The sequence below is a fragment of the Juglans microcarpa x Juglans regia genome, chromosome 5D (assembly GCF_004785595.1).
Source record: "Juglans microcarpa x Juglans regia isolate MS1-56 chromosome 5D, Jm3101_v1.0, whole genome shotgun sequence".
NCBI lineage: Eukaryota > Viridiplantae > Streptophyta > Magnoliopsida > Fagales > Juglandaceae > Juglans > Juglans microcarpa x Juglans regia.
In genome coordinates, this window is record NC_054602.1 from 33,511,878 (window position 1) to 33,656,056 (window position 144,179).

Below are 144,179 nucleotides of genomic sequence, written 5' to 3' on the forward strand. Positions count from 1 at the left end.
TAAGAGTATCACGATTCACGGGTGGGGACTGGCCGACTGGGATTTGAAGAGTTTTTTTTAAATATATATAAAACCGGGTATCGGATTTTCAATCCGAAACCCAGTTTCAAAACCCGGATCTGGACCGTATAGGTCCGGGTTTTGTAATGCAGGTTCCAGCCCGGATCAAATCCGGGCCGAAAACGGGAACCGGAAGAACCTGGGTATCCGGGTTCCGGACTGGGCCGGGAAAAAACCCGGCCCGTATGAACAGACTTAGTTGTAAACCCTTCAGATGATTCTTTTAGCCCATATTATCTTCATCCAAGTGATAACCTTGGTGCCCTTTTAGTCTCAAAGATATTCAATGGAAATAATTATGTAGATTGAAGCTAATCAATTATCATAGCCTTGACTGTCCAAAACAAGGTTGCTTTTATTGTTGGTTCGATTATTTCTCCTCTAGCTGCTCAACTTGTTGCTCACACAGCTTGATTACGTGCAAATAATCTAGTACTTTCTTGGCTAATGAATACCATTTCTAAAGAAATTAGAAATAGCTTACTATATGTTATCTCGGCTGTTGATCTTTGGAATGAGCTGAAGACTAGATATCTAAGAAGGGATAGACCAAGAGTTTTTCATCTTGAAAAATCTCTAAGCTGCATAAACCAGGGTTCTTCATCTGTCGCTGAATATTTCAATGCTTTCAAAACTCTTTGGGATGAATACGTTAGCTATCGGCCATTTGCAACATGTACTTGTAGAAAGATGTCAAATTGCACTTGTAATTTTTTCAATTTTTTATTACTTTGGCAGTAATCTGACTATATTTTGAAGTTTCTTGTTGGACTAAATGACTCATATGCCTTTGTTAAGAGTCAATTACTTCTTGATGTCCAATTACCTAACATGGCTAAAGTCTTTTCACTATTACTCCAAGAGGAGAGTCAGACAACTCACCAATTCTACATGTAATGAAACACATGCTTTAATGGCCAAGCAGTTCAATTAGCTAGCTATTCAACCTAAGTTCTCAAAAAATAAGTCCAAGAAGTCTTCTTTGCATTGTACTCACTATGGGTATAATGGACATATAGTTAACAAGTGCTTTCAATTTCATGGGTACTCTCTTGGATGAACTGGACCAAAAGGAAGACGAAATATGCCTTTTGCACATGTTGTCTTTTCAACTAGAGAGGTTTTTATTCAAAACAGTAATGATTAACAAAGGTTTTCTTTAACTAGTAAAGAATTCAATAAAATCTCTTGCCAATTCATCTCAACCTCCTTTATCAACTCAGAATAATACCTCAGTGGCAGCTGTAAATCTTGTTACCTCTTCTCAATTTTCTGGTAAAGTAAATCATTTTATTTCTTGCAATTCTGCTTCTTCTACTCTAAAATCCAATTTTTCTTGGATTCTTAACACTGATGCAATAGATCATATGATCTATTCACCCCTACTATATTCTTCTCCTCTTACTGCCTCTATTAATCTACATAATGGCCATATTGTTCCAACCACACATGTTAGCACTATATGTCTTTCTAACACATTACTCTTACATAATATTTTGTGTGTTCCTACATTTTCTTTCAATCTATTATCTGTTTCTAAGCTAACCAAATAATCTAATCTTTGCTTATACTTATTTGGTTCTTATTGTCTTTTACAAGACCAATCAATGAAGAAAATGATTGGGATTACATTTGAAAAACAAGGGCTTTATCATTTGTCTCAAGCTTCTTCACAAACTTCTTCCTGCATTCAATCTCAGTATAATTCCATACCTTTTGTTTCAACTGTTACTAAAAAACAATTAAATCTTTGACGTTATAGGCTAGGTCATGTTTCTAGTTCAAGGTTGTCTTTTCTTAAACAATTAGAATCTTCTATAACTCTTGATTGTAAAACTGTTTGTGACGTATGTCCTTTAGCAAAGCAAAAAAAGTTTCATTTTCCTGTATCTTAAAGTAATTATAATAAAATGTTTCACTTGATTCATTGTGACATATGGGGTTCATTTGCTACTATTTCTTACTCTGGTTTTAGATTTTTTCTAACTATAGTTGATGATTACACACGATGTACTTGGGTACACATGCTTAAGGCAAAGTCTGAAGTGTCACTTTTATTTAAAAATTTTTGTAAAATGGTAGCAACACAGTTTAATGTTTTTGTCAAAACTATAAAGATTAGACAATGGACCAGAATTTTTCTCACTGAATTTTATAATGAAAATGGTATTTTACATCAAAGAAGTTGTGTAGAAACTCCACAACAAAATGAAGTAGTTGAAAGAAAACATCAACACTTACTAAGCACAGCTAGAGCCTTAATGTTTCAAGCAAATATTCCCTTAATTTTTTGGAGTGATTGTGTACTAGCTGGAACATACATTGTAAATAGAATTTCAACTCCTCTTCTTAAAAATAAAACACCTTATCAAATGTTTTTTAATAAAACACTTAATCTTTCTCATCTCAAGGTTTTTGATTGCCTTTGTTTTGCATCTACACTTCAAACTCACAGACAAAAATTTGATCCAAGAGCTACCAAATTCATATTTCTAGATTATACTTCTGATGTTAAAAGTTACAAATTAATGGACCTTAACACCAACAAAATATTCATATCTATTCTATGAAACTATTTTTCCCTTTGCAGCTTTTCTTACTAAATCTGAAAATCACTCATTCTTATTTCCTCTTTCAGAAATTTCCTATGATTCTTTTCATTCATGTTGTTTTTGGTCAGAGTTCATCATTAAGTTTGTCTATTGATGAACATATTTCATCTAATGATCAAATTATCCCACAAACTTCATCTAATGATCAGTACCTTTTAAATACTAATCCGATTGTTCATCATAACACTTCAAATAACCCACACATAAGAAAATCCTATCGAATTAGACAAACACCTACTTTTATGCAGAACTATTATTGTGGCAGTGTTTCTTCAAATGCAAACCATTCATCTCCTTCTACTGGTTGCTCTTCTACCAAAGGTAATCTCTATCATATTTCCTCTTTTCTTTCTACTAGTCAATTGTCAGCTTCACATAAAGCCTTTCTTACTTCAATTTTAAATTTTCCAGAACCTAAAACTTACAAACAAGCTGTTAAACTACCAGAATGGCAAACAACTATGAAAAACGAACTTTTTGCTTTAGAGTTAAATAAAACCTGGGAGCTTGTTACTTTTCTTAAAAATAAATAGATTATTGGTTGTAAATAGGTATTTCGAGTCAAATATAAGGCAGATGGAACTATAGAAATGCATAAAACCAGATTAGTGGCAAAATGTTACACTCAACAAGAAGGATTAGACTTCTTTGATACTTTTTTTCCTGTAGCTAAGATAACCTCTATTCGATTATTACTTGTTGTTGCTGCAATTAAATATTGGCATATTCACTAACTAGATGTAAATAATGCATTTCTATATAGTGATCTGAATGAGGAGGTCTATATGGAGTTGCCTCCTAGATTGATTGTTAAAGAGGATAACAAGGTTTGCAGGCTTCTCAAAAGTCTTTATGGGTTAAAGCAGGCTTCTAGACAACGGTTTGCAAAGTTATCCACTGTTCTTCTCAACTATGGTTTTGTTTAAGGCAATTCTAATTGCTCTTTGTTCATAAAAAAAATCTGCAACTTCTTTTATGGGACTACTGGTATATATAGATGATGTATTACTAGCTAGTGACAGTTTACTAGAAATTCAGTTGTTAAAGACTTTTCTACATGATAAGTTTACCATCAAAGTCCTAGAGCAACTCAAATATTTCTTTGGTTTGGAAGTAGCACAATCCAAAATTGGCATTTCTCTCTGCCAGAGAAAGTATGCATTAGACATACTTCAAGATACTGGTATTATTGGTTCAAAGGTTGCTGCTTTCCGAATGGAGTCTAATCTCAAATTAACTGCCACTAATCCTAATCTCTATGAGGATCCACCAGCTTATAGAAGACTTGTTGGCAAACTGCTCTACTTAACAATTACAAGATGAGACTTAGCTTATTCTGTTAAGGTTCTAAGTCAATTTCTTGCTAAACCTCCTGTTAGTCACTATCAAGTAGCAGTTAGAGTAATAAGATATTTGAAGGCTACATCAGGACAAGGTCTATTCTTTTCATCCTCATTAGAATTGTAGCTCAAAGCTTTCTCAGACAATGACTGGGCAGGTTGTATTGATACTCGAATAAGTGTTACAGGTTTTGCAATCTTTTTAGGCAAGTCACTGATTTCATAGAAGTCTAAAAAGCAAGCAACTATTAGTAGATCTTCTGCTGAAGCAGAATATCGAGCACTTGCCAACAACTACTTGTGAAGTTCAATGGCTACTTTATGCTTTACAAGACTTACACATCAATCATCCCCCGCTAACATTATTGTAACACCCCGGTTCCACATGGGGTCAAAGAGTTACTTCTTATCACTTAAACTCACATTCTAACAATATATTTATAGACTTTAAATTTCCAATATCATATAAAAAAAATTGATTCAAACTAATTTACTCAATTTAATCAATCTCCCAAAATACCAAGTCATCAATACATAGCAAAATTTCTTAATAAAACTCATCAATAATCATAGAAACTTTCTATGCTTAATACACTATGCTTAATCATCTCACCTATACTTCATAATTTTGATCCTCAACTGAAAAATCCAAATTATCTTTAAACTATCGTGGAGATAAGGGGTGAGTTATCAATAACTCAGTAAGCAGAAAACATATACTAATATATAAACATGAGCATTTTCAAAATTTAGAATGCAGAACAAAATATTTACTTTCAGAATGCTTAATCAGAAACATTTGCTTTCATAATACAAAATCAAAACATGTTATAAAAAATATTAGAGCGAAACTTTCAGAAAACATTCTTATTCAAAAATCATTTGGCATATCAAAATCTGAAACATCATCTTCATACCATATCAGAGCATCACATCGGGATAGATACCATGTTTAACCTCGTGGTATGGTTATAAACCACCATTATACCCGTGATGGAACGTATGCTACTATTATACTCATGGCGGGACCGTATACCATATTTAACCTCCGTAGTAGGGTTATAAACTACCACTATACCCGTGACGGGGTCGTATGCCACTATTATACTCATGACAGGACCTTAATAGAGACCGAACGGAGGCAACATCGAAAACATATCATATTCAGATACGGAATCAGAAATTCATGCCAAGATCTTTAGATGACACATCGTATCAAAACAGAGTACTAAACAGCTTTCGATCATTTCACATATTTAAAATAGCATAGTCAAAACAATCTCATTTAATCAAAACAAACCTTTAGATCTTATATTCACTCTTTCTACACAATTTAGAAACGAAATGTAATAAACTAAGTTCATGTCTACATCAATCATGACAGAAAATACTTCATTCATATACAAATTCCATGAATATGCAGAACACATAAATGAGATTGTTTTTAGGTTTCGTTCCAAAGCAATCATGCATATTTTCAAAATCAACATCATTTTATTTATTTTATACAAAGTCTAGTATACGAACCCGCTTATATGAACTTTTAACTTTTTCTGAGTTTTTCCACACAGTGCCAAACGAGTATCAATCGTCACTTATAAAATACACGTAACTTATGTAAATCTACAATTTATTGAGTACTTCATAATAAAAGCCTAAGATATTAAGAAAAATCTATATTTTTCTTAAAGTCTAAACATCCTCGGAACCCTAAAATATCAACTCTCCCCAAAATGCTTTGATTTTCACAAAACTTCTCCAAATGAAAACATGATTAAAACCTAACATCATATTATTCCATAAATTGGTCTTATAATATTTTCTATGCAAACACGTGGTCTCGACATCAAACTATACTCATAATTTCAGTTGTGGCCCATAAACATGTCAGCCATAATACAACATAGCCTATCCCAATTCAATGCATATTCTGCCAAAGTTTGACTATAAGGGCATTTTAGTAATGATAAAAACTTGTATGTAAAAGATTGAAAACTAAAACACTCAGAGGGAAATAGCGGCTTATGGGAGGAAACCAACGTGCGACCCAAGGCAACACACCACAACTCATAGAGAGCAAAGGAGTCATGACGGGGCTGGGTGCGGTGGATGATGGTGCTTGCCACAACGGAGCAGAGAAAGAGAGAGAAATGAGAGTGAGAAAGTGAGAGAAACAAGGCATGAGGGAGAGAAATGTGGTTTTAGGGTGGCGTAGGTGCCCAGGCGACACTCCTGTGCAGGTGGCGACGTCCACAACTGGGTGGCTTGGGAGGAACTTTCATGCTTTGAGGAAGAGAAATCGTGCCCTATTTCGGGTGTAGAAAACAAGGGCATTTCCATGGTGGTTCACGGCGGCCATGGCTTAGTTTAACATGGAAGGGCATGTGGGGCAGTAGAGGCAGAACTATGGTGACTTTCGGTGGACCAGAGGAACTAGGTGGCTTCCGATTGGTTCTGGTGCTACCCTTAATGATGTCAGCAAGTGGTTGCTAAGCGGAGAAATTGGGCGGTACCATCTACTCCCCAACGTGCATGGTGAGGTTGGGTCATCTGCTAGGCTATATCGATTCATAAGAGGGGAAGGGCAATGATGGTTTCACGTTGAGTTTGTGATGGTCTCACTGTGCAGCAACTTGGGTCTTCATGTTGGTTCACAAGGAGGTGGTTCCATGAGATGGGGGCTGGCGGTTGTGGCTAGGTGGAGTTTTCGCGTGGGAGAGAGAGTCCTCATGTTGTTGGGGTGGTGAACGTGGGTTGAGAGGTTGGTCTTTGATACCACGCATGAGGCTTACGGTAATGCATGCATGGTGATTGTTAGGACTACCATTCGGTTGTTGTCATGAGAAGTGCGATGGGGCTGTGGACTGGAGTTTGCAGCGGTTGATTTTGGTTGAACACGGCTGGGCTCTGTATTTGGTGGTTTGTGGAGGTGCAACAAGGTAGGGCTTGGATAGTTTCTAAGTTCCTGAGATAGAATATGTATATATATATATATATATATATAGATGATTGGAAACCCTAGAGAAAGATGAAAGGAAGAAACATGCATGCAGAAGAAATAGTCTTGCATGCTGTGGGAGGCCGATACCGATCTCATGGGCTCGGGATTTTTGCCCATTTCAAATATTTGGCCCGTGTTTTGCAATGAACATAAGGAAATTAATAAATGGGCACTTCCCTGAGTTTTGGACCCTAACTCATCCTTAAAAAAATATACACTTGTTCCATAAATTTTCTCAGCCCATAAAAAGATTTTCTATCTGACCCAAAAATATTTAAGGAAAATATTAAAATAGCAAGCCCATTAATAAAAATTCGATATCCGCCAAAATACAATTTGGACCCACAATCAATATAAAAAAAAATACTTAAAAATTAACTGGACTCTTCATATGTATAAATCCAAAAAAATTTTAGAAAGCGAAAGCAGCTTGGTGCTGGACCCGAGTGTTACAATTACTCTATACTGAGAGCAAGTCAGCTTTGTCTATTGCCATAAACTCAGTCCAACATAAAAAAACCAAGCATATCCAAATTCATTGTCATCTTGTTAGAGAGAAGATCCAACAGAACCTTATAAAGCTGTTCTACATTCCTTCAAGACTACAACTGGCAGACATGCTCACAAAGCACCTTGGTTCACTACCTTTTCATCATACTCTTTGCAAGATAAACATTCTCAATATCCATGTTCATCTTGAGGGGAGTGTTGGAGTATAGCTTCACATGTTGAAAATATGGAGTTAAAGTCAAAAGAAGAAAAATTCAAACTAGAGAAGAAGAATTAATATTCTGTTAATTCTGTTATTAAGTTCCTATTCTAGTATAAATACAATGCAGGCTTTGTAAATACAATTCATTCATTACGCTCAATTCAATACATTTTCAATTTTCTCTCATCTGTTTCTATTACTCTTTGCGTTCATCGAGTTCTCAGTTGAGTTTTCATCAAGTTCTTGACAACTAGCATGTTTGAGTCACCTTCAATGATGACTTTCTTTAAATTTTTTGCCACAACTTCCTGAACTGCCGTTAATGCTAGTGTGGCGTCTTCAATATTTGGATTAGTGTTGCTTATGAAGCTTGATAGTATTCATTTGCTTTTTAAATAAAATTGGAGTCTCATTCGCTTTCTCTCTTGTCTTTTTTTTTCCCTAACCATTAGCTAAATTTAGAGAAATTTGGCATTGAAGAAGTGACAAAAATACTACTGAAATGCTAAATAATCTGTATATCAGGGACAATTCAGGTTAATTGCACCGTTCTGCTTAGGTGATACAACATGATCATTTCTTCTGAATTACGTGGGACTTTGCGGCCTTTGAATGTTGGAATACAGGATGGCAATTAAAATGAGATTAACTTCAAACCGATCGGGTGTGGATTTAACTTTTACACCTGCCAACAGAGTTGTAACACATAGGGGATTTATTGAAGTTATGGTGGAATCACATCCATTCTACCCTATCTCTTATTCCTTCTCTCTTCGGCCTTCTTCTCTCTTCTCACATCCATTTTTGTCTCCTTCGAAAGAGGTCATTTTTGTCTCCCTCAAACCCATTGTTCTTCGAACCCAGACCTCCTAGAGGTCCATCATTGGATGCGGCCGACCAAAAGCTAATTAAGGAGATCTTTGAACTTGTCATGTTGAAGCGGGCAAGGATTGAGCAAATGAAAGCCTTGAAGAAGATGAAAGCTGCTAAGTCTTCATCTTCTAACAGCAGCAACATATTTACCATGGTGTTGACCATTCTCTTCTGTCTTGTGATACTCTTTCAAGGTAGTATTTCTGATTGAAGTTGATGATGATTTACCTTGTATAGCATTGTATTTGGTTGACTGCTTAACTCGTTCTTTGTGCTTGGACTGCTACCAGACAAATTTAGATTAATGTGCGGAAAGAATTGTATCACAACTTTGATTGTTTCAATCCTTGTGTCTATGTGAACAATAAATCGTACCTTGTTTCTTCATTATTATTTTTTTCTGTGTTTGCTGTTTAGTGAACTAGTAGCCTAGCAGTTAGATAAATAATTATGGTTTTTTCTTTTTCATGGTTTTGTTTTCCACATTCACATCCCAACATTTGTGGAGATTGTGTTAAAACTGCCCCGAGCACTTCAGCAAATGTCACAGCAGACTAGCAAATGATTCTTGACTAGTGTATTCGAATTTGTACAAAGCTATAGCAGAAGACATTGGCCAGTGTATTCTTGACTAGTGTATACGGAAATGGCCCTTTTCCTCATATTAGTGCATATTAGTTTCTTGGCGATACAGATCTCTCGATGCTTGGTTCTCACATCTATGCTTTGTTTCAGAGCAAGCCTCTACACAGATCGTATTCTAGATGGAGAGAAAGAGAGTGACGGAGGGTGGGGGGAGAGCAGATGACGGGGAGGAGGGGGGAGGGAGGGAGTGAAGAGCTGTAAAATAAGAAATTTTCACGTGTACAAGTGTAAGATGTATTTTGCTGAACTGCCTACGTGATAGCTTGTATTTTATAGGTGTAAATTGAAGGAAAACACCCGACCGGCTTGGAGGCGCTCTCAATTAAAATCCATGCATTTTCAAAGTTTCATTTCATGATCTACAGTGTATAAAGTCATCAGATCACCCTCAAACTTCCTTGATGCTCTCTTCTTATTGTACTGTTGATCAAGCATTATGCAGAACCAAAATACAAAACCACTTGAACTGCAGATTTAATAATGCTCAAGAATTAAAAAAAAAAAAAATGCAAGACGTGTAGTTTTGAACTCGTATATTCTTCATTATATTTAGCACTTCCTCAACTCTACAATACATACTGCAAAATATATATATCCAAATTCTGGAATTTTGGTTCTTTTTGAATTGATGACGTGTAGTTCAGGCTTCGTTTGCATTTAAAACTCACCTCATCTCATCTCATTATTATAATTTTGTTAAATTCTCACACAAAATATAATAAATAATACAACTTTTTCAAATCTTAAAATAATTTTCTCAAAATTTCACACAAAATATAATAAATAATATAACTTTTATTCTACTATTCACAAACCATTTCAATCCATATCTAAATCCAAACCACTTATCAATCAAGATCAGAAATTGAAACATCATGTGTACCATAACAAAGAAAATCCATTGATTTATACGTAAAAGAATTGATCAGAGAGAGAGAGAGAGAGAGAGTTGTGCATGTAAATGCCTTTCGTGTTATATCTTGAGAGTGCTCCGGAGTTTGCACCAGCCTTTCTTGCAAGCGACAATGACCCTCTCCCCATGTTTGACAATCACCTTCTTCACTTTCTTAGTCTTTTCCTTCACGTTGCTCCCCAGATTGCCCATCTGGTTTCAGACCTACGTCGTATGTTGTTCAGATGGTTGGGATTCTGTCCTAGCTCTAAAATTAGCTAGGTACTGCTCATCTCTCCTTCCTTTTGTCTCCCTCCTAATCCTATATATATATATATATATATATATAATGTATTTATCTCGTAGCTAGCCATTAAGATTGTAATACTGCCATCACTTTGACCCGTTCTCTTTTGTCAGATTTAGTTGTAGATCGTTGGTGATTTTTCCGGAAGGTTGACTCCCGGCTCCCTTATTTTTCTCATCGTTGGTGACTTCAATGAGCATTTTTTATTTATTATTATTATTATTTTTTTCTGTTGGTAGTTGGTACCGTCAAGGTTGTCTGTCGTGTTATTCTGATAATATTAATATTATGTACAGTTGTAGAATGTCTAAATATCACCTAGTTGTTTTGAAAAAAAATAAAATTTATTATTAAAAAATTAATTTTTTTTATATGGATCTTATATTTATTTACTTTTTTTAAAGTGACTGTGCGGCACTTACACACTCACGACTGTAAGTATCATTTCTCTTCTTATAAATATATCACTACTACACAAGTTTTACACACAACTAGTTGATATAATGTTAGTTTTTTTTTAAAACAAATCTTTCGACTTTGGCTTTAATTTTGACGTGTTTGAATTAAAAAAAAAAATTATTTTGTTATAGAGTTGTAAAATAATTGTGAAATGATTATTTTTGTTTCACTTCTCAAGCTAAAAATGTTGGACCATGCTAGATCTACTGAGAAAAGCCACCGAACATGTAGTTATTCTTTTTCAAATATTATTTTAAAAGAAATTACAAACTTATTAAAAAACATTTTTTTAACTATTAAATAAAAAGAAAAATAACACAATCGGTAACCTTTCTCGATGCTCACTCTCGGTAGGACAAACATTTCTAAAAAATCTTACAACTGATAGAATACCTCCAGTTATGACTAATAAGATATTTCCATCCATGCTTGCGGAAAAATATCATCAGGCGATCGATATAACTATTTTCTTCACTCCTTTCGAAATTTGTTAAGATATAATTTAAATTATATTTATCTTTTTTTTTCACCAACTGAAGTTTTAAGATAAGTGATTATTAAATATAACACTAGAGGACAGATTTTAAATTAACTCTACACTTTATTCTATTTATTAATTAAATTAAATGTTTAACATTTTGGATTCACTTGTTGAGAAAGAGTTTGACTTGAACATGGAGATTGTGCTTTTAAGGTATTCTCCTTTTGGCTGCCTTTTATGCCAACAGATCCATAATATTTCATTAATTGTTTGGCTTTACTAGTTTAAACTCAAGCGAAGTTATTAGTAGAAAAATAGAAAAATAAAACTTGCTATTTTTATAATTATTGAAGACCTTATCTAGTTAGCATTTCAAAAGGAGAGAGCCCATAAATTTTTAGGTCATGGTGGATTTATTAATTTTATTTATTTATTTATTGAAATTGGGTTGCAACTCTCCGTAGAGACATTAATATGGGAAGCAAAGTCCAAGTTCCAATTCTCAACCCAACTAACTAATAAGATGGATGATAAAGGAGAGCAAAGTCAGACTTTCAAATGCATCTTAACCCAACTAATTAATAAGATGAATGATAAAGGACTGCAAAGTTTGCTGACTTGGAATAATGATGTTGAACTGAAATGAGATGTGATGGTTCTAGATAAATTGAATAAAATATTATTAAAATATTTTTTTAATATTAATATTATTATTATTTTAAAATTTAAAAAAATTAAATTATTTATTATATTTTATATAAAAATTATAATGATAAAATGATATCAACTTTAAAACTAAACATTGCCTTAAAAAACCTGATATCAACTTTTTTTACTGGGTCTGTCATGGTGCAATTGTGAAAGACGGAACCGCATAGAAGCACACCGTCACACCAACCCCCATGACAGCCACTCTTTCCAACTACCATTCCTGCGAAGAACACGACGACCGATTGGTGCAATTTTCAGCTTCTCTCCCCGTCTGTTTGTCTCCCTCCCTCGTTCCATGGACCTTTGTCGTCCGCGACGCCAAGGTGCCTATTCTCTACCCCCCCAATCCCTATGGTTAGGGCCAGGGTTTGGGTTTCAACTTTCAATTTCCCTCCTCAAATCTCGGCTCTTGCTCTGAATCCCTCACTCACTCTATCTTAACTTCTCTCTGTATCTAGAATGGCAGAACCAGATCAGGGTGCGAATACAGCTCCCTCTTCTTCTTCTTCTGCCTTTTCTTCTTCGGCGACGCGTAGGGAGTCTTCAGGCAATGCGGCGTCGTCGTCGAGCTCGTCTCGAGTTCGTGAATCGGAAGATTACCTCGACCAATATCAACACCAATTTCCACATCCAGAGCTAGAGCCTCGACAATTTGACGTGCCTTACCGAGGAAACTCTAACCCACTGGCTATTGATGACTCATCGACGGTTATCCGGGACGACAATTGGTCTTGCGTCATCGTCCTCCTCACCTTCTGGTTCTTCGGTTTGTCTCTCTTTCTCTTGCTCTTGCTCTTGCTCTTGGTTCCACTATTTCATTCGTTATTTAATTTTTCCCCTCCAATTATTGGTAATATAGGTTTTGTCCTCCATTTTTGGAATAATTAGTTTGACTGCGATTCGTTGGTATGATAACCTGATCATTTTTTGAGTATTTCGCACATTCCATTCTTGTTGTGGCAAATCTGATCATGTTTTGAGTATTTCACACATTCCACTGTAATTCTGATTTTCGCTAATTTATTGGTTATTATTTCAATAATGCAGTATCAATGACTCTTATCCTGGGGGTTTACGGGCCTGTGAATATACTTCTTGGCCCTAGTTGCTCCTTTCTTGTGCAACCTAGCCCCATTTTTGTGCAGTATATAAAGGTAATTAGCCCCTTTTTGTACTACTTTGTTTACTGATTCTAGTAGTTCTTTAAGGTGATGTGTGGTAATCTTGGTTGGTTTATAATAGGTGGAAGAGTTAAATGAGTCAGCCCCTGGGCCTCTGTTATACGGGTTCTATAAAACTCCACCACTTGATACTGTTACCACTTGGTCTGAAACTCTTAATGTCTCAGTTCAAAGTGATTCTCACCAGGCAAGTTTGAATTTTTAGAATGTTCCTTCTCCTTCTCCTTCTCTCTTTTTAACTAATGCACTTTTAACATTTGTAGTCATTTATTGAACCTCAACATATTCTTCTTGATTTGGTGGGATTTTTCTGTTTTTTCAGAAGTGGCTATATTTCCTAAACAAGGGCTCTCAAATAAATATTTCATATAGTCTGAACCCCCCAAGCTCCGCGGCCTTTCTCATAATCGCTGAAGGTAAATTTTTCTTCTAGAAATTATTAGTGTTATATATCAATTGGGTTTCTGATGGTTGATTCAAATCTGTCTTCATGTATGAAGTCGGTCATATTTTTTTTAAGATGGATTATATTTACAGCATATTTACTTATCTTTGCTACGCGAATTTATTTACTTGTCTATTGGGTTTCTGAGGGTTGATTCAAATCTGTCCATCATGTATGAAAGTTGGTCATATTTTTTGAAGATGGAGTATATTTACTTATCTTTGCTACGCGAATTTGTTTGATAGCCAGTAATGATGGTCAATGTCACAGATCATGGCAAGCAATTGAACCTACATTATTTGATAGAACCCTAGAGTGAATATTGTGGAATGGATCCTGTTGCCTTCATTTCTCCAAGTCAATTGTAGATTTGTACATTCAAATGTTTTGTTAATAATGTCTAGTTGTCTGCTCTCTCCCTTTTCTTTCTGGATCAATCTGGAGCCATAAAATAGGAGTGAGGTTTGGAGATCAAGCTTCACACTGAAGCCAGATTTAACCTACAATAAGGCCCACTTGAATCACAACTACTTTTTTTCCCTATACTTTTCACAAAATCTTCTAGGCGCATAATGTGAAATTTTATTGTGATCTTTCTTGTATTTCTATAAACTGATTGCAATTGTGCATTCAGTCTCCATATTATTCTGAATCTGGCACATTGCAGGGAATGAAGGCCTTACTCAGTGGCTTGAGGATCCTAACTATCCTAATACTACCTTATCGTGGAACCTCATTCATGGTGAGATGCAAGTTAGAAAGTATGTCTGTTCTGTCTTTTTTAATTTCTGATCCTTAACCGATGTTGGCAACTTCTGCTTACCAGGAAATGGTATGATTACACAGCACATATTTGAGTCTTCTAGTTATTATGTTGCAGTGGGAAACATAAACACGGAGGAAGTGGAGGTAATTACAAATATTTAAATTCTTATCAAAAGTAATCGGTTTGATAAGTTTCTGGCCTCCAAATTGATCTATTCATTATTGCTGAAGCATTCGTGACAACAAGTCCACAAATCCATTACTTCTTTAGTTACTAGCCTATAGAGAGATTCTTTTGTGCTGCTTATCCTTCTTGTTCCATGAGAAGTGAGATTTAGGTATAACTGAAAAATGAAATAAAGTAACGAGTGTTTAATTCTTCTTTGGAAGCTTTGGACTCCCATCTCTCATTATATGGTATATTTGGATTGGGTATATGAGATTATTAAATTAAGACAAGTTGGTTTGGTTGTTGTGATTTGCAAGCTTAAATACTAGTAATATCTAAAGTGCTTTGTGGGAGAACCAATTGAACCAGTAAGGTTATGTGATATCCCTTGTTAATTAATAAGTGTAGGTGGTATATGAGATCTCACATTACTTGGGAGAGAGAAATTTTTATTCTTTATAATGATTCCAATGGAGCTCCAATTGTACCATTGATTAGTTCTTTTGCAATATAGGCCTAGATGTGGCTTGGGCCTTCATTGGGGTGTCACAAATGGTATCGGAGCCTATCCCAACTGGAAATATGAGACTTAAGAGCCGTGCCACCTGTGATGGAATGGCCAGTAGAGGAGATCAGGAATTTAAAGGGGGGGTGATTTTGATACCCCATACTAGCTAATGAGTATAGGTGGTGTATGAAATCCCACATTGTTTGGGAGGGAGAAGTTCTTGCTCTTTATTATGATTTCAGCTAGGCTCCAATCGTACCATTGAGTATTCCTTTTGGACTATAGGTCTAGATATGGCTTAGAATTTCCTTGGGGAATTTACAAGTTATTTGCTTGCGCAACATCTAAGGTAGAACATTAGTTTCTAAGATTGATTTACAATTTTAAGTGTTATGGTTTAGAGATAGAGAAGAAGAAATGGATAAAGGGAAAGTGATGGGTAGTTCAAAATTATGCCCTACCCTCATGCTATTGCATCATATATACTTTAGCTTACATTTTACAATTATGCCCTAATGGGGTATACTTACTACAACTATGACTTCTAAAACCTTAGCTGGCTTTGACATAAGGACTTAGTAAATATATATGCAAGTTGTTCTGCAAAATTCTCAAAAATGTAGAAATATAACCGCTCAATATCTTATCCTGAATGAAGTGATAACTAATCTCTATATGGTTAGTTAGTCCTTTCATAAAACATAGGATTAGGGGCAGTATGTTATGCAAGTTTATTATCACAAAATAACTAGAGAGGAGTAGGAGCCAGGAAGCCAATCTTTTGAAGAAAATGTTGCAACCATGTCAACTCACTAGTAATGTGAACCAGTGCCCTGTATTCAATGTCTGTTGCTAGAATGAATTACCATGGTTTATTTCTTACTCTTTCATGTAAACAAATTTCATTCCAAAAAGGTACAAGATCTGGAGTAAATCTTATATTTGAAGGAGACCTTACCCAATTAGCATCTTAAGACGTTCTCGTAGTGGGATGTTTGGGTAGAAGATTATTTTCATGGAATCTAGGGGATGGGGTCGGGGAGGTGTATCGATAGTTTTTCCAATTCGGACTTTGTGTATTTTGGGTAGGTTTTTATGGGCTTTTGGGTCATTAGGGGCTTTCTTGTATGGGCTAAGTGTTTTTATTGTATACGTCCAATATACTTGGTTACTCTTATTGATATATATATAATACTATTACTTATAAAAAAAAAAAAAAAATGACATGTCCATTTCTCCTTTATAACAATCCAAGACTATGAGCTCACTTAAGATAGCGAAGAATAAAGGTTACAACATCCCAACGTGAGACCCATGGAGTTTCCAAGAACTAACCCACTACACTCACTGTATAAGAAATGTTAGTTCTGGTGATAATAAGATAATTGGATTTCCAACAAGTTGATGATACTTGCTTGGGTCTTAAAATAACCCTTTTTTTTTTATTTGCACCAGGTGTCCAGGAATAGCGTCCTGACTAACCCCTAGGGGTTGGCTCAAGTGGTAAAGACCTTGGTCTTGGTGGTATGCTCCATCCAAGGCCCATCCAAGGTTTGAATTCCACTGGGTGCAAACAATCTCTAGGGGCCATTGGATTGAGGGATTTTCCTCTTGAAAAGTCTACAATTTGGATCCGTAGGTATATCAATAGATCGAGCAACCAATAAACCAATTTGTTCCAATAGGTTAAGTAAATAATTCCTCTGAGATAGGCTAATACCCTTTTTATACCTACCAACTTTAATCTCAAGAAAGCATATCGGGTTTATCTAAGTCGTTCATGTGAAACTGACAGAGTGAAAACTGTTTTAACATATCAATGCCTCCTGAGCCATTTCTAGTAATTACAATGTCGCCCACATACACTAGCAACAAAATGTAAACTACATCAATGTGTTGGCATAATACTGAATGGTCTGTCTGACATTGAAGAAGACTAAACTCTAATACAACATTAGAAAACTTTCCATACAATGCTCTTTAGGATTGCTTTAAGCCATATAATGCTTTCATTATCTTGCACACAGCACCCCAATATCCCCCCCCGAGAGCAACTAACCCAGGTGGTAGATTGTGTGAACCTCTTCAAGTAAGTCACCATGTATACGAAGTTTTTTTAACATCCAATTGAAATATGGCCAGTCAAGATTAGCCATAAGGGATATCATCAATTGAACGGAGGAGATTTTGGCAACTGGGAAGAAGGTCTCCTCATAATGTCAATAGGCTTGTGGATAAAATCCTTAGCAACCAATGTACATTCAAACGTCCCATAGAACCATCGAGAGTGAACATCACTGTATATAACCATTTACATCCAATGGTTGGTTTAACAAGAAGCAAAGGAACAAGATCCCATGTCCCCATTGTGGTGAAGGACATCTATCTCAGCCTCCATAGCTTTCCTCCAACCCGGGTTAGATAATCCTTGAATATGTTAGGAGCATTGAATTTTGAAAATAGAGAAGTGAAATAAGAGAATGAAGAAGATAAGGCATGAAAAGAGACAAATTGACTGATAGGGTTTTAGTGATATAAGAGCGGGTATCTTTTTTGGGAACAACAGGTAGAGAGTTTGAAGCACTACGTAAATTTGAATGTGAAGACAGAGATGAAGATGGTGGAGGCATGGCAGGTGGCCTATGCTTGATAACCAAATCAATCTATATGAATATTTTGAGCATGACATTTGTTCTTTCTTCTTTTTCCCGTGTTAACTGTTTTTTGAAGGAACCCCCTTGCTTGTGCTATCATTAAAATTCATAGACTAATATGCAGTTATTTGTGAGGATTTTTCGTCAAATACCCCTCTGATTTGACTACGTTGAGATTCACTGCATGTGCTTTTTTGGAAAAAAAAAAACCCCCATGCCATGATTCATTTTGGATCAGGTCCATCTGTTACAAATTTTGTCCACCCTCATTAATAGGAAACACATAAGAAATGAAATTAAAGTCAAAATTAATTTTTTTATAGGTGTAATAAAATTTTTTTGATCAACAGAAATCATTTTTTGTTGATCAACTTGTTCAAGCACTTCCAAACACCGGAGAATAATAAAAATATATTTGCAGAAATCATTTTACAATGAAACGCACAGAGCTTTATATACAAAAAGGCTAATTGCTTGTCAGAATTGTAGAATTCATGTAATCATGGAGCTGCTAATTTGGTAAGTAGCCCTAGGTGGGACAGTATGGGAGAAAAAAACTAAGGACACAATTTTAATGGAATTTAGGTCTTGAATAAGCGTTAAGATGGTTATAAGGTGACTGAAACATTTAATTATGTTACAAGAAATACCTTTTCCTCGATAAAATGTTGCCGATCTTTTCTAGTTTATATTAGCATTGTTTGATATTATTCTAAGCAGTTGTGATGTTTCTTCCTCGTCACCATTTATGCTAATAACTTATATTGGTCTCTTCACCATGCAGGTACACTTAAACCTCAGAGTAAAGGCTTATTTGTACAATACGACAGGAGCTTATTACAAGTGTACTTTCGCTGATGGCCTCTGTGGCTTGGACATTTTGTTTCCCAATGGAAATGCTGCTGTCTTAACCTCTCCTATTCCAGAAGAGGTAAAACTCTAGTTTATTGGTGATTAATGCCTTCTTATGGTTAACGAAATAGAATAATACTAAGAAGCAGGATTTAGTAAAATAGATGAGAAAACATAGAAAATCCAACTATGTATCAGTGTGGATGGTTCATATCTTCAAAACTTTGTGCCATAGATGCCTCATGTTGTTTAAATAATTAATTCACTTGACATCACCAAAATTTTTAAATTGAATCCCATGGTTTCAAAATGGAGACGTTGGAAAAGTACCTTCTTACCCTCCTTACTGGACTGAACCTTTTCAAATATAAATTTATCATCAACTCCTAATGTTACGTTTAGTCAGAATTTGCTTTGATTGCAACAGGGAAAACCCAGTGATGAGTGGTATGTCAAATTGTCTTATGGACCAAGATGGGCTACGTATATTGTTGGCATAGGTATCATTTCTTTATTTGTTTTTGATAAGTAAAGGTATTTTTTCTTAATCCTTCCTATAAGAGAAACTTTATGCATAAATGTAGTACCTAAATATTTCTTCTTGTAGGTGGAATGACTGTGCTCATGTTCTTGGCCTTCAACTACTTAAACAAGTTCCAATTTGTCCATGAAGATGGAAGAGATGTTCAATATGGGGATGTAAGATCCGAAAGAGCCCCTCTGCTTTCATACAAAGATGATGATCTCTCAAGTTGGGGTTCATCGTATGATTCTTTGTCACATGACGAGGATGATATTGAGGACATTCTTGCATTAGGTGCCCCTGAAGGGAAGTCACTGGGAGATGGTGAAAACAGTAACAACACCCGACGTCTTTGTGCAATTTGCTTTGATGCTCCTAGGGACTGCTTTTTCCTTCCATGTGGGCACTGTGTGGCTTGTTTTGAATGCGGAACTAGGTAATCACTCTTCATCATTTCTGCACTCCTTATGTTGTCTTTTGTGATGAGGAAAATTAAATAGGACTACTACAACCTCATCCTGTCATTTTACCTTGTGGCGTTGCTGTCCAGCGGACAAATGTCGGCCCTTTTGGTCCAATTTCTGCTGTTTAGCTCAATGAGCTATCCAGATCTCGAATTAGTGGAATTCACTCTGCTTGCTTGCGTCCTATTATATAAAAAGTTTTGCCCAGTGACCTTATCCCGTAACAAATATAAAATGATGCAATTGTACGGTGATGGTATAGGTTCAGTACTTCATTTCCAACAAGCCCGAACCTTCTTCAAACCCAAGTTTGACAAGAATAAATGTCAACTAGAAATCATTTTCCTTTTTTTTTTTTAATTGGTGAGATGTACATCTCACTTTTTCTAGTCCAACACAATTACACTCTATTGTCGTCTGAATTACAACTACTTTCCTTGGCATTGACTTTTCCCCATGCTGAGACTTCTTCATCACTCTAGCACGAGTAATCATTGATGACTTACAAATGGTTGTGGGTAAAGGTGTTAGGCCGCGTTTGGATGTTGAGTTGAGTTGAGTTGAATTTATATGATAAAATATTGGTAGAATATTATTTTTTAATATTATTATTATTTTAAGATTTGAAAAAGTTAAATTGTTTATTATATTTTGTATTGGAATTTGAAAAAATTGTAATGATGAGTTGAGATAGGTTTGGATCCAAATGTACCATAACCTGCCAGAATGTTTATTAAGCATTTTATTTCTCACTGCTAGCTAAAGCATGGTGAAAGTTTGGCTTCTTCCAAGTTGCAAGTCTGCTGATACAATCTCTAATTTTACAATTCGAACTTTTGTAGCACCTATATTGACAGGATATGAGAACACTGGTGATTCCAGTCTTATGATTTTATTCAATCTAATGCTTGCAGGATAGCAGAGGCAGCTGGCACTTGCCCGGTCTGTCGTAGGAACATGAAGAAGGTGAGAAGGATTTTCACAGTTTAAGCAACATAGCTGCTTCTTGTCAGATGGGCAAGACCGGTTGAGTAATTTGCAAGTGGATTGCTCATATACACCCTTGCTTTCATGCTGATCTATTGAGTAAATTTTTTTTTTTTTTTTTTTTGGGGGGGGGGGGGGGGGGGTCGCATCACTTCAACAAATTGTAGCTGGGGCATCAGGTAGCAGCATTTGAAGGTGGAAGGAATGACCATGTCTCGTGTTTTTTTTTCCTGGTTGACATTTCCACAATGTAATACAATTTCTTGGTATAGGAATCTCACAATACACGCACTAAATTCAACGTAATTGAAATGTTTTTATTCATTTTGTTGCGTTAGGGTTGAGGTGATCTTCAGATATTCTGTACATAATAGTGAAAAAGTAATAAGAAATAATGATAGAATATTGAATAATAGTGAATAGTAATAATAAAATAATGAATAATAGTGAAATTAATACTCTACCAATAGTGAAGATTCTTGGATATTTTATTCCAATTTTTCCCCGGTTATAATTATACCAATTACGTATGATTATACAACAAATCACGATGTTTGCCTTTTTTAGGTCCCCTTTGCCTTCACCATTCCTCCTGTGAAAAAGGCTTTCTACAGGCGTCCCTCAGCCATTCTTCTTTTTTTTTTTTTTTTTTTTTTTTAAATTTCTGTACAGGCTTACAGCAGGTGTAAGTCTACTGGCTTAAAGGCCAAAATAATTGCCTGCAGCTACTTCGATATAACAAAAACTCGAACCCAAATATACACACAGCATCACCAAAAGCTTTATTTACTCTTTCCCACAGTTTCTATGAAAATGAGCAATTGAAGGAAATAGTACGACGCACCCCCTATTGTTGCATACTGCAACTTCTCAGTCCCTTGTACGGCTTTGAAATCATCTTCTCCCGCACGATTGAAGCCCCCAGCCAACCACCCCAACTTCTTGTATCCTCCTTCATATAACTTTGTAGCTGCCATAATGGACCTGAGCAACAGGAACCCAAAAATGAAAAAAAAGGACCAAAATTTGGTTGAATTTTCAAGTCCTGCTGAATAATATTCATGCACATTTTCATCAGATACGAAACTAACTCTCACCTCAGACCTTCACCGCATGCTACAAGGAGTTTAGAGTTCTTTTCAGGAGCAGCCTTCTCAACTTGTAGTAGAAAATCAGGATTCATGGTGGTGAAATACTGGCCAGTCCATAGCCCAATGTAGCCAAAATGCACCCACTTCTTGAGAAGAGTAATGGGACCGTTGTCCTTGTCCTCGATAAACAATGGAACGTGGAGCGAACCCTCCACATGTGCTTTCTGTCTCTCCCACACGGGCCGGATATCCAGGAGTCGGAAGCCCTCGGTATCCATGGCTGCGGCGGCGTCCTTTGGCTGTATGGCCCTGATGGCCCCAGACTGTATGAGCTGCCGGGCATTGCTGCTGGACGCTGCTTTGACTCCAAGTGTCGGTCTTCTTTGGGTTGTGGGAAAGGGCGGCTTAGGTTTATTCTCGTGCTTCGACGAATTGAATATGGATAAAAAGCTCGGTTGGAGTTGGACGGCCATCTCTCTGTCTGCCTCTGCCTTTCCTCTCTCTTATCCTGAACTCACCCTTGTTACTTTTTTTTTTGTTTTTTCCCCTTCTGAGCTATTTATAGAGCTGCCATTGCGTAGTTGGATTTCAGCGTAGGCCCCATAGATGAGGCTAGTTTATTACCAAACAATTATTGAAGAGTAGAATCCAATTACAAGTTTTTTTTTTTTTTTTTTTTTTTTGACAAATACAAGTTTGTTTGTTGATAAGTCTAAGGTTTGGTTTGGATATCTAAAATCAAATTATCTCATCTCATTTGATATAATTATTATAATTTGTTTAAATTTTTATATAAAATATAATAAATTATTCAACTTTTTTAAATCTCAAAACAAAAATAATATTAAAATTTTATATTATAATAATATTTTATTCAACTTTCAACAAAACATCTCATCTCATCTGAACTGCATAAACAAACGAGGCTTAATGCTTGTTTGAAAATAGATATCATCTCAAAATTCTCATTCTATCTATTTCTCAAACATAATTTAAATATAAACTTTTTCAAACTAATCATTATAAATTTTTCAAATTTTTAAATAAAAATAAAAATAATTTAACTTTTTCAAATTCTCAAATAAAAATAATGTTATAAAACTATATTATAAAAATATTTTAACTTTATAATATTTTTTATTAACTTTCTCCTTTTCTAAAATTAAAAAAATATTCAATTGAAACTATTTTACTGCTATTCACAAATTATCTTATTATTATTTATAAAATTCTTCTCTTATTTTACTCTTCAAACGAGCATGTGCATTGCTATTATAAATATCTATCGCATCTACCTACGTAAAAAAAATATATTAGTATTTGATATTTTGACACCTTTGATGACCTTCCACATTTTCCTGTTGAACTCCTGCGAAAATTGTTAGGTTTGGATAGTGAGTTGAGATGAGAGTTAAAAGATAAATAAAATATTATTAAAATATTATTTTTTAATATTATTACTGTTTTTATATTTAAAAAAATTAAATTGTTTATTATATTTTATGTGAAAATATATAAAAATTATAATAATGAGATAAAATAGGATGAGATGAGATAGATGAATTTAAAAGTGTTTTTGAATGAGCCTAAAATTCGTCTGAACTTACGGTTAACAGTAGTTAAGCGTGCACGTGCTTGATTTATCGTTCTCATAAGTTTAGTTAGTTTAAATCAACAAAAAGAATTTCAATTTAAACCTGTGTATTAATAATATTAAATTGAAAAGGAAAGAGTTTGAGTTGAATATACCAACTCCATAAACAATAGAGGAAATCTTCTCACCGGTCGGTCTGATATCCTCCAATGGATGTTTTCCATGTAGCTTTTCCATTTCACATCCAATATCCCTGCATACAGCTGATAACCCCCAGTAACTGCTGTAACTCTTCCCCTTCCCCTGAGCTGCATTGAGCACCGATAGGTTGCATTTCACGCTCCAGTTTTAGAACTGAGGAATTTTTCAAAGACTGGCAGAAGCATTTAAAAAAATATATATGAAGCCACAAATCCGACACTTTAATGTGGATATAGTTATTGGTTTGGGACTAAAACGATAGAGAAGGCTCATGGATTATATTTTATACAATTTAATACCCTTTGTGCGTATGAGCTAGGCATTAGGGACCTCAACACACGAAGATGTTCATTCAATTTCTTCCTTCTGTTTCTTTCAATAGCGATGTGAGTCATCCGCTGGCTCTCCACTTCCTCGCTCGTGTTGATTGTTCTTTGACTTTTCCTCTTGTTCTTTGCTTCGGGTACAGGGCTCTTTTGCAGATTTTCACCTAGAAAATGGAGCTGCGCGCACTTGGGTATTTTCGAGAAGAAACGTAAATTCTGAAAACGTCCGTTGGTTTTATCAGATGAGAGATCAAATATATTATGTCTAGTGTAGAATTGCATACGTGGCTTGTTTTGATTGAGGGCTCTTAAACGCCCAACCGTTCCAAAGAGGAACCAAAAACAATAATATTAAGCGAACAAAGCTGACGTGCATGCTTGCAATGACGAGGCCAAGGGTGGCGAGTGGGGGCATGGCCCCAAAGGCTCTCTAAAAAAAATATAGTAACTAATTTTTTTTTTCATTTCATTTTTTTTTATTTTAAGAAATTAGATTATAATATAATATTCACATTAAGTTATTTCTCTTATGAAACTTATAATTATCTAAGTGAAATATATTTAATAAAAATCCTCACACCGGATATCTAGCTACGTGGTATGTAATTGAGTTACTTAAAAACTTTTTAAATATATGTTATTGCTATATGTTATTTAGTGAGATACAAAACTTAGTTTATGATTTACATATATTACTTTTTTTTTTTTAATTCCTATATAGATCGGTTCTATAGTTCAACCTCACCTTTTAATTGCTTGCCCCTAGATGTAAAATTACCAGTATTCATGAAAAAATACAAATTTTAAATTTAATTATTTATTTCTTACTTTTACTCGTCCTTTTATCGCTTTGTTAAAAACTTAAAAGGTATTACTAAAATATCTGAATTCAACTATTTATTCTAAACCTAAAAATATTTGACCCCTCCAAACTTATAATATTGGCTTCGTCCCTATATGTTTTACGAGCATTTAAAATACAATATCAATCCCTTGGTGCTTACTCCCGATAACCCTCAACCCTCCTTAGGGACAATCATTTTTGCACTTCGGGTGCTCACTAGGCAAGAACTTTACCTTTCCACGATGTTTGCCGAAGTCACAAGTTTCATGCTCCTTCACATTGCTGGCCTAAGGACAAGCACTTTCGCTTTTGTGGGGCCGTAGTTCTTTGTCCCTAGGGGCAAGCACATTTTCATTTCCAGCCTACTCACAAGGTGGCGAGCATTATGCTTTTTCATGAAACTTTTCGAAGTCGGGAGCTTTAGGCGAGCAACATGTGGAGCAAAAGTGTTCATCATCTCAGCTAACATCGTGGAAATGAAAGTGCTCGCCCCAAAAGTGCTTAAGATTGTAGAACATTAAATATGTTTTCTTATATGCAAAGTACGAGCACTAGGGACAACAAAAGTGCGAGCACCAAAGCGATGTTATATCACTTAGGTGAGCAAAAGTGATAATTCAATATTTAAAGTGGCGAGCAAAAGACATAGTCGGCATGACGGGCAAAGGAAAATCAACCCTTTCTTGATAATCGCAAGGGAATTCTTTCCCCTCATAATTGTGATGTGGTCTAATAGAAATCGGTCATGCTCAGCAATCTTGAGCAAGAGGGAAATTTTCTTTAGCTCTGTAATCACGAGCAGTGTGATGACTAGACTACTTTTGCTCGATATTCCCAAGCAAGGCCTTAGTTTCATTCCTCCTCGATAACCCCGAGGTGTCCTTGTCCTTGGTAATTGCAAGATGGCCCTGTAGAGATAGACCTTGCTCGGTAATTTTAAGTGAGGGTAGATTTTCTTTTGATCTGTAATCACGAACAGTGTGTTGATCGGACGGGCCTTGCTCGCAAATCCCAAGTAAGCCTAGTCCCTCTAAGACACTACTCGAAATCACCGAACATCAAGAAAATATGTGCTTGCTAGGAATTATTGAGCAAGGTGGTCTTCACAAGACCCCACTCGCGATAATTGAGCTGGACGAAAGTATGGCCTTGTCCGGAAGCATTGAGCAACACCGATGTCGAGCTCCTAATTACCGAGCAGGAAAAAACGATGTCCTTTTGCTCAAAATCACTAAGTAAGGCCGATCTCTATAAAAACCTGCTCGGTGATCTTGAGCAGGAAAAAATGAAATATTTGCTCCAAATCACCAAGCAAGGTCGATCTCACGATTACCGAGGAGGAAAAAAACTAAGCTCTTAGCGAGTTCATTATCAATAGCTTGAGAGCTCATGATATAATTACTTTGCAACATTCACATAACAACGACCATAGAAGTAAAATTATAGGAGAAAAAGGTTAGGAAAAAGTCACAAGACAATAGATGTATAAAATTATAAATACAATCAAATTAGTGTTGCCCTGAAAAATTTTATACAAAATGAGATCAATCTTCAGTATCCTTGTTAACAAGGGGATTCCATGCCCAAATCCATTACAAAGAAAGATATTCCCACCAATGCAAAAATGCATCCAATAAAATGGCAAAACCCATCTTTTCTATTAATAACCATTTGAGATGTTTGGTTTGGCAATCCCATTTTCACACATTTGTATGCTCAAACCTACAAACAAACAAGAAAGCCAAGAAAATGGAAACACCAGCTCATCGTTAATGTATCAAATAACAAAATAGTCTCATACCCAATGTTTGAAGAAAAGAAAAGTAGAAGTATTTGGAGAAACAAATCTTCAACTTGAAAACTTCTTTACTCCTCTTGATCTTCACAATGCTTGCATTTTTCCTTCTTGCCATGAGATAGAAGTATTTGATCATGGATTTGCTTAGACTAGGTGTCACAAGGCATAAACAAAAAAAAATTAGCAAGAGCAAAGAAAAATGACAAAAAAGTTTAGAACTAAAGTAAAATGGAAAACAAATGTTATTGAGTAAGAACAGAAACATAGAGATCAATACCATATTGAGAGACGATGAGAGATTGAGATGAAATGGAGACACTCAAAACCCTAGTGAAGACAATTAGGCATTTAAATAGAACAACTTGATTGCAAGCCAGTTAACGTGAATCATGGGTAGAATTGAAAAATGAACATGGACGCTCAATTAATGGGGTGTAAAAATGGGTAGAAGAACTTAAGCCTGCAAAAGCTAGCGTGCACGATAAGAGATAAAAAGAAGTCTCAAGGTGTGATAGTCCTACACTTATTAAATGGATATTGACAAACTTAGAAACAAGCTAATCACTATAATCAGTTCATCAAAGGACCAAAATCAGTCGATGGGCGAGATTAGCTACAAAAAATATAGAGGGAAAATCGATTTTGGTGAAGTTGAAAGCGTGAGGAGCCAAGGCAAAGTCGACCTTAACTCCGAAATCGGCAGGGCAATTTGAACATCCGAAGGATAAGCAGTTGGACTAAGGAGTTGATGGCTAGAATAGTTTACAAAAGGCCAAAATCAGTTGCAGAAACTACAAAAGGGAAATCAATTTTGGTGAAATCTTGCAGAAACCACAACGGGAAAATTAGCTTTCCATCCTCCAAGGAATTTATGTTCGGGTGAGAAGGGGTTGGAAGCAGTCAAAAGGGCAAAATGGGAAGATCAATGAAATGACCAAAAAGGACAAAGCTATTAGCAGGCACAAGCAAAAGAAGTGGAGATATTTTTGTTTGGCGCAAATTTACCATAACAAATACCATTGGAGGGATTTTGGATAAGGTTATGGCTTTGCAATGTTGTTTACAAATTGATTTCTAAGGTTCTGGCAAATAGGATGAATGAAATTTTGGATAAGGTGATTTCCTGGAACCAAAGTGCCTTTATCCCAAATAGGCTGATTACCGATAATATAATGATGGCTTTTGAGCTACTTCACTCTATGCATTCCAAAAGGAAATGTAGGGTAGGTTCCATGGCCATTAAGTTAGATATGTCCAAAGTCTATGATAAAGTAGAGTGAGATTTTCTAGAGGCCATGCTTTTTAAGCTGGGCTTTAGTCAGAATTGGACGGACCTAGTGATGGAATGTGTAAAGTCCGTTTCTTACTCTGTCGTTATCAATGGGGAGCTAGGTGAGACCTTTTTTCCCTCTAGAGGGTTGAGACAAAGCGACCCTCTGTCACCTTACTTATTCTTAATCTGCGCTGAAAGCCTCAGCTCTATGTTGTATAAAGCTGAATCTAAGGGACGGGAGCAACAAGGGGCGGGATGAGAATTAATCACCTCCTCTTTGCTGACCATTGTGTAATCTTTTGTAGAGCTTTGCTAGCTAAGTGGTATTTAATCCATGATCTTTTGCTGCAATACGAGGAGGCATTAGGCCAAACTTTAAACAAAGAGAAGACAAGAGTTTTCTTCACTTCGAATACAAAAGAGGAGACAATGAACTTCATTCTTCAGCAAGTAAATGGCTCAAGAAATAACAACTATAACAAGTACCTTGGTTTCCCAATTTTGGTTGGGAGATCAAAGTATGAGACTTTCAGAAGTCTAAAGGACAAGATTTGGAGACGGATCAACAGCTGGAAGACCAAGCTCTTGTCCTTTGCAGGGAAAGAGATTCTTATAAAGAGTGTCTTGCAGGCCATTCCAGCTTACACAATGAGTATATTTAAACTGCCCGTACTGCTCCTCAAAGAAATCGAGGCTCTTTTGGCTAGATTCTAGTGGCATCATAAAGGAGATGGGAGAGGCATTCACTAGAAATCATGGAACTCTCTGGGCTTGGTCAAGAACCAAGGTGGTCTGGGCTTCAGGGATCTTAGTAGTTTTAACAAAACCCTTCTTGCTAAGCAAGCTTGGAGGCTGATTAAGGAACCTCATTCTCTGTTTTCCAGAGTTTTCAAATAGAAATACTTTCAGAATTGTGATTTACTGGAGGCTAAACTGAAAGGCTCATCATCTTCCTTCCTCTGGAGAAGCCTTTGGTCCAATGTGGATCTGCTAAAAGAGGAGACTGTTTGGAGGGTAGGCAATGGTGTTAGTATAAAAATCTGGAAGGATAAGTGGCTTCCTAGCCCAGTGACTTACCAGATTCAAACTCCTCCAAATATTCTTGATCCAGATTCTAGAGTGGAAGCTTTGATAGAAGATGACAGTAGATCTTGGAAAAAAGATTTGGTGGCAGCAGTCTTTAAGGAAGAGGAAGTCAAGTGCATTCTTTCTCTACCCATCAGTAGTAGAGGCACATGTCACAAACGCATTTGGGCAAGCTAAAAAAAAGAAACCTTCTCGGTCAAGAATGTTTATTTTTTAGCAACTATGCTCAAGGGGAGACACTCAGGTGAAGGCTCAAAAAAGGAGGAGAATTCTGAATTATGAAAAGATCTTTGGCACTTAGAAGTTCCTGGCAAGGTAAAATTGTTTATCTCGAAATATCTAAATAATATCATTCCCACCAAAGAAAACCTTTACCGAAAAAATATTGTTGCTAACAATCTCTATCCAATCTGTACAAGAGAGGTGGAGACCTCAGTGCATGCGATCTGGGTATGTGCTGCTGCAGCAGATGTGTGGGGAGGGGAAACTAGCATTTTCAGTAAATGAAGGAGACATGTCTCTGATTTTTAGCTCTTATGGACAGAGATGGTTACTTTACTTAATAAGGAGAGTCTTGAATTTGCCTCAATTCTAATGTATCATCTTTGGGCCAGCCAGGAGGAATGCCTTCATCTTTCAAAACCAATTTTCGCAACCTGGCACAGTCACAACAAGGGCTCAGTCTGAGCTCTCCTTGTTCAGAGAGTACAACACAATCAACAGTAATCGAGCTGAAGGATGCATGAGCAGACGTCTAACTCAGACATGGAAGCCTCCTAATTGGCCTTTTGTCAAAGTAAACTTTGATGCAGCATTCGATAAGGTCAATGGTAGAATGGGGATGAGGATAGTTATCAGGGACTATGCAAGCAGTTTACAAGTCTATTTGACAAGCTTTAGGGATCACATTCACTCAGTCTTTCAAGCAGAAGGAGAAGCTCTCCATAGAGCAATGGGTTTATGCCTCGAGCTAGGTCTGAGCCATGTGTTTTTCGAAGGAGATGCCAAAGTAGTCCTAGATGTCCTAATCTCCAAAAAAGAAGACAACTCATGGCTGGGACAACTGACAGAGGATTTGCAGAGATTCTGGTTTGCAATCCAACTTGGCAATTGCTTTTTGTTCATAGACCTGCTAACCGAGCTGCTCACACAGCAGCTAAACTAGCTATGTTTTATGTTAGTGACAGTTTTTTGTTAGAGGATAGCCCTCCAGAGGTCAAAAATTCGGCTTTGGTTGATTTAGTTTGTATGGCGTAATCCTCCATATCAATGAAATATTTTCTTTTCAAAAACAAAAAAAAAAAAAAAAAAAACATTGGAGGGCAATCTCATCTATTTCAGGTGCAAAATTACCAAAACATCCATCAGATTAGTCACACGCAGACAATATATTGAAGGACAATTCTGTCCATTCAAGTACCAAGAATTTGACATCAATTGTCCATCTATCTATAGAGAATAGACGTAACTCGCGAGCTAGTGATTAAGGGTGTAATCAGTTCAGTTCGGTCCAGTTTTGAATATACTTTGGAACCAAATTGGTCTAAGTCGGTTTTGAAACTTTGAGAACTGAGACCGATCGATTAATCCAGGGAGCCAAAACTTTCAATTTTTTCCATTTTGGTTTGATACTACATATTTGATTCGGATTAGTTATATAATTTACTAACTTGCATGAATATATAATCTAATTAATAAGTGCTATATAATACACTAAGAGCACTCTCATTAGATTATATAAATGTAAATTCAATGAGAGTGTTTAGCTAATAGAGTCTCAAAATGTGTTGAATTGGATTATGCAAATGTAAAAGGGGATGGCTTTTTGTAACAGTAAGTTAGTGTTGTGGGCTAAATTTGATGGTTATTGTAGCATGGCCAAAAGAAATAAAAAAATATTTTCTTCCTTACTTCCTACCATGATTTGGTTGCAATAGTTTTTTGAGGGCTATAATATTATTACTAAATAACATATAATCGATATAATGGTAAAATATAATAAAATTAAATATTTTTTAAATTTTTAAAAAATAAATTAATATTAGTTTATTATTATATAAAGAATATATGGATAATCCAATTCTCAAATTGGATTTGAATGGAATAGATAAAGACAAATTCATGTCATATTAGCTAAAACTTGGGTTTGAGTTTAGTTATTCCGATGAGAGTGCTCTAATATGTATTGTATGCATAATATAATGTGTTTGATAAATCTTATCTCGCATGTATTAAGTCGCTACTATATATATATATATATATATACATACATACACACAAATACATGTTAGTTATCAAAAAAGTTACTAAAAAATTGTAAGTAAGTATATAAACCGAGATTGTCAAAATAATCCTACTGTCTGGCGTTACTGAATATGTAAGTAAAGATATAAGCATATTATATATATGAGCATATATAATATAAGCATAACTTAATACTTATACCATATTATATATATAAGCTTGTAACTTAATATGTAAAGATAAATAATAACATGTTAACAACTTAATATTGATATTCATGTTTAAGACTAAGTTTATATCCAATAAGTATAAGTAATAATATTAAAATTTATGTTATAGTATAAGTAATAAGATTAAAATTTATGTTATAGTTATTTTATAATATACACAATATATATAACATATATGTTATCTGTTATACTATAAAAGTCGCTATTGCCCAGTGAGCAGTGTTTTTTGTTTGATGCCTATTTTTACATTTTTGCCCCTTTGTCTGACCGAGTGTATTGATGCCCATTTTTATATTTTTTCCCGAGTGGTGCTACAGTCACCAAATGAGTGTCCGAAGATGTTTTGAATAGTTATTTTAGTTTTTTATTTTTATTTTTTTAATGTATTTTATCAATTATCATAAATATTTTTTAAAAAATAAAAAATTCATAATATTATTAAAAAATATTTCCTTAATCATTAATTAAAAAAAACACTATTGCACAGTGAGCAGTGTCTTTTGTTTGATGCCCATTTTTGCCCCTTTCTTTGACCGAGTGTATTCATGCCCATCTTTATGTTTTTTCTACTGTGCTGCGGTCACCGAAATGAGTGTTCCGAAGATGTTCCGAATAGTGTATTTTAGTTTCTTATTTTTTTCATATATTTTTTTAATCATCATAAATATTTTTTAAAAAAGTAAAAAAATTTAAAATATTATTAAAAAAATATTTCCTTAATTAAAAAAAAAAAAGAAAAAAAAAGAAATGCTAGTCACCCTGCTCGTAAGTCTCGTTCATGTATCCCGCTCGACGTGGCCTACACATTTGCAAACAAAACAATTATTTTAAAACACACGGAAAGCAACGGAACTATATCCTCCTGCGCGATCTCTGCTTCTCCCTCGCCCATCTACCTCATTCGGCGCAGCCATCGACACTGCCGCCTACCTCCATCTCCGACCTCATCTCCAACCTCCAGACCACAGTTTTTTCTTCTTTTTTTTTTCCCTCCCCCAGACCCCGTGCGATCTCTGCTTTTCCCTTGCCTATCTACCCCGTTCGGCGCAGCCATCGACATCGTTCCCTCCCTCCATCTCCGACCTCATCTCCGACCTCCAGACCACAGTTTTTTTTTCTTTTTTTTTTCCCTTCCCCAGACTCATCGACTTCGCCCTCCCTAGACCCATTTCGCCGTCCCCAGCCCCACGAGTTCGAGCCCCACCAGTTCATGGTCCCCTCTTGGCCATCTCTCCGACAGATCCAAGGTCTGTTTTTTTTTCTTTCTCAGTTAGTTTCTCCTGCAATTGATGTCCGAACGTTTTTTTTTTTTTTTGTGATTTGTTTGGATTTTTTTTTTCTTCTGAGCTATGTTGCAGTAGTGTTGTTATGATCTTTACTTATTGTACTAAGGAAGGGAAATAAAATGGAACGATGGAAAAATTTGTGAAACAAGAGATTGCAATTGACATGTTTGTGAAAATGCCTGTGAAAACCGAAAATGGAAATGGAATGGTCTCTCAGTTATATGGAGAAAATAAATAGGTTCAATACTGCAATTCTATGGAGAAAATAAATAGGTTCAATACTGCAGTTGACATGCTTTTTTATTTCAGTTTTATTTCAGGTTGATGCAATATCCGTCTCATTTGCTCTCTCTCATATGTAGTTCAGTCAATACACAGTGACCATCTTCTTGATTGCAATGGTCATTATTTTCAACATTGATATAGCTGATGCATTGTTTCTCTCGATGTACACTATTTTCAACATAGATGTCATAATACTTATTTCATTATATATCCATCTCTAACTCTCGTATTACAACTATTTTTATAAAACTTTATTTTAATATCCTTGTTTCACATGTTGTATATTTGCAAACAATTTGAACGTTGCAATGGATGCCGACATAGAATTTTCAAATAATGATTGTGATGAGGTAGAAATTGATAAGGAGATTGGAGGTGATGAAACAATTGAAGAACCTACGGTTGGAATGCAATTTGCATCTATAGAAGAAGTGCATGCTTATTATATGAAGTATGATAAGAAGAAAGGGTTTGGGGTATCCAAAAGGAATATTAGATAGGATGACAATGGGATAGTAAGATAGTTTTGCTTGGCATGCGCGCAAGGAGGCACATCGAAGAGTACGGTTGCCAATATTATGAAACTAAGACAAACAGTAAAGATGAGATGTAAGGTTAGGATTAATGCGGTATTATATATTGAAGGTGGATATATTATATCTAAGGAGATATTGGATCACACCCACGCCTGTAGTCCGGGGAAGGCAAGACATTTCAAATACTTTAAGAAGGTTGATGCTCGTGTCCTAAGAGGCTTGAAATAAATGACGAGACAGGAATAAGGTTGTCCAAAAATTTTAAGTCTGTGGTTGTTGAGGGGGGGTTATGAGAATGTAACATTCGGAGAGAATGAGTGTCGAAACTACATTGACAAAGCACGATGGCTTCACCTCGGGATTGGAGGTGGTGTAGCTCTATGTAACTATTTCGAAGATATGCAAAAAAGAAATCCAGAGTTTTATTATAAGATTGATGTTGACAATGAGATGCAATTAAAGATTGTGTTTTGGGCAAACGCCCGAAGTAGAGCTGTGTATGAATCATTCGGAGATGTGATTACATTTGATACAATATATCTGACTAATGCGTATAAAATGCATTTTGCACCATTTGTGGGTGTGAACCACCATGGGCAGTCAATCCTACTCGGGTGCGGATTGATATCCAATGAGGACGCAGATACATTCAAGTGGTTATTTCAGTCATGGTTGCAATGTATGAATAACCAACCGTCAAATGCAATCATCACAAACCAAGACAAGGCCATGAAAATTGCAATATCGAGGGTGTTTCCAACTTCTAGGCATCGATTCTGCTTGTGGCATATAATGAAAAAACTCCCTAAGAAATTTGGCTCACATTGTCGATACGGGAAAATCAAGAGTACCCTACATAGGTGTGTATGTGACTCTTTCAGTCAGCATGAGTTTGATGAACATTGGTGTCGTATGCTCGATACATATGATTTGCATGAGAATGCATGGTTAGTATCACTGTATAGTGATCAACATTATTGGGTGTCGGCCTATGTTAGAGACACATTTTGGGCAAGAATGTCAACCACACAGCGAAGTGAATGAATGAATGCATTTTTTGACGACTACGTTCACTCTAGAACTACTCTGAATCAATTTGTTGACCAGTATGATTCGGCCCTTAGGAGGAAGGTAGAGAATGAAGCAATTCCTAACTTCAATTCCTTTAGTACAGACATTCCTTGCATAAGTCGTTATCCTCTTGAGAAGCAATTTCAAAGTGCATATACTCTTGCTAAATTTAAAGAGGTACAAAAGGAATTGCAAGGATTTCTATATTTGACTACTAAAGAGATGGGGTGTGACGATGGTAGATATATGTTTGATGTTGTGGATGAGGTTCAAGTTGGTAATGACTTATTAAAACGTATAACCTTTAATGTGGAAGTTAATCAAGATCCCCTTGATGTGAAATGCATTTGTAAGTTATTTGAGTTTATGGGTATTTCGTGCAGACACGCTCTCTGTGTCTTAACTCAAATGGGCCAACATACAATACCATCAAAATACATCTTGGATTGGTGGAGGAAAGATATTAAGCAAAAATATACCTTCGTGAAAAGTAGTTATGACACTACTAGCATCGACGATGCACGAAGGTACGATAGGATCCAAAATTGTTTCTATGAACTGTGTTCCAATGCTTCAAAGGCTGAGAGCAGTTGTGTTAAATTGATTAGTCAAATATAACAGTTGAAGACACAGTACCCTGGTATCGCTGATCATGATACTAGCAACACAGTTGATACAACTCCTTCGACGGAGGCTTCGACCCCTAGAGTTCTTAGTCATTTGGTAGTTCGGAGTAAAGGAAGACCACCGTCTAAGAGAAAAGTGCACCCCACTGAGATGAGTATTAAGAAATCCAGTACGAAAAGACGATTGCACAACAACCAAGTTGAGGTTCATTTTTATTAATTTTGTATACTAAATTTACGATTCACTTGGTCTTGAATGTTTTGTTGTTTTTTATTTAATTTATTTTTAAATTATACTTTTAACACTAGGATCAACAAAGTCAAGTTTGGACACATGCGCCGGAATTTTTTTCAACTCTTTCGATTGCTCATCACTCACAGGTAATGTAAAACTAAAATATTTTGAAAATCTTTTCAGTGAATTGTGTTGCCATTGACAACATTTTTTCCTATAGGACAACACTACGGAGGCTTTCCATCAGGACTTCAGGGCTTTTTGATTGATAGACACCATGAGACAAATTTGTACTTGGGATTTTATATTGTAATCTTGGGATATTATTGAACCTGTTTTTGTATTGAAGTGTTTAGATCATTAATTGTAATCTTGGGATTGTATTGAACCTGTTTTTGTAATCGTCATTTTTATAATAGTTTGTTGATGCAATATCATAATCGTAATCATGCTATTAATTGGATTTGGATTGGGATTACCTAGTACTACACAACCACACAAGATTACATGAAATTACATTAACTTCAAAGATTACATATCGTCTTAGAATTTCCCAAAAAAAAGCCTAAACAAAATCTCCATGACATTGAAATTACTAAAACTATAATGATTCTCTCAACATTTATCTTGTGCCTCTCAATTTCTATTTCTAGTCGATGTCAAGTTGTTTGGACATCCATTGCTAGTTGTATCTTTTCAATTTCAATTTTTAAACGGTTGATTTTCTTCTCACCATATGGTAGTATTTCCGGGTTATAGCAACAAAAATATCCGCAAGAATGTCCAGCCTGCAAAATCAGCCAACACATTAGAAGATATGTTTATTGCATAAAATACACCTTCCTAAATGCCCTAAAAATAAACATGCATGTGTGGCGCCAATAATGTTTTATTGCTCTGTGAGGAACTTCTTGATATGATCTAATCACGACAGCTTTTGGCCTTCTAGAAAATTGCCAAAGTAAGATTTTCTTTTCTTTCTTATTATTTTTTTTTTTGTACCAATGATTTTCTACACAATGTAAGCTTATAAGGAGAGTCGTTGATGATCATACTCGAGGTGGAAGCTAGCTACCTAGGAGATCATGGTCAGATTCAGATATGTTTTTCTTTATTCCCGGCCTGATTCGAGCAATATCACCAAAATCCATTGATGATACTACTCACCATTTATATAATCTTGATAATAACTGTTAAGACAGCTAGCTATATTCATGGAAAGTCTAGCTAGCTCATGTAAAAGTTTAGAAGGAAGGAATATTTTGCATTTCTCATTAATTGAATGGTTGTGTACAAGTCATATATATATATACAAGAGATCTTAACAACCTTCACCTATTTCTCATGCATATAGCCGACTGCAAACATCCTCCTACACCAGGTCATAAAAACATTTGAGATTTCATTTGAGATTTCTTTACACCAGGTCATCACATAGACTATCAAACATCCTCATACAACTTATTGCATTACATTGTATACCGATCGCCCATTCCATTTCTATTTTCGGTTTTCACAGGCATTTTCACAAACATGTCAACTGCAATCTCTTGTTTGACAAATTTCTTCATCGTTCCATTTTATTTCCCTTCCTTAGTACAATAAGTAAAGATCATAACAACACTACTGCAACATAGCTCAAAAGAAAAAAAAAATTCCAGACAAACCAAAAAAAAAAAAGTTTGGACATCAATTGCAGGGGAAACTAACTGAGAAAGAAAAAAAAAAGACCTTGGATCCGTCGAAGAGATGGTCGAGAGGGGACCACGAACTGGTGGGGCTGGGGACAGCGAAATGGGTTTGGGGAGAGCGAAGTCGATGGGTCTAGGGGAGGGAAAAAAATAAGAAGAAAAAACTGTGGTCTGGAGGTCGGAGATGGAGGGAGGGAATGTCAATGGCTGCGTCGAAAGGGGTAGATGTGCGAGGGAGAAGCAGAGATCGCGCGGGGTCTGGGGGAGGGAAAAAAAAAAGAAGAAAAAAATGTGGTCTGGAGGTCAGATATGAGGTCGGAGATTGAGGGAGGTGGTGGTGTCGATGGCTGCGCCGAACGAGGTAGATGGGTGAGGGAGAAGCAGAGATCGCACGGGAGGATATAGTTCTGTTGCTTTCCGTGTGTTTTAAAATAATTTTTTTGTTTGCAAACGTGTAGGCCACATCGAGCGGGATACAAGAACGGGACTTAAGAGTGGGGTGGCTAGCATTTCCAAGAAAAAAAAAAGTGGTTTCAGGAGAAATGTTTGGGACCCATTTTCGCAATCCCAAGCATTTCTCTTTTCCATTGCCTGACTGAGTGTAGTGATTTTTGTTTGGTCCCTTCGATTCTGTCCCTAGCTAACTGTGTGTCAACTCAGTTCCTCTCTTCCTCGTTCATTAGTATGGATTATTTGGTACTTTGAGGACCGAATCGGCTTCTCTTTCATTGCCTTCTACACATTCGGTTGTTCTCTATGTGGGATGTGAATCTAAAGGGCAGTTTGAAATTTTTTTCCCGTCTCATTGTTTTTCGATTTGAAAGCATGTGTTGATTTTTTTATTTCATCCTTCTGCTTGTTGGATTTTTGTTCTCCATTTTTTACTAGATCGGTTGGGTCTACGAGTTGTTTGGACTTCTTCCTTTTGCTCTTTTCACTTTTCAGTCTTCCAAATTTCTTAGCTCTCATTTTCTTCCCGGTATGCTTTACTTTTTAATGTAACATAAAAAGTTTGCATTTTTTTTTTTTTCTATTTGTGCTGTTTTTGGTGGTGGTTGTGATGGTTTCATTGCTTTTGCAGTGGTCCTTTATTCAATAAAAGTTACAAAAAGTTCCATTTGTCTTTTGTAGACTTCTTTTGTAGAAATGCTTTGAGAACTTTTCAAATTTATCTTCCTACATGTGGGAGCCTAAACTTATTAACAACAAACAAATAAGGACATAACATATGGTAACCCATTTAATACACAAATTGGCAGTAGTATGGGCTCTTATCTCACCATTAGTGGCGAAACCAGCAATTGATTTTTGGAGGGCCGACTTTTCTATTGGGTGACACATTTATATAAAAAAAAAAAAAGATTAAAAATTCAGAAAACATAACTATATATAAAACTAGATCTCGATAATTTGTTACATACGCATAAAATAATATTCTAAAAATACAACTTAATATACGTCTCGGATTTATGATAATAATATTTCATGGAATAATATTCATCCATTATTATTTTTGTAATGGAATATTTAGAATTTATTTATTTTTCATAAAATCTATTAATTGATATTTTAGGAGGCAATCTTACATTCTAGTGTGTAATCTAGTTTATTAAGTTTCATGTAAAATCTAGATATTTTTGTGTCACATTAAACATATAAAAATATAATTGAGACCTTAAATAAATTTTTTCTTGCTCAATGAAGTCTAGATGATACAACCTTTCAACTATTTTTCATATAGATCATCAACTTTAAATGATTTTTCTTATATTTTTATTTTGGATTCCATATTAAGAAATCTAATATTGTATAACAAAAAACTTTAGAATCCATATTAATAAATTTATTATTTCTCCTAAACTTAGTTCAAATTAATTTTTGTGAGGTCACATCCTTGAACATAGATAAAATATAGAAATTATACGAAATTTTGGGACCATATGAAAAAATTGAAGAGAAGCATTTCTAGGTATATTGAAGAAACTTTTAGAGAGCATATGCGGATTATAACTTTTTTTTGGGGGGGGGGGGGGGGGGGGGGGGGGGGGGATGGTCCCCCTTCAGCCCAACATGGGTCCGCCACTGCTCACCACCGTAATAGTGTGTACCACATGGAATAAAACACAAAATACCTTTAATTTCAGGAATGCAACACCTATACGACTCATTCAATGAAAAAAAAAATACATTATCTTCTCCGGAGCAAATAAATCTGCTATGGACTCTCTTCAGTCCAATCGCTGGGATTTATTTGAGGCGGTGTCATTAGATCTGTTTCCATCAGAGGAGTTGTTTCTTTTCATACCATCTCCTTCTAGGATAGATCGATCACCATCTCATGTATTTATTCATGAGCATGGAGTATTAGTACCAAATGAAACTTAACATTTACCCACTATCTTGCAATAATCTTGCATATAGCATTGAAGAAAAACACATTCCGATTGTTTCTTAAGAATCAATCCTTAAGAACAACAAGAAATAGTCCCACATTCTCATAATCCTCAATCAAATTGTTTCTAAACACCTGATTGACATATACCTATTAAAAATTTGAAAGGAATAAAAAATAATATAGCATCCATACCAAAAACACACCAGTCTAATAACGGAAGAAAGGCCAATAAGTGTAACTAATGCAAAGATTCAAACAGGATAAGTCAGGCTACATAAAGATGACCAAGATCACTTGGTCATATGCAAGAATCAACACCAATTGTATGTGATGTAAGCTATGTCTTACATGTCAATTGAAAAGAAAGGCTGAAGTAGTACAGAAAGTTCTACAACAAAAATAAAATAAAACTACATAAAGAAATCCAAATGCGACATGTATACTTGATTTTTGCATTATCTTAAGAAAGACATACAACATGCCATCACCTTGCATTAGGGGTTTGTAAGAGAAACCATCAAGGATTTAACATGTAGTTGATTGTAACCTTCAATGTTTCTTTCGTGTTAGAATCATCCCCACGCAAATGTTTTCACACAGAAACAATATTAAAACAAACTAACTAGATATGATTGAACAAAAGTGTTATTACTAATATGAAAGATTCATTTCATATTTTTCTGCTAAATGTGAAGAATGTATAAATAACTGCAGATAACTTTGTACGGAAACAGTTCAAACACACCATAAGTCTGAAGCTTTAGAAACTGGATGGAACAATTAAGAGGCAGTTCAATGGGTAGACGCCCGCATTATGCCATGGTTGGCTTCTTGTCAAATAAGAGAGAATGTTCTGGTCCCTCATTCCAAACAATCACTCAAGAGAAGTCTACCATATGAAAGAACTAAAAATTATTGCTGTCCCAAGGTTAAGTTCTTTCGGGCGACTGAAAAAAAAAATTCACAACAATTCATTATGTTTCTGGAATACAGGACTTGACTAGTTCCCAAATTGTCTTTTCTAGACTTCTCTCATCACTCATGGTTACATCTAACTAGTACGTGATAACCTATGGATTATTGTAGAGTTTTATGCATATATTAATATGTAATGCCACTTTATTTTTTCTTTTTTTCTTTTTTTACAATTTTCTTATTTTTCTGAGCAATGTGATGCCACATTAAAGGATCATGGTTTGCATGATATATATCCAATGGCTTCAGATTTTTGAAACCTTCCCCCACAGTTGCTAAGAGTGGGGCCATTCAACCTTTTCCCATCCTATAAAACACCTGCACTCCTCACGGTTTCCTCCCCCTTCAACGTAAACTATATCAACTTCAAATTCCCTTCCAAGATCTTGCATTTTCTGACTCAATTTCTAACAATCTACATGTTTTGAATTTCATTATTGCTAATTGAACATCTCGACAATTTTTCTGCATTTGATAGAAGTTAATTAACTTACAATATTGAACACTCTGCATGATGGTTCTTTTAATGAATGTGATGGTAATGGAGATGAAATTTCTTTTTAAAGTTGGATTTGACTGACTGGAGTCTGGACTATCCATTTTTTCCCCTTTCCTAGAGTTGGAGTTTTTCTAACAGGTTAATAATATCGTTATGTTGTAAATATTATTAGGTAGATTTCCCTCGCTGGTTAATTATCCTAATGATGACAGTTGATTTTCATATCTTTGTTTGCAATTTTTCCTGTGGTACATAGAACAGATGGTGGAAAGATTTGTCTGCATAAATTGATATTTTATAATCTATTTGTATCTATTGGTATGTTAGAATTAGGCAAAGAATGTTTAGTTGAGGTGACTGATGGATTGAAATCTGACTTGGTAAATGGAATGTTTGTTATGATTTAAAGTATAAATGTAGCCTATTTTTAATGCTCCATTTTTCTCAGCTCGGTTGCGTCTACCAATTGCTTAGCCTTTCGTTCTGCTTATGATCAGCTCTTTTGGGTCTCCCGAGTTTCTCACCTCTCATCTTCTTCCTGGTATGCTTTACTTTTTTCTATGTCATAAAAGGTTTGTGTTTTGTTCCTCTGTTCATGTTGCTGTTGTTGTTGGCAGTGGCGGTGTTGTTGCCTTTGCAGTGCTCCTTTGTTTACCAAAAATAACAAAAACTTGCAGTAGTGTTTTGTTTTGAAATCCTTTTCATTTTACTATGGTATATAAAGCAGATAGTGGAAAGATCTCTCTTCATAAGTTGATATTTTATGATATGTATGCATGTATTGCTATGTTAGGCTTGGGCAAAGAATGTTTAATGGAAAGACTAATGTTCTATATTGTTTATTAGAGGGTGATGCACAATGTGACCAAGTTTGAAGAAAAAGATGCAGTGGGTAATGCTAATATTGTAGATATGCTCTGTCAAAATAATAGCAACAAGAAATGCTTGCACCGGTACATTACTGCATTAGTTGAGCAGTGAGTGGTCCCATGGAAGCTCTTAGTTGCATATAAATTAAAAACGAATAAACTTTCAAACCATTCTAAACAGAGTGCTAGGAGAGGATGCTAGCACACGTAAATAATGCATATCCTTTGTTATAATTAAACCGGATTTCCTTCCAAAGTTTTCTAACATTTACATCCTCTTTACACGTATATTTATTTTAAATTTGATATAGAAACTAAGATTTTGGATTAAAGCAAGAATCTTTGTGGTTGATCTCCATCAAGTCTTTTTCTACATATCTTGTATTGGATGTAACAAGGAGCAGGATAAGAACACAATGAAACATTCATATGTTATCATTGCAAACACACGAGTAATTCACATCCACGGTATATATTTTTTTTTTTTCATTTTTTAAATCATGCCTTCTAACATCGCAACTCGAGCATGTTAATTATTCATCCCAACTCATGACTATACCTTCATTACCTTCAGTTGTCAAGCTTGCGTTGAGGTGGAGGATGGCACTGGATGATTGGCAGCCTTCTTGTTTGGGCCAATCGTGGAAGAGGCAATCGGTTACTAGCCATTAAGTTCATGAACCACACATGCGAGGTAATTAAGTTGTCTGATAAAAGCTTTTGTAGTGCTAGCATTATAATGCAAAGCAATTAAGGACACTTTTTTTGTGTTGGGGTTATTTCTATGTAAATAGAATTTTGAGAAAAAAAATTAGGAGAAATTATAAACTATAAAAAATGGTTGGGACAAGAACTAGTTGTTGGTTGTTGTTCATCAAGAGTGGCTGCTGTTGGCAAGCACAAGAGCTAGCTAGCTATACAAGTGGAAATCTTCCATAAGGGCACGTAATTAGATTAGGAAGTGGGTCTCTTTTTAAGGTTGTTGTTATATCTGCAATACACATCAGATTGAGCCTACTTTTGCACTTCTATAATGCTAGCAACCACAATTGTGCTTTAATTGTTTGGATATATATGCAGAATAAGGCTCTTTTTCTTTATTTTCTTTTTTCTTGTCATTTTAATTTTCTCATTTTTAGGGAGAGGGAAACGTGCCCTTCTTCCTAAAGGCTTGCACCATCCATGGATTAATTAAGTGGACATGTTGAAGCTTTTATTAATGTGCTGATGATGAGTGTGTTTGTACATGCATCATGCATTGAATATGTTTCTTTTCTAGCAATGAACATCGTATCTTAAACATGCGTTACTTCTAATAACAAGTTTTATCTTAATTAATATGTACACATGACGTAGTACGCTGTGTTATTTAAGAAGTGATTTGGCAAGTGATGATGATCATATGAATATGAGATATCACTAATCACAAATATACCTCTGTGCAGCTACAACATGTCATGGCAAAAGGTTAATTTTCTGTCGCAATAAGGGTTTTGTGGCAAGAACCTATCGTTGCAAGCTCGCCGAAAGTAACTCACAAACATAAAGACTCTTTTTTCTTGCAAAATGCTATCTGGTTGGAAAAGCCAATTTCTTATAGCGAAAATATTTTGCAGCAAAAGTTAAATTTTTGCCTCAAAAAGGCATCTCACGTGATGCTATAAGGGAATATTTCACGAGCAACACATATATAATTGAGGTCATGTTTACTAATGAATTCATTAGCTTTTTATTAGGAAGACATAATTGTGGGATCCTAATTATATGGTGGTTTTGAAAGAAAATGCAAAACAAAACTTTTGTTAACACAGATTGATCATATATATTGACATGCATAAGAGAACTATCCCCTTATAGCTTTTTGTTTTTTCCTCTTTTTTGGCATGAGAATTGTGTTGCTGGATAGTCAGTTAGTTTGATGATTATTTGAGCTTATACCTTTGAATCAGGGGAGGAATCAGAAAATTTGGTTCCCCCTCCGCCCACCGGCGGGGGGTGGAGTCACAAAAAAAAAAAATTTGGAAGGGTCAAATACTAATTTTCATATAGTCTACTTTATGAAAACACCTTTCAAAGTTTAATTTTCATCAAATTTTAAAAATTTTGGGGGGGCCAAGCCCCTTAGTAGTTCTACCCCTGCTTTGAATCACACTATTTTTTCCAGCCTAACAAAGAAGAACAATCTTTTAATGTTGTTTATGTATTTTTTTGGAGATAGACTCAAAACCAAGACTCAATTCCTGCATTTATGTTTCTTTATCATACTTTGGATGTTCTGTATTTTTTTCCTCCTAGTTCTTCAATAACCATGCTAAGACTTCAAATTTATGTAATGCAGGAGCATTTACCGTATCTACAAAATATTGCAACACAAGTTTTAGAGAATGAATGGATCATCCAACTTAGCGTAGAAATAGATCAGTTTCAACAACAATGTCATAAAATATTTAGGCTACATTTGAATGTTGAGCTGAGTTGAGTTCTTTATGAATAGTAGTGAGTTAAGATGGTAAAATGAGTTTTGTGAGATCCACCTAAAATGAGTTTAAATGTATATGGATGTTAAGATGAACTTAAATATATTTATGAAAAATTTAAAAAGGTTGTTGGGTCCCGCGCGTAAAGAAGTGTTGATTTGAAAAAAGTTGTGGATCGCACGTGTAAAGAAGTTTTGAGTTGATATGAGTTTAATAATTTAAGAGTTGGGTGTTTGGATGTTAGACTCAGCTTAAAATTAAATTAAACTCGGTTGAACTCAGTTGAGTCTATCAACCAAACAGGGATATCCTCTTCATCAATGCTGTGTATGAAGAAACAACATGACCTCTAAATACACATTTTCCCCAAATTGTTTAACCACCATTTTGATGACTTAAAAAAATTAGCATTACATATGCTCCTGGTGGGAAAAAACTGTAATTTCAATTCCCATAGATTACTTTCTTTACTAAACTTGTATCAACCTATGGTTTGTTTTAATTTATTTGTGCTTGACTTAGTACTTTACGAATATCATGTAGTTATTGTGTATCTTTACCCTATCATTACTATCTCCTCATGCATTTTATCCATTCATGCATTGCTCTTCATTTTAGGGAATTTGGATAATTGGCTACTAATATTGAGTTTTGTGTCCTTGTACGTTAACAATTTATTGATCAATCTTACATACTCAATGAGATGTAATTCTATGTTACATGTAGAAAGTTACATTGTGTTTACTGTATGGTGAACTCATAATTATTTCATATTAGATATATATTGATAGAGTTGAAATAATTATACATAAAATCATTTTCTATGTTCTAAGCTATTACAACTTTAATATCAATACCTTTCTGTTGTAAATAATGAACATATTTTTTAATCAATTTGTACTATAATCTGCTTCTACAAAGGACTTTTATATTCTGTTAAAACTTTTTAATTTTTTTTTTCTTCCATCTGAACAAATGGCTCACGCGTTGAGTCACTACTAGTAATATATATCTATCTCTATTATATAAGAGCCTATCTCAAATGAACAGTAATGAACAGTACTTTTCTTGTTTTTCCGTGTGACATCCGTATAGCACGTATACTGCTTTTTATATTTTGTGTCCGTAAATGTCTTTTTATTATTTTAATATCTTTTATATATAGATGTATCAGTATATATTATTTTAATTATGAAAAAGGATGAATTATGTCAGTAAATGCTTGTATCAGTATAAAATGTCAGTAATTTTATATTCCCGGTATAAATTTTTTTATTATCTTCTTTAGTCAGTATATCATTTTAATTATGAAGAAAATTACTTGTGTCAGAATATATTTTAATTATGAGAAAAAAATTAATTTTATTAGAAATCTCTACACGCTTGTGTCAGTAGAAAGAAATTGCTTGTGTCAGTAGAAAGAAATTGCTTGTGTCAGTAGGAGAAAGAAATTACTTGTGTCAGTAGGAGAAAGAAATTACTTGTGTCAGTAGGTTGAATCAATACATGAATATAGATAATTATACTAATTTACATATTTAAATAATTAAAAATGATAAAAAAAAAAAATCGCCACAGAAGAAGGAAACATTAAAAAAATATTATAAAACAATCGGTCAAAATCTTCTGCCAAGACAAATATATTTGTCTCATACTCCAAATTGAGCTTCCCTACAAAATAAAATAAAATAAAATATATGTCAAATTTTTAATTTAAAAAAATACAACTGAGTGAATAAAAAAAACTGTAAAAAAAACATGTGCCGAACAAAAAATTCATATGCATACTTCATTTCAAGACTTTTTCTCCCTATCTGATTTGGAAGATTTTTTTTTTATCTCTGATTTGATGTCTGATTTGATTGGTTTTACAGCTTTTACTTACTTTACAGCAGTCTGATGGGTGATATGGGTGATAGATAAGAGGTCTGGAAAGAGGACGCCTAGAAAGAGAGAGAACATACTTTAAAAGATGATGTTGTGTTCATCTTTAGGAGAGTTCCTATTTTCATAGTGTTCTTTGTTTGGTTCCAGATATTGTTCCTCACTACAAGTAATTTTCTGAAAAATCCTGTATTTTTTACTTCTTCTCTAATACTCCATTTTTTTCTTTTACGTACTGATCATCTTTTCAACTTTTTTACCGTCTCTTCTCTTATTCTCTATTTTTTCCCTTTTACTGATTTTTAATATTTACTGCTGATTTTTACTGATGATTTCTTCTACTGATGATTTCTTTTCAGCTTCTTCTAAGGTGTTCTTACCAGCAGATTTCAAAAACTAAAATTTTCTGGTGTTTGATCATTGTAAGTGCATGATTGTTTAGTGTAATATTTTCTGTTAGTTATTTAGAGTAAATATTTTTTTACTTCCATGTTTTTTGTTCATTGGTTACTGTCATGCTTAGTATTTTCTTTGGGTTACTGATTTGTTTTCAGGTCTTGTTGATTGAAAACTTTTAGTGCTGGACATTTCTGATTCTTATCTTTGTAAGTGTATAATATTTTTATTTTGTATTTATTTTTCCCCTTTTTCATTTATTGTTTTTCTCTTTTTCGCTTTGTTGATATTTTGTTAGAGAAAACTATTGTATTCAAACAGAATATACAATAATAGAGATAAAGAAAAGCCTTCAAAAAATCATATGTTGTATATTTTTATTCTATTTTTAATTTATTATTTTTCTATTTGATACTGTGTTTCTAGCTTCGTTAGTCTTGTGTTTAAAGACACTATACCATGTTCAAAAAACCAAACACAATATTAAATATACATAACCGAAAAGAAACTATGAATGCACTTCAAAAAAAATTGGCAGACAAGTAAAAATAAAAGAAATGCTTCTGAAATCCCTATATACAAAAGAGGTTATGTAATAATCTTATTTACAAGAGGTAACCTTATTTACAATATATAGTGAGAAATCAAACAAAAATTACTACAAAAATACAAACAAAAAAAAAAATACTTTAGAGCAAACTGGTTTGGTTCAAACCCAACACTTAACAGAAGAAAAAAATACACACAGTAACCAATCTACAGAAACCAACACCATAAACAACTAGGCATGAGAGAAGAAAAAAAAATCCATTCAGCATCCAATAAACGTGATATGGAAAGAACATCTTAAACAAATTATTTCCTTGTTTAATACAGAATACAGAATTGTCAAGCTATCTACATTTAGGGGAATTAAGACTACAAAATTGTCAAGCTATTTACATTTAGGAGAATTAAGATTTCAACAGGTTTGTTTAAACGTACTTTCAAATAGCTTTTCAGTAATTTAACCTAAATGAAGTGACGGCTAAACAAGTACAAAAAAAGTGAAGATTCCCAAAAGGCAATGTTGTTCCAAAGTGTATATTCAAGAAATAAGATAGCAAATTGTATAAAATGGAAAAAATTAAATACAAAACTAATAATGTAGTACTTTACCTCATCTCTGGGGGAACAAACTGCAAGCAAAGGCTTGATGAATACTCTGCTTGGTCCCGTTGCTAACCAAAACCTGATCAGGCGTGTAAGAGATCACACTCTCCTCTGCACAAACACAATTTTCCGTTAGACTACCCCAACTCAGAAAATGAACCCAATCCCATCAACGTGACCAATTACAACAACAACAAAAAAAAAAAAGTTAAAAAATTCTTTCAGATCTACTCAAATTTATAAGGAATGAAAATGGTTTCTTCATTCTCTAACACCGAAAAAAAAGATATCTACTCAAATATATAAGGAATGAAAATGGTTTCTTCATTCTCTAACACCGAAAAAAAAAATAATCTCCACATATGAAAAACAAAATAACCCTATAGGAAAGCACAACAAAATTAGTGAAAGAAAAAAAATAAAGATCAAGCGAAAAAAAAAAATAACACTAAGATCTGAACAAGATCTGTTCAAATATATGAAGATCTGTTCAGATTACAACAAAAAAAGTTGGAAAAAAAATTCTTTCAGATCTACTGAAGAAAAAAAATCTTTCAAGTAGATCTGTAGGTAAAGGGTTTCTTCATTTGCCTACACCGAAAAAAAAAAAATCTCCACATATATGAAAAACAAAATAACCCGATAGTAAAGCACAAAAAAATAAGTGAAAGAGACAAAAAAATAAAGATCAAGAGAAAAATAATAATAAGAACACTAAAATCTGAAAATAGATCTATAGAAAATATGAACAGCTTGAACAGCTTTAAAGATGTTCGGATCTATAGAAAATATATCAATAAAACGAGTTAAAAAAATCCACTTGATCTTTAGAACACTTATGATCTGAAAATAATAAGAACACTTGATCTTTCACATCTTTAAAGCTGTTCATATCTATAGAAAAAAAAATAGAAATAAAACATGTTAAAAAAATCCAAATCAACTTAGATCTGTAGGAAATATCTCTTTATTTACCTGCAGATCCACGATGGAAACAAAAATATAGACAACTGCAAATAGCAAATGTGGCCAAAAATATGAGAAGTGAGAGTGGGCTTACGGGAGGTAGATAGAGAGATAGAGACGGGAAGATGAAAAAAAGTAAGAAAAAGAAAGAAAGAAGAAAGAGTGAGCGAGAGTGAGGGAGATGAGAAGATTATTTAATAGAAATCGAGAGAGATATCAGACAGCAAGAAATATATGAGAGAAAGAGAAGAATAAAAGTGAAAAAAAGAAATAAAAGAATGTGAGTGAGAGTGAGAGAGAGAGAGAGAGACGGAAAAGGATGTAGAAGATATGCTTAATGCCTGAATATGTTATAAATGCTTTTATGAATTGTACTTGTTAAAGTCATTTCTCACTCAAACATTATGTCAGCCATTACTTCTTGTTTGTCACGTGATATGTACTTAAAGTCATTTCCCGCCTAAATAATATGTCGGTCATTGCTTCTTGTGAATATATACTTGTTTGATTTCTCTTTCACTAATAATACATGTCATTTTATGTCAGTCATTGCTTGTCACGTGATTTTATTTATTTAACTGGTATAATTATCGTCTAACTTGTTAATTGTAATTCTCATGATAATAATATTATATTATTATTAATTAATTTAAAAATTAGAGTGTGTCTTCAGTCAATCATCTAACTGATACCATTAATAAAAACAGCAATAGTGACAACTCCAAATCATTATAATTGAATGGTGGGAAGTAATTTATGTTAGAATCAAATCAACGGCTTGAAAATAAATATTATAGTGTTTAAATAACGTCTCATTTGAATTTAAAACTCACCTTAACTCATCTCAATTAATTTCATTTCATCGATATAAATTTATATATAAAATATAATAAACAATTCAATTTTTTTAAATCTTAAAATAATTTTTTATAAAATATACTAAAAAATAGATAAATATGAAATTTACACAAAAAAATTATTTTTTAATTATAAACTCATTCTTTTTTTAAAAATGTACGTTGAGGTTCATATCACATGGTCCAGTGAGTTAAGAAGCATCATGATTATGCTTGCCACGTGATTTTATTTATTTAACCGGTATAGTTAATCTTAAATCTATTATGGTTTTAAAAATATATATATATAGTTACAATGTATTTTAAATTATTTACTTTGAATAATATTATATATATATATATATCAGATTGACACATAAACCCAAGTCTAACGGTGAAGATTTAAAATTCTAAAATTATTTATATATATATATTATTATGTAGGAGAGAGGGAAGATATATGGGAAATCGTGAATATGAGATCCAATGACAGCTGCAACTGACATATCACGTTTCTCTTAACTTTTTTGACCTTTTTCTTCACCTCTTCTTTTTTTTTTAAATATTATTATTGTTTGAATAAGTTCAAAAGTAAAAATAAAAAATAAAAAATAAAAAGAATCTGCTGAACCACCACAAAATCGACACTTCGGCTAGGTCAAGGTGACCATCTTTTCGATTACTCTCTTGATCATCTTTTAGAGATAGAGGCAATTCGATATTTATTTACCGGTGATAAAACGGAAATTTATGAAAATAATAATTATATTTAAAGGTCTTCATATAACTTAAATGCATATTCATATTTTGGTTAGGTATGAGTAAAATCTTTTACATTAGATTAGTCAAACTACTAAACCTAAACATATGAGTTCCAGAATGTGCAAGTTCCATGCACTTTTGGAAAAAAAGTTAGAGTTCATTATTATAAAAATAATTTTTTTATGTGAGTCTCAAATTTATCTAATTTTTTTAAATGAAATATTATGCGAAATTTACACGTCCTAAGACTATTTCTACCATGCATCACTCATCTAACATTCGTCTTTTAAAAATGTAAACATAATAATATTACTATTATGATATAACTAACTGTTCAATTAGAAAGCATATCCGATACTTTTAGCTCGGATTACAGGCCTACTACATATGTCATCTCAAAATCAACTTAACGAAACGAACACAACTTAGTGAAAATGTGAAAATAAAAAATACAATAATACAACAAAAAAAAATCATAACATTTTTGCTAATATTATAATTTTCTTTCTAATAATAGGTTTTACCCATCCAAAAATTAAATGAAAAAAATTGCAAAAAAATGAAAAAATGCGAGTAAAACCTTTAGATCTAAATAAAGATAAAAAAATGAATAACAAAAATACACAAACGGCACTTCGAAGACCAATGAAAAAATATATCGCATCTAGATCCTGATTCATATGCAAAAATGAACAATGAAAATACAACAAAATGAAAATATATCCCAAATCCAAATGGAAATGCAAAACGAATAAAGATACCAGAAAACCTTCAAATCCAGATCGAAATGCAAAAATGGACAAGAAAAATACAACAAGATGGGAAAAAATCTCGAATAAATAGGAACCGAAACCACATAAATCTCGAATAAATAGGAACCTAAACGACATACACAGATGGCACTTCAAAGACCAACGATGTTATATGTGTGTGTGTGTGTGTATGTGTGTGTGTTTGTGTGTATACAATGCAATCAAAACTTACAATGTCTTTTGTGTCTAAACAGGAATTCAGCGTTATGGTAAACCAGACATTTTTTTAACAATGACATGCAATCCAAATTGACAATAAATTTCAAATGAATTATGCCTACATGAGGAGAGTCAAAATTGACCTGATTTAGTTGCTCGGGTCTTTCGTGCAAAATTAGAAGAATTAAATGATCAATTATTCAAGCAACAGATATTTGGAAAAGTTTCAGCATATGTTTATGTTATTGAGCACCAAAAAAGAGGCCTTCCACATGCTCATTTTTTAATTATATTACAAAGAGATTGGAAACTCTATGCGCCTGAATCTTTTGATGAGATTGTATCGGCAGAAATAACTGATAAAAATACGAATTTGCACTTGCATAACGCCGTTGTCAAGCATATGATACATGGACCATGTGGAATGTTGAATCCAACAAATGTTTGCATGAAAAAAAATGGTTATTGCAAAAGCCATTATCCAAAAAATTTTGCATCAAGTACAACTGTTGGAAATGATTGCTTCCCAATATATAGGCGTTCTGACAATGGAATAACTGTCAAAGTGAGAGGTCATAATTTGGATAACCGTTGGGTCGTTCCATATAATCCGTATTTGCTTGCAACATTTGACTGTCACATTAACGTCGAGATTTGTTCTACTATAAAAGCAGTCAAATATCTTTATAAGTACATTTACAAAGGGCATGATCGTGTTGCTTTCAATTTAGTTTCTGAACAAAATAATCAACAAATTGATGAAATCCAACAATTCCAATCAGCCCGATGGATTGCTCCGCCTGAAGCTATGTGGAGAATATATGGCTTCGTTGTTAATGAAATGTACCCAGCAGTATATAGCTTACATTTACATCTTGAGGATCAACACCAAGTAACTTTTCGAGCAAATGAAGACTTAATCAATGTTCTCAACTCTGATCGGTCTGTAAAATCGATGTTAACAGAATTCTTTGCATTAAATCGAGTGGATGAGAATGCCAGGACATTGTTGTACAAAGAATTTGCAGAATTCTATGTTTGGAGCCAACAATACAAAAAGTGGACTTGTCGAAAAAAAAAACTGTTATAGGTCGAATTATTACAGCAAATCCATTTGAAGGTGAGAGGTATTATCTGCGAATATTGCTAAATCATGTAAGAGAACCTTTGTCATTTGAAAATCTTAGGACAGTTGATGGTATTGTGGCTCCAACTTTTCGTGAGGCAGCAACTATGCATGGTTTGCTATAGAGAGACAGTGGTTTAGAAGATTGTTTACAAGAAGCATCTCTATATCAAATGCCGTCCAGTTTGAGACAGCTATTTGCAACTATATTGGTTTATTGTAATCCAACCAATCCGAGAGAGCTTTGCGAACGTTTTGAGTAAGATATGTCAATTGATTTTAGGTCAACTGAAGATTCTATGTTGACTGTAAGAATGCAAGTTTTGCGCTCAATCTCTTTTACACTTGAATCAATGGGGAAAGACATTAATTCATTTCATCTTCTTGATGACGACATTTGTTTTGATGAAGACCAATTCGAATCTAGGGAAATCGATGATGAATTGGCTATTGAAATTCCAGAAGAAGATACTGCTACATCAGAAATCCTTAATAGTGAACAGCGACATGTCTATAATTCAGTTTTGGAAAATATTTTTTTCAAACAAAACTGCTACATTCTTTGTTGATGGCCCTGGTGGGACATGGAAGACATTCCCGTACAAGGCACTTCTCGCTGCAGTAAGATCAAGAAAATTAGTGGCACTTGCAACTGCTTCATCTGGTGTTATTGTATCTATCCTTCCTGGAGGTCGAACAGCACACTCGCTCTTTAAGATTCTACTAGATACTAATGAACATAGCATGTGTTGTGTCAGTAAAAAAAGTGCCATTGCAAAGCTACTACGTGTAGCAAGGTTAATTATATGGGATGAGGCCCCTATGTCAAGAAAACAACACATCGAAGCATTAGATAAAATGTTACGAGACATTAATGATTCAGAGTTAACATTCGGTGGAAAAGTTGTCGTTTTTTGTGGAGATTTTCGCCAGGTTTTACCTGTGGTTCGTAAAGGAACAAGACAAGAACAGGTTGACGCCAGTTTGGTTTCTTCTTATTTGTGGCCTACATTAATCAAACTTCGTTTAACTGAAAATATGAGAGCAAGATTGGATCCAGTTTTTTCAGAATATGTGTTAGAATTAGGCAACGGAATGCCACCAATCACAATTGACGAAACTGTAAAAATTCCTAATGGCATGCTTGTTCCCTATGAAGATGACTGTACTTCTTTGGATCATTTAATAGATGTTGTTTTCCAAGATATTCATGAATATTCAATAAATATTTCAGCTATGATGAATCGGGCCATATTAACACCGAAGAACAATTATGTTGATGAAATAAATACATTACTGATTCATAGGTTTCCTGGTGAGCTTAGGCGATATTATAGCTTTGATGAAGCAATAGATGCATCTGAACAATCAGTTATGGAGGATTTTTTAAATACTCTAACCCCAAATGGACTTCCTCCTTATGAATTGTTACTAAAGATAAACTGTCGCATCATGTTGCTTAGAAACATTAACCCTTCAGAAGGACTATGCAACGGAACACGTCTAATTTGTCGGGCTTTTGATCGAAATGTAATTGATGCAGAAATCGCAGTTGGGCACCATAGCGGAAAAAGAGTCTTTATTCCAAGGATCTCATTCTTGCCAAATCTTGATAAAAATAGTGGTTTCTCATTCAAACGAACCCAGTTCCCTATCAGATTAAGTTTTGCAATGACTATAAATAAGTCACAAGGGCAAACATTGGATTTTGTTGGGATATATTTACCTCAACCTGTTTTCTCACATGGTCAATTATATGTGGCTTTATCAAGGGCTAAGACTGCATCTACAGTAAGGGTTTTAATACGGACAGTGTCGACTGAACGATCAGAAAAGACCTGCACAAAAAATATTGTCTATACAAAATTATTAAGATTAGCATGTTCAGATTAATGTTCTAAAGGTAATGATTCAATTGTATAATTTGAGTTTAACTACTTAAACAAAATTATGCATTTTATAGAATTCTTTTTTCTGTATGTTTAGTATTGTGTTCTTTATTTCTCATTGTAATTTTTTTTTAATTTAGTATTGGGTTACTATACTTACACATTTAATATTTTTGTATGTGAACAGTTTTAAAGATGCGGACAGTTTATACATCGATAAAAGATATCACTCCAAGTACAAGGAATTGGAAAATCAAAATGATCGTGGCAGACAAGTCACCCAAACGAACAGGCCAACGCTCACCAGTGAAGTACCAAAGCCTAACATTGATTGATCCAGAGGTATAATATTTATTTCTATCTATTGTCTTTTATTTTTTTGGTGTACTAACAACTGATAAATGATTTTGTTATTTTTGCATCATATTTATTAAGTTTTGTATTTTTATTTTTTTTTACTACTAATTTGTAAAAAATCTTAAAAATATTATTTTTTTAAAACCCAAAAATAATTTAAAATAAACGAAATTATTATACTCAATTATTTATTACAATATTTTTTTTGTAAATTATTTATTTCAATTTCTTATACTATACAGGGAAATCGAGTACAAGCAACAATGTTTGATAAAGATATAGACTCGCGAGATGATACTTTACATATTTTCCGGTCATATTACATCAGTAATGCATATGTAAGGCCACTGGATCCGAAGTATAGAATTGAAACACATGAATATCAATGGATCTTAAATTCCAAAACGATAATTGAGGAAGTTCCAAAGGATGAAGAACAATTGGAGGTACCAAAGTACCAACTCATTCCGTTCAATGAATTAGACGCTTACAAAGACTCAATTGCAGAAATAGGTAATTCACTCTTGATTTTAGAATATTTAATTATCAATATATTAAAAATTTAAATCTTATTTGTCAGATGTTTTAGCTGTTGCAATCAATATCAAGCCATGTAGAGAGATAACTTCAGTGCATGGACCAACAACTATTCAGGAAATATATGTCATTGATCAAAGGTAAAAATATTTTTTGGGTAGTTCACTTTTTTAAAATTATGTTTTAATCTTTATTTCTTGTATATTCTGTTAATTATTTTTTTATTCCAATTTTTGTAGCTTAAATCCCATATGTTTAACTATGTGGAGTCAATTTGTGCAAGATGAATGCAAAAAAATCTCAGAAATAATTGGGACAAAACCAGTTATACTTGGAACAAGAATAAGAGTTGGTTCTTATAATGGTATTTTTAATAATTAACAATATTATATTTTTCTTTTATATTGTATATGCTTGCATTAATCACGATCTCTATTTCTAATGAAGGATTGTCTCTTTCATCACGTCCGAAAAGTAAATTTATGATCAATCCTGTTCTTCCTGAGGCAACTTCATTGCAAGAGTGGTAATCATCAGAAATAAATCATTATTTGTTTCATGCCACTTGAATATTAAAATCTTCATATTTTTATTTCTTATGTTGCATTTGTTTTTATGAATTTTAAGGGCGGTAATTAATGATTCATTACTTGAGATGTAAGATGCTTGACATACCCGTCTACATCTCTGTCTTCTGTTGATATACGAGAAATAATCAAGAATTGTGATGTTGCTGAGTTGATCAAAAGTTTACAACCCATGGCGGTAAAATCCTATTCTTCGTAACAAATTCAAATATTTATACAATCAATTCATCTAAAAAATTATTTTTGATCTAATGTAGAAAGTAAAATTTTGGATAAAGGCGAAGATAATAGTGGTTGACTTGCGCCAGATATTTTTTTACATGTCATGTATTGGTTGTAATAAAGGAACTGTGTATGATTACAATGATAGCTTCCTTTGTTACCATTGCAAACACCAAAGTATTTCCCAACCACGGTATGTATCATTCAAATTTTTTGTTCTGTTTGATAATTTATATGATAGATTTCATGTATAGTTTTTATTGATTCTAACTTAAAATGATATTTCCATCAATTTTATAGTTGTCGAGCATATGTTCAACTCGACGATGGTACAGGAAGATTATCTGCTGTTATATTTGGTGAAGTTGTAGAGGAAGCATTCGGTTGTTCGGCAGTTGAGCTAATGAATCATACTGGTGATGTATGTTTTCTTATTTTCTATTACCTTTATTGTTGTGAGTAAAAAAGTCCGTATTAGAATTTTTGACATATTTACTACATTAATTTCCAGCATATATATTCTTTAAATTTTTATTAATCATGCAAGGTTATTAAAAATTTCTTTTGCAGGAACATTTGCCTTATATAGAAAATCTTGTAACACAAGTTTCACAAAAAGAGTGGGTGATTGAACTTTTAGTAGATCTCAATCGACTCAACCAACAACAGCACAAGAATTTCAATGTCATTTCTATTGATGCAGTACAAGAAGACACAAAATGATGGATCATAGTAAAAACATCAAAGGACTCATATTTTGAACTGATGTTTTTGTCGGGTTTGTTGCTAAAACTATCGATGTTATAAATATGTGTTGGACTATGTTATATTTTGAACTAATGTTTTTGTTGGGTTTGTATTAAACTTATCGCAAGTAACTTTGCTAAAACTATCAATGTTATAAATATGTGTTGGAGTATGTTATATTTTAAACTAATGTTTTTATCTTCTAATCTATGCAAGCATGTAATTATTATACTCTACTTAACTATCATTACCCTTAAATATTTGCTAGATTTCACATTTTTTCTTATATGTCTTAATTTATTGATTGAAATAAACTTTTTTATGGAATATATATTATTTTTTTAAAATAATTATTTCACCCAACTAGGCAAATGTGCTTTGCACGTTATTTTGACCTAGTATATATATATATATATATATAATATAAAAAATTAAAAATTATATATTTCAATTCCATCCGATCGAATTCAATTTTGAAATTATGAAAATGGGGAACCGAAACCGACATTTCGGTTTTTTTTAGCCATGTAATTTTATCATCTAGGAGTGGAGCTCTTTCGGATCGCCGTCAGTCAACGTTGGCCCTTAAATGTTTCCTTGCGGGCCTTCGTCGGGTTTGTCCAGCCCAGCCACACCCCCAATTGGCAATTCCCATGAAGCTGCGGTCCCGACCCGAATAAAGTGCGGATCATAACGCTACGGAACACAGGGAAGTGACTTAAAAGTGACGGTGTGCGAGTGTGGGAGAGAAGCAACCTCGTCGTGCGGGCCCCCAACATTTCAAATGTTCTTCTCCCTCTGAACCCTACGCAGGCACAAGATTCATGACCTTTTTTTCAATTTAGGGTTTTCTTCCGCAATGGTGGCAATGATGATGGCCACGAACAAGAGGGAAAAGCTCGCGAGTCTGATAAATTCGGCCAAGTCCGCTTCCAATATACCGTCCAAACTTGAATCCTTGCGTCAATTAAAGCAGAATTTGCTCCATGAAGACCCTTCCTTGCTCTCCGAGTTCCTCTCTCCCCTCCTCGACCTCCAGTCCGACCGGTTCAGTCCGGTTCGTAAGCTCGTTGCAGAGTACGCTCTGCCAAAACCCTAGCTGCATTGTCCCCGCTACAGCTCAATTTCGTTTTTCCCCTTTTATTATACATATCTTTCTATAATCATACAAGACTTTAATTTCCGACGAAGAGAATAAGAGATAACTGAGTTGAAGTTTCAGTGGAAAAAACCATTCATCAAGTTATGTTCTATCAATTCCTTTTGTATGAGGACGAGAATTCCTCAAATGATTCAACGTTATAACACAGAGACGAGTATATATTAATTTAGGTTTTAGTGAATTCAGCAGTCTTTTTTTCTCAATGTATATTTCTTATAAAAAAGGAATTGGGTTGCAGCTCGCGTATTTCTATTTTATAACAATATTGTGTACCATGTTGAAGTTCACCCGCTTTTTGTTCCTTCTTCTAAGTGTAGGATGATAGGTGAAATCGGCTTAAAGCACATGGAATTCCTACCTGAAATTGTACCTGCGCTGATTACTGTTGTGGACGATGGTACACCAGCTGTTGCTCGACAAGCCATCACTAGCGGGATTGATTTATTTCGTTCAACTCTTGAAAGAGTTGCAATTCAGGTGCTTTGTCTGCAGTTTGATATCTTTGAGTCTTTTCTATCTTGTTTGATATTTCTACAACTACTCGATCTGATAATAGTCACATCCATAATCGCTTCGTTGTATAAACTTTTTTAAATCTTTGCATGTACTTGGTTGTGACGCCCCAATGGAAGGTCTAAACCACATGACCTATATTCTAAAAGGACTAGTCAATGATACAATTGGAGCCCCATTGGAATCTTATAAATGACAAGAACTTTTCATTCCCGAGCAACGTGGGATCTCATTCACCACCTACCCTTATCCTTATCACATGGGGTATCTAATCTCCCTCCCTTAAATTCTCGACGTCCTTGTCGGGTCTGTCTATTGTAGGTGGCACGGCTCAAGTCCCACATTTCTGGTTATGATAGCCTCTGATACTATTTGTAACGCCCTAATGAAATGCCCAAATCACATGGCCTATACTCCAAAATAACTAATCAATGATACAATTGGAGCCCATTGTAACCTTAAAAAGAGTAAGATTTTTTTTCCTTCCCAAGCAATATAGGATCCTATTCACCATGTACCCTTATCCTTATCATATGGAGTATCACACACCAGCTGTTGCTCGACAAGCCATCACTAGAAGGATTTATTTATTTCGTTCAACTCTTGAGTTGCAATTCAGGCGCTTTGTCTGTAGTTTGATATTTGAGTCTTTTCTATCTTGTTTGATATTCATATAACTACTTGATCTTATAATAGTCACATCCATGATCGCTTGGTTGTATAAACTTTTTTAAATCTTCGCGTGTACTTGGGTTGTGCCTTTTGTGCTTTTAATATTTTGTACTTATCAAAGAAATCTTGAAAATTGTTGAGCATTTTCAGTACCTTTTGCCAACCTTCCTGTGTACTTGGGTTGGGAATTTAGATATTGTGTATCTTCCAGTATACATTTTTCTATAACCTTATAAAAAAAAAAATTTCTGTGACCTTACCATTCCTTACTTGCTTTTGATTGTGATGGTCAGGGTCTCTATTCAAGTGAATTGAGCAGTTCAGTTGAGTCATCATGGGCATGGATGTTAAAATTCAAGGACAAAATATATTCCATGGCTTTTCAGGTAGACAATGATCTTATGATAACATAGAAATGGAGATCTCCCATGTTCTGATTCATTGTAACGGCATGTTTACTAGCTGGGAAGTGGTGGAACAAGGTTGCTGGCACTGAAGTTTGTTGAAGCTGTCATTCTTCTTTATACACCTGATCCTAATGGCTTGTCAGAGCCTCCTACTAATGAAGGTAATAAGCATCTTAGGCTCAGTGGGCTTGAGAGACGAGGATATGCAATTTATATTTGTGGATACAATATGACTTAGACAACTTGTATTTGCTCACACAACATGCTGACATACTTTGTAGGAGAGTCTGTGCAATTTAATATATCTTGGCTTCGTGCGGGTCATCCAGTGCTTAATGTTGGAGATTTGTCAATTGAAGCCACTCATAGTTTGGGTCTATTGCTTGATCAGCTCAGGTTTCCAACAGTCAGATCTCTTAGTAACTCTGCAATAATTGTGCTCATTAATAGGTAAGCTTGCCTTTCTTGGTCATATGCTTATTCAAATTTTCTGCGAGAGTCATGCTATATTAACTAATCCGTCACTTGAGACCACTGGATCTCTTAATGCCAAAAGGGATAAGCGTTAGGTGCCTGGTTTCTGCATAAGCTAATATTTAAGACAACAGAAACAAACTTTTAAGTTCATGTGACAAGTGTGAAAAATATAATTCACGGCTTTAGAGAGATTTGTAAGAATGAAGATGTAACAATTCTTTTGTATGCATACATCTTGTGCACTTGGGTTTGCCTTTGTTTTATTTTTAATAATAAAATCTTCGATTACTATAAAAAAAAAAGTTTCAATATTGTTTGCCCATGACAAATTTTCCTCTATGCCTCACTCTAATTTTCTCCTCTCAAGTACCGATCGATGCAAGAAAGGGAATAAGAAGTAGACACTCCATTACTTTATTAGCGCTTGAGTTTTTAATTTTTTTGATAAGTAAGAAAGATTTTATTGAAACAAGTAATAGACAAAACCCAAGTACACAGAAAGTATACGAAAGCCAAAACCTAACTACAAGTTAGGAACTAGAAAAAGATACAAGAAAATTATGAACACTAGTTCCATTTAATACATTAGTCAAACCCCAAAAAAATAAGTTATGGAAAAAGAAACAACTGCGTTCCTGATTTTCGAAGCTTCAACTATTTCTCTCAAGCCAAATGCATCACATGAGACATAAAGGGATCAAATTCCAAATGGCAGCAATCTGAAAATTGCCCCGAAGTCCTCTCCAGCAAGCCAAGAGATCCACCACCCTCGTAGGCATCACCCATGCCAATCCAATCCTGTTTAAAATCTCATCCTAAGCACCCTTGCCACCTCATAGTGAAGTAGTAAATGATCATCCGCTTCGCCACATTTTTACACATGTAACATGCGTAACAATTAATCCCCACTTCCTCATGTTATCTATGGTCAGAATTTTCTCAATAGATCTAGTTCATCCGCAGAAAGTGACTGTAGAAGGCACCTTGCTCCTCCATATGCATTCCAAGAGAAAGGATGTACAATGTTCTGGCATGACAAAGCCTTGTACATAGAGTGAATAGTGAAATTCTTATTCCCAGAATGACTCCAAATCATTGTCCATTGTCATCCTACCAATACTTATAGCATACAACAAGTGAAATAGTTCGGAAATTGCGTCAATTTTCCAATCCTGTGCAGCTCTCAGAAAATGCACATTCCACTATGGGAACCGCCAGAATTTTCTAAAAGGTCCGCCACTGAAGCATCCTGATCATGAGCAATTCGGAAAAGAGCGGGAAAGGAAGTCTTAATGGCCACATCACCACACCTAGTGTCATGCCAAAAGTTGACCCTGGAACCCTCACCAACCACAACATTAATGTCTAGCAAACTCCTCCCACCCACTCCTGATATGTTTCCACAATCCCACACCATGCACACCTCTCACCTCTTTAGAATACCAACCCCCAAGCACTCCCATATTTGGAATCGATCATGGCCCTCCATGATGACTCACCTTCCTGATGATACCTCCATAGCCATTTCCCTAAAAGGGTTTATTAAAGGTCTTCAATGGTTCACCCTCCGTACCCCCAACCCTCTGCATAAATTGGGGAACAAACCTTGCCCCAACTAACCACATGGAACTTGGTCTCCTTGGTACTCTCTACAAGAAATCTTGAAACATTTTTTCAATCCGATTAGCCACACCCGCAAGTAACGGAAAAAGGGGAAGAAAGGATGTGGGAAGATTGGAAAGAGTGCTTTTATTAAAGTGATTCTTCTCCCTTTTGACAAGTAAAGCCTTTTCCATCCCACCAAACCTTCTTTCAAACTTCTCAATCACCCTGTCCCAAATAGCTCTTGCCTTATAAGCAGCCCCTAAGGGAAGACCGAGGTATTTCATGGGTAGAGGCGATACCTTGCAACTCAAAACATTTGCTAAGCTTCTAATATTATGCACGAGGCCCACCAGCACCATCTTTGACTTTCCAAGGTTCACCTTAAGACTGGAGACAACCTCAAAGCAAAGTAAGAGCTCTTAGCAACTGAACATGGCTAAGATCTGCCTCCTTACAAAAAAGTAATGTATCATTTGCAAACAAAAGATGGGAAACATTATCAAATCCATTGTTAGTACACCCCACCGAAAAACAAGCAAGAAAACCTCCACCAACTGCAGCCCTCAATATCCGAGTAAGTGCCTCCATAACTATAACAAAGAGAAAAGGAGACAATGGGTCCCCTTGTCTCAATCCACGGGAACTATTAAAGAAGCCAACAACGGTGCGATTCACCAGAACCTAGAAACAAGGCATGGATACACAATGCTTGATCCAATTGCACCACCACTTCCCGAAACCACATCTCCCTAGCAAGTACAAAAGAAACCCCCAATTAACATGATCATAAGCCTTCTCCATGTCCACCTCGCATAAAATACTTGGCACTCCCGTTTAAATCCTACTCTCCATAAATTTGTTTCCCTTTGACAAAAATGTATTAAGGTTTCAAGATGATGATCTCCATTACTGTACTCATGCGATAAGCAAGAACTTTGGGTATGATCTTATAGACCCCATTCACAAGACTAATGGGGTGGAAATCTTTCACATCCAAAGCCTTTGCCCTCTTTGGGATGAGAGCAATGAAGGTTGCGTTATGACTTTTTTCAAACTTACCATAAGAATGTAATTCATGAAAAACCTTAATGATATTTTCCCATACAAAAAAAAAAAAAAATCCCAACAGGCATAAAAAAAAGCCGTAGTGAAGCCATCTAGCCCAGGAGCTTTATCCTTAGCCATCTTTCCTAAAACTTTTATAACTTCCTCCTCCTTAAACGGTTGTTCCAGCCAACTAGCACTTGGCATGTCAATGGTCTCAAAGGCTAAGCCGTCAAGCCTAGGCCTCCAAGTGAACTCCTCTGTAAGCAATCTTTCATAAAAGAGGCAAATATGGTCCTTGGTCTCATGAACCTATGAGAGGATGTTATCATCAACTTGAATAATCTTGATAGCATTGTTCCTTCGATGAGAATTAGCTACCTGATGGAAAAACTTTGTGCACTTGCCCCCCTCTTTCAGCCAAAGTGCCATCGATTTTTGTCTTCACGAAACCTCCTCCATCAATATCACCCTCTCAAGTTCCGAAATAATCCGAATTATCCTCAAGATCTCATCTTTTGAAAGAGCACTTACCTCCACCCTACTCTCCAAACCCTGCTCTTCAAAAGGAGATTTTTTCCAGCTGTCAACATTTTCAAAAACTTGTGTGCATTCCATGCCTTTAAATCATTTTTTAAGGTCCCGTTTGGAACTTAGATTGAACTAAATCAACTCAATTCAGTTTAATTTTAAGATGAGTCTAACATCCAAACATCTAACTCTCAAATCACAAAACTCATCTCAACTCAAAACCTCTTTATACGTGGGACCCACAACCTTTTTAAACTTAACACCTCTTTACACGTGAGATCAACTTCCCATAAATATATCTAAATTCATCTTAACATCAAACACATCTAAACTCATCTTAGGCCGCCCCCACCAAACTCACTCTACCATCTCAACTCACTACTATTAATAAAAAACTCAACTCATCTCAACTCAGCTTAACATCCAAATGGGGTCTAAGAAGACATCATGGGGGTCTTCCATGAATTTCATGAAAATGGAAGGTTTGAAAAAAACCTAAATGCAACTTCTATGGCGTTCATACAAAAAAAGCTTGGCGTGGTAGAGGTAAAAAATTATTGTCCTATTAGCTTGGTAGGGAGGTGCTTCAACAACAAGGAGTGAGCTGTGGAGGAAATATGGAATTTTTTTGTGTCTTCTTTGGTTCAATGGTTTTCTGCTATTGTACTAAAGGGAGGGAATGTTCATATGTTTTTATTTTCTTTTCAGCTTTCTAGAATGTAATTAGGTGTCTCTTTTGTATATTTCTTGTGTACATGGGCTTCGCCTAGTTTCATTTGATCAATAAAGTTTCTTATTTATCAAAAAAAAAAAAAATCTTCCTATTAGCTTGGTGGGCGGGTTTTCTCCAAAGTATTGGCGAATAGGTTGCTCAAGGTGTTGGATATGTTAATATCGAAGCCTCGGAATGCCTTTGTCAAAGGTAGACAAATCCTTGACTTGGTGCTTGTCGCCAACGAATGTTTGGATAGTAGACTCAAGTCGGGAGAGCTGGTGCTTTTGTGCAAGTTGATACGGAAAAAACCTATGATCATGTCAACTGGAGTTTCTTACTATACATGCTCAAGAGATGTGGCTTTGGTAGGAAATGATGTACTTGGATCCATTATTGTATCTCTATGGCATGTTTCTCTATATTGGTGAATGGCATGCCTTCTTTAAAAGCTCACTAGGATTGAGACAAGATGACCATTTATCTCCGCTACTCTTTGTTTTTCTAATGGAAGCTTTTAGTAAGATGATTTCAAGCGTCGTGGAGGGTGGGTTCATATATGGATTCTTAGTAGGGGAGGCAACTACTGGCTCACTTAACATATCTCATCTATTATTTGCCGATGATACCTCAATCTTTTGTGGGGTCAGCCATGATCAAATTCGTGCTTTGAGGGCTCTCCTATTATGCTTTGAAGCTGTATCAGGGTTGAAGGTGAACTTGGCCAAATCAGAAGTAATGTCAGTGGGGAATGTTCCTCATGTGGAGAGTATGGCTTCCATTTTGGGATGCAAAATATCTTAGCTGCCCATGAAATATCTTGGCCTCCCATTGGGTGCTACATTCAAATCAAAATCTATTTGGGATGTTGTTCTAGAAAAAATGGAGAGGAAATTTGTTAGTTGGAAGATGATGTATTTATCCAAAGGTGGTAGGGTCACCCTAATCAAGTACTCTTTCCAATTTCCCAAGTTATTTTTCTCCAAGGTGGCTTCATCGCATGGAGAAACTCCAACTTGACTTCTTTTTTTGTGGGGAGGGGGGGGGGGGGGGGGGGGGGAGATTTCGCTTGGTGAAATGGGTCATGATATGCTTGCCCATCAAAGAAGGAGGTTTGGGTATCCGAAACTTGAAATTCTTCAACAAAGTCTTGCCTGGTAAATGGTTATGGAGATATCACTATGAACGGGGGGCCTTTGTGGAGAATCGTCATCGAATTGAAGCATGGAGAACCATGGGGAGGATGGTGTTCTAATGAGGTGAGTGGGCCTTATGGAGTGGGGTTGTGGAAGTATATAAGAAGAGATTGGGATACATAAGCAAGTAATATCCACTTTACTGTGGGTAATGGAGCCAAGGTCAAATTTTGGCATGATGTATGCTGTGGAGATAGAGCACTCAAGGAAACTTATCCACAAGTTTATGGTTTAGCAAGAATGAAAGAAGCCTCGATTGTAGACCTATTAATCATCTCCAATGGACTTATAAAAAAAAAAAAAATCTCCAATGGTATTCCCCAATGGAATGTTACATTTCTTAGAGATGCACAAGATTGAGAAATTGATTTTTTTTCGGTGTTCTTTGACCTTGTGTATTACACTCATTTGTCGGGGAGATTTGAAGATAAGATTTTTTGGTGCCCCTCTAAGAAAGGGATATTCACAGTCTGCTCTTTCCTCCAAGCCATGACTATGCACAACACAAATCCATTCTCATGGAAGAGCACTTGGAAGACAAAGACACCTCTAAAGCAGCAACTTCTTTGGGGAAGATCCTCACTTTAGACAATTTGAGGAAACGTTGAATCATAGTTATGGATTGGTGTTGTATGTGCAAAAAGAGCGGAGAGTCCATTGACCATCTACTACTTCATTGTGAGATTGCCATGACTTTGTGGAATGAAGTTTTTGCTCGGTTGGGACTAGCTTGGGTGATACCGAGAAGGGTAAGCGACCTCCTAGCTTCTTGGAGAGGCATTCGGAGTAACTCTCAAATTGCATCAATATGGAAGATGGTCCCAACATGCCTATGGTGGTGTATTTGGAGGGAGAGGAATGCAAGAAGTTTTGAAGATCATGAGTGGTCAATACATGAACTTAGAAACTTATTTTCCACTACTTTACTACATTGGTCGATTGTAATTAATTTTCATGGCATGACCTTCCATGAATTCTTTGTATCACTAAACTAGCACGCTTAGGCGTTGCTCTTATATATGTCCCGTACACTTGGGCTCTTGCCTACTCTTTTGATCAATATAAGTCCGAAAGTGGAGAACGCATAGCATTCTGGACTCTTTAGCGGCTTGGTACGCCACAATTCCTTCACACATGACAGTTTGCCGATAAAAAGATAAAGATTAGGAGATTGCTAAATTGAAGGGATTTAGTAGGTCCCAACGAATTACAAAACAAAACAAAAAAAAGTTTACCTGCCCAAATAAAACTTGGGGTGCCCTGAATTTGGTAAGATGACCACCATTATCTCACCAAATCCACAAAACCCTCGGTTTTAAGCCACGTGTTTTCAAACTTGAAGTATCTTCGACCCCCATGAATGCCATCACAATCCAACAGGATAGGGAAGTGATTTGAGTTGATCCGAGGTAATCTCTTATGATACACCTCCGAGAAATGAGCCTTCCAAGAAGGTGATACCAAGAATTTGTCCAATTGAGGCCAAGCTCAATTATTGGACCACATGTATGCACCCCCCACTTGGGTAAATCCAGGAGATCCAACTCAAATAAACTTGGAGAAGTCCGCCATGGCCGGGATGATACAATGCACCACCGATCTCTCACAAGGGAATCGGGTAACATTAAAATCCCTTCCAATGCACCAAGGCACATCCCACCAGCTATACAAACCAGCTATCTCTTCCCACATAAGTCTCTTACTACTATCCAAGTTTGGTCCATCTATTTTTGCAAAAGCCCACTCAAATCCATCCTACACATTTTTTAAAAAGGCATGCTGCCAAATACTCCCCAATCCACTCCTCTAAATTCTCCACTACCCTCTTATCCCGCATCACCAAAACACCACCTGAAGCCCCCTTAGAAGCAAGAAACGCCCAAACCACATTCAAACAACCCCACACACTTCTAACGATACTACTATCTACACATCTAAGTTTAGTTTCCTGCAAGCACACAATAACAACTTTCCAAAGGCAAAGCAAATTCTTTATAAGGAGGCGCTTGTTGAGATTATTTAGCCCCTGTACATTCCAAGAAAGGATCTTGGGCCTTGTAAAAATAAATTTGATGCCCTTCCCTTGTATCTACCTCGACTTGCACTTCCTTACTTCACATCATAATTTATTTTACATGCAAGTCTCTTTAGCTCCCTATCTCTTTTTTAGGCTGATTTTGTATTTAAGGAATGTCCCGACTCAATAGCTATAAGCAATGCTCGAAATTGTTCTTGAAAACCTTCACATGAAATGCCCACAGTTCCAACTTCAACAATATTTTCTCGAGTTTTTAATTGCGGTTGGTTCTAAATATATGCCTGATATCAAAAATTCAAAAATATAAAATTTCTATTCGACTATTTTCACTTAATACACCTAACCTCAAACTGTTGTTCCTAATTAAAAAAATGAAACAAATAAAAGGTTCAAACAACCAGTAATACGAGGGTAAACTTAGAAAATATAAAAAATAAAAATGGGTAATGATTCAGCCCAAAACTCAATGTACTTTGTCCTTACCCTTACTATGATTTTTTTGGATCACATGCATTGAGATTTTACTTTATCTTTCTTTGTACTGTATATGTTTCTTACCAGTCTCTCAGCAATCGCAAAACAAAGGCCTGCATTCTATGGACGGATTCTTCCAGTTTTACTTGGTTTGGAGCCCTCAAGCTCTATAATCAATGGAATGCATGTTTCTGCGGCACATCATGCTTTAAAAGGCGCCTTCCTCACCTGCTTGAAATGTACTCACCCGGGTGCTGCACCGGTATCTCTTTTATACCGAACACATACTTGATGCTCATAAGTGAATTACTGGGCTTGCCTAAAGACAGAGAGGCACTGATAAGTTTACAAGATACTGCATTAAAGTTGTCCAATGTGTGCATCACTCATAAAGCTAATAAAATATTGATATTTGTAATATGGTTTTACTTTGGTTACTGTTTTCTTTTTCATCCTTGATTAGTTGTTAAAACTTAAAATCTCTGGTATATAATATTTAATATTGTCCATAATCCTTGGATCAGGTCATTCTTTTTTTTAAAAACAAAACAATTCAAGGGTTAATAGATAATGCAACATCAACTTAGTGGGATGAAAGTGTAATAGTAGCATAATATTTGGCATAACCCATTTATGTTGACATCCACAAATATACACACACCAAAATATGTGTATATTTTTATGCTTTTATTAATGTATGTATTCATATACGGATGGATGTAATATGCAAGTATGTTTTAAATATTCATTAATGAAATGGTGTTCAAGCTTAGGCCCCTTTTTTTGTTAACTATAAAAGTGTCATGCTCATAAAATTTGTCACGTCACCTTATATTTTGCTCTTTCTTCCTCAGTTATCAATTGGTTTCCACAGGACTCTTGACTGAGGGTGGGTTTATCTAGAAGAGTTATGAATAGATTAGCGGATTCTAATTGTTTGAGATAGTTTATATCTATGATATGTTGAACTGGGAGAAGTTCTTAGGTATTTCAGTATTCCCATGCACACCCATCAATAGTTCCCTTAACACAGCATCGAACTAACTTATCACTTCTCCCTTGGGTAAGTGCAGTATTATTTTTTGTTATTAAACTATCATACCGTGGGCTCATCATTTGTTAGAAAATTGCAGCTTCTACTTTGAAGTGTGCTTTGTTACTCAGAACTGAAAAATAAGGGAGTAATTGGTTTCTGCAGTGGCGAGATAGTTTGGTGGATGCCTTGAGAGAGATGAAAGCTGGAGGGTTGGCAGAGCAAACTCTTCACCAATTTTCTAAGATTACTGGAAGTCTAGGTGAAGGAAAAGAAGATTCCCCAGTTATTAAGGTACCTCTCGACTTTGCTTCCCATTCTATTCATAGGCATATACAGATAGATTCACTTACCCCAGATGTTTTTGACAGTGGCTTAAACATTTTACAGGAAGAGAAGGTTACATGTAAAGCAGGTGATGCTGTGGATAGTAATTTGGGAAGAAAAAGATCTGGAGCACCAGAAAACAGTGATCCAGCTGAAGATAGAGATATGCCTGAAAAGCGTATGAAAGCATCGCCTAGTGTCTCAGAGGAATCTACTAGAGAGTTGGATAAAAGTATCACAATTCCTCAAGATGGAATTCCATCAACTCGGCCAACCACTTCCAGAGGAGATGTTGATACTGGACCTGCGCAGCAACTTGTTGCTATGTTTGGTGCCTTGGTTGCTCAAGGCGAAAAAGCCATTGGCTCTTTAGAGATTCTTATATCAAGTATCTCTGCTGACTTGCTAGCTGAGGTAGTGATGGCTAATATGCGTTACCTTCCTCCCAATCTTTCCAAAGCTGAAGGAGATGATTTGCTGATGAACATGACTATAGTTGGGAGTGATACTGATGCTAAATATCCTCCATCATTTATAGCAGACGTTCTGTCACTTTCTAGTACTTTCCCACCGATAGTCTCACTGTTAGATGCTCACCAGTCTATATCCAATGAAATAGTGGTATGGTTTTCTCTACTGATTTTGATTCCAAGTGCTCCTTTTTTGTGTTTCTTTTTTTTTTTTGGGTCTCCAATTATGTTGGGAGACTAGTGATTTCATGTTTTTATTTTCCAGTCTAGTCCTTTGTAAAGGTATTTATTTCAATCTGTATTCTAGTTTGTTTTTCAGTTTTTCTATTCTAAGATCTGCATGTTGGTGAGATTGCAGAAACCTCATAGCAAGGAAGAACATGCTGCTTCTGTAGTTGATAGTGTTGTTGGACATTCTGGCATGGACCATGATTCTGACAATCTGATTTTGCCTGCTGGTGTATCAGCTTCTTCTGATATTGTTTTGTCTGAAATGGAGAAAGGTTGTTTTCCAATTACATCTGATATCCATGACATGGGGAATCTAGAGAGTGAGATACCTGGCTTGGATTCTTCTGCTCTTACTGATGGATTGTCAGAGACACAGGTTGCTTCCTCCTTGGCCTCCACTGATCTGGAAGATGCCAGTCAAGAGCAAGTTACAAGTTTGGTTCAGACAACACTGAATTTACATCCATCAATGTCAACAGACAGGTCCGAGGAACTTAGCCCAAAGGCAGCTGTTACAGATGTCAGCAGTCTGGTCTCATCAACAGAAACTTCTGTTGTGTTGTCTTTTCATGTCATCTTGCCCAAGATGTCAGCACCTGTTGTTTACCTTGATGATGAACAGAAGGATCATTTGCAGAAATTGGCTTTTATACGCATTGTTGAGGCATATAAGCAAGTAGCAGTTGCTGGAGGTGCACAAGTCCGCTTTTCACTGCTTGCATATTTAGGGTTTGAGGTAAAAATTGTAGCATTTAAAATATGTTTATTATCATTTTCACTGTTCATAACAGAAATAGGCCATTTATATTATATATAGATAGAATAAGTTTTATAATGAAAAAGATGCCTCATATGATTCTGTTAGTATGCACTCAACATTTCTTTACTTTATATATTTGACTCTATTTGGCAGTTTCCCTTGGAGCTAGACCCTTGGAAACTGTTACAAAAGCATATACTGGAAGATTACATGGGTCATGAGGTTAGTAAATTTTTCTTTTTTCTTTTATACTTAGATAATATCTTAGCTCTTACATGATGGGTTTGGATTTCAGAAATTTACCAACCTTGCATATATACATCTGCAAGGCAACCTACAAGATGTAACATTTTCCATATGTACTTTGTTTTTGCTCATTGCATTCATCTAAAGTTCTACCAACTGGCACTAACTACTGGATGTCTTCAGGGACATGAGTTGACCTTGCGTGTCCTCTACAGGTTATATGGCGAGCAAGTAGAGGACCGTGACTTCTTTTCTTACACAGCTGCGGCTTCTGAATATGAAAAATTCCTTCTTACTGTGGTGTGTATTTATATGCCATATTTTGTTCGCTTGTCCATTTTCAAGGTAAATGTTGAGCACTTTCTTTTTCCTTTGCAGGCAGAGACACTTAGAGATTCTTTTCCACCTTCAGATAAATCATTAAGTAGATTGTTTGATGAAGCTCCTGATCTGCCGAAGTCAATTTTAAAATTACTAGAAAGCATGTGTTCTCCTGGAAACTTTGATAAAGCTGAGGAGTTACAAAGTGGGGATCGCGTTACTCAAGGTCTCAGTGTTGTGTGGAGATTGATTATACAAAGGCCACCCATTCGAGATGTCTGCTTGAAAATTGCCTTACAGGTATTCTTCTCTTAACCGTGAACTTCATAATATCTGTTTGTGTTATATTTTGGCAGCATGGCATCTACTTTAGTTTTATATTTGTTATGTTTACTTATCAAAAAAAATATTTGTTATGTTTGCTGTTGAGTGGGGTCTTCAACATAATTCGGTTTCCCAGTGAGAGGGCGGGAGTATCTACTTTGTCTTCGGCTATGGAGGATTTTTCGGAGCTGTTTTTGACTTGGATCTCTTGGATCTTCCCTTGGTTGGGGAGTACTTGGTCCAATAGTAGAGGGCGGTCAAGACTGGATAGATTTCTAGCCTCTCCTTCTTGGGAGACTCATTACCCGGAGTTATGTCAGAAGAGATTGCCTCGTGTTTGCTCTGATAATTTTCCCATCATGCTCAATTGTGGCGGTATACATGGGGGTAGGCATTATTTTAAGTTTGAAAACATGTGGTTTGAAGCTGATGGATTTGTTGATAGGGTGAGGAGCTGGTGGTCTTTTTATTAGTTCATGGGAACTCCAAGTTTCACACTGGCAAGTAAACTTAAAGCTTTGAAGGCTGATTTAGGGCTCGTTTGGATAGTGAGGTGAGATGAGATGGTTTTAGATGAGTTGAATAAAATATTGTTAGAATATTATTTTTTAATATTATTATTGTTTTAGGATTTGAAAAATGTTGAATCTTTTTATTATATTTTATATGAAAATTTGAAAAAGTTTCAATGATGAGATGAGATGGGATGAGTTGAGAGTGTTTCTGTATCCAAACGGGGCCTTAAAGAAGTGGAATTGTGAAGTTTTTGAGAATATTGATTTGCAGAAAAACTCTCTTTGAGAAGGTATTATTGATGGAAAAAATATCTTGGAAGCAAAAATCGAGGGTCCTTTGGTTTAAAAGGGGGACAAGTGCACTAAGTTTTTTATTCATAAAATGGCTAACTCACATAGGCGTAATAATGCTATTGAGTTACTCCATTATGAAAATAGTGTGCTTTCATCCCCTAATGAGATACAGGATCACATTGTGCAGTTTTATGAAACTCCACTAATCGAGAGAGCGGATTCGAGGCCTAATCTTGATGGCTTGAATTTTGAGACATTGGATTCCTACACTTCAAGCTAGTTGGAGAGACTGTTTGAGGATATTGAGGTTTATCAGGTGGTATGTGAGATGAGTAAAGATAAAAGCCCCTTGCCTGGGTGACTTTTCTATGGCTTTTTGGGACATTGTGAAAGAAGATGTGATGCGGGTTTTTCAAGAATTTTATTCTTTTCACAAGTTTGAGAAGTCTCTTAATGCCACTTTTATTGCCCTCATCCGTAAGATTTCCGGAGCCTCTGAGTTGAAGAATTTCCACCCCATCAGTGTTGTAAGTGGGATCTATAAGATAATCTCTAAGGTGCTAGCAAATCGTATGAGTATGGTGATGGATAAGATTATTTCTAAGCCCCAAAATACTTTTTTCGGGGTCAGCAAATACTTGATTCAGTGCTGATTGCTAATGAATGCTTAGATGGTCAGTTGAGGGAGGGTGACCTGGGAATTTTATGCAAGCTTGACTTGGAAAAGGCATACGATCATGTGAGTTGGGATTTCCTTTCTACATGCTCAGGAGATGTGGTTTCGAGAAGAGGTGGTGTGGGTGGATTAGACATTGTGTATCGACTGCTCGATTTTCAATGTTAGTCAATGGAAATCCTTGTGGGTTTTTTCAAAGCTTGAGGGGTTTGAGACAGGGGGTTCCGTTATCTCCTTTTCTCTTTGTTGTCGTTATGAAGGCGTTGAGCCGCATGGTGGAGGCTGCTATAGGGGTTTTCTTTCCGGTTTTCGGTGGGAAATGCTAATAATGGAACTATCTCAATTTCTCATTTTCTTTTTGCAGATAACACTCTTATCTTTTGTGATGCTGATCGTGGGCAGATTCAAGCTTTAAGAGCTGTTATTATGTTTTGAAGCTGTCTCGGGCCTTAAGGTGAATTTGGGAAAGTCGGAGATGGTTTCAGTGGACGATGTGTGGAAAATCAACTGATTGGCGGGTCTTTAGGCTGTAACGTTGCTTCTCTTCCTATGAAATATCTTGGTCTTCCGTTGGGGGCGTCTTTCAAAGCTAAGAATATTTGGGATGGGGTAATATAGAAGATTGAGAAAAAATTGGCGGGTTGGAAGCGGCTATACTCTTATCAAAAGTACCATTTCCAACCTTCCAACTTATTTCATTTCTTTATGGGATTACCTGTAGGTGTGGCAAATCGGGTTGAGAATTTATTTCGTGCATTTCTTTGGGGCGGAGTTGGAGAGGAGAACAAATTTCATCTTGTGAGCTGGAATAAAGTTTGTTGTCCTATTGTTAATGGATGTTTGGGGGTTCGAAATTTGAGTAGTTTTAATGAGGAGATTAGGTGGACTTATGGTGTGAGTCTTTGGAAATTTATTAGAAAGGGGTGGGAGGACTTTGCTAAACATGTTAAGTTTGATGTTGATAAAGGTTCAAGGATTCGCTTTTGGTTTGATGTTTGGTGTGGTGAATGTGCTCTTTTTAGAGTGTTTCTGGCTATTTTTCGTATGGTAGCTAATTAGCAGGTATTCGTTTCAGATTTGTTGATTTGCTCTAATGGAGCTGTGCAGTGGGATTTTAGTTTTATTAGAGCTGTTCAGATTTGAGGTGGGAAGGGGCACGCGAATCAGGTTTTGGCATGATATTTGGTATGGTGATGTTGCTTTGAAAAATGCTTTCCCCTCTCTTTATAGGAATGCGTCAGATAAGGGTGCGTTTGTGGCCGATAATATGAGCATCTCCATTGATTCCCTTCAATGGTTGGTGAGATTTACTAGAGCTGTACAGGATTGGGAGGTGGGAGACATTGTTGAATTTTACAGTGTTATATGCGCTGAAACTACAGGCAGGAGGGGAGGACATATTACTTTGGACACTCACAGGGAACAAGAAATTTTCAGTCCGACCATATTACAAGGCATTGACAACTCACTCTTCCAATGCCTTCCCTTGGAAGAGCATTTGGAGGAGCAATGTTCCCCTCAAGGTTGCCTTATTCGGCTGGTTGGCATCCCATGGGAAAATATTGACTATCGACAAGCTGAAAAAACATGGCCTCTACATAATAGATTGGTGCTTCATGTGCAAACACAATAATGAATCAGCAGACCACTCACTTCTTCATTGTGAAGTAGTTAAGGCTTTATGGGATGAAATCTTCACTAGGCTCGGTATCGCATGGGTAATGCCTAGGAGGGTGATAGATTTATTGTCATGTTGGAGAGGGATTTGGGGCAATTGTCACATTGTAGCTGTTTGGAAGATGGTGCTTCTATGCTTAATGTGGTGCACATGGAACGAAAGAAATGGTCGTTGTTTTGACAATAGGGAACGCTCTCCGGATGGTTTAGGACCTTTTTCTTTCATACATTGTTGCTTTGGGCTTCATCTATTGTCTTGAATGGAATGAGTTTTAATGACTTTTATGCTACTTTCCGTAGCGCGTAGTTTGTAATTAGGCTCATTCTTGTATATTTCCTATGTACTTGGGCATTGCCTATTACGTGGATTGATAAAATCTTTTTTTACTTATAAAAAAAAAAAAAAGGATTGGAAACTTGATGAGGTTGCAGATTTTTTCAGTTTTTTGTATTTTGTAGATATTGGAGGAAATGAGAGGGATAGAATGTTATGGAAGCATACAGGGAGTAAAAAGTTTTCGGTTCGGTCATATTATAAGGTGTTGACTGTTCAACATTGCATTTCTTTTCCATGGAAGAGCATTTGGAGGGCTCACGTGCCGTCCAAAGTTGTTTTTTTTATTTGGACAGCATCCCTGGGGAATATTATGACTATTGATAATTTGAGGAAGTGTGGCTTGATTGTTATGGAGTGGTACTTCATGTATAAGAAATATGGTGAATTAGTGGATCATTTACTTCTACCTTGTGAGGTGGCTAAGGCTTTATGGAATGGCGTGCTTTGTAGAGCTGAGCTGGTTTGGGTAATGCCTAAAAGAGTAGTGGATTTACTTGAGTGTTGGAATGGGCTTCATAGTTGTCCTCAAGTGTTTGCTGCGTGGAAGATGATTTCTTTGTGTATTATGTGGTGTATTTAGTTGGAAATGAATGAACGGTGCTTTAACAATAAGGAGTGTACTGTAGAGGAAATCTGGCAATTTTTTGTGTTCTCCTTACTTCAATGGTTTTCTGCTATTGTGCTTAATGGAGGGTCTGTTACTGAGTTTTTGTTTTCGTTTTATGCTTCTAGAATGTAATTAGGTGTTTTTTTTTTTATACTTCCTATGTACATAGGTTTCGCCTATTTCATTCGATGTATAAAAATGTCTTTCTTACTTTAAAAAAAAAATGTTTGCTGTTGAGAAATGCATGTTTCCTTCTCATACTTGTTAACAACTCCAGCCAGACTTAAGTGAATAAGCAAAGAACCTTGTTGACGACATCTGCCTGACTTGTATTTATTTCTCGTGGAAATATTGAATGGTTGAGTAATCCATTTGGTAAAATCCTCCATAAATTTAAAAATATGGTACTTGATCTTTTTCTTCCACATCTTCATTTATTGTTTTGGACATTTCCCCCAGCATTAAAGCTGACAACTTGTGAATTCCAATTCTTAGATGGATATTCTATGAAAGTCATTGATTTTGAATCTGAACTTTCAATATTCCTGTCTGTTAATTGACTTCGATTATTGCCTATTATTATGAATTAAATTTCTTGATTACCGATCGAAAAAAAAATTTGACTTCAATTATACTTTTTACCTCTGAAAGAGTGCAGTCCATCACTTGGAGGAAGTGCGTATGAAGGCAATACGTCTGGTAATTAGCCCATAACTTCCGATTGAAGCAACAAGTCAGTTTTTTAAATAATAACTGTGTTACGGTTCTGGGGGTGCTTTCACTTTACAGGTGGCAAACAAGCTTTTTCCTTTATCATCCATTGCCAAACAGATTGAAAGTTTTGCAAAAGAAATGTTGTTCTCTGTAATAGGTGATGATGTGGCAGATGGAATTGATACTGAAGGATCAGTCAGAGAAGCACAGAAGGTATTGGATTTTTGTTTTGCCGATGTGAAGTTCCACATTAGCCAGGCCATTTATACATGTTTTCTTTATCTTTTTCCCTTTCTATTTAATTGCATAGCTGTAACTTAATTACAATCCAGGATTCTGAGATTGAAAAGCCTGTGGATGAACGTCTGTCAGTGAGTGCCAACAGTAAGGATATTTCCTCTGATACTCATCAATCGAGCATGTGTCAGAGTGTTTCCTCCCTTTCAGTCTCAGAGGCACAGCGTTGCATGTCTCTGTATTTTGCCTTGTGTACTAAGGTGTTACTTTACTTTTTCATCTTCTTTACTCCTAGCGTTCAATCATTTACCCATGTATTAATATTTTAATCGTGTGACCTAATTGACAGAAGCACTCCCTTTTCCGTGAAATATTTGTAGTCTATAAGAGCATGCCAAAGACGGTTAAGCAGGTTTGATTATGATCAACTTAATATTTCTTTTTTTTTTTTTTTTAACTTATGATCAACTTAGGATTTTTTTTTTTTTTACTTGTGATCAACTTAATATTTCTTTTACTTATAATAAACTTGTTTCTTTTTTTTTTTTTTTTTTTTTTTTCAATTCTTGTCATTCCTGCTATAAGTTTTGCTTCTTGTTTGTTGTATGTTGCAGGCCATTCACCGCCAGATTCCAGTACTAGTCCGTACTATGGGCTCATCATCAGATCTACTTGAAATAATTTCAGATCCTCCAAGTGGAAGCAAGAACCTTCTAATGCAGGTTATGTGAATTAACCATCTAACTTTCATGTCACCATGCAACAGATAAATTTTTGTAACAATAACCTTTTTTTGCATCAGGTTTTGCAAATACTGACAGATGGGACGATTCCCTCCTCAGAATTATTGTTCACAATAAGAAAGTTATATGATTCAAAAGTAAAGGTATATCATGTTGTTTTCTTAACTGTGGAAAAGAAGTGAAGCTACTAGCTAATATATGTTCGCTTGTGGTTGATTTCAGGATTTAGAGATTGTTATCCCGATCTTGCCATTCCTTCCAAAGGATGAGGTTCATTCCTTTTATTTTTTCTTGATATAACTGATTTGATCTGCTGACAGAAGTAATTAAATTGCTGCTATTATTCTTCTCACTGACCTGGATTTTCTCTCATATATCAATAACCTCTAGCTTAGCCTTGGCATTTTCTGGATTTACTCCTTTTCAGTTTTTTAGTTTTCCTTCACTTCTATTTAACTTTTCTCTTTGTATTCATATATTGATTTGAAATATTTTGTTGATCGTTTATTTTTGCTGCAAATAACTTGATTAACTTCTTCTGTTAGGTTAAGCTGATTTTTCCCCATGTTGTGAATCTTCCCCCAGAAAAGTTCCAGTCAGCACTTGCCCGCATACTAAAGGTATACTTTTTCCATGATTATGCTTTGTAACACTAGTGGTCCCTGGGTATTTGAAGCGCTGTTCATTCCTAATTTCCATATTCTACATCTCTTATAGCTGAATGTGCAGACTAGACCATTGGCCTTGCAATTAATTGTATCATATTTTATAGAAAATCTGAATTTTACAACCTGGCATTAGTAGCTTATGGAAATGCACTCTGATAACTGTTGATCATATGGTTTTTTGTATCCTATTTCCAATTCCTTGCACTTTGCTAACATCAGGCTCTCCATTGTATAAGTGACTTTGCTGGGTTTTTCTGCATACTCCATCATATTAGAGCTTGTCTCAACCATTATCAAACAATAAACAATTGCCATTTTAATGAAATATCAGAAATCGGGAGTCTGCAAATGTCGATATTACTTCTTTTTTTTTTTTTTCCACTTCATGCTTGATGTCTTGTTATTCTTATTTTTGTCAGCTTATCTTCTCTAAAGGAGGCAGACATATAGATAGCTTGTAAACGCATATCCGTACCAACTGCTCAATTCTTATATATAGTTTGGTCAGGCAGAGGAATATGCATAATATAACAAAAACATATATGCAGGGATTGTCTCATTCAGGTCCAGTGCTCACTCCAGCTGAAGTGCTAATTGCTATCCATGGGATTGACCCTGAAAAAGATGGAATTCCCTTGAAGAAGGCACGACTCGTTTTGTGTTTTTCTCACTTGTAACCTAGCCAAAAAGCCTTAGTCCATAACTAAGTGATGTTATTTTTTGAGCAGGTCACAGAAGCTTGTAATGCATGTTTTGAGCAGAGGCAAGTATTCACCCAACAAGTGCTTGCAAAAGTTTTGAATCAATTGGTCTGTACCCTCAAGAGCTCTCAACCTTTTATCTCCTAAATTCTAATTGCTTCTATCAGAGCTCACAGATGACCAAGGTTTCCATTTGTAGGTTGAGCAGATCCCTCTTCCTTTATTGTTCATGCGAACCGTATTACAAGCCATAGGTGCTTTCCCAGCACTGGTGAGAAATTAAGCAGAATGTTCTCTTTTGAAGTTCCAAAGAAGACCTATATTATTGTTTGTGCACCCTTAGGTGTTTTGGCAGATTCATAGTGTATCGTAACATGTTTATATGTATATAGTTCCCTTAGATTTATGTTTACATAGCGCAAAAATGTGTTGACTTAAAATTTAGGATGCGTAAAAGTCCTTTCAAGCTTATATTGTTAAGTCCGATCATTAGCTGCTGCATTCAACTAATTGATTTTTTTTTTTTTTATAACCATGTTTTTCAAGTTTTCTACCTTTGCTTAACATATCAGAACTTCTAGTTACTTTATGACTTTAAATGATGTAGGTGGATTTTATAATGGAGATTCTGTCTCGTCTTGTGAGCAAGGAGGTGACTACTTTTTTATTGTAAGCTAAATTGCTAGTGATTTTGTAATTCATTCTTATCTCATCTCCAATTCGGTGTGGTCTTGCAGATTTGGAAATACCCAAAGTTGTGGGTAGGATTCTTGAAGTGTGCTTTCTTGACAAAGCCTCAGTCATTTGGTGTGTTGCTTAAGGTGCGGCTGTTCTGATTCTATTAGTTTTTCTTTTCGGTAGTTTTTCCTCATAATTTGTTATCATGTTTGATGTGCTTGCCACAGAAACTATGGCAGATCATATTTTTTGAACTGTATCACTTTTCTGGTCTGCTCAGTACCCCCTATCATGTTAGTTACCAATCACATATCGATTCCATTTTTATTCAATTGCTTTTTAAAATATCTATCCTTCCTAATGATTCAGTGAAGAAAAATAAATAAGTACAAAATTAGCTTTTTTTTAATCTATTTTTTTTAGGATTTAATTAAAAGGTCCAGTGAAGGAAAGGCCAAAAAACTACGTGGGAGGCATGCTTGAAAATATATGCAGAAAACCCAAATTTAATCAAATTTTACCATTTAATTCAATATGAGTTATATGTAAGATAAACAAACCATATGCAAGAGCCACAAAGATGAAGGTGATAAAGTGGCAACGGACTGGATTGAGTTCAGGAGAGGGAAGTGGTTCCTAAACCCAAGCCTTCCACCGGTTTTAGGATAGTGTTGTGAAACAACATTCATTCTTCATCTGTTTTTAATCGTGTATTGTCTTTCAGCTACCTCCAGCACAGCTAGAAAACGCGTTGGCTAGAACTGCAGCACTGAAAGCACCATTGATCACTCATGCTAGCCAACCAAATATCCGTTCTTCCCTTCCAAGGTTCATAATGATTTTTCATTTTCTTTTTAGCCTTTTTTTCCCTTTTGCACATGAATATTTTTTAAAATGGGGCAATAAGTGGGGTGAGAAAAGAGGCCATCTTAGTCCTGATGAATTAGCTTTTTCTCCGCCGCTAATTAAAGGGCTGCTTTGGATGTATTTGTTCAGATCTGTTTTGGCGGTTCTTGGAATTGTACCAGAGTCTGAGACTTCAAGTCAAGCACAAACTGGAGTTGCCCCTGATTCTCAGAATTCTAGTCAGGTGCAAACAAGTCAGGCTGACAGTGGACATATGAGTAACCCGGATAAGGTGGTGACAGAGAAATCTTAAAGAGCCATGTGGTTCTAGCTGACCTTGCAAGAAGCCAATTTTAACAAGTATGATTCTACATTCTACAATTCAAGTTTGGTCTTGCTTATTCTACCAAAAGTGCCCCAGCTTAGCAATTGGGTTATCCAAGCTCCCAAAGCCAGAACTTCTATGATATTATCTCGCTCCAAATCAGTGGAACTAGATATGATGGGGCGTTTGAATGTTGTATTATCAGTTATCCCAAAGCCATGTACCCTGGAATCGCAATCTTACTGGGAAAAATATTTCCAATTAGGAAGACATTAGGAGGGATATCTGACGGTGTAAAAGGTGTTAAAATTTTGTACATGAAATTTGGCTCTCTCACTACCTGTGTATACTGATATGGATCTACTTCTGTACTTAATGCTATAGTTTTGGGGATGAACACACTTGTGCAAATTGCAGTAGCTAGTGCATGTACTGTTTCGTACCAAATGTGTCAGTGCAGATCGAAATTCGGAGTTGCCAGCATGTTAACTTTCTAACTTCCTGAATGCCTGACTTCTTATCAAATGCCTAGTTCTGTGTACGTGGCTCCTAACGAGAAAGTATTCTAATAGGAAAATGTTAGTTTGCCTCTTCATTTTAACCACTTGTGTATTTAAATTTTTTTTTTACTTAATGATTAAAGAAGTAATTTTTAGTATATTAATGTATTTTTTTATTTTTTAAAAATATTTAAATATCTGAAAAGAAAAGAAAAAAAAAAAAAACTCAAATTTGTGTCAGGCGGTACGCCGTCATTGCTGGGCGGCAGCATAGCATGTCTCATTCTAATAATGAACCGTTCAACTTAGTTTTGTTGTTTTACAGATGCAGTGGACCCAAATTGTATAATTTATATAAGTAATCTCGGCAGAATGTTCATGTCCAGTTTCATTACGCCCTTTGATATCTTTTGAGGCAATAAAAAAGAATAATATATCACATGTACAATTAAATAAGTAGGTGAGCTACGCAAATTGATTATATATTGAATAAGACAAGCTCGCTATTCTGACTGATTTACATATAAATAGCAATGTTGTTACATGAACAAAAACAACTAAATCTGAACAAGTTTGACATCATGCAAATTCATTTGGGACCTTGTGATGATACAACAATTTTTTTATAAGTAAAAATATTATATATATCAATAGGAGCAACCAAGCATACTAGACGTATACAAGAAAACACCTAGCCCATACTAGCTAGCCCCAAATGACCCAAAAAGTCCATGAAAATTAAAAATCTATCCAAAATACATCAAGCCATAAATGGAATAGAACACACCTCCCCAACCCCCAACCCCAACCACCCCCCCACCCCCCCAAGACTAATATTCCACCAGAAACTCCCTCTACGAGGACGTCTTCGTAATGCCCTCCCTTTAATCTTCCCATGACTTTTATGGAGCCAACTCAACAATGATAAGCCTTCTCTGCAGATATTTTTCTGGTAGATTAAACCATAGTGGCCCTAGGTTATCCCAAAGATTTTGAATTCAAGGAATGTTTGATTTACAAAAAGATCTTACAACAAGTGTTTACAAACTGAAGTGACTTAGCATGGCTTGATATAGTATGTGAGATTGAAAAACACTTTATATAAAATAGATATGACATATCACATTAAGTCATATCAGTTTGTAAACTTACTTTTACAAGATGTCTTCGTAGAAGTAGTATATCTCTTTGAATTCATAGGTTGGCAGCTGCTCAAACGATGACAAACAACTGCTTTTATGAGACACCTATATACTCGGCTACCAGAATATCACAGGTTGCTCACATGATTTAAATAATCTTACACCATTGATCCAGAAACGGGAAGCCCATGCATTCGATACCATTCAGGCATGTGAAACCGCTCATAGAGTACAGGCCTCACATCTTTTTGCAGGGAGAGGTCCTTGAGGAGTGGAAGCAGGACCTCCAACAGCTACACAGGCCACATGAAAGACGAGATAAAACCAAGATATGTAGTTAGCATGTAGGATGTAATCATTCGATTCTTCCTTTGAATTGATAAGGCCCAATTACCTGGTCATCATATGGCTGTCCAGCGGAGAATGGAAGGCATGGTATTCCATTCAGCGGTTGCAGCAGAAAACTAAAGGGGTTGTTATCAACAATAACAACTCGGCAGAGATCTTTTGATAAGCATGACAAATCCTTCACATGTTCTCGATATTCCCTGTCAATACACAAATGTCAAAGAAATTGTCAATCTAAAGCTCTATATTTGATGTCCAAAACTTTTAGTCCCCATCATTGAACGTTGTACATGATGTATCCAATTACACGAAACATCAACCAAGGCATTTGTAATTCAATAGGGCCAAAAAAAAATTTGAATAGTATGTTATTTTGCAGTACTTTTCAGCTTGGTGTTTCGTTCAGCTAGTAGAAAAGTTTCAAGACCACCATCAACAGAATCAGTCCTTGTTTATGCACCTTCAATTACATCAAGGCCCGGATTATCTGTGCATATACAAACATGTTTGTACGTGTACTACAAGACATTGGTAGGCATCCAAATCACCACAGAGGGACACTTCCATGCACCTGGACCAACTAACCCCAGATTTATTAGTTACATGAATCTTCTATTTCTCCCAAACGGTGAAAACTAATGTTATAGTCCTTATTAATGAATCTTCAATTTAGCTAGAGTGTTAGGTCTATTTTACAATCATATTTCTCCGTTTCATGCATTCTGAACCAACAACATAGCAGCCACTCTCGGCTTCTCATAATATCTTGGCTTTCAATTGATCAGAAGATGGTACCCGTATAAAAGTCCAAATCAATATGATCAGAAGACCTTATACGCTCACAACAAAGGTTAAGCACATGAGAATGTGAACTACTAAAGCAAACGAAATTCAACAAAAAGCAGTTACCAAGAGTGCACTGTAGGTTGACAACTGAGCCTGTCCATAAAATCTATATGCTATATAATTTTCAGAGAATGAAACTTTGTTCCTATGAAGCCATATAATTCATTTTCCACTATATTATTATTAAATGACAAGTAGTGCTATAAAACCACATCATCCACTACCAACTCATGTAATTATTAAAAAAATTAAATAATATATCATCACGTTAAACTTATATCCAATTAAATAACTAATTTCATCTGAATTAAAATTTGAAAAATAATAAATTTATTTGAGTTACTGATTTTTTATTTAAAATTACAAGCCATTTATTTTCCTAACACGTGTTTATCTATTTTATACCCAAGTTAAACTTATATCCAATTAAATTACTAATTTTATCTGAACTACAATTATTAAATGAAAAATAATAAATTCTATAAAATTACTAATTTTTTATTCAAGATTAATAGCCTTTTATTTTCCTAACACGTGTTTATCTGTTCTAACTTATGACCTTTTACTTTGACACAATACAAATAGCTCTTGTCACTCAAGTAAAATTTAAGAGTTTTCTCATCACTGACATAGAAACAAAGTAGTGAATAGCAGGTAAAGTTAGTCAACCAAGATTTTGGAGATCATCATGCTAAGACAGACATTTTTTTAAGGTTCTATATATTGTATACTCCTTTGAGGCATACTAACTTAATTACTTAGATTATTTTTCATCTATTAAATTTAGTTAAGCGCATTGCGTATGTTTATGACCAGTACTATAAGTTTCGGTCTGATGCAACTGCATCATTAAGAATCTTGCTATGTTATTATCAAATGATAAAATAATATATCAAATTAAATTACTGATGTTATTTAAAATTAAAGTTCCTAACAAAAAACAATATATTTATTTAAATTATGAAGTTTTAATTTAAATTAGTGTCCTTTAGTTATCCAAATGAGTGTATTTTTGTTTTATCAGCTTATACCCTTTTACTTTGGCACATCATATAAATAGATCTTTATCCCTCTCTTAGCTTGAACAAAGTTTGAGGTTTCTGATCATTGATATAAAAACGAATGAGTAAGGGTTAGATTGTGAAATTGTTCAACAAAAAGTTTTGAGATCAAAATGTCAACAGACGCCCTTTCAAAGGTTCTAGTTAAGGATTGGAAGAAAAAAATCTCTATTAAATGCACCTGTCAGTGCGTTCAATTAACAAAAAAAGAATTTCTGACAAACTGGTTAACAAATGGAATTCAGAGAAAGAGCCTATTTCCTTTTTGTCTGAAACCTTGGCATAGATCTAAGATACGATTCCCTAATAAAGATCCAATTAAAAAGAAAGGTAAAAAACCAAAAATAAAAAAATTGATTTTTTCTTTCTAGCAGTTTGAGGAATGGAAGCTTAATTGCCTTTCGGTTCCTCCCGAAAAATACATTTCATTTTTTGAATCCATTTTTAAAGAATAACAAAGAACGGAATTGTAACAGATAGAAACAGCCATTAAATCCAACCTGTGTATTTTTTTATATCCCAATGCATATACATCTTTGGCTAATGGAAATGTTTTGAATTCTTCTGTTCAAGAATTCTTGTTTAGGTAGTTCATACCATCCATACATAATGGTTTGATCTAAGATTTCATTTCTTCTGTGTTTCCACAATAGTATATTGTTACATGGAGAGCGGGTCCAAATATGGAAGAAAGAAAAGGTTCCACGACTTGTTTAAAACCTTAAAGTATGCTAACTAAGATACATAAAATATTTTTCATTTAATCCATAGGTTTACAACTAGATTCCTATTAATCAACAGACATGTCAACACATCCTACCATCATCTGTGATTTTCTCTCCTAAATTTTCTCTCCGTACAGTTTCAGTTTTCATTTTGGTTTTTTTCTAACTGTTGGTGGTGATTCGTTAATGGCTTTTCCTTTGTGAGGAGATTAGCGTATCACTGAAACATTAGGGTTTTATCGTTGTGGGTTGGTTTAGATGGGGTTGTGCAATGAGGTTTTCATTGATCAGAAGCTTTGAGTTCAGAAAGGAGAACGCAAGGTGGTGGAGGATCATAGAAAGTAGTCGCCGTGTAGTGAAATACATTTCCGTAGATCTTGAAACACTGGGTTGGCTGGGCTCTATGGTGAAGGAATGTGCAGTGACACTGGGCTCCCATGAGTTTTTGAGAACTCGTAGAAAAGGAGACACTGCGATAATAGTGAGGAAGGGACGCAATCACAATGGCACTTTTATCTCCCTCTCAGAATTTGGTCATGATAAGAGGAGAGGTTTGCTAGTGGTTCCGGAAGGGAGGAAGGGGGAGGGGTGGAGGAACTTTGGAGATACTTTAATGGAGCTTCATTCATCCTCTGTTTCGAGCACGAGAACTTCACAGATAGTTTTTGCGAAGAAGAACAGAGGAGATGGTGGTGCTCCATCGTCGAGGGCAGGAGGTGAAAGGTCGTACAGTGAGGTGCTCCAAATGAAGAAGGTACTGCCTCGTGCTATGAGAGATGTGGTGCCAGGCGCATTCAGTTTAGAGGTTGTGCAGAGGTATGGTGGAGAAGACAGCAGACTGTTGGGGTCAAATGAGGAAAATTTCTTAAGGATACTAGTTGGCTTGGAGGAGAAAGTTGGCATCGTGTTAAGAGGAAATCAGTTATTTAAAACGCTGCGTTAAGGGCAAGGATGAGATGAAGTCTGATTTGGGCCATAAGAATGGGCCTTGCCCTATGGGTATTGTGTTGGGCCATTGAACGGGTCAGGCTACAGGCCCAAAGAAGGCCTGGAGGGCAGTTGCGACCTAGATACCGGGCCAGGCTCACGCAACCGAGATATCGGGCTAGGAACTGAGTCAAGCTTCTGCGGCACCGATAAGCACCTTACCGGCAACCCTATCAACACAGAAACAGCCGACGACCTCCGTCGACCACTCTGGTGAGCAGGTAAAGGTACTCCGACGGGAGGAACTAGAGGAGGGAGAGATTTTGGTGGAGCCGTTAGCGCAGGAAAGCTTGAGAAATGTTTTCTCATCCTCGTCACTAGGGATGTTGGTGGAGGATGGGCACTCTGAGCCGTTCGTGGTGGTCGAAGGCCCTGAGGCTGTGCAGCTGCAGTCTGACTCTCCAGAAAGTGGGCTTTCATTTCTGGGTGAGGCTGTGCAAGTGCAGTCTGACTCTTCGGAAAGTGGGCCTTCATTTCTGGGGCCTCCGTTTGGTTCCACACCACTGGAATTGAGTGTTTTTGGTGGGATTAATTCTGGGGATGGTATTCCCCTTAAAAATATGGCTTCAAGTGGTGAACCAAATTGTTTGGGTGGCTCGAAACTTGCTTCTGATTCCCAATAACAGTGTTGGTGAGGAGGGGGCTCTTACTCCTCTGTGTACACTCCCTCCCAGTTTTGATTATGGGAGTTGCTCATCAAATTGGATTTTTAAAAAGGTTGAGGAGCTACAAAATATCTTTGGGGTCTCTTTTGGAGGTTATGAGGAACAATTTATGGTCCTTGTTGTGGCTATTGAAGCTAGCCGTTCAAAATCAGCCACAAAACAGGACAAGGAACTTAAACATTTAACTTGCTCCGTCAATTATGATGTTAAGGAAGGGAGTAGCGGAAGGGTTAGACCGAAAGGGAGGGGCAAGTTAAGTTTTAATGAAGCCTAAGATTGTATCATGGAACGTACGGGGTCTCAATGATAGCAATAAACGTCTTCGTATCCAAGCTTTATTGAGGTTATGGAAGGGTGATGTGATATGCTTGCAAGAAACAAAGTTGGGTTTCATTGATAGAAGAATTGTGCATAGTATATGGGGATGTTCGTATGTGGGTTGGCCCTATTTGGCCTCTCAGGGAGCCTCAGGTGGAGTGTTATTAATGTGGGATAATAGAGTGGTTGAGGCGATTGAGGAGTGTGTTGGTGAGTTTTCGGTTTCGATGTTATTCAAAAATGTGAGCGATGGGTGGGATTGGGCATTTGCAGGGTCCTATGGTCCCAACATGGACAAAGATAGGCGAAGGTTGTGGGAGGAGTTGGCGGGGATATACTCTTTATGGGATGTGCCGTGGTGTATAGGGGTGATTTTGACGCTACTCGTTTTTCTAGTGAACGATCGGAGCATCATCGGCACACTCTGGCCATGGCGGAATTCTCTGAGTTCATCTTTGACCTGGACCTTATGGACCTTTCCTTGGTGGGAGGCGAGTACACATGGTCTAACGGCCGGGCTTGGTCGAAATTGGATAGATTCCTTATCTCGCCGTTATGGGAAGCCCACTATCTAGAAGTAAGTTAGAAAAGGTTAGCTCGAGTCAGTTCAGATCATTTTTCCATTCTCCTAGATTGTGGGGACATTCACGGGGGTCGCCGGTATTTCAAGTTTGAGAACATTTGGCTTAAAGTGAATGGGTTTGCAAAGTTGGTGCATACTTGGTGGGCATTGTACCAGTTTAGTGGCACTCCAAGTTTCATTCTTGCAGGTAAGCTGAAGGCTCTAAAACAAGATCTGAAAAAGTGGAACTTGGAAGTTTTTGGTCACACTGACAATCAAAAGTCCACTTTGTTGGAGGAATTGCAGGAGTTAAAGGTAAGGAACTATTGGGAGAGGCCTCAGAGGAGGAGTTAATGAGGAAAGCCACAGTTGTGGCAGAGTTGGAAAGGGTTTTGTTGTCAGAGGAGACATCATGGCGCCAAAAATCCATAGCCCTTTGGTTGAAAGAGGATGATAGATGTACGAAGTTCTTTCACAAAGTGGCTAATTCACATCGGCGTAACAATGTGATCGAGTCGCTTCATTCAGGTACTCAGGTGCAATCCTCTCCTGCTGAACTAGAAAGTCATATTGCACATTATTACGAGACTTTTTTCACCAAATCGGTAACTTGGAGGCCGAAGCTTGATGCCTTGTCTTTTGAGGCAATTGATCCGCAACATGTGAGTGTCTTGGAGAGACCTTTCGATGAAGAAGAGATTTTCAAGGTCATCTCTGGTATGGCTAAGGATAAAGCGCCTGGTTCGAATGATTTCTCAATGGGTTTCTTCCAAACTTGTTGGGATGTGGTGAAAGGTGATGTCTTGCTAGTGTTCAGTGAATTTCACGCTTTTCAGAAGTTTGAAAAATCACTTAACGCGACTTTCATTGCTCTCATTCCAAGAAACACGGGGCTTCGAGTATTGAGGATTTTCGTCCAATAAGTTTGGTTAGTAGTGTCTATAAGATTATTTCAAAGGTTCTTGCTAACCGGTTTAGTCCAGTGTTGGAAAATATTATTTCCAAGCCTCAAAATGCTTTTATTCGTGGGAGACATATACTCGATTCGGTGCTCATTGCAAATGAGAGCCTAGATGCTAGATTGCGGGAGGGAAGTCCAGGTATTCTTTGCAAGCTTGACATGGAGAAGGCTTATGATCATGTGAACTAGGAATTCCTTTTGTACTTGCTTAAGAGATGTGGTTTTGGAGATAGGTGGATTTCTTGGACGCGCCATTGTATTTTAACGGCTCGATTCTCAGTGCTAGTTAACGACACTCATGCTGGTTTTTTTTATAGCTCGAGGGGTTTGCGACAGGGTGATCCGTTATCTCCTCTTCTATTTGTTATAGTTATGGAGGCGTTGAGTAGGATGGTGCAGGCTACTGTTGGTGGGGGTTTTTTATCTGGTTTTCAGGTGGGAAATGGCTCTAGTGGCCCTTTTATCATCTCACATCTTCTTTTCGCAGATGACACTCTGATTTTTTGTGAAACAGATAGTAGTCAGGTCCAAACGTTACGTGCATTATTACTTTGTTTTGAAGCAGTATCAGGGCTCAAGGTGAACCTTGGCAAGTCTGAGATGGTTCCGGTGGGTGTGGTTCCTAATATATGCAGTTCAGCAAGTCTTTTGGATTGCAGGGTGTCCACTTTCCCAATGAAATATTTGGGCCTTCCGTTAGGTGCAACTTTCAAAAGTAGAGCAATATGGGATGGGGTAGTAGAAAAGATAGAGAAAAGGTTGGCTGGATGGAAAATTGTGTATTTATCAAAAGGGGGTCGTCTCACTCTTATCAAGAGCACCCTCACTAACCTCCCCATTTATTTTTTATCTCTATTTACTATGCCTGCAAGGGTGGTGAATAGAATTGAAAAACTTTTTTAAGGCATTTTTATGGGGAGGCATAGGGGAGGAGAAGAAATTTCATTTAGTTAGTTGGAAGACAATATGTGCCCCAGTTGTGAATGGGGGGTTGGGTGTTTGTAATTTGAGAACCTTTAATAAAGCATTATTGTGGAAATGGCTTTAGAGATATCACTTGGAGGGGGATCATTGTGGAAGGAAACTGTAGATGCTATGTAACAACCCGATCCTAATATTAGGCCATAAGATAAGTTTTATGTATTGTTCATATTATTATTATTATTATTATTATTATTATTATTATTATTATTATTATTTTATTAGATTTTACATTTATTTATTTTACTTCTATTATCGAAAATATGCTAACAGTAAATTAGTGATTTCTTGAGGAGTCACGTCGTTTCCATTAGTTTCCATATTAGATTAGTTTCCTAGTTTGAAACCACAACTTGATTCCTCAAAATCCTCTCAGAACTCGTATCCTTGTAAGAATAGGTTCCTAAAGTCTAGGCAACTTCAAATGTCAGCCAATCTCCTGAAGGTTTCCCTCCCATCGCCTATAAGAAACCCACAAAGCCTCTGTTTTAAACACATTGAAATACCCAGAGAAACAACAATTTCGCACAAGCCTTATTTCTGCCCAGCCACCGCCGACCACCCTAGGACGTCAGAGCACCACCCACGGCGCCAGAAAAAGCCAGCCAACCCAACCCCGTTGAACCCACTCCTTTCCGGTAAGTCCCCGACGGGATTTCTCTCTCCCCGTGATTTTCACTGTCTCGTCTAACTCTCTCACTCTCTTTCTCTCTCTCTTGCATCGCACCACTGCCCAGAGGACCCAATCGCATCGCCGGTCACTTCCAACCACCCCAGAGCCGCCGTTGCCTCAGGCTCCTTCTCTCGGTGAGCATCGCACAACCACTTCCTTTGTTTTAGTTCAGCCCCTCTATACACGATGAGAGCTTTCCCCGTAAGCCTATATCTTCCCTTATAACCAGTTTTCCCATAATAACCAAGACCTTTAGGATGATTTCCCAAAATACCCTTAAAAACCCTTGTTCATAGGCCTCCGTAAATCCCATTGAAGAGACTTTCTTTTTAATTACAGTGTAGCCTACAGTGCCTGTGGGAGATTTCATGTTTTAAATCTGTGCATTACGTGGACTGATTTCCTATATGGGCTGGGTGAGTTCAATTAAACATGTGATTTTAAATTGAATTTGCCTTAAGTGTGGGCTGTGTTGTAAGAGTTATTACTCTAAGGGTTCACAATTATGTTAATCAGGGGAAGTTTACAAACCATTTCACAGCAGTAAGTCTAAAGGGATTTTAAAGCATAATTTTAAAGTATATTTTTAAAGTATCCATTTTTTTGAAACTATTTTTGAGTCCATTATTTAGTTAATTTTCCAACCGACTTTTAACTAAGATTTTTATAAAATTATTAAGTTATATGTTAAATAGAAGTTAAGAAATATGTTACGAGTTTGAATAATATTATTATATATGATTCCAAGTATTTAGAATGCTATATGCGTACTGTGAATATGATTGTTATTATTGTTATGTATGAAATTATGATGTGCTTATGATGGTTATCTACGTTACACTAAGAGACAAATCAAGGTTAGATTCCTTTCACGATCTTGATGAAATATGAGATTATGCTTGAATGAATAAATTTGTTTGATTGATGGAATGGTACTAAGATCATATGAAAGTCATGAGATGTTCATGTAGTAATTCAAGTCAAGTATGCCATGTAATAGAATAGCCAGATTATGCAAGCCATGCTCATGTAACACTTAGATCATGTATGCCATGTAGTACTTAGATCATGTATGTCAAGTTCATGTAGTTCTTAGATCATATATGCCATGGAATGTCATATAATGTTCAGATCATGTTATGTTATGTCATGTTATGCTATGTCATGTACAAGAAAATGTCATGTTCAGAAAATTCATGAAGCCTAATGGATTCTCATGCGTTAAGAAAGATAAGAATTTTAAGACAGTGCCACGGACTCAAGCGTGGTTAACCACAAGTTAAGTGAAACACGGACCCAAGCGTGTTTCACTCCATGTTATTCAGTTAAGAGAAACACGGACCCCAGCGTGTTTCACTCCATGTTATTCAGTTAAGAGAAACACGGACCCCAGCGTGTTTCACTCCATGTTATTCAGTTAAGTGGAACACGGACTCAAGCGTGTTTCACTCCATGATTCAGTTAAGTGGAACACGGACCCAAGCGTGTTTCACTCCATGTTATTCAGTTAAGTGAAACACGGACCCAAACGTGTTTCACTCCATGATTCAGTTAAGTGGAACACGGACCCAAGCGTGTTTCACTCCATGTTAAAACAAGATAAACAAGTTATTATGCATTCACGTTACATATTTGCCATGATTATGTATGCTTCCGCTCATGTTAATGATGAATATATATATATACCATGTGAATTTGTGATGATATGTATACGTATGCAAAGTTTTCAGAAAATTATGTTATGTGTATGATTGTGAATCTGTGATGGTGTAAATATGTTGTGAAGAGTCTTAAGAAATTAAGTCCATGCTAGGCCAAATTATATTTTATGGTATGATGTGCTACTTACTGAGTATTCGCTGGATGGCCAGGAATAAACCTAGTATAAAGACTTAGGAAGAAATAAGTGATATTCACACAAGAATTGGATTTCTTTTATGTCACTCATAGGATTAGTTTAAGTATGTTCTTTTACGTTACATTCAGTTTTCGAAACAATCATGTTCAATTCAGTTTTAATATTTTTTATGAATTTCAATAAATGAGGTATTTCAGGATATGAATCTCTTTACCGGGCATTATGTTATGAATGTTAGTAATATCTCTATCCTACGGGAAGGAGGTGTTACATGCTAGATATGGTGTTGCTTGGGGTGGTTGGTGTTCCAAAGAAGTGAGAGGGGGGTATGGAGTGGGGCTATGGAAGTTTATAAGGAAGGGGTGGACATGCTTTGAAAATCATATTCGCTTTGTCGCCGGTGAGGGCAACCGAATCAGCTTTTGGCGGGACGTGTGGTGTGGAGATCATGCATTGGAAAGGATTTTTCCGGCTTTATATCGTATTGCAGCTAATAGGGAGGCTTCAGTGGTGGATGTGCGGTTATTTACTCATGCTTCGCATCAGTGGAATATTCTGTTTAATAGGGATATTCATGACTGGGAATTATCTATGGTTTCAGACTTTTTCAACCTTTTACATTCCTCGGGGACTACTATGGCACAACATGATAGCTTGAAGTGGAGGTTTCAGGATCACAAGAAATGTACAGTAAAGGCATATTATAACCTCTTGACTACACAGGATCACACTCCATTCCCTTGGAAGAACATTTGGAGGTCTCGTGTGCCCTCTAGAGTTGTTTTTTTTTTTGTTTGGAATGCCGCTCTTGGGAAGATCTTGACCACAGACAACTTGAGGAAGAGAGGATGTGTAGTGTTGGATTGGTGCTACATGTGTAAAAAGAATTGAGAATAGGTAGATCATCTCTTACTACATTGTGACGTAGCAAGGGTGTTGTAGGATGAGATCTTTTGAAAGGTTGGTGTTGCTTGGATAATGCCTATAAGAGTGGTGGATTTGATGGGTTGTTGGAGAAAATTGCAGGGCAGTCATCAAGTGGCAGCAGTTTGGAGGATGATTCCGTTGTGTATCATGTGGTGCATTTGGACGGAAAGGAATGTGCGCTGTTTTGAAGACAAAGATTGAACAATGGTGGAGCTGAAGAATTTTTTTCTACATTCTTTATTGCTTTGGTTTTCCGCTATTGTATTAAACGGGGATGATATTCACGAATTCTTGTCCTTAGTTCATCGCTCTTAGAATGTATTTAGGTGTTTTTTTGTATACTTCTTGTGTACTTGGTACATGCCTATTTCATTCGTATCAATAAAGTTTATCTCTTACTTATAAAAAAAAAAAAAACATCCTACCATCAACCAAGATTATTTATTACATTGCACTAGACCTATTCAAATGTCAGTCGGTTCAATCATTCAACCGTAGAGATTTTTAGAGTATATCAACCCTTGCATGGCTGCATTTGCATTTGCTGAAGAGATTACAATACATTCTCCTAGAAACAAAATACATGCAAGTCCCATTGATTAATAATTAGACAGGGATACTTACGTTCTACTTGTTGAAGGCCGATAAAGACGAAGGCTAAATCTGTTCCCTGCATCTATTCTGTCTACAAGTGGTCTAGCATAATCTGCACAGTTCCCATAGACGATTAAAAGAATAAAAACAGAAAAAAGAAATTCAAATGGAGAAGGTGAAGCAACATCAAACCTTCAAGACCAGCAGTGAATAGAACAAGATCTGCAAATTTGCTAATCTGTTCTAAAAACTCTTGCAAGCCAGGACGTTCAAACACTGTCACATAGTTGACCTTTTCTTTCCCTTCAAAATCCTTCAACCCAAAAATATCATATCAATATTGCCCTCGTGTGAAAAAGAAACCAAATTAATAAGTCCACACGGAAAGAGAGAGACCTTGGCTGAGGATACACATTGCATCTCGAACCACTTCAACCCTGCATCTATTGCTTGATCACGAACAATGGCAGGCAAGCTAGAAGTTTCATATGCACACACTAGAGTTTCATCCAAGTCAAGAACAACCTACATGCCCAAGCCAACTTCTTAAACGCACATTTCTAAAACAGGACAAGCTCGTACTACCAAATCAAGCGGCACACATTTTTATTTTTATGATAATTAAAAAAAAAAAAAAAAAAAAAGACCGGCACATTTTTTTAACGTACACGAACCACCATAATTAAGTTTCGAAGAATTGCAGATTCCTTAAAATAGGAAGCTCATAAACCCCCAGGAGCACCAGCTTAATCAAGCCACAAGCGTTTAATTTTCAAGGAAACCGATTGTACAACGGTCTTTTCATTCAAACACAGTGAGACGGGTTAGTGTTGGCGAAATACAATAAAACTTAAACATTAAAAGCCCATAAAAATTTAAAAAGGAGGTGTGCAATTTGTTTTCATAGTCCTCCGATCAAAAAGTGTGAGTGTGTCTATCTGATTTACAAATAACGCAAATGACGTCATTCTCGTCTAAATTCATACACAGAGGAATTCTAAATTAGTATATTAAATTGAAATAGATAAAAACATCCAACAAAAATTCTCTAGTAGAGAAATAAGTACCGTGAGCTTTGCGATGCGATGATCGTCATCGGCGCCATTATCTTCGCCCACGCAACTGTCGACGCTGACGCGCGCCTTGGCCAACGGAGAAGAAGAATCATGGAGAGAGAGTTCGATTAGGGGCAAAGGCTTGAAGGAGGGAGAGGAAGAAGAAGAAGAAGAAGAAGCCAGAAGAGGAGGGAGTCTATTGAGGCCCATGTATGAGAGAACAAACTGAGCCACAGAGGGAGTGCCCCTCACGATCTGAAGGATTATGTGGAGCAAAAATGCCACCCAGTCCATCAGAGCTCGCCACACTTGCAGTGGCCGCCGCACTTCGACTTCGGCCTGGCCCATTTCCGCCATAGCCGCACAGAGATTGAGAGAGAGACACTGAGCGCCTCTGTGGAACTTTCTTTTTCTCTCTCTCTTGAGCCAATTTTATCCGATGCTGAGGCCATAATCAAGCACTTGACGTGAAAATTGAAGATTTTTTTAATTATTTGTGATTGAGAATGAGGTGAAGATAAGAATTTTGTTATTAGTAATAAGATAGTTGGGGTTAATATTTTACGGAATTTTAGGAAATGAGTGAAAAAATTGAATAAAAAATATTATAGAATTAAAATATTATTATAATATAATTTTTATTTTTTAAATTTGAAAAAATTGAATTTTTTTTATTTTTTGTTTAAAAATTTGAAAATTTTTTAATAATTAATTTAAAATATTTATATTTAAATAATATTTGAGAATTAAATGAGAAAAGATGAGAATTGCTCAATGGTGGAGTTAAGGTGGGCTTGTCCCATGAAAAAGCCAGACATACTGAAAACAAGTTAAAATGATGACGAGTTCGATAATGATATGAATCTCTCACTTTTTTCAAGAAACGAATCACACAGCCAACAAACTTGCCAAATCAGGTTTCGTTCAAGTAATAAGAAGGTTTTCTTTGAGTCCACTCATAGCCTTCTTAAAGATATTAATCTGAAAGTTATTTGTATGGATAAAACTGATTTACACATTCTTTATCGAATATAACAGGTTTGGTTTCGGGCTTGTTTTCTTTAGTCTTTTATTTTATTTTAGTTTATTTTTATCCTTGTTGCTTTTGGTATTTTTGTTGTTTCTAATGTACCGTATAGTTATTAGCTTTTTAGCCGTTAGTTTTAATGTCTGGATTTTTTTTTTTTTTTTTAATGTGTAACTTCCAAATGTCGACGTAATCATGATATTCTCTCATTATAAATGAAAGGCTATTAATAAAATTAATGTATCGTTTTCTTTTTAAAAAAAAAATAAAGAGAAAGATGAGAATTTTGAAATAGAACCTTTTTTCAAACAAATCCATGAAAGCTTATAAATTATTTTTTTTTCAATTTGACACGTCAGCTCGTGCCCTCCGCACCAATTACCAAATATAAATTTTTACATTCAAGTAATATCTTATTATTAAGATTAACTAAATTAATTCACCCATTTGTAAATCCTCAAAAGCATCACATCAACACCAATGACCATGCTATGTATATTATCCGTACAAGTTCAAAATGTATAAATCTTATATAACTGTTTTGTAAAAATGTAGACTTTATAAAAAAAAAACAAATGAGTTCTTCACATTTTTCTATCTTTTACGATAAAATTCATTTTTTTATAAATACTTGTAAAAGATTTGTGTATTTAGAACTTATATATATCATTTCTTTTTTTTTTTTTTCTTTTTTTTCTTACTTGATAGGTAATGCGTAGTACACTACACGTATAAAATAATATTAAATAATAAATTTTAAGTAGTATCTTGTAAAAATTAAAAATGAGGTAGAAAAATAGAAATAAAGTGTAATAGTCCTTTTTCACGTGAAGTGATAAAGTTTAAACTTTTATTATGTAATTGGACCACATTCATTTGAGCCGCTATAGTCAATTATTAGGCATACAATTATTATTTTGGCGTGAGAAGGTGAATCAGCCGTATGGAGTAGACCATAGATGAGCATTGCGTATTTGGCCTTGTCTCCGTAACATTGACAAAGTCATGGCCAACTTTAAAGTAAATCACTTAGTTCGTTTGGATTGAGAAGCGATCTAAACTTATATCTTCTTATAATTAAAATTTTTTTAATTTTTTATATAAAATATAATAAAAAATTTAATTTTTTTAAATCTCAAAATAATAATTATTAAAAAATATATTCTGACAATATTTTATTCAACTTTTAATTTTTATCTCAACTCACTGTTCAAACAGCACCTTAATTGATAATATATATCACAGACACACATACATATATACATATATATATATATATGCACGTAACAAGGTTACAAGATATCCTAAAATAAAAATCTCAAGGGGATATTCTCATCCCTTCTTTTGGGTTGGGTTTGATCGAGATACTAAAATCCATCACAGCCTATGTTACACCCTTCTAGTGCACCTAGGAACCATCAACATAGCCGGCCCACGAGTCGTACAAGACTCACCAACCCATGAGCCCCTGAGCCAGCAGGCTCATGTCAATGTGGACAGACAAGACCCACCACTCTAACACTTTTATGCAAGAACTCCTTGCATTTAAGGATTGTATCCAGCAAACGGACAGGGATCACAGACAACACCCCTACCTCTGACGGAGTGTACGAGAAGTGATCGCTCTGCCCACCTGTCGTCAAAGCACAACTCAAGAGACCACGCCGTATTAAAGACTACGACTGGACACTTGTGCTCGAGACGTTGACCCCTGACACAGGGTATGAGTTGTCCTCCTATAAAAGTCAGACACGGTTAACAATGGGCTCTCTCTATTAGAAGAAAATCTTTTAAGATATACTTATTTTGGCATCAGAAGTTCTCCATTTCTCTGTGTTGCAGGTGACTAAATCCAGTATCCAGTGTGCAAAACACGTAATCAACACTCTCGATTAATTTCAGGGGTGCATAGACTTTCGAGATAGATTCTTAACAAATGCACACCAAGTAATTTAAGGAACAATCAAATTTCTCTAGTTCGATAATCATAAGAGTGTGAATGCATGCAACGACTACTTAAACCCAAAACGACCGAATCAAATGGTTTAATTATTGGAGAACAAGTTAACTAGGAGTTGAACTATGAAATCTATTACAATATATAAAAGTTACACATCATCTTTGAAAAATATTGTGTCACCTCATTTTTTAATTATCGTTCTTTCTTAATTAGGAAAATTCTATACATCACGTTATCATCCCACTTTTATCCCACTATACATGATGTGGCACATTTATTACTATTGAATGATCATTTATTAGATAATTATTTATCATTTAATAGTGATAAATATGTCACATCTTACATAGTAGAATAAAAATAGGATGGTGGTGTGGTATATATCATTACTCAATTAATTATAATATAAACACATTTACACTTCCACCCTTTGTTACCGTTTATTGCCCTCCTCTTGCACTTCCGTAAGCTTCCACCATTTGTTACCACTTTATTGCCCATATCTTGCAATTCCAATCAGCTTTCACACTTTATTACTACTTTATTAGAGTCTCTTGCACTTCGTATTCGTTATTAAAATAATTTGATAACCATCTCAACATTAATTTTATTTACTAAACATCATTTGGTTTTCAGGCTATTCAGTTTTCAAGCCATTCAGTTTTCAGTTCGTTGGGTTTCCAAACTTAATTATAAGTCTCGGGCTAGGTCAATGGTAAGGCCAACCATTGCCTAAGGTTCCATCCTATGTAAGATCTCAAAAATAAAATGAAGTATTTTTAATTTTTTTTTAAATAAAAACCATTTCATCAAATAAAATTATAAATAATTTTTATATCTTTTAATGTGTGCAGGGCCCCGTAATACTAAATCTAATATTTAATACACTGAATTATTTATATTTTAAATAATTTTTTTAAGATCTTAATAAATTGAGGTACAAAATTTGCATTGAAGCCTCGTTTTTCATTGTTATATTAAATATAAATTCAAAACAACTTTATTTAAAGATTTAAATAAACTATTATTTTATTGAAAATTTTGAAAATTGTTCTATATAATAATTTATATTTTATTATATTATAATTACGAATGACTCATTTAAATTTCGTCTTAGGCCTCAATTTGTATTAAGCTATCCCTGTCTATTACACTTTCGCTTATTTTATACAACTCTTGATCTTTTATTTAAGCATCATTTTTTAACATTTTGGAGAGGTATAGTCTGTTGTCACTTTTATATTTCAAGTAATGCTCTGTACAAAAATATTATATACAGTCATTTTTGCGTACTTCACTAATATGATTAATTGCGTCACTTTTTTTTAAATATAAAATAACTGTTTTAACCAATTAAATCAATAGAATATACAAAAAATATATAAAAATAACTCAATGCTATAACTTCTTTCTTTAAGAGTCTAAGACCATCTAGTTAGGTGGGGTTCCAAAATCGATTTTCCTCTTTGTGGCAACGTTTGTGGTCACCTCTTTTGTGCAAAAAACTGCGGCAATCGAGACTTCAATTCCAGGCCCAACATTTGAAGCTATTATATTTGTGCCTACTTTCTTTGCATCCTTTGCAGCTTTGACTTTCGAGTTGCTCCTCTTTCACGTTATAGTAATCTGATTCCAATGACTAATATAGACAGCCGGAATAATATTTTCATCTCTCATCTTTCTCTATGCATGTATACACTGATGAGAAATATTTGTAATAATATAGTACCCAAGCGCTGCATACTTTTTTTTTTAAAAAATGAGTAAATACACGATTTATATAAAAAATTTAATTTTTTAATAATAGATATTATTCTTTTTTAAAAAAAATTACGCGACGTTTGTCCAATCAAACTATTTATACTGTGCCTAGTGAGTTTAATAAAAGTCATTAGCTCTTGGAGCTATTGATACTTAGCCCTAAGAGTCTGAATGTACACAGTGACTAGTTAAACCCAGGACATCCCAAATCTAAGAATTTCATTATTAAAAAACAAATGTAATTGGGGGTTAAATTGTGAAATCTAAGGAATTCATTAATAAGTTATTAGACTTAGATGTGTGAGATATTGATATTCAGCCTAGTGAGTTTAGTAAAATTCATTAGCTCATATGCTCTTCTTTTGGCAGCCTTCTTATTTTTAATAATAGAGAAAATCTATTTAGAGATTTTATTTTTAACAAAAACTCTTAATAATAAAATCTTTTGTAGTTTTAAAAAATAATTTTCACAAGGAAGATTTTAATCAAAATCAACATTTTTTCAAAGGAAAAATTATTTTTTACATATTCAAACTCTTTTTTTTTTTTTTTTTTTTTGCAGTTTGACAATCAAATCACCAAGGTTGTTATTTTTTTCCCTTATAATTTGAAACATAAGTTACAATTTACTTGCATGTTAATATCTGACTTAGATTGATAAAAAACATGGTTAGATCTCAAAGAAGTCGACAAATTATAAGACAATTGGTTGGTAAGTAAAATTAGAAAAAGTTAAATGGTTTGATGGTTATATTTTAAAAGATTTGTGCTGTAGACCATATAGGCATTCCATTTTCATTTCATTTTATTGATGTGATAATACCTATTAATCATTAGATCAACTCTTAGTTTTTAAAGAGTAATACTATACATCACATTCTCATCTTATTTTGATCATACTAAGTGATATGTGACACATTCATCACCATTAGATGATAAAAAAAATGCAATAGATGATCATTTAATGGTCATAAATATATCACATCATACTTAGTGTGATGATAGTATGGTATATAGAATTTTCTTTTTTTAAATATCGAATTCATGCATTGATAATTCTATACATCATACTATCATCTCACTAAGTATGATGTGACACATTTATCACCATTAAATGATCATATATTGTATATTTTTTTTATCATCTAATAGTGATTAATATATCATATATCACTTAGTATAATCAAAATATGATGAGAGTGTGTTGTATAATATTACTCGGATAATATTATACCATCACACTAAGATAGTGGAATGAGAATATAATATATAACCTTTTTTTTTATTACAAAATGAGTAAAATGTGAGGAGGCAGTGTATAATTTTCCTTTTATTATCCATTCCCATTAAATTTTGTATTCAAAACATTAAAATTGAATAGTTTAACAAAAATAATTTTGAAATTTAAAATTGTTTACCCTAAAAGTGTAATCAAGACAATAAAGGTGCTCTTGATGGGATTTGGGTATATCATATGCATTTCTTTTGTCATCGTGGGCTATGTGTCCTTTGTATTGTTGAGCACCTTGGCTTTACAATTTACATCTCTTATATTTTATGTTTATTTTATATCTTTAAACTATTTCTATGGAAATTCAAAGAAATCAAGCTAACAGGAGGTCTTGGAGGAAAACAAATAATATATAGAAGGATGAATGGGAGTAGGGGTGCTAGGTGCAGGAGCGCCCCCGCCCCCCGGTACTGGGGGTGGGGTTGAAACTGCACCCTCGCCCCCTAATGATTCATTGGGTCTATAAATATTTTTTAAGTTTAAATTTTTTTTAGCTCTAAATTATAATTATAAATTAAAATTTATACATTAAAAAATATAAACTTATTAGAGTTGTATTTTGGATTGTCTTAACCTCCTAGACTAACTTTTTTATATAAGATCAAGACAATATAATAATCATACTTAAACAATGTGGGACTTACTGATATATTTATATAAATATAAAAAATATTATTTTTTTATTATAAATATAGGAGGGGTGCGGAGCGAGACCCTGTTGGTGTCAGCCCGACCCCCAACGCCAGTTAGGAGTCCTCCATGAGGGGTGGGGGCCTTAGTCCCCGCATGGGCAATGTGGGATAGTCTGCTTGCCCATGCAGGGGTGGGGCAAATGGGGGCGAGGTGGCGGGCCGCTGCCCACCCCTAAATGGGAGACTTTGGGCAAGAAAGGTAGTCCTAGTCCAATATAGATGCATCCCTTTCTACAAAACTTTAGTCCAGAACTTGGTTAACTTAAATTGATAAAAAAAAAAAACATAAGATAGGCATGCTAATCAAATGATCAATGATAATATTATCTGAATAAAATACTCTTTATTAGTTTTGTATAAAATTACTAAATCTTTTATTATTTTATATTTTTATGAATTATTTAATATTAACGAATATGAAAGAAGATTATAATATTTCTTTTTAAAAAATGAATAAGGCTACGCTTATGAGTTAAATTATAAATAGTAATATTTTTTTGGTCCCATTGATAGGAGTTTAAGTATTTTTTGAGTTCTATTGAGAGAAGTTTAATTTTTTTAAGTTGAAATATGTTTAACTTTTCAAACTAAAATTTAAGAAGTAGGTTGAAATAAATTTAATATTTTTTATAAAAAATTAAAAAAATAATTAATTTTATCAATAATTAATTTAAAATGAACCAAACACAACTTAAGAATTTTTTCTTGGAACTTGGAATTGATTGCGAGAAAAAAAAAATGTGAACTTTATTTTGTGAGCAAGGTGGACCGCCCCATTTTCAGATCCTGGTCGAGCCCATAAGTGGTTGGATAACTCACCACTCAACACTCGCACACTTCCTTCAACGGGAGGAAATGAGGCGCTGGTGAAAGAAAAGCCGAAGCTAAACCCACGCCGAGCTAAGGAAGAACCAGAACGACAAAGGTCGAAAGAAGAAATCAGAGACGGAAGAAGAAGCATCAGAAGAAGAAGAAGAAGAAGAAGAAGAGGCATGGGCGTGGATTACTACAAGATTCTCCAGGTAGACCGGAGCGCCAAGGACGATGACCTCAAAAAAGCCTATCGGAAGCTCGCCATGAAGTGGCACCCCGATAAGAACCCCACAACAAGAAAGAAGCCGAAGCCAAATTCAAACAAATCTCCGAGGCCTACGATGTAAACCCACCAAAATCCTTCTTTCTCACTCTTAATTATTTGCGAAAAAACGGAAGATTCTGATAATTGGTGTGTGTGTATATATGTGAATAGGTTTTGAGTGATCCGCAAAAGCGAGCAGTGTATGATCAGTACGGAGAGGAGGGGTTGAAAGGTCAGGTGCCGCCGCCGGGTGCCGGTGTCTTTCCGGGTGGGACTGACGGCGGACCGACGTCGTTCCGGTTCTCCACTAGGAGTCCGGACGATATCTTCTCTGAGCTTTTCGGCTTTTCGAGTTTTGGAGGTATGAGCGACTTCGGTGGTGGGTCGCGGGCCGGCGGGTCCGGGTTTCCGAGGGGTATGTTTGGCGACGATATTTTTGCTTCGTTTAGAGGTGGAGGTGGAGAGGGCTCCGGGAACGCACCCAGGAAAGCCTCGGCGATAGAGCGCACATTGCGTGCAGTTTGGAGGATTTGTACAAAGGGACTACGAAGAAGATGAAAATCTCGAGGGACGTCAACGATTCCAGTGGGTAAGCTTGGGAACCCATAATCAATTCTTAAAGGGTGTGATTTGGATTGGCTATTCTAGTAGTTACGTTGTCTCACATTGATCGCATTCATACAAATAATAGGGCAGAATTAGAGGTGGGTTTAGATTCGAGATCTATATGTAATTATGCTTTTGCAAGCTCATAATTTTCCTTATGAAATAATTTCTTCGAGAATGAAACAGAATTTAATAAAGCGTATAGATTTTAGTAAGTGTGCTGTGTTATTCGTTAATGGATAGTATCATTTGTTTAAAAAATCTGTTTAATGTTCACTCTCAATAAAACACCTCAAGAAATGTTGAGGGGCTAGATGTGGTTATGTAACGAGGTATCACTTTGAATCAATATACTTGATATTTTTCTTTCCTGTATAGTTCACATTTTGATTCTGAACATGAAATGGAGTGAACTGAGAAATTAATTATGGACAAAATAAGACAATGGGATGGTCTTTTAAAGTAATATGGGGGTGCCAAGTGCATAGATTTGTTATTTCTTCTGTTTAATTCCTTTGAGGTTTTCTGCAACTTGTTTATATGTTTGGTTCATAATGCAGTTTTAGCATTTATGTGATAAAATACGTTGAATGAATAACTATGGTCATATTTGTTCCTTCAACAAATATGACTCATTCCACATATTTTATTGTTGCTTATGAAAAAAGAGAATCGTATTTATTATGTTGATAATTTTTCTGCTATTGTAACAACCCAATCCAATATTAGGGGACAGGGTGTTACAGCTATATGCTAAAATTTTCCCTTACTAGGAAATTCTCATGTTTTGTTTCTTATTCTTGAAAGCATTCTGCAATATCATTACTTTGCGAATATTTTGGTTCTTAGAACTAAAGATTATTCTTCTTCTTTTTAAAAAATATATATATTTATAAGATTCCTCTTTGCATGTACATGTGTCTTTGTGTGTCCTGCCTTGTGGTTGATCAATGTGCCCAATCTTTGTTTTGTGCCAGCCGACATTGTTACGTTGGCATAATTTGAAGTGTAATTGTGTATTTATCCCTGTTTATTAGTAGTCTCTGGGATAATTTTACCTTGATTCATGCCGGCATACCTAATTAGGAGAAAAAGCTTTAATATCCACTGAACCTTTGTTAAATTGCTAATACAAATTTGCAACATCAACTTTAGTTTTTGGTGACTTTTCATACCTATTTTGACGTATACATGCTGTGTGCATGGTTACATCTTTCGCTTTCTAACGAAAGATTTCTTATCAAAAAAGTATTTTACCTATTGTCATATTTTATGCCAACTGATAATGCTACTGATCCAATATATATTGGATGATGCAGTGTTTAGGCTTGCATGATGCTATTCCTTGGCTCTGTTATTCATATGTCTGTAAAGTTAAAGTAAGGCTTTTGTATGGCAACACCTGTGAAATCCCCCTCTGATTGAATAGTCTAGCATAACTTGTTAGATATATTGCGGAAATGTTATTGTGTTATGGTAGAAAGGGCATGTGTATGTATGAACATATTTATTTCTAGTTTCTTTACTATAAAAAGTGTACTGTATTCTATGCCAGTCGTGGAAGACATGCAAAGATACATTGGATTAGATTTATGTGCTGCAGTTAGGAGGGGTATATAATGCATTGTTGAATGGATGTCAAATAGTTCTTTATATGCCGGCAACAGAAAGATTCATGGTTATATGAGTGAATTGTGTTGATGTTGCATGCGTTTTACTTAGGGGTGTAATCGGTTCGATCCGGTCGGTCTTGGATGAGAATTTTGGACTAGACGATTTTTTTGGTCCACCAAAATCCAGACAGACCGGACTGATAAGGCTTTTGCACCGGACCGGACCACTTTGGTTTGGTCTGGTCGGTCTTATAGGGGTGTTTCGGTCTAGGCCATTTTTTCTTTTTTCTTTTTTTCAATTTTTTGACCAAAATGATGTAAAATGATATAATTTAAGTTGTCTAACTAAGTATATACTTGACTAATTAAGTATGATAATTAATAATGCTTACTGATAAAAAAAAAATAATGTTAATATTATTTTTTTATAAGTAATATGTTATAGTATGTGTTTTCAATAATTAATAGTTAATACCTCCCTGTGTACTCAGGCCTTGCCTTTTCTTGATCTAATATATTTCTTTTTACTTATAAAAAAAAATTAATAGTTAATACCTTGCCTTAAAATTCTTAACCTTTAATTTTTATATAATCTAAGCATAAATAATTAGGTTAGAAGAGAATTAAACCACCCGTGGGTAGCCAAGTGGTAAGGGCGAACTTGTTCTGGACAACTAGTGCCAATCAAAAAAAAAAAAGAGGGCGAACTTGTGTGCATGAGCCCATGTCACAGGTTTGATTCCCTTGAGATCAAATTGCGATTTAAGTGGGAGGCCATGGCAGTGGGTTGCTGTGCTAGTCTCCCCGGTGGTTTAGGTTCATAGGTGAGTTCTAAGGGCTTTGCTGTGGAGTGGTTCCAACGTCATTAAAAAAAAAACAGAGAGAATTAAATAATTACTTATAATTAGTTAGAAGAAATTACATAAGCTTTTAATTTATATAACTACTTAAAAAAATTATAAAATATGATATAAAAAATTATTTAAAAACTTATATATTATTAAATTAGGCCGGTCCAGTCCAGGGTGAAAAAATCTACCCGAGACTGGACCGAAAATTTAATTTCTTTACTTTCTTGGACTGAGACCAACAAGTTCTTAATTGGTCTAGTCTGGACCAACGAACGAAACCAGTCAGTTTTCTCGATCTGAAGGAAAAATGTTACACCCCTAGTTTTACTGCCATTTTTTGCCTGTTCTTTTATACTGGAGGCATCCATACTTGATGTCTTATTTTCTGAGCCAGTGGAAAGCCCATTTTTTTAATTAAGACTGGTGCTTTACTTATTTTTTTGCCTGTTCTTTATAAGAAGTCTCCAGTACTTGAGGTCTTGTTTTCTGAGCCAGTGGAAAGCCATTTTTTATTTTAATCAAGATGTTGCTGTTTAAAAATTTTAGAGATTTGGACTATAGAATGAAGTCTCCATTGCATCAAATGTTTTCTTTATCAAGTGGTAAAAGCCTTAGTTTTGGTGGTATGCTCCCTCCAAGGTTCAAGGTTTGAATCCTACTGGGTGCAAAACATCTCTGGGGCCATCGGACTGGGGGATTTTCTTCTTGAATTAGCCGAGGTGCTCTTGCGGAAAACTCCTTGCAAGGGCCGGTGCACTTCCGGGTTAGTGGGGACGCCGTTCCGGACACCCGGTGCCAATAAAAAAAAACATGCTTTCTTTATCTGTCACTTTCAGGTCAATAATTGCGCCAACCTACTTATAGAAAGAACTGCTCCAAAACTACTGCATGTTCGACACTTGATCGGTTTAGGAAGGGGTGCACTCATAATGGTGCTTTCAGGAGTTTTTGCTTTTGTCAATTGATAATAATGTATCTTTATTGGTCAACTGAGTGAGAGAATGGAAAGTTTCTCTAACTTATTTGGATTAAGGAATTTCCAAATACTTGTGTGCGGCAGCATGCAATTTGCTACCTTTTTGTTTTTTGTTTTTTGAGAATCAATGCCATTTCTTTCTTATTTTTGGTTATTATTGCAAATCTCCCTTTTAATTTCCATTTCTTTAAGATTGTATTTATTCATGTTTATAAATCTATGGAAAATATACCATATACTACACTGTTATTAACCCTTAGATCAGCTCTTAACTTTTAAATAATGAATTTAAGAGTTGATGGACAATGCTCATCAACTACTACACTGTTATTCCACTGTGTTGATGAGCATTGTCCATCAACTCTTAATAGGCAATGCCACATTACAAAGTGAGATGGCAGTGGATTGGGTGGTAGTAAATAGCATAACTTTAAATCTATTGACTTACAGTACGAATAAAATGGTATGATAAGGACTAGAAAAGTTAGAATGGTTGATGAGATCCAGCATACAGTATATTGAGCTTCTTATGGTTGCTTGTACTTGACTGTTTTGTTATCTTGTTCTTTTGTACAGGAGAACCGTCACAGTGGAGGAAATTCTCACAATTGAGATCAAGCCGGGTTGGAAGAAGGGCACAAAAATCACCTTCCCAGAGAAGGGACATGAGCAGCGAGGTGTCATACCATCAGACCTCATCTTTATTATTGACGAGAAGCTCATAGTGTCTTCAAGAGAGATGGCAATGATCTGATAGTCACCCAGAAGATATCTCTTGTGGAGGCTTTGACTGGTTATACAGCACAGCTGACAGCCTCGATGGTCGGAATCTGACAGTTCCATCAACTCCATCATTAGTCCAACTTATGAAGAAGTTGTTAAAGGAGAGGGATGCCATACCTAAGGAACCTTCCAAAAAAGGGAACTTAAGAATCAAATTCAACATCAAGTTCCCGACCAGGCTTACTTCAGAGCAAAAACTGGTATAAGCGATTATTAACGTCTCCGTAAAAACTGGTGGTGTTCTCCCTACAATCTTCCAAAACTTTGTGTAAACTTGCATCTGTTTCCTCTACTGATTTTCATGCTGGAAAGAAAATTGATGCTTTTGCTGAACTGAGGATTTCACAAAAACAGTTGTTTAGTAGTTGAATATTGTTTATGTTTCTTTTCTTTTATTACTTATCAAAAAAAAATGTTTCTTTTCTTTTATTGAATCATCTGAGTGGTGAAGAGCTGTAGTTCAAATGACATCTCTCGCTAAATAACAGGGTGGAAAGGCGGGGGAGTGAAGTCGTGGACATGAAGACCACCAAATGCATGTGTTTGTTTCTTTTCTTTTCCAATCTTTCTTTGAGCACTGAGATCTTTCCCATCCATCATCACAAAAAAAAAATATCTATTCCAAACAATGGCTTGAGCTATATTCCTTCTCCCATCCTTCAGTTTATTTTCACATTTTCTCAATTGTTCACCATATCACTGTTATGAATGAAATGATTAATACTTGAGCATGCATGCCTACCATTTTGGTGAAAATGTTAGCTTACTAATTCTGGAATGTTAAAACTGCAATTTCTTTTTGCTAGTGGAATGACACTTTTCAGGCATAATGGAGAATTTTAGAACAGATAACGCTACTCCATATTCGGTACTAACGTTTTAAGTTGCAGTCTTTAGATTGAAACAAGCAGTTGACATCCTCCGAGTCTTTTTGCTATCTGTCTTTGTTTTGTTAAGGATATAATATAAATAATTAAGCTCTAGTTTGAATACAAAAATGCCTCCTTTTCATTTCAATTCATCTCATCTAATTATTATAATTTTTCTAAATTCTCATACAAAATATAATAAATAATTTAACTTTTTCAATTTTCAAAACAATAATATATTAAAAAAATTATTCTAACAATATTTTATTCAAATTTTATTTAATCTCAACTCACTATTCAAACCTCTCCCAAATATACTTCTTTTCATCAGTTAAGTTTTTAAGCAATTGGTAATTTCAAATGTTTCGAGTCTTCTTTGTGGTCTTCTTATCTGCAAAATTAAAAAAAAGAAAACCTAGATAAAGAGAAGTACCCGATTCACGTAGTGCTCTCATAAAATAAAATTTATAAATCTTTAAATTATAAAACTCTTTTACTATAAAATAAACGAGATCTGTTTTTATATTATATATTTTCTTTTTTAATTGTCAACAAGAACTCATCTGGTTAAGATTGTAAGGATAACATGCAAGGGGTTCAAATCAAAACTACAAAAATGAATGGGCATTTGTGCGAATACAGCGAAGAAAAGGTGAAAAGAGAAATTACGATTCACACACTGCCCTTTTTTACGTTGTACACTCCGGAGGTGGTCTTGTTGTCCAACTCCTCGCCCTCGGATTCCCAAAGGAAACATAAAGGAGGAGTGGAAATAGCGATTAGGGAGAGGGTCAGTGATATTGGTACACTCCACCTGAAATTCTCCCTTTTTCTTCTCTGCCCCGCCTCGCTTTCCTCCCCACGTTTTTACGTGCATCTCTGACGCTCTTGAGACTGTCTCCACACTCTCTTTTCGATCCGTCCTCAATGGTCTCCCTTTACCCTCTCAGCAATTCCAATTCTTCCGCTAGATCCAATTCTTCGAGTCCCGAACCGTCGAGGAGATCTTCAAAGATTACAGTGCCCGAAGAGTTGGTCTCCTTCGGGCTTGACTCATGGTACCTCTCTCTCTCTCTCTCTCTCTCTCTCTCTCTCTCTCTACCGCTCTCTCTCCGTATATCAGACTGTTTGGTTTCATGTTTCTTTTGCTTTGGCGCAGATGTTGATGAATTTTATGGATTCTGTGATCCAGGTATTGTGTTATCTGCCTCTGTTGTTATTTACTTTAAATATTCTCGCTTTCGGTTGTGATCTTTGCTTCGAGTCTTTTGTTGTTCGATGTGTGGATAAGAGTCCCGTTTGGTTTTCGAGAAACCGAGGGAGAGAAAAGGATGGAATCTTGAAGTTTTGTACGTATTTTCTGCGTTTGGTTTGTAGAAACTCTCCGGTGATTATGTTTCGTTGCTTGGTATGCCATAAGAGCCCGGAGATTGGATCTGGAGGTCCAAAGGGTTATTTCTTTGTTGCTTGCTTTACGTGCAACATTTATTTGCTCTTTCAATTTGAAATTCGGTAGATCTGTGGTGTGGACTGTATGAGACATTTTCTTTGGAAAATGGAGTAATTACGTTCATGCAATTCGAGTTTGAATTTAAATTCAACTCGGTGCAACAACAGCGTCGGCCAAGCAATTGTAGAAAAAACTTATTTGAGTCCCCTGTTTTTTTCTCAATCCAAGTGGAGATTTTAAGTTTTTTTTATTTTTATTTTTATTTTTATATATTTTTATTACCCCATTTTTTTTATTTGTTTTAGAGAAGGGAATTGTGTTTGTATGGACATCCAAATGAACCTGGGAAGTAAACTTTGCAGCCGAGGAAGTTCACAGAGCTTCCGAGACAGCACTTGGAATTAATTTCGCAGAGATGGCATGAACCGGAAAGATTGGCTTTCATTGGTTGCCGTGCACAGCGTTCTTGGTTGCTTTCTGTAGCTTTCTATCTTGGAGCCGTCTTAACCGTAATGAAAGGTAAAGTGTTTCACTTTGGTGTTGGTTTGAGGATGTGGTTGATCTGGGTTGGTAATTCGAGATCATCATGATTGACATGCTTGTTACTGATATCTGGGATGGCTTTAGTATTTGAATTCCATTGTATTTCATATTTAGTTTTCTGCTGAAAGCCCATATACAATGAAGGGGTCAGCCATCATCATGGTAAAGGTTGAAGAGTTATGCATTTCAAGATGAAGTTCATGGATTACAACATAAGTTGTGGTAATGACTAATTATCACTGCTGGCCCCATTGTTGTCATGGATTTTAACTTCAAATGGTATGTTTAGAAACTAGAGCCATTTGACTCAATGTGCGTCAGTTTCTCTTTTTCCTAATCTTTGGCTGCATTTGTTTCAAGGTAAAACGAGGAAAATATGTTCAGATGAAAATATTTTCTGGAAGAATTACTGTTTTCCGATGTTTGGTTGAAACTTGAAAATGATACTGAAAAGAATTTCTATGTTTGGTTGCATTGAAAACCATGACTGTATTCGTATGATTCGTATTAATAATTTTAATTCATAATATAATATATTTTAGAAAAATAGAAAATCAATCTAATACTTTTTAAGATTTATGAGCTTCAATAAAAATTTTTAGATTCACTATAAATGTAGAGTTAAGGAATGGAGAGATGAGATAGAGAGAGCATGTAGGGAAGAAAACATCAAATCTAATAACCTGTAAGGTTATTTGCTTGTATACACCCAGTCTATTATGGGCTAGGTGTTCTCTCTTATGTACACCCAATATACTTGGTTATGCCTATTGATATTAATAATTTTTACTTATAAAAAAAATAATCTTTAAGGTTTTTGCAATAACATTTTTTCACAAAAGATTCTCTCTTTTATTTGAGTGAAAAATGACGGCTATTTATTGTTTGAGTGAAAAAATAATGCGTAAAGCAAGGGGGGAAAATGACTTACCCTCCTGAAGAGGGGTAGGCCATTTTCCACCTCATGCATATGATTTTCCCATTGACCACTAGCCATTTTCCATTAACCGTTCTTTTCTGCGCTTTTCAAATAGGCCGATAGATGAAAATTTTTCCTAGAAAATATTCTCAGCTGAAACAAACATAGCCTTAATCTGCTCATTTGCGTGTCATACATTCTAACTCAAATCTCCTTTCCTGAAAGGTGTCTTTTGCCTGGTTTACAAGTAGCATTATCATGACATGTTTCTTTAATAGGATTGATTCATTGAAAAAAATATGCTTTATTCTTTCTGTAATTTCTCTTTCCAAATGTGATTTTGCTTGCTTGCCATAGTTCTTTTTTGTTGTTAAAATTTAAAGTATTTCTATTTCATTTCTCCACTGATGTATTTAATTCATTAAGTTTTACATCATTTAATCTTTTATTGATGGAAAATAAATATGATTCATGAGCATGGTCTGTGTATTATGGAAGAGTTTCAGTCATTGTACTAAGGAAAAAAACTATGAGAAGATATTGTGATATGTTGCTAGCCGATTATTTATAGAATGCACAAGGAAACATTAGTTCCTTTTTGCTTTTCAGGTTACTTTAGTTTTTTAGTGGAAGGGAAGGGTGATTAAGTTATCTATCTCCAACCGTTATGTTGGTTTATGTTATCATTACTCAGTAAATCTGCTGAGTTTTTTTCTCATGCCTTTTTAAGTTCATATTGCATAACTCGAGATACTTTATATGTTATAATGATTCATATGCCTCTAAAATAACTATAGCACCAATGGCAAATTACTAGCAGACGTGAATATTATTTCTCTTCCATGCTATGACAAGGTGCCCAAGGCCATGTTTGTTCAAGTTCAAGCCCATCTCATCCTGCGAGGTTGGCAGTTTTGGGTCAGATATTACCCGTGAGTGGTATGCTGGAATTTATTTTACGGTTTATGAGAAGTTGGAATATTCAGAAGGAAAAAGAACTCAGAAAAAAAAGATGAGATGTTGGACTGAGACTTAGAGTGAGTTATTCTTCATATATGTTTGCACCATACATAGGAATCAGGCCGCTCTTTCGTCCACACCTTCTAATGAAATTTATTCACTTTTTACTATGTTTTGATGTCCACTATTGGAATGATCTAGAAGGATCTTTGTGTATCACGCACATTTCTTTGTTATAATGTCTATTTAACATAACGTGCTTCAAGTATGGCTTTTCATCAGCAGCTAAGTTGACATTGCTTGACAGGAAGCGTCTATTTAGCTTGATCAATGATCTGCCCACCGTTTTTGAAGTTGTGACAGAGAGGAAGCCTATGAAAGACAAGCCAGCGTGGACAGTGGAAGCAAATCTCGGGGTAGCACAAAGGTTAGATATTAATTTTTTTTTTTTTTTTTATAATTTCTTGATTTGTATCTTTGGTTGAATATCTCGTACTTAAGTTGGGGAGTTTCGGCCTCTTTTTGTATACGCCCTGTCTACATAGGCTTCACCTATTTCATTCGTTTGCATAAAATTGTCTTTCTTATCAAAAAAGAAAAGAAAAGTGAGTATCGGCCTCTGGTTATCCGATGTTCTGTTTTTTAAAATGATAGTCAAAAAATAAAAAAGAACTCTATTAAAATCCTCTCTGATGATCTGTATTCGAGAATGACGGTGTGCTTTTTTAAAAATGATATTCAAGTACTTATAAAAAAAAAAAATGCTATTCAAATAAGGGATACCCTGAGATGACTAAGGCCTTGTTTGGAAAAGTTTTCACATTTTCAACTCATAACTTCATTCCCAATCATAAAAAAGATTTCTATTTCAACTTTTCATGCAATCATCACCCAAATACAAAAATCAATACAACTTTTACAAAGTCACAACAAAAATAATCTTAAAAAAATAAATTCAAACAACTTTCAACTCTACCTATTCGCTTTAACAAGCTCCAATGCAAAATTTATTTTCAAAAAACTTTTATTCAAAAATCTCTCCTTTCCAAAAACCCAATAAACAATACATCTAAAAAAAGTTGGAAATATTCTCTAAATCTTTCATAACATACATACCCTAAGTCTTGCAGAGCACTTTAATATAACAATGACTTCCTGCAAGAAGAAATTTTATTCTCCTTAGACCTAGTTACTTTCTACTCTTTCATAGTAAAAATTCATGCTCAGATCCGTAATCATTACTGGATTTGCTCTTTTGTAGAGATCAATTGATGGACAAGTTAAGAACAACCCTAAGCTTGCTGATGAGACTTATGAAGAGGAAGACGATGAGCATAGCGAACCTTTGTGGGAGCTGTGGTGGGAATTACAGTGCAGATGAGTTTTGGATTGGCTGTGACGTTTGTGAGAGTGGTTCCATGGAAAGTGTGTGAAGATAACACCTGCTAAGGCGGAGAACATCAAGCAATACAAATGCCCATCTTGTATGAAGAGGGGGAGCAGTAGTAGTCACTATAAGCCAATGTTGGTGGATGGATAGCATTGTTCCAGTGGCTGACAAAGTAGTGTAACAGTGTCACCTTTTAATGTTATGTAATGAATTTGCTGTGATATTCTCTAACGGAGCGTATTAGATTGGGTTTAAGTTAGTCTTCCCCTGTGAATCCTTGGTTAAATATTTGCTTGTATAATGACAATGTTTATTTTATGAAAGAAATCATGAATGATATGCATCTATAGTTGATGTCCGGATTTTGTTTTCTTTATCAAGAAAATTTTAGAAACGTAGTACCTAACTGTATGTGATTGTATGACATGATTGTTCCGAGTATTCTCTTGTCTTTAATATCAAATCATGCTATGATAGTTTTGTAGAGGGCATTTCTTACACTGGTGCATTTGCAAGGATGCAGAGCAGCATGGGCTGAGATTGATTGTATTTGTTCGCTTTGTTTCACTCTCCATGTTTCTAGGCGTTAATACCAATCCAACCATTGGTTCTCGCTTTCATACGTCTATGGTTTGTGTTGACTTACGCGTAAAGAAGACTATTCCTAGGAACCTGAGGTCCTAACCTTAGATTTGCTCGTCAAGTCAGGTTTGAACAGCATGTCTTTTCGACAAGAGAGACAAGAAAAGGAATTTTAGAATGCCTGTACTTGGTTAATTCCGACAACTAGAGACAGTTTATGGCATCCAAAGTTCTCAATCAACCTTAGTGCCCATCGCCGGCTTATATTTTTGTCCTTTTCCAGCCAACAACACGTTTTTTGTCTCGATTCTTTTCACTATAATCCTCCCTTTAACAGGCCAGTGCTCATGCAATTTTTTGGCCCTGCTCCGCTCCCCACTTCGGATCGAAATGGGTTCGAGTCGCTCAGATGGCTCCGGGAAAGAACGCCTGCGATGGACACAAGAGCTACATGATCAGTTTGTACAGGCGGTTAATCAGCTTGGGGTCCCGATAGTAAGTCTGATCGACCGATGATAAAATCTGTTGGAAATTAAAGATAATTTTGAAGAAATTGCATTAGCAGCTGATTTCATATTTGCATGAATTGGTTTTATTGAGTTGGAACATTTTGTCAACCTCAGGCCTTAAGTTACGTTTATTTATTTTTTGGGTTGGCTGGCACTGGCAGGGGCAACTCCAAAGGTATTCTGAAGACCATGGGCATTCCTGAGCTAAACATCTATCATGTCAAAAGCCATTTACAGGTCTCTCTCTCTCTCTCTCTCTCTCTATATATATATATATATATAATATATTATAGCTTGCTAAGGGACATTTGTGAAATTACACTTGTCCTAAAAGTTTAAGCTAATGAAAAAATGTAAATTTTATTATTTTATATCTTAACACTTTTCACTTGTGGCCAGACTTTTTCTTATATGAGTATGTCTAACAGTAAATATTTTATTAAATGAAATAGAGTGTAGAGTCAGGATTTGAATTTGAACCTTTATTCTGATCATGTGAAAATTACATTATCTTAAAGTTTAAACTGAAAAAGAGATTAATTTTATTATTTTTATATCTTTAACATGGTGCAACTTCGGATCATTAGCTTAGAACAACTTTGGTAATTTACAAGAGGAGCAGTTGCGGTGTTTTTCTTCTAGACTTCAAACTGAGTACAGTTCCAGAATTCTAGTCTCGGGCATAGTATACTTTTATATCTTTTAAAATACTAATATATGTATATATATATGAATTTTTTTATTGTAAAAATCTTGAATTAATTTATCCATGTAGGTTTTGTTTATGCTAATAATCTTTTTGGGTTTTTCCTTTTTCCCAGAAATACAGGATCTCAAAATATATTCCAGAAACGACAGGCCGTGTAAGTCAACATATAAAAAAGTTCTATAAATGAATTCTCTCATCACTAAGAATTCTAAAACAATAAACTAATTGCTAATTCTTTTTGCTTCATTAATGCTCGAATTTATTTAATGTTATTTTTGTTTTCATAGGAGGCAAGTTGAGCTAGAACTATTTCAGAAATGTGCCTAATTTCAGTACAACGTCGTGGTTGTTGCAATTAAGTACTCGATCGTATATTAATTTTTAGTGCGAGCTTATCGTGCTTAATTTCTGATAATTACCCTAGATCTTGGCTTGTTCTAGTTACGTACGTTAATTAATTTTGGAGTAATGATATATAATATAATATATATAATTATACAGAATTTTTTATTTTCTTTTAATTTTTTTAACTATGTTTTAATAGAGAAGGATATTAAATAGCTAGTTTTGAAATTAAAATTAAATTATAATATTCCTAATAAAAATTATATTATTACATTTGAATAGTAATAGTATTCTAATTTATACGTTGTTATAAATACCTGATCGCAGGCTGGCACACTTGGTGAAGCGATACAATGCAGATGGAAGTACGAAGGCGAATGAGTGATCAACTTGAGGTAATCTTTATTAATTATACGTATATCTGCATTTGCAATAACTTCATGATCATGGTCCAGCAAGAACTAAAAGATCAAGAAGAAACCAATTTAAGGGAAAAAAAAAATGAGAGAGAAAATTACACGTAAATAGTTAAGTTTACATGATCAGTAATAACTTTTCCCTTTTTGGTTTATATATTAAGGTCCTGTTTGGATATAGAAACGGTTTTATCTCATTTCATCTTTCATTACAATTTTTTAAAATTTTCACACAAAATTAATGAACAATTCAACTTTTTCAATCTCAAAATAATAATAATATTAAATAATAATATATATATTTATTCAACTTTTAATTTTCATATAAATCTCATTCTATTGAAGGTTCAAAAGAGTTTGAAGCTTAAAATGGAAGCCCAATGGAGATTTCTCGACACAATTGCTGAGGAACGTCGAAACCACACGACCAAAACATTACAAACCGGGCAAGCTTCTTCTCCAATATTATTAATGCTGCTTCCCTTTGCGAGGAGTCGAGTCTAATGCAAAAGAATCCGATTCGATTCAGAAGCTGACAAGATCGGCGAGATACATATAATGATCATACTGTGAAAGAATACAGAGCTCCAAAGAGGCTTAGGGTTGAAGATCAGGATGATGTTTTGTCTCCGAGATTTAATGATATTGCTTCACTCGAAGTGGAATCTTACTTTCAAGGCATGTTTCTTAATTCAACGACCATCAAGTTCAAATTTTATATCCTGCCTCCATGATATCAACTTTGCATGGAATCAGCTCACAGCCTGCAGCCATCCCCCTGGTTCCCAGCTTTTTCTAGATTTCTCAAATATATATATATATATATATATAGAGAGAGAGAGAGAGGAGAAGAGAGAGAGAGGGAGCAATACATTAATTTGCTATATAAAATAAATAATCATCAGAGATATTATCGGTTACTTCCACAGCTAGCTCTCTAGATCGTATATTAATGGTGGGTAGCTCTATGATGATCTATTGGAAGCAACTATAGATATCTTCAATAACGAGTGTTTCTTAGCTAATAAGAATATGCATGCATCGATCATGCCAACAGTTATATTACTTGAAACCATGATGTCTTTGATCTTTATGTATATATATGTTGAGTGAGCATGCTCTGCTTGATCTGAGTTCGAAAATAAATAAATTATATTGTGTGCTACGTCTCATGATGTACCAGAGGAGAATATCGATCTACATATATAATTTTATTTTTTAAATTTATACTCTGTTGATTTTTTTGTGTGGAGCTTTATTTTATTTGTGGCGATCTTCTTGATAACTTATCGGATCCGCTGCAGCTTTATTTGTTGAATTTTCAATGAGGTAGAATTTGTTGCCGTTTTAGATCAAGAGATCAAACTGACCGGTAATTAAGATTTACTTATATTATATTATACTTTTGTACGACCTTTCGCCTTTTTTTTTGTTGTTATCTAAAAAAATCTCTACAGTTCCGTGTGGACGTAGACACATTATCAAATCTTATATACTTTTATTTTTTCTATTTTTTTATTTTTCTCTTATCATTCCTAAAATAGATCGCTTCATGCATGTGCCTTAATTATTAATTTATGCATCAGAATCTTAGGATTCGTTTGGTTATTAAATCCATCTCAATTTATTATTATAATTTTTTAAATTTTAATATAAAATATAATTAATAAACAATTTATTTTTTTCAAATTCTAAATAATAATAATATTAAAATAATATTTTAACAATATTTTATCAACTCAACTCAGTTCAACATCCAAATGCAACCTTAATTAACTGAGAAGCTCCCTGTGGTTTGGTTTCGACACTTGACTATAAGACTCTATTTATATATATAATATAATTTATATAGGATTTGCTATATATTAGATACTATTCACCCTCACACCCTGTATCTGATAGTTTTTTTTTCATAAGATATAGAATAGTGAATAGTAACTGATGGGTAAATTAATTCATATACATATAGCCTTTTTAGGTACAAGCGATTTAACGCACCAAATCGCGTACTGACGTTGATATAACTTTTTTTATTGAAAAGAAAAATAAAAAAGAAAAAAATTTAAGAGAAGAAAAGGTTTTTTGTCTCATAAAAATCATTTTCGTCTTTAATTCGTACCGTTTTATTAAATGGTTGCCTTACATGTCAATATTGATATACGATTTGGTGGCGTGAACTAGCTTGCAATAAGATTTTTCCATATACATATATATACACACACGTACGTCTTGATGCAGTCATTTTTTTAAAAAGAGCATAAACAAATACAGATCATTTGCCATGCATTAGATTCCGGTTCTCTATCGGAAACTTGTGCTGAGAGATTGGCAAGTTAACCTAGAGGGACCTGAATGATGGAGACTAACCATTTTTAATGCGCTAGCTTTTACAATTCGATTTTGAAATTAATGGAGAGCCTTTTATAAAATAATGATATTCATATTTACAAAAAGCTTCAATTTAAAAAATATATATATAATATTATATATAATATGTACACACACACATATATATTATATATATATATATATATATAATATATATATATATATATACTAGTAATAGAGCAACGTCCAAGGGACGTTTGCTTAGTTCAATATTTTTTACAAAAATTATATGATCTTTTATAAAAGGAAAATGATTAATAAATTATCTAACAAATTTTAGCAGTGATTTAATGTGCAAAGCGCATTGGGCACATTTGTCTAATACTCAAAAGACATTTACATCCTCACAAAATGGACACAAAGGAATAAAAAAGAAGAATAAAAAAGGTCCAATACAACACAACTTTTATACGGATGAATAAGAATTTACTGTATAGCGGCTCGATAAAGGACAAAACATACAACCTGTAGAAGAGAAAAAGCATAAAATAGTTTACTGACACAACTGACAAAATATAAAGGATAAAATAATAAACCTAAAATATTTACTACTCAAAAGTTTGACTTAAATCACCGTTTCCAAAGCTGCAGTAGTGATTTAACAATTCCTATCAATATCCATTCTCGATTCTCCTGCAACGGTGTACACAGTACTTTCAGATACTGAATTTGACCAAACCTGAATGCATGAGTTCTACTATTAATGTACAAAATGCATGGGATTAATTTAATTCAATTTATTAGTAAAGAAAATTAACAAACTTTGTAAGGGCATCTAATTTGACGGTCCATAACAAAAAAATGTATAATTAAAAGCAAGCAACTTAGTTAGCAGAAATACTTTTATCTCCCCTTTATTTTCATTCTCTGTTTGAAAAGGAATGGAAGGACTACGAAAGGTCTGAATACACCCAAATATATCAACAATCGAGATCTACAGTAAACATAATGCATTTCATGGGCTCTCATGTGTGAAGGAAGTCGTACCAAGATCCTTCTTACATGTACATGTTTATGGGAATTTCAGATAAAAGAATGCTCTTTCTCATAATGTGAATCAACTTTATTCTTGAGGAAAAGTACTCGTAATCACCCCAAGACAATATAAAAAAAAGATGAATAAAATGTACTGCTGCTAAACAATCTGAGGAAAAGATGAAAAAAGAAAATATCTTGCATGAGAAATTCCAAAAGGTAATACTCAATGGATAATGTGAAAACCTGCAAAACTGACTAAAAGATAAGAAAAAGTAGACATACAACCTACAGACTGATGGATAAAGATGTGAAAAACCCAAATAAAAAGTATACAACGAAAAAGCATGAAAGTGGTGGACTGATGTCAAAACCTAAAGGAAATAATAAACTCAAAATAATCTAATACTCAATGGATAATGTGGAAAACTGTAAAACTGACTAAAGGATAAGAAAAGCATGAAAGTGTTGGACTGACATAACGGTCAAAACCTGAAGGAGAAAAATAATAAACTTAAAATAACCTAATACTCAATGGATAATGTGAAAAACTGTAAAACTGACTAAAAGATAAGAAAAAGTAGACATACAACCTGCAGACTGACCTTCTGAATCACACAACCTGCAGAGCAGAAAAAAAATCTTTGTTCGTACACAATAGCACAAAAGAAATGAACTTGCTTTCTCAATAAACAGGCACCAGCAATTGGACGACAGAAAAGCAGGAGCAAGAGCAGAAAGATATTTGACAAGTCCCTTTCAAATGCATAAACTCCAGTTGGGTTCCGTGCATTTTTATCAAAGGTAAAGGCCTTACTGGTTTTTGGGTAACAGCTCTACATATTAAAGATGTGAAAGCTAAATCAGGTAGTAAAGATGTGAAAGCCCAATGAATAAAGACGTGAAAACTGAAACTGACTAAAATAACTGCTCCCAAAGCTGCTGTAAATGGCCCTATTGGTTTTGGGTAACAACTCTATGTATTAAAGATGTGAAAGCTAAATCAAGTATTAAAGATGTGAAAGCAAGTTGTTATGCCTTACGGATGTAAAAGGTCAAAGCAAATGTATTTGATCATATAAACGCATGGAAAAAAGGAAGGTTTTGCTAGTATCAAAATCCACATTTAAGCATGGAAATCTTTTCTTATGATAATGTCTTGCAGACAAAGAAAGCAGCTACCAGAGCAAGGGTCTATTTAACTTTCAATTGCTGAAATTTATTTATAAAAGAAAAGAAAAGAAAGGAAAGGAAACAAAAGAGCTAAACACAAGAAGTTCTTCTCTTTTTTTCAATTAACTGAAGCACCCATGGAAATGCACGTGACCTCATGCATCATCCATCCTTATGCAGATTGGAAGTGCCACTCAACACAAAAATAGAAAACATAAATAAAATGTAAAAACCTTTGATCATAAGTATCTCAGCCAGATTTGCCTTAAAACATATAAATTAAAGTAATACCATACAAATCACTTTCTTACCAACAGAAGTTGAAGAAGAAACTAAGTCTGTCTTGGACAGCTTCAAACTTTCTGAGTAAAGCTCTTCAGCAAGATTGCCCTCCATCTGTACAAGCATAAACAAGTGAAACTAAAGTAACAAAGTCCAGCATATCAATAAGTAAAACACCACACACACATCTCATCATGTGCCATTGCTTAATTAATTTGCTTTCTATAAAGCATCTCCATGTACACCACCCTAGCTTTTTCGATCCCTACTGATGATCACTTCCATCGATGATCTTTGTAGCAATATGTATCTAGGAATTATAATTGCTTCCATTTCTCATTATAAGGTGCATGCTTGAAACTTTGATCTAAATTATATTAATCAGCACTCTCTATTCTACTTTTCATGCACAAGTAAATCGATGCTCTATTTTGTTAGCGACTTTTGTCCACATTTTATCTTTATTTGAGCCGATCGAATGCAAAGGATGTATCGATACAAAATCGAAGTTCATCAACTATATATTGTCTCAACGCAATTAAATTAATTGTGCATGTATCTTTCAAAATAAATGTTTCAAACATGAATAATTCAACTAATAAATTAATGTTCTAATAACTGCCTAATTATAACGTCCAAACCAGTTTTTTAGCACCATTTCTTGCAATTTTTTTTTCCTTTTGTGTTGTATGCTCTGATGTTCTGGGATGCATGCATGGGGTGATTGTATTTTTCTTACTTTTACCATGATGTAATTAATTCGACCATTAAAAAAAGAGGCTATCTAGCTAGATGCAGTGAATGGTTTGAACAGAATATTATATACATCGATTATATAATAAAATACAAAATGCATCAAATTAAACACTACGTACTTATCATTACAATATCTATATATATCATCTTTTCCTAGAGAAAGTTACTCCTCGTACTTTGTTCCTGTCAGCTTAATTTCTTAGCAAAGACTAAATGGTAGAAGAAAATTGATCAAAAGCATGCTTTGTGGGTGCTTGCTTGCCTGCTTTTCTTTCTTTATTTCTTTGTTATAGTGTTTTTTGCTTTAGTCGAACTTTTTGTAAAAGACATTGGCTGAGTAGAGATTTGAGTAATCGGTGCAGTTCCAAAGTAGAGATTTGAGTAAAATAAAATGACCAAAAAACACACAAAAGGTCTAAAATCGATGGAATTAATGGAAAATCAAAAACATGTGCTCAATTAGACATTTCATCAAATACAGAGAATGCCCAATATAAAACTAAACATCAAAACTGTGAACATTTACCACCAAGATCGATATTCCACAACAAACCAGCAATCCTCCATAAATTTATTTTTCAAGTTCATATAAAGGAGAGCAGTTTCGAACAGAAAAGGTAGAATTTAATCACAATCATGTGTAATGAAATGTAATACATACATACATACATTATATATAAATATATAATACACAAAATCAAGATGAAGCTAAAAACTTACTTGGGTGAGCTTGAAGGAAGTCGGCCACCCCTTTCCTTTCAGGACATTTGAAGCCCATAAATTAAAAAAACTCAAGAACTTGCTCACAGGGACTTTGATACACAATCTGGCCATCAGAGAGGAGAATAATGTCATCAAAAAGATCGAAAGTCTCTGGTGCTGGCTGGAGGAACAAAAACCAAACAAGCATAAAAATGAAATAAAAAAATCCACACGAAACGGAAAAAAAAAAAAAAAATCAAGACATCCTTCAGATTCCAAAAAATGGTCCATACCGACGAACAAAAATCCAACAAGCAGATTCACATTCAAAAAAAATGGAGAACAAATACCCATCAAGCAAAAAAATGAAATAAAAAAATCCACACACGATGGTTTGGGAACCCCACGCATTTCCTTTAAACCGCGCGTCGGCGCAACGCGCCGCTCCGATTGGCTTCGAATCCGGTCGATCACAAGATCGGCGGATGAGGCTTCTCCCGGTGGTGTGCGTGTCGGACGATGGTCACTGGAGAGCTCGAAACGGCTACACCCTTTATTCGGCCAAAAACCTGAAAAAAAAAAAAACAAAACAAAAAACTCAACAAAACCACCGAAGACGAAGGGCCGGCAGGAGAGGAGGAGAGGAAGAGGAAGAAGAAGCCGAACCTCCCCTTCCCCCAACTGGATTCGACGAGCGAGTTTCTAGAGAGGGAGGGTCTGGTTTCTGTCAAGAGAGGGGTTTCAGTCGAGAGAGGTATAGTTTAATCGAGAGAGAGTATAAAACGGAAACTTAACGGAAATTACTGTAGCTCCGTTAAAACAAGAATTTCCGTTAACTTCCGTTTAATAGCCACTTATATAATAGTAGAGATATGCCAAATGCCAATATATCGACACGTATTTCAATCATGTTACACAAGATGGTAATTTGGTGTTTTCACGATCCTTCTTGTTCTGCCTTTGCAGCTTCATGAAACTTTCGTAATTATTTTCAGACTTTTAATAGAATTAATTACTTAATTGGCTAGCATAGAAAAAGATCCGGAATATTTGCCCTTCTTTATGGCTTATTTTTCACAGGAATTCATGCATTTTCATAAAGAGAAATACTGTTTATATTACATTTTATCATTTTCAGTTAAAGATGTAGAAAATCATTAAAAAAATTAATTCAATAAGAATAATAAAATTTCAAATGAAAAATAACATGGCTTGAATGCGCTTATCCCCAACACCATAAGAAACCGATAACGCAAAATAGCAACGATTGGGCTGAGCCCAAACTTTCTCAACCTGTTCATTTGAAAGTATTTTGAAGAGAAAACCCACCTGTAAAGACCAGCCTTACCTTATTTATATAGGGTTTGGGCCGAATTTAAAACACTCAAGCCCAGGTTTTGTGACTTCTAAAAATGCCACACCATTTTATTTTCTGCAGAATCTGAAATCCAAATAGGTATTATTTGCAGCGATCTAAAAATCGCAAAAAAAATATCTATTTTCTTGTAGTAAAGGCTTAATATAAATTTTTACAAAACTGCATGTTGCTAATAGATTTAATTATTTATATTATTTTTTACAAAACTTCATGAAACTTCTGCTATCGTTAAGGTTTAATATATTTTTACTTGACCCAAAAACAGTTGTTGACTGAGGATAAATTAGCTGAAGTATTAAAAGATGAACAAAGTGATTATGATCTTGCTATAACCATAAGTAATGAAACCAATCACGATCTACTTTTAACTTGATATAAAAAATACCGATCGAGTTTGTGATTTTGCACTCCACTTTGGAACATAAAATTACAACATATGCACTAGTGAAGATCTATTAATCATGAAGATAAACAAAAAAATAAAATTGTGATGTGATACAATTTTGAAGGTAATGTCTTAAATGTGTTAGAATATAATACAAATAACTAAATAACTAAATGTACCTCTCCATTAGCTTAAGTTTTTTAGATAAATAATGATTTCACATGGTATCAGAATATATGTGGAGTGTTAAAAATATAATACAAATAATTAAATTTATTTTTCCCATCAGCTTAAGCTTAATATAGGATAAGTAGTCATTTCACATAATGGATCATTCACCTTACAACTTATGTTTTAACTTGAGATATTAAATGATACTTTTTTCATCCTGTCATTGCTCCATCTCTTCTCTTAATTATTCTTCTTCTCTCGATCGCTCCTAGCTACTTCTCCTTTCTCTTCTTCACTGGGTCCAAGCTCATGTTGACCAGTACTGAGACTCATCCACGTCGTCCCTAGTAAAGAGAAATGGAGTCCAAGTGTTTGTGTAAATGTTTCACATACCGTGATATTATGCGCGAGACTCTTCCATTATATATAGACTATATATAAAGGTGTAAACAGAAAACACAAGAACATGGAAAATAAAAGAACATTATAGAGGAGATTAGGTACATAGGATTTTGTGCAAAGTTTCCGTATATACAATATCTAGTTGTTGGGTTTGTGGTGATGGTGTGTGGCTCGATTTCCATATGGGTGTTTCTAGCCGTTGGGTCTGTGGTAGTGTTGTGTGGCTCAGTTTCCTTGTGTATTTGGAGTCGTTGGTTCCTAGTGTGCTATGTGGGTATCTTCAATACTCCCTTGCAAACTGTGCCGAGGTAGAAGGCCAAGTTTGAAATGTAGCGAAGAAAGAGTAGGACGTTCAAGAGGTTTGGTGAAAATATCAACAAGTTGAAGTGGCGCAGGGACATGTCGCGTTTGGAGAAGGCCAAGAGCAACTCATTCTTGTACATAGTGGTAATCAATCTTAATATATTTGCTACGAGCATGGAAAGCAGGATTAACTATTCTATGAAGGGCACTTAAGTTTTCATAGAAGAGGACAGGTGGCGACGAAAGTTGAACACAAAGATCTCGAAGTAGGAAAAAGATCCATGTAAGTTCTGCAATAGTGTGAGCCATAACACGATACTCAACTTTGGAGCTAGATCTAGAAATAATGTGTTGTTTCTAGCGGACCATGAGATACAATTGCTACCTAGGAAAACGCAGTAGCCAGTTGTAGAGCGACGAGTTCGAAGAAAACCTGCTCGATTTCCATGGGTATCTTGTTTGTTTGATTGTATGGTAATTTATTGGTCAAAAGTTATTTTAACCTTGGAAATTTCATTCAAGGCAATAATTTGGATAGTATTATCCAACCTTGTAAACCTTGAAAATTTGATTAGTCGAAGAAAAATTAATCAAATTGAACTTGGGCTAGATAACATCTCAAACCCTAACCAAACCCTCTTTAAACCCCAAATGAAGCCTACTTGTTTAAGCCCATGAATTTTGGCCACCTTATCAAAACTTCTTGAGGAAGTTTTCACCTATCTATGGCAAACCAACCTCTGCCTATGACAGCCTTGAATGGTCCCTTGATGTGAGAGGAAAATCCACCTCATCACCCCCTTTTACATGGTAGCAACAACAACCCACTCACCTTCACTATTTTTACCTTTTTGTGACCTAACTACCATACTTGAAGATGTCATACAAAATCATACTTCATTTTCAGAAGTACTTGAGGCGTGCAAGTCACTACTTTCCTCACTTCACCACTTTCCACCTCTATTATTGGGAAGAAACCCTTAGAATTCTCTCGGATAGATTCTAAAGGTACTTTTCATGCCATTTTTGAAATCTCTGCAAGCATTATCTTACAATAATTTCTTCATAAAAACTGTTCATCTTTTTTAGTCTAGTTTCCGTAGATATCTTGTTTGTTCAATTTCATGGTCATTTGATTAGACAAAAGTTATTTTAACCTTGTAAAGGTCATTCTGGGTGATAATCTGGATAACATTATCTAACCCTGTAAACCTTAAATATTTGATTGGGTCAAGAAAATTTAGATTTAAGTTTGATAGAATCTCAAACCCTCTTTAAACTCCAATGAAGCCAACTTTTTTAAGAGCCATTAAGGCCCACAAATTTTGGCCACATTGGCAGAAGTTTCCCCTCACCCACGGCAAACTAACCTCTGCTCATGACAGGCACAAACAGTCATTTGATGTGAGAGGAAAATCCACCTCATCACCCTCTTCTACACAGTAGCAGCAATAGCTGTACACTCCCATTTGCTATTTTTACCTTTTTGTGACATATGATCCTATCCATCATACCTTAAGATTTCATACAAGACCATACCTCCATTTTCATAAGTACTTGAGCATGTAGGTCACCACTTCCCTAACTTCACCACTTTTCATCTCCATTCTTCGAAAGACACCCTTAGTAGCTACTCGAATAGATTCAGAGGTTTTTTGCGTGTCAATCTGGGAACTTTTGTGAGTATCTTTACAATGATTCATTTATGAAAGTTGTTCATCTTAAAGTCTAGTTTCCGTGATTATCTCATTTGTTTGATTGTATGGTCATTTGATTGGTAAAAAGTTTTTTTAACCTTGGAAAGGTCATTCTGGCCAATAATTTAGAAAGCATTATCCAATTGTGTAAACTTTGAAAATTTGATTGGACCAAGAAAAATTAGATTTAGGCTTAATAGCATCTCAAACACTAACTAAACCCTCTTTAAACCCCAAATGAAGCCCACTTGTTTAAGATCCACAGATTTTGGCAATCTTGGCAAAGCTTTTTGAGGAAGTTTCCCCACCTTTGGCAGACCAACCTCTAATCATGACAGCCCCAAATAGTCCCTTGATGTGAGAGGAAAATCCACCTAATCACCTGCTTTTTACATGGCAGCAGCAACAATCCTCTCCCATTTACTATTTTTACTTTTTTGTGACCTAACCACCATACCTCAAGATATCATATAAGGTCATACGTCCAAGGTCACCACTTCTCTAATTTCACTAGTTTTTACCCCATTCTTGGGAAGAAACCTTTAAAAGTTCTCTCGTGTAGATTCTAGAGGCTTTTTTTTCTTACCATTTTTGGAACATTTTTAATTATCTTCTCACAATTATTCCTTCATGAAAGTTGTTCTTTTTTTAGTCTGGTTTTCGCGACTATCTTGCTTGTTTGATTTTATTGTCATTTGATTAGTCAAAAGTTGTTTTAACCATGTAAAGGTCATTTGTGCGATAATCTGGATAACATTATCCAACCCTGTAAATCTTGAAAATTTGATTGGGTCAAGAAAAATTGGATTTGACCTTGATAGAATCTAAAACCCTCTTTAAACCTTAAATGAAACCAACTTGTTTAATGCCCATGAAATTTGGTCACCTTGGCAGCAAGTTTCCCTCCACCCATGGTAGACCAATCTCTGCCCATGACAATCCCAAATAGTCTCTTGATGTAAGAGGAAAATCCACCTCATCACCTCCTTCTACACGGTAGTAGCAGCCCACTCCCATTCACTATTTTTACCTTTTTGTGACCTAACCACCATACCTCAAGATTTCATATTAGGCCATACCTACCTTTTTAGAAGTACTTGAGGCTTGCAGGGCACCACTTCTCTAACTTCACTACTTTTCACCCCGATCTTGGGATGAAACCCATAGAAGCTCTCTCGGGCAGATTTTAGATACTTTTTATGTTTTAATTTGGGAATGATTGTAAGCATATTCTCCAATGATTCCTTAACAAAAGTTGTTCATCTTTGAGTCTAATTTCTGTGGGTATCTCATTTGTTTGATTGGTCAAAAGTTGTTTTGATTTTGAAAAGGTCATTCTGGGCAATAATCTGGATAGCATTATCCAATCCTGTAAACTTCAGAAATTTTATTGGGCCAAGAAAATTGGATTTAAGTTTGATAGCATCTCAAACCTTAACCAAACCCTCTTTAAACTCCAAATGAAGCCTACTTATTTAAGGATAATTAAGGCCCACAGATTTTGGCTAGCTTGGAAAATCTTCTTGATGAAGTTTCCCTCCACCTTTGGCAGAACAAACTTTGCCCAGAGCAGCCCCAAATAGTCCCTTGATGTGAGCAAACAATCAATCCATCACTCACCTTTTACATGGCAGCAACAGCAACTCACTCCCCTTCACTATTTTACTATTTTGTGACCTAACCACCATGCCTCAAGATGTCATACAAGGTCATATGTCCCTTTTTAGAAGTACTTGAAGCATGTAGGTCAACACTTCCCTCACTTCACCACTTTTCACTCCCACTTTTAGGAAGAAACCCTTAGAAGCCCTCTCAGGCAGACTCTAGAGGCATTTTGCATGCCATTTTTGGCTTTGTAAGGATTTTCTCACAATGATTCTTTCAAGAAAGTTGTTCATCTTTGACTCTAGTTTCCGCGAGTATCTCATTTGTTTGATTTCATTGTAATTTGATCGATAAAAAATTGTTTTAACCTTGTAAATGTCGTTCAGGGCGATAATCTGGATAGGATTATCCAATCCTGTAAGCCTTGGAAATTTGATTGGGTAAAAAAAAAAAAAAATTAGATTTGGGCTTGTAATAGAATCTCAAACCCTCTTTAAACCCCAAAGGAAGCCAACTTGTTTAAGGCTCACGGATTTTGGCTACCTTTGTAGGAAGTTTCCCCCCTCGATGGCAGGCCAATCTATACCCATGACAGCCATAAATAGTCATTTCAGGTGAGAGGAAAATCCACCCCATCACCACCTTCTACGCGGAAGCAGCAGCGGCTCACTCCTATTCACTATTTTTACTTTTTAATGACCTAACCACCATACCTCAAGATTTCATACAAGGCCAAACCTCCATTTTCAGAACTACGTGACGCGTGAAAGTCACCACTTCCCTAACTTCACTACTTTTCACCCCCCATTCTTGGGAAGAAACCCTTATAAGCACTCTCGAACTGATTACAGAGTTTTTTTGCATGGCAATTTAGAAATGTTTGTAAGTATCTTCTCCAATGATTAATTCATGAAATTTGTTAATCTTTGAGTCTAGTTTCTGTGGGTATCTCGTTTGTTTGATTGTATGGTCATTTGATTGGTCAAAAGTTATTTTAACATTGGAAAGGTCATTCTGGACGATAACTTAGATAACATTATCCAACCCCGTAAGCCTTAGAAATTTGATTGGGTCAAGAAAAATTAGATTTGAGCTTGATAGCATCTCAAACTCTACCCAAACCCATTTCAAACCCCAAATGAAGCCCACTTGTTTAAGGCCCACGAATTTTGGCCTCCTTGGCAAAACTTCTTAAGGAAGTTTCCCCCCACCTGTGGCAGACCAACCTCTGCCCATGATAGCCACACATAGTTCCTTGATGTGAAAGGAAAATCCATCTCATCACCCCCTTTTTACACGATAGCAACAACCCACTCCCCTTCACTATTTTTTTCTTTTTTGTGACCTAACCACCATTCCTTATGATGTCATATAAGATCATAATACATTCCTTTTCAGAAGTACTTGAGGAGTGCAGATCACCACTTCCTTCATTTCACCATTTTTCACCCACATTCTTGGGATAAACCCTTAAAAGCTCTCTCAGGCATATTTCAGAGGCTTTTTGTGTCGCAATTTAAGAACTTTTGTAAGTATCTTTTCAAAATGATTCATTCATGAAAGTTGTTCGTCTTTGAGTTTAGTTTTCTCAGATTTCTTATTTGTTTGATTTCATGATCATTAGATTAGTCAAAAGTTGATTTAACCTTGTAAAGGTCTTTCTGGGCATAATATGGATATCATTATCCAACACTGTAAACTTTGAAAATTTGATTGGATCAAGAAAAATTGGATTTGAACTTGATAGAATCTCGAATTCTCTTGAAATCCCAAATGATGCAAACTTGTTTAAGGCCCACGAATTTTGGCCACCTTGGGAGGAAGTTTCTCCCATGGTAGACCAACCTCTGCCCATGACTGCCCCAAATAGTCAATTGATGTGAGAGGAAAATCCACCACATTACCCCATTCTACAAGGCAGCTGGAGCATCCCACTTCCTTTCACTATTTTATCCTTTTTGTCACCTAACTACAATAACTTAAGATTTCATACGAGGTCATACCTTCATTTTCAAAAGTACTTGAGGCGTACAGGTCACCACTTCCCTAACTTCTCCATTTTTCACCCACATTCTTGCGAGGAAACCTTTAGAAACTCTATTGGGTCGATTCTAGAGAATTTTTGCGTGTCAATTTGGGAACGTTTGTAAGTATCTTCTCTAATGATTCCTTAATGAAAGTTGTTCATCTTCGAATCTATTTTCCACAGGTATCTTGTTTGTTTGATTATATGGACATTTGTTTGGTCAAAAGTTATTTTAACATTGGAAAGGACATTCTGGGCGATAATCTGGATGACATTTTCCAACCCTATAAACCTTAGAAATTCGGTTGGGGCAAGAAAAATTGGATTGGGTTTGATAGCATCTCAAACCCTAATCAACCCTCTTTAAACCTCAAATGAAGCTCACTTGTTTAAAGCCCATGAATTTTGGCTACCTTGGCAAAGCTTTTTGAGTAAGTTTCCCCCCACCAGTGGCAAACCAACATTTGCCCATGACATCCCCAAATAGTCCATATCTGTGAGAGAAAAATCCATCTTATCACCCCCTTACTACACGGCAGCAGCAACAACCCACTCCCATTCATTATTTTTACCTTTATCTGACCTAAGCACCTTACATCAAGATGTCATATAAGCTCATATATCTCTTTTTAGAAGTACTTGAGGCGTGTAGGTGATGCTTTCCTTACTTCACCACATTTCACCCCCATTCTTGGGAAGAAATCTTTAGAAGCTCTTACGTGTAAATTTCAGAGACTTTTTTTTTGCCATTTTTTGGAACTTTTGTAAGTATCTTGTCACAATAATTCCTTCATGAAAGTTTTTCGTCTTGAGTATAGTTTTCGTAGGTATCTCGTTTATTTGATTTTAAGGTCATTTGATTAGTCAAAAGTTGTTTTAACCTTGTAAATACCATTTAGGCGATAATTTGGACACTATTAGTCAACCTTGTAAGCTTTTGAAATTTGATTGAGTCAAGAAAAATTAGATTTAGCCTTGGTAGAATCTCAAACCCACTTTTAAATGAAGCCAACTTGTTTAAGCCCAATGAATTTTGACTATCTTGGCAGCAAGTTTCTCCCCACCCATGACAGACCAACCTTTGCCCATGATAGTCCCAAATAGTCCCTTGATGTGAGAGGAAAACCCACCTCATTACCTATTTCTACATGGCAGCAGCAACATCCCACTCCCCTTAACTATTTTTACATTTTTGTGACATAACCACCATACCTCAAGATTTCATATAAGGTCATACCTCCATTTTCAGAAGTAATTAAGGCGTGCAGGTCACCACTTCTCTAAGTTCACCACTTTTCACCTTCATTCTTGAGAAGTAACCCTTAGAAGCTCTCTTGGATAGATTCCAGAGGCTTTTTGCCTGTCAATTTGGAAACTTCTGTTAGTATCTTCTCCAATGGTTTCTGATAAAAGTGGCTCATCTTTGAGTCTAGTTTCCGTGGGTATCTGCTTTGTTTGATTTCATGGTCATTTGATTCGTCAAAAGTTATTTTAACCTTGTAAACATCATTCTGGACGATAATCTGAATAAATTATCCAACCTTGTAAATCTTGAAAATTTTATTGGGTTAAAAAAAATTAGATTTGGACTTGTTAGAATCTCAAACCCTCTTTAAACTCCTAATGAAGTCAACTTGTTCAAGGACCATGAAGTTTCACAAATTTTAGCCACCATAGCAGACGTTTCCCCCACCCATGGCAAACCAACATCTGCCTATGACAGTGCCAAATAGTGTCTTGATGTGAGAGAAAAATCCACCTCATCACCCCCATCTACCCGACAGCAGAAGCAACCCACTCACCTTCATTATTTTTACATTTTTATGACTTATCCACCACACCTTAAGATTTTTTATAAGGTCATACCTCCCTTTTCAGAAGTACTTGAAGAGTGCAGGACACCACATCTTTCACCTTATCACCCACTTTTTACATGGCAGCAACAGCAACCCACTCCCATTCACTATTTTTATATTTTTGTGACCTAACCACCATATCTCAAAATGTCATATAAAGTCATACGTCCATTTTCAGAAGTACTTGAGGCGTGCATGTCACCACTTCCCTCATTTCACCACTTTTCACCCCAATTCTTGAGAAGAAACCTTTAAAAGCTCTCTTGTGTAGATTCTAGAGACTTTTTTCTATCATTTTTGGAACGTTTGTAAGTATTTTCTCATAATTATTCATTCATGAAAGTTATTCATTTTTTAGTCTAGTTTTCGTGGGTATCTTTTTTTTATTATTATTATTTCATTGTCATTTGATGGGTCAAAAATAGTTTTAACCTTGTAAAGGTAATTTGGGTGATAACTTGGATAGCATTATCCAACCTTGTAAACCTTGGAAGTTTGATTGGGCCAATGAAAATTGGATTTGGACTTGATAGAATCTCAAACCCTCTTTAAATCCTAAATGAAGCCAACTTGTTTAAGGACCATTAAGGCCCAAGAATTTTGGATACTTTGGTAGCAAGTTTCCCCCCATCCATGATAGCCCAAACTCTGCCCATAACAGCCCCAAATAGTCCATTGATGTTAGAGAAAAATCCACTTCATCACCTCCTTCTACAAGGCAGCAGCAGTAGCCCACTTCCTTTCACTATTTTTACTTTTTTGTGACGTAACCACCATACCTTAAGATTTCATATAAGAACAAACCTCCATTTTCAAAAGTACTTAAGGCTTGCAGGTCACCACTTCCCTAATTCCACCACTTTTCACCCCCATTCTTAGGAAGAAACTCTCTGAAGCTCTCTTGGATAGATTCCAGAGGCTTTTTGCATGTCAATTTGGGAATATTTGTAAGTATCTCCTCCCATGATTCCTTAATGAAAGATGTTCATCTTTGAGTCTAGATTCTTTGAGTATCTCGTTTGTTTGATTGTATGGTCATTTGATTGGTCAAAAGTTGTTTTAACCTTGTAAAGGTCATTCTGGGTGATAATCTAGATATCATTATCCAACCCTGTAAACTTTGAGAATTTGATTGGGTTAAGAAAATTTAGATTTGGGCTTGGTAGCATCTCAAACCCTAACCAAACCCTCTTTAAAGTCGAAATGAAATCCACTTGTTTAAGGCCCATGAACTTTGGCCACCTTGACAAAACTTATTAAGGAAGTTTTCCCCACCTATGGCAGACCAATCTCTGCCCATGATAACCCCAAATAGTCTCTTGATGTGAGAGAAAAATCCACCTTATCGCCATTTTTTTACACGACAACAGCAACAACTCACTCTCTTTCACTATTTTTATTTTTTTTGTGACCTAACCACCATATCTCAAGATCTCATACAAGGTCATACCTTCATTTTCAGAAGTACTTGAGGTATGCAAGTCACCATTTCCTTCACTTCACCACTTTTCACCCATATTCCTCGGAAGAATCCCTTAGAAGCTCTCTCAAGTAGATTCTCGAGGCTTTTTCAAGCTATTTTTTGAATCTTTGTATGTATCTTCTCACAATGATTCCTTCATGAAAGATGTTAGTCTTTGAGTCTAGTTTTCGCAGGTTCTCATTTGTTTGATTTTATGGCCATTTGATTGGTCAAAAGTTATTTTAACCTTTTAAAGGTCTTTCTGGGTGATAATATGAATATCATTATCCAACCCTATAAACTTTGGAAATTTGATTGGGCAAAAAAATTAAAACAAAAAAAGATTTAGACTTGATAGATCTCAAACCCTCTTTAAACTCAAAATGAAACCAACTTGTTTAAGACCTATTAAGGCCCATAAAATTTGGCCACCTTGAGAGGAAGTTTCCCCTCATCCATGGCAGACTAACCTCTGCCTTGCCCCATCACCCCCTTCTACACGGCAACAGTAGCCCACTCCCCTTCACCTCATCACCCAAAACTTGTGGGAAATCATCTGGTTGAAGAGCATGATTGAAACGGTGCTAACATTTAAGTGCCAAGTGTCCCTTTTTGCCACAAATTTGACAAACTTCACTTCTGTGAATATCACGTGTAGAAGCCAAGCCAACAAATGCCCGACCTTGAGACCCACCAGATTGTGCGGAGGATTAGATGGGCGAGTGGACTGGATGGATTGGGTCAAGCCATGCTGCTTAGATGAGAAATTTTGGTCAAATTGTTGCCGATCATTAGGCCCTGTTTTTTGTCCATAAAAAGCCACATATGGGTTAGAGAAAGAATCATGGAGATGGCAATGAAGCTCATACCTTTGGAGGAGCGGCATGAGTTCGGTGTACATTGACATCGGTGGCTTGAGCATTGACGTTGTGAACGGTTCATACTTTGGACCAAGGTTGTTCAAGAGAGAGAGAGAGAGAGAAAAAAAAAACCTTTCATTTTGTCCTCCATTGGCCGGCCGATTGTTGCAAGATTATCACATGAGCTTTTGAGTTGTCGCAGATGTTCCGCAAGAGATGAGTTCGGCTCCTTCCTCGGGTATGAGATCTGCTGTGTGAGATGAAATTCTCTCTCTTGGGAGACCTAAGCGTACGCTGCTTTGAGGGTTTCCCACACTTGATTTGAGGTGTCAAGGCCAACCACCAAATCAAGGGATTCTTCGGACTTCTTCAGACAAAACCCCAGTTATCCACCCATGGAGGAGACGACAACCTTGCACCATTGAAGATATAACTGACTTAATTCTTACGTTGGGTTGAGGGAGTCACCATCGGAGTGCTTGGGTGGTGGAGGGGAGTCGCCCGTGAGGTGGTTGACGAGGTATTGGCTTTCTTCCAAAGCCAATAGTTGCTTCCTCCATAAAGGATAATTCCCTTGGTTAAGTCTAAGAGTAACAAAATTGTTAACGTGAAATGGATGCCATGGTAAACGTGAGAAAGACTCTCTTGCACTCTCACACGGCTCTTGATATCATAAAGACAAATGGAGTCCAAGTGTTTATATAAATGTTTCACATATTGTGAGAACATATATGAGAGCCTTCCTTTATATATAGAGTATGTACAAAGGTGTAAACATAAAATACAAGAACATGGAAAATAAAAGAGCGTTATAGAAGAGATTAGGGACATATGATTTTGTGCTAAGTTTCCATATATACATATGTAGACGTTGGGTCTATGATGATGGTATGTGACTCGGTTTCCATATGTGTATTTGGAGTTGTTGGTTCCTCGTGTGATGTGTGGGTATCTTCATGCCATCCACTGCACCCAAGGCTTGGCCTCCACTTTCTTCTTCCTACTCATTTTTCTTGATCTTGTTCTTTGCCTTGTGATCATTCCATTTTCTAATTTATGCTTTCATTTCTCCGATTAGTATTCATCTTTGTTTGATTGTTTTGCAATTTCATTGATTATTGATTTCATTAATTTCGAGTTCTTTATGGGTTGTGTTGAATTGAGTGGCGGATGAAAGGCTAAAAAATCCTAAATTTGCAATTAGTTATATATATTTTCTGATATGGGAATTAAAGGAATTTATACATATGTGGATAGTTAATTAAGCAGTCGTTGTAGTCCAATAATCCTCTAGGTTATAAGATTAGGTTTATGCAGAGGATCCTACAAGAAAAAGACTACTTTTATTTCCGACGAGTAAAAAATAATCGCAAAAAGCTTAAAAAATAATCGCAAAAAGCTTACTTCAACTGTTAGGGTGGGAACCACTTCAACAGTTTGGCTATTTCCTATGAATTTAGCTCACCGGAAATAATATTATTCTCAAACAATTCCTTTGCGGTGCTTTTTGTCGTCGGAAAAAACGTTCTGCATCAAGAAAAATCACAAATGGTTTGTGGCAACAATTAACCATGGTTTGCCTTTTTTTTTTTACCCGGCAAAATGTGTTACCTTTCTAACAAGATAAATCACCGGAAAAACCTTATTATTTGCAATGTTTTACAAAAGCGACAACGCTTTGGCGATCCAAAATTGTCCCAAATGTGCAATTCCGGCGACATTTGATACTATTTCCAGTGGGCTCGTCAGAAATAGCATTTTTTTTTTTTTCTTGCAGTAAGGCACCTCCGATTTGATTTCCACCTCCAAATCATGATCACCTTATCTATTTTATTTTATTTGATTAATTTGTCGCATGATTTGAGATGTCTGTAATGTCGGCCCCAAACCTCTGCCTCCTAATTCTTCCTTCACGTTCAATTTACATTTATCTAGAAAAAATAAAATTTAAGAAATTTTGTCCTGAATGACCAGTACTAGAATAGAGTTGTCATGGTGTCACGTACTACGCACGTCAAAGAGGTGATCACGTCGTGGAGTTTATTTTACTTTTTAGTACTAAAGTACTTGCCTATTAGAAACGTGTGGATTTATTGATGAGGGCCCCGTAATTAATTAATTAATTCATTTCCAAGATTACGATCACTTGGACTATATATTTCCTATGGGTGATTGGACCGATCAACCAAAATGATTATGACACCGATAAAGTATACCGATCAATATTTCTTTTAAAGCATTTGTGTGTATTTATTTTTTTAATATATTTTTTTAAAAAAATACACATACAAATGATTAAAAAAAATACTGATCGATACGACGATATCTTTCATCATCAGTGGGTGTAGCACCACCTTATCATTAAAGTGGCTTAATTAGGAACATGAGTTTGTTTTTAATTGTAATTTGGTAGCCCGATCAGCCCATTAACAATTTTGAAAAATATTTGATTAACTGGCCTGATTTTTTAAAAATATAACTCATCAAATTTTAAAGTTTGTAGATTCTTTTATTTTTCTTGATGCTTTTTCTTTTTAAGAGTAATGTTACGTACAATCTCTAAATAGGGATTGTATTGCGAGCCTAGTTAATTTTATCTTTAATTTTTTTTAAAATTAAAATAATATCTTTATCAAAATGGTACTTTTTTTCTATTTAATGAAGGGCTTGCATATGCAGTCCTCAAATGGAGACTGCAAATAGAATTTTTCTTTTTTTAAAGAGTTTTTTTTTCCAATTTAATTAGTTTAATAATCAATAGATTGATCATAAATGTTATTAAATTTTACTCAAAGTAAAAGATATATCCTAACTATATCATATGTTGATTCTAATTTATAACCAAATTAGTGTTTTGGAACATTATATATATAAAGAACTTTTGCAACCTCTCTTCAATTAAACAAAATTTGTGAAGTTTCTCGTCATAATTGCTAGTATTATAGAAGCAAACGATCGAGAGTAATTAGGTCGAAGAGAGATTAATGTCCTTAACCAAGTTTTTGAGATGAAGAGGTTAATGATTAATGTTAGTAGGAAAATTCTACAAACTACTTATGAATAACTTCTTTAAAATTTATATTAAAAAAATAATATTTACAGTTCTAGAGTGTGTAAATTTGCGTATTTCATTTGAAAAAAGTGGATAAATCTGAGACCCACATAAAAAAATTATTATTTTTAGTGGTGAGTCCTACTTTTTCTCAAAGGGATTGCGTGAGTTTTGTATACTCTAAAACTGTAATGACATTACTCTTATATTAATTATCGAATCGTTTAAAATAAGTAGAGTTTTATAAAATATTTTTTATTGAGTTTTGTTACTCATCATCCGTACACACCATATTTTTTATTTATTTTTGGTTTTATTCTTCTTAAACTAATTGAATTCTTCTACTCATCATCCATACAAGACGCATTTGGTAAGAGAAAAAATAAATAAATGTGGTGTGTAGTGTGTGGGATGATGAGTATAATTTTTCTTTTTCATTTAATAAATTGAGTAGTGCTACATGTACTTACAATACTTTTACTTACAATTTTACTTATAAAACTCATTTTGTTAATTTTCTTTTGAAATTCAAATTTCATGATTTTCAGTATATTAATAACTGACATATGAAGAAGTAAGTTTTTTTATAATTTTTTCTTAATTGTATATTTAACATTTTCCATATATTATATATGTATAGGTTCTACTATGAGAGAGAGAGAGAGAGAATTAGTAAAAATTTGCTAAAACGTTTTATTAATAATTATTATATGCATCGTGCTACAAGGAACGAGACTTTAATAGAAGAACTCGACGTGCAAATATACTTTTTTATTTTTTTCTTATTTTTCATTAATCATTTTTATACATCTTTAAACATTTTTTAAAAATAAAATAAAAATAAATTCACAAATATTCACTTCCTTAACTATTAAATAAAAATCAATAAATAAAAAATTTAATCCATCACTTTTATCGCTTCACTAGCATTTTTTTTATTATATATATATATATATATATATATATATATATATAAGTCCATTTTAATTGTTTCCCTGATTTAACTCTTGCTATTGATGATAAACATATTTCAAAATGTTTAACTTTAAATATTTTGACCACTGGTTATGACATGCTGGAGGGAAGCAAACCCCTCACTTTGATTTACAGGATTTATTATCGTCTTTTAAAAACGAATTTGAATCCTCGTGCCATTGCAAAACCCATCCAGGGAAACTCTGGATCAGTAGAGTTTTTCCCTGGATGGGTTTTGCAATGGCACGAGGATTCAAATTCGTTTTTAAAAGACGATAATAAATCCTGTAAATCAAAGTGAGGGGTTTGCTTCCCTCCAGCATGTCATAACCAGTGGTCAAAATATTTAAAGTTAAACATTTTGAAATATGTTTATCATCAATAGCAAGAGTTAAATCAGGGAAACAATTAAAATGGACTGGTCCGTTCGTTAATGACGATTGGATCATTCCGAGAATACTTGTTTCAAATTGATTGAATCTGGCATCCCTTAGACAGAAAAGAACGGATGCATCGATACCTCGCCTAGTTAAAGGTTTGGCAGCGATCTGAACAGATCCAATATGTATATATCTAAATCCTTTTTCTAAAAATTTTGCCATCTGTTCTTGGGGGAACAGGTAACATTTTTCTTGGGATTTAGATATAGCATAAGTTTGTTCAACAGTACGCACGCAGTTTTGTGTGTGCAAGGTTTTTTCAAACCAATTAGTGCGGTAAAGCTTATTAACATCAAGACTGGGAATCTTCCATGATCCCAGACCAGAAGACTCAACTGCTTCAAAAGCACAGTCTTCCTCATTCACAATGTCAGGCGGCATAGCCGACCTGGAACTAATTGTTGAATTGGATCTACCTGTCCAACTCATTTTGTCCTAGGACAACACCGACCGTCGCATCTCAGAGGTCTGCGAACTTACCACTCTCGGCCCTCGGGTTTGTACCAACACTGCCCTAAACGCCAACCTCGGCTTAACACGGGACTTACCCAGGTACCTCACCTACTTGTCGAAAGATGATCCTGAACCAACCAAAGTAGAAACTCCGGGTGGGGGTTGTCTGAAAAGAAAATAAGTTCAACAGGGGAGATAAAATTCACAACAATTAGATACCAGATTGGCTCTGATACCAAGACAGCGGGAAGAAGGAAAGGGCGGAGCCTGACTGAAGAAGAAGAGAAGGAAGGGGAGGAAGATCAGGGGAAGATCAGAGAAAGAAAGAAGGATGGAAGATATATTGCACAATAATTAAATTAAATTATGCAAGCACAAAATAAACAGGCGGTTAAACCGACCATATGCATGTATGCGAATGCAAAGATAATTGTAATAAACATATAAGTTTTATTAAAATTAACAAGCTTAAAGTAATTACAAGCAGCAGTTGATAGTGCAGATTTGCACTTACAGATATTGGGTTTAATAAGGAGAGTTCGGGAACAAGGTAGAGAGGGTTAGGGGTTCTCTCGATTGAGTTCTGGAATGAGCTCTGCCTTAGCACAATAACAAGGTTCTCCTTTTATAGAATAAGGAGTTCCTGTTTACGATTATTAAAGTAACAACCCGTGAGTGTACAGTGAGAACTGTTTAAGCACGGGGCACAGGGGTGTCATCATTATGTCCTCCAGCTGTCTCTGTAGGCGGCTGCTTTGGGCGTAAGACGACAAATTAGGATTTGGTCCACTCTGTGACGTCCAGCTGTCTCTATGGGCGGCTGATTTTGGCGCAGAGTGTCAATTATCTTCAAAGAGGACTGTATCGGTCTTCTTTGAACTCAAGAAGTAGTCAATCATCTTCTGGCTTTGGAATACCTTCTGAATCATGACCAAATATATTGCTGTATGAAGCCTCAGAGGATGCTTCCGAATTTTCTTCAGAATTATCACTCGTAGACTTGGACAGTTGTTGTTCCAACAATTTTAACAAATCCTTTTTACCGAGTCTGCTGAGGATGTTATCTTTGACAGACTTGGAAGATTTCTTAGAGGATGAGCTGGTGGCTTTTCCTCTTGATGAAACTGTTGGTGAATCAGGGGCCTGAATTACCAGGGGGTATTCAGGTATTACTGAACCAGATTTAATTGCGGGGAATTCCTTTTTGTCTTCTAAGTCAGGGGCGACTTGAGGGAAATCCTTAATCATCTGGCTGATTACTTTTTCAGTATAACCGTACCTATCCCACCATTTTGTGAAATAAGCTCGGTCCAGTATATTGGCATTTTTCTCATAAGTCCATTTGAAGATCCACGGTAGTTTGTAGGTCTTGCAGAAATGGAGCTCATAAGGAAACATCTGGGAGTGCCGGTTCAATTTTGTACCAGCAAATTGTTGATAAAATGTAAAAGCTCTGGCGAGCTGCTCAGGGAGATTCTGGGGAATTAAACCAAATAGGTCCCACCATTGGAGAAACCAGTAAGGGAAAGTTCCTTTGAATCTCTTATCAAAATTGAAGAACCATGAATGGCTCATATCAGGTACCTGAAAGAACATGAAACGTCTCCAGGCAGTTATGTAATCAAAGTAATTATAACTCAGTGCAGAGTCGTGGAGTCTTTTGAGGGTGGATGGGTTGGTGCCCCATTCTTCTTCTGTGATGACTCGGAGAATATAAGCACTGTGATAAATTAATTTGGTGGAATCATTCTTATCATAAATGGGTTTGATGATAAGAGAGTTGGTGAGAATTAAAATACTGGAGTAAAATTGAAGATTTTTGGAGGAATCTTCAGGTATCCAGTGGAAATTAGGGGGGAAATAGGAAGAGGCTATTTTGAACGGATCTGTAGAATTAGAACGGCAAGGTTCTATATGGAACAGATGGGTCAGAATTGGCTTCTTCATATACATAGAATTTCCTTTTGGGAGGAAAAACTGTGGAGTAATCAAAGTAGGTCCTTTTGATGCAATTGCTTTCGCATATGGGTCAAAAGGGGTAGAAACCGTAGACGCGAAGGTCGACGGTTGCACAATTTTACCAAGAGGTGTGAACCTATTGGCAATATCCAGTGCTGTGGAGGGAGCACTGGGCACAATGGAGGGTCCAGACTCATTCTTGATGAGTTTTATACTGGGTATTGGGGTGGGGGATTCACTCTCTGTTTTTCTTTTCCTTTCTTTTTGCTGACGCTCATGGTTGGGTGTCTGCAAGAATTCTCTGGTAAGAAAATCAGGGATAGAATTATCAGTGCCTTTGATGTATTCAATATCAAAATCAAAAACACTTAAAATACTTTGCCATCGTGCAAAAATGTGTTTTGATGCAATGTTTTGAACATCTTGTTCTAAAACAAATTTAGCACTCATGCAATCAATGCGAAGTAAAAACTTCTTGTTTAACAAGTCAGATTGAAATTTAGAAATACATAGTACTATAGATAATATTTCTTGTTTAATAGTACTATATTTTTCTTGTGCAGGGTTCCAGGTTCCAGAATGGAATCGAACGATTTGTTCAGAAGAACCTGGTGAAACAGATTGTTTCAGAATGCCACCATAACCAATGTTTGAGGCATCTGTCTCAACTATTTTGAATGAATCAGAAGTGGGGATACCAAGGCACGGCAGAGTTTTGACATGTGCTTTGATCTTCCTCACTATTTTAGTATGTATTTCTGTCCAAGGAGGAGGATTAGAAAGAAGTCTTTTGAACAAAGGACGACATTGTTTCCTCATATCCTTGTAAAAATCAGCAACATAGTTAAGAGATCCTAGAAATCTCTGTAACTGGTTTTTGTCAAGGATGACATCAGGGAATTTGTCAGCAAAATCAATGGCTCTTTGGATGGGCCTGATTTTACCTTCAGAAATATCATAACCAAGGAATCTGATCTTGGTTTGGAACAGTTTGATCTTTTTCGCAGAAACGACAAGACCATTGTATCTAATGATGTCTAGAAACGAATTTAAATGTTTCCAGTGCTCATCAATAGATTTTGAAAAAACAAGAACATCATCTATGTAGACGATGGTGAAAGCAGTGAACGAATTAAAGATGTCGTTCATGATATGTTGGAACTCACTAGGGGCATTTTTGAGACCGAATGGCATTACATTCCATTCGTAATGACCAAAGGGAGTAACAAAGGCTGTTTTGTACCTATCTGACTCAGCTATCTGGATTTGCCAAAACCCGGACTTGAGGTCAAATTTGGAAAATACTACAGCATCGATCAACCTATGAATTAAGTCATTTTTGTTGGGAATAGGGTACCTAATCCACTGTAAGACTTTGTTCAAGGGTTTGTAATTAATGACTAGACGAGGGGTACCTCTCTCTAGTTCGGCCTTTTTTCTGACATAAAAAGCTGGGCAAGACCAGGGGGACTTACTCTCTCTAATTATGCCTTTTTTCATTAAATCCTCAATCTCCTGTTTGCAGAACTCTAAAGTCTGACTATTCATTTGAATTGGTCTGGCCTTAGTGGAGATTGTGCGTTCATCAAAATTTTTGATATAGGGAAGAGAAACGATGTGCTTCTTCCTATGCCAAAAAGCATTTGGTAAATCAGAACAAACATAAAAAACAAGACGTTTGTTAAAATCATCAATTTTTGAAATTAAAATTGGAGAAGATAAATGTTCTGAAATCTTTTTGTATCTTATTTCCTGTTTAAGGAAATTCAGATGTTTTTGTTTTGCAAAAAGTAAAGATTTCAAACCTTTATCTTGATCAATCTCTTGACGAGATGCAAATTTGAATTTGACTTTTTGACCAAAAGGGTCGGTGGTAATACCATCTTTTTCAGTCAAAAAAGGATATAAAGCAGAAATAAAAGGAATGCCTAAAATCACCTTGTCAGACATGTTTTTGACCAAAACAGAAGGGATTTTAAAACAAACATTATTCTGGCAAACATGAGCGTTGTTGAGCTCAAAAGTAATTTTCATCTGAGATCCATTTGCAGAAAACAATCTCTCAGAAGATTTTTCAAAATATTTGCTAGGAATGAGTCCTTCCTGAATACAATTCAGGTCTGATCCGGAATCAATCATAGCAACAACAGAAAATTGAAAATCATGAGCAACTACAATAGTAACTCTTGAAAACCATTTTGGAGGAATGGTGTGATGGATTAAACAGATCTGGTTATCAGCAGCTAACTCATGTTGGCTAGAACCAGAGTCGTTTGTTTGCTCATTATCAGAAGGGATGTCCTGATCAAGTTGTTTATCAATTTTGAACACTAAAAATTATTGTTTTAAAATTTCATTTTCAGACTTAAGGTTGTTAACCTCAGATCTGAGTTCAATGATTTCTTTTTTAACAAGATTTATTTCGTGTTGCAAATCATTTGTAGAAATATCCTTGGGTTTTTTCTTTTGAAATCTTTCCAAGGTTTCTTGAAAACTAATCCTGTGTTTTGAGGGTTCTGGTTCTTGACGACCCAGAAGTTTCTTTAGCTTAAGAAGATATTCTTCTTTGAGCTCAGGATTTGTGATTTGAGAAATCAAGGTTAGCAATAGATTTTCTTGTTCTTCAGACTTGGTTAAAACATGGATTGTTTTTCCTTTAGTCTGGCAACAAGTATCATTACAATTGCAACCTAGCTTGGGACCAGTAGAATCTGGAAATTCAGTTTCTGAGTGATATTCTGAATCACTAGAACTGAACTCGAGGATATCAGATGATGAAGACGAAGCTATTTCTAGGAGTCGAAATAGTTCTTCTTTATCATTGTTATCAATATTCAACTGATTAAGCTTCTTTTTAAACTTTTTATCTTTTTTGGCTTTCTGGGGACATTTATCAGCGAAATGCCCTGGATTGCCACAGATAAAACATTTTCCTTGAGAAAAATCTTTAGATTTCTTTTTCTTAGGAAATGATTTAGAAAATGGTTTTTTATAAGTTTTTTTGTAAAATTCATCACGGGGTTTTCTCCTGATACCACCATGAGGTTTAGAAAACTTGTGTCTCCTTTTAGAGGGAGCTA

The 144,179-nt window shown here is 35.4% G+C and overlaps 4 protein-coding genes, 2 long non-coding RNA genes and 2 pseudogenes across 7 annotated transcripts; 5 read left to right on the forward strand and 3 right to left on the reverse strand.

The window, feature by feature from the left end:
• Positions 1–12,233: 12,233 nt before the first annotated feature.
• On the forward strand, positions 12,234–20,965 carry LOC121264587 (E3 ubiquitin-protein ligase APD2-like). Of its 2 annotated transcripts, XM_041167850.1 has the most exons (11): positions 12,234–12,416; positions 12,552–12,859; positions 13,141–13,247; positions 13,336–13,461; positions 13,597–13,690; positions 14,387–14,461; positions 14,546–14,628; positions 18,600–18,746; positions 19,095–19,167; positions 19,275–19,626; positions 20,569–20,965. In XM_041167850.1, exons 2-11 carry the CDS (start codon positions 12,553–12,555, stop codon positions 20,642–20,644), a joined length of 1,440 nt encoding a protein of 479 aa, XP_041023784.1. In that variant the 5' UTR covers positions 12,234–12,416; position 12,552; the 3' UTR covers positions 20,645–20,965. The 2 variants fall into 2 exon arrangements, with proteins under 2 accessions (XP_041023784.1, XP_041023783.1); XM_041167849.1 differs by having other exon boundaries at positions 12,234–12,859.
• LOC121264588 (rhodanese-like domain-containing protein 10) lies at positions 20,772–22,265 on the reverse strand. The gene is made up of 2 exons (XM_041167851.1): positions 21,739–22,265; positions 20,772–21,625 (listed from the first exon to the last, which is right to left on the reverse strand). Exons 1-2 carry the CDS (start codon positions 22,203–22,205, stop codon positions 21,424–21,426), a joined length of 669 nt encoding a protein of 222 aa, XP_041023785.1. The 5' UTR covers positions 22,206–22,265; the 3' UTR covers positions 20,772–21,423.
• A 12,642-nt stretch (positions 22,266–34,907) lies between these two features.
• LOC121264589 lies at positions 34,908–35,790 on the forward strand. Its single transcript, XR_005940532.1, has 3 exons — positions 34,908–35,337; positions 35,442–35,513; positions 35,588–35,790. It is a non-coding gene; the product is annotated as an uncharacterized LOC121264589 (long non-coding RNA).
• Positions 35,791–45,799: 10,009 nt separating this feature from the next.
• Positions 45,800–49,005, reverse strand: LOC121264590. Its single transcript, XR_005940533.1, has 3 exons — positions 48,681–49,005; positions 47,712–47,816; positions 45,800–45,944 (listed from the first exon to the last, which is right to left on the reverse strand). It is a non-coding gene; the product is annotated as an uncharacterized LOC121264590 (long non-coding RNA).
• Positions 49,006–57,257: 8,252 nt separating this feature from the next.
• LOC121264591 lies at positions 57,258–80,660 on the forward strand. The gene is made up of 27 exons (XM_041167853.1): positions 57,258–57,782; positions 58,185–58,344; positions 59,346–59,438; positions 59,515–59,620; positions 59,741–59,909; positions 67,624–67,798; positions 68,735–68,863; positions 68,960–69,517; positions 69,725–70,333; positions 70,511–70,579; positions 70,787–70,903; positions 70,982–71,224; positions 76,006–76,053; positions 76,144–76,281; positions 76,401–76,565; positions 76,655–76,717; positions 76,920–77,027; positions 77,108–77,191; positions 77,271–77,318; positions 77,594–77,668; positions 78,265–78,360; positions 78,445–78,525; positions 78,617–78,688; positions 79,025–79,069; positions 79,155–79,238; positions 79,820–79,923; positions 80,092–80,660. The coding sequence occupies exons 1-27, from the start codon at positions 57,565–57,567 to the stop codon at positions 80,252–80,254; spliced, it is 4,020 nt and encodes a 1,339-aa protein (XP_041023787.1). The 5' UTR covers positions 57,258–57,564; the 3' UTR covers positions 80,255–80,660.
• A 1,258-nt stretch (positions 80,661–81,918) lies between these two features.
• LOC121264592 (CTD nuclear envelope phosphatase 1 homolog) lies at positions 81,919–94,916 on the reverse strand. Its single transcript, XM_041167854.1, has 6 exons — positions 94,482–94,916; positions 93,811–93,939; positions 93,607–93,727; positions 93,445–93,526; positions 82,303–82,456; positions 81,919–82,201 (listed from the first exon to the last, which is right to left on the reverse strand). Exons 1-6 carry the CDS (start codon positions 94,824–94,826, stop codon positions 82,067–82,069), a joined length of 966 nt encoding a protein of 321 aa, XP_041023788.1. The 5' UTR covers positions 94,827–94,916; the 3' UTR covers positions 81,919–82,066.
• Positions 94,917–101,925: 7,009 nt separating this feature from the next.
• LOC121264593 lies at positions 101,926–107,502 on the forward strand (annotated as a pseudogene).
• Positions 107,503–108,592: 1,090 nt separating this feature from the next.
• LOC121265925 lies at positions 108,593–113,596 on the forward strand (annotated as a pseudogene).
• Positions 113,597–144,179: the final 30,583 nt, after the last annotated feature.

Bases quoted from the DNA above. Each gene is read 5' to 3' on its own strand.
- LOC121264587 (XM_041167849.1), top strand. From the start codon at position 12,553: ATGGCAGAACCAGATCAGGGTGCGAATACAGCTCCCTCTTCTTCTTCT. The intron at 13,462-13,596 runs GCAAGTTTGAAT...CTGTTTTTTCAG, and splicing joins TTCAAAGTGATTCTCACCAG to AAGTGGCTATATTTCCTAAA. The intron at 18,747-19,094 runs GTAAAACTCTAG...TGATTGCAACAG, and splicing joins CCTCTCCTATTCCAGAAGAG to GGAAAACCCAGTGATGAGTG.
- LOC121264588 (XM_041167851.1), bottom strand. From the start codon at position 22,205: ATGGCCGTCCAACTCCAACCGAGCTTTTTATCCATATTCAATTCGTCG. The intron at 21,626-21,738 runs GTGAGAGTTAGT...CCTGTTGCTCAG, and splicing joins GCATGCGGTGAAGGTCTGAG to GTCCATTATGGCAGCTACAA.
- LOC121264591 (XM_041167853.1), top strand. From the start codon at position 57,565: ATGGTGGCAATGATGATGGCCACGAACAAGAGGGAAAAGCTCGCGAGT. The intron at 59,621-59,740 runs GTAATAAGCATC...CATACTTTGTAG, and splicing joins AGAGCCTCCTACTAATGAAG to GAGAGTCTGTGCAATTTAAT. The intron at 77,319-77,593 runs GTTCATTCCTTT...TTCTTCTGTTAG, and splicing joins CATTCCTTCCAAAGGATGAG to GTTAAGCTGATTTTTCCCCA.
- LOC121264592 (XM_041167854.1), bottom strand. From the start codon at position 94,826: ATGGCGGAAATGGGCCAGGCCGAAGTCGAAGTGCGGCGGCCACTGCAA. The intron at 93,527-93,606 runs GTTTGATGTTGC...GGAACTGTGCAG, and splicing joins ATTCACTGCTGGTCTTGAAG to ATTATGCTAGACCACTTGTA. The intron at 82,457-93,444 runs GTAAGTATCCCT...GTGTATTGACAG, and splicing joins CGGCCTTCAACAAGTAGAAC to GGAATATCGAGAACATGTGA.